The sequence below is a fragment of the Caretta caretta genome, chromosome 16 (assembly GCF_965140235.1).
Source record: "Caretta caretta isolate rCarCar2 chromosome 16, rCarCar1.hap1, whole genome shotgun sequence".
In the NCBI taxonomy this organism is placed as follows: domain Eukaryota; kingdom Metazoa; phylum Chordata; order Testudines; family Cheloniidae; genus Caretta; species Caretta caretta.
In genome coordinates this window covers 19,199,153-19,324,740 of record NC_134221.1, presented here as the reverse complement: position 1 = coordinate 19,324,740, position 125,588 = coordinate 19,199,153, and the positions used below count along the sequence as shown (strand labels likewise).

Genomic DNA, 125,588 nt, shown 5'->3' with positions numbered 1-125,588 from the left:
CACACTCCCCCCTTCCTCCCCTGACACACTCCCCCCTTCCTTCCCCCTGACACACTCCCCCCTTCCTCCCCCCGACACACTCACTGACTCTTCCTCCCCTGACACACTTCCCCCTTCCTCCCCCCTGACACACGCACGGACTCTTCCTCCCCTGACAGACTCACCCCTTCCTCCCCCCGACACACTCACGGACTCTTCCTGCCCTGACACACTTCCCCCTTCCTCCCCCCGACACACTCACGGACTCTTCCTCCCCCTGACACACTCACGCCCCTCTTCCTCCCCCCTGAAACACTCCCCCCTTCCTCCCCCCTGACACACTCACTGACTCTTCCTCCCCTGACACACTCACGCCCCCCTTCCTCCCCCCTGAAACACTCACTGACTCTTCCTCCCCTGACACACTCATGACTCCTTCCCCCTGACACACTCACTCTTCTTCCCCCTGACACACGGACTCGGCCTCCCCCCAACACACTCACTCTTCTTCCCCCCGACACACTCACTCTTCTCCCGCTCAGCTGGACACACTGACTCTTCCTGCCCCCCCGACACACTCCTCACTCACTTTTCTCCCATTCAGCCAGACACACTCACTCTTTCCTTCCCCTGCTAAGCCTGACACACTCTTCCCTGTGCTCACCCTGACCCACTCACTCTTTCCTTCCCCCTGACACACTCACTCTTCTCCGGCTCAGCCTGACACACTTCCCCATGCTCACCCTGACACACTCACTGACTCCTCTCCTGCTCACCCTGACCCACTCACTATTTCCTTCTCCTTGACACACTCACTGACTCTTCCCCCGCTCACCCTGACACTCATTCACTCTTCCCCTTCTTACCCCAACGCTCTTTCTTTCCCTCTTACCCCCACACACTCACTCTTCCCCTTCTCACCCTAACACACTCACTCACTCTTCCCCTGCTCACCCTGACACACTCACTCTGACACTCACTCTTTCCTTTCATCGCACCCCAACACACTCACTCTTGCCTCCCCTTCATCCTGACACACTCACTCTTTCCCCCTGCTCACCGTGGCACACCCACTCTTTTGCCTCTCTGTGACATTCACCCTTTCTACCCAACACACACTTACTTTTCCCCTCCCTGGCATTCGAGCACCAACAGACACTTCCCAGCCAAGGATATTATTGGGCAAGATCCTCTGGGGGTCTTTCCCTGCTCTCCCACCATCCAGCTCACCTGGCCCAGGCCCTGCGCTACCCAGCGTTGGCATTCCCTTCCTGCAATATTGAATGAGACTTTGTCGGCACCACAAGCTAGGCAAGTGATGCCAAAGGGCAAGGAAAAGGCAGGTCCCCGTGGTGTCCATCGGGGAGGAGGGTCTGACCTGCCCAAGAGCGCGCCACATGCTGAGTCCCGGGTTTGATTCCCTGTGTCCATTTGTCAGCACGGTCCATTCTGTATCCCAGGGCAAGCCGCTATGCGGTGTGATACTGACTTCGGCCTCTCTCCTTTCTCCCAGGGTCAGGCACTGGTTTTCTTCGTCTCTTTTTGAAGAGGCAGCTTTTAGGGCTCCTGATCATTTGAGGAAATCTCAGGAAACCCCGTCTTTCAGACACTGGAGGGGAAAGCATCTCTGTGCTTCCATGTCTCTGTCACAGTGGTGGCAGAGTTGCAGCTCTCTGGGTTTAGACGGTGGTTTGTATCTGCCAGTGTCCATCTATGTTTTGTGGTCACTGGAGACCGGGGACTGAGGATACAGAGGAACGATTGTTTTTCATTTTCAACGAGTGTTTTATCCTCTAGTGCTTTGCAGAGGAGAGAACATTGCTGCATGGGTTGAAGTGGCACCAGGAGTTGAATTTTCTTTCCTGCACGTGGATTAGCAGGAGGGATTGACCCAGTTCTGCTGTGAGGATTGCCCAGTAGAGGTGGCAGTTGGATTGTAGTCACAGTCCAAAGTGACAACCATTGAGAAGTCAGCAAGCTTTGCCAAATGTTTATTATGGAAAGAGACCAACTCTTCCTATTGTACACACCCGCTACCCATTATAGAGCTGCTCCTGCAATGCATGAGTAATCCTTACTCATGCAAGTGACCATATCGGGCATTATTCTGATCTCACACTGGTGTAAATTGTAGCAACTCCCTTGAATGCAATGGAGTTACACCACTAAAAACCCAGTCAAGGTGAGGGGGGGAATCACGCTCGACTGCAGTGGGACTACTCAAGTGAGTAAGGCCAAGTCTATCCTTGGAGTGCTTTACCATTCTAGGAATATCAGTGTGCTTTATGGGCAAAACGCGCCTAGTGTTATTGCAGTTCATACTGGCAAAGCATGCTTTTACCAGGATAGCTTATTCCAGCCACCCCAAGCCAAACAAGCTATACTGCTAAAAGCTCAGTTTTGCTGGTATAACTTTGTCTACACTAGAGATGTCAGCTGTCACAGGTGTGTTGGTTGGGGACTATACCTCTTCACACGCTGACCGATGTAATTATATGAGAGAAGTCTGTAGTGTAGATATGGTCCAAGGGTTAGCAGGATCAGAAGTAAACACTGACTAACACAAACACAAAGATTTGGGGGCATTTAAAGAGAAAAGGAGAAAAAGGTTAAAATAATTCACTAAGGCGTGGTCTACACTAGAAACTTTTGCTGGAATAGTAATGTCACTTAAAGGTGTGATTTTTACACCATTGATATACTTGCAAAAGCGCAAGTGTAGACAGTTATACAGGCAAAAAAGCATTTTGCCACTATAGCTTATTTCATTTGGGGAACTGGCATAAGCTATACTGGCAAAAACATTATTTTGCCTCTATAAGCTGCGTCTATTGTCTATATTGGTATTAGCCATATCAGCAAGCCCTTCCCAGTGGAGACAAGGCCTTTCGGTTCCACTTGCACAAGTTGCTCTGTAAGTGGGCTCTACATCTGCACAAAGCCCTGATGAAGTCACAGCAGGACTCTGTGTGGATATAGAAATCTGCCTGTGTAGGACAGTTTGCACGATTGGCACCTGAATGTCTGTAAAGAATTCAGGAAAAAATAAGATCAAGTGAATAAAATAAATACAAGCTTACACGTAATTCCTGCAACTGATTCCATGCAAGTCGCCTCCTGCTCTTGTGCTGAGCCCTGGGGAAGTCTGGGGTTGGGGCTATTGTACAAGTCAACTCAAGCACCTTCAATCTGCTATCTCATGTCTGAGGGACACCCTGCAAGAAAATGTCATGGCTCTCATACACGGGCAGTCAAGGAGCCAGTCTCCACCTGTAAGTGGACTGAGGATTTGTTTGTTTTTTAAGTTTCCTCGGAGTTTTATTTTGCCCCTAATTCATAAGAACATTTCTACTGGACTTAGGTTTTCTAAAAGCTTGTTTGTACAAAATCAAAATTTGGTGGGCAAACGTTAAATTGATCTTGTCCCTTTAACACAAGGTGAGCCTTTGCTTTATAGAATTTGTACCCATTCAACTGCATAATATCTGAATATAGACATGTAAATGTTTTCCAAAGGGCTACAGTTTTTCAAATTCTAAACACATCCCCAATATCTCACGCAGATCTGATTTTCGGATGCACCCTGACATTGTGCATCACCTCTTTATTCCTTTTCAGCTTGATAACACTGCTCACAGAGGTCTGGAATTTCTACCAAACAGAGAGCTCCCTTGATTCAAGGGTGTTCTAAATTTTCACCGCTCTCTGCCAGGTTTATACATTGTTGGAGAGGGACAGTACACAGCAATTTACTAAGCTATGTGTACAGCAGAAACAATAAGAAATGAAACCCTTGCTCCCAGAAATCCACTAAGGGCTCAGACCTGCAAACAGTTAGTACCAGGTGATGTGCTGATAATTGTGAATGAACCACTGAGCTTTACCGCTTTCACTTTACACTGGTATAAATCCATTGTCTTTGGTGGAGTTACTCCTGATTTACACCAGCGTGATATCAAAATCAGGCCCAATGACTTCATTGGGTCAATTCATGGTGGCAAGCACTACCGACCTGATCCAAAGTTCATTGAACTCAGTGGGATCATTTTCATTGGCTTCAGTGAGTTTTGCAATTGACCCTATTTGTGAAATTCTAGCCGCATTAAAGTCAATGGGAAAACTGATTAACTTCAGTGGAGCAGGATTTCACCTGAAGACTGGTAATAAATATTTGTAGGATGAGGCTCTCATGCCGTATAGGGCTGTGCACAGCTCCTACCGTACATCAGGACCTAAAAGTCACAAATAGACAGATAACAGATCATAGATAATGAGCACCATGTGGTTATTTTAGTCAAATCCTCCTTTTACAGCCTCTGCAGCCTCTTATCCTTTCACTATGGTCCCTACATTCAATAACGGAGATACAGACCTTTCCCATATGAGAACTTAGCAAAAACAGGGTCTGCCTGTTTGTATTTTTACTGTCCCTCTTAAAGAGGATCTGATAACTAAGCTGCTTTAATACTTAAAAAAAGAGACAAGTACAGCTGTTATGTCTCTTATTTCTATAGATCAAGGTTTGCAGTCCCTAAAATTGCCTGCACCAGTGTTATGCAAGGAGGGCAAGAAAGTTTCACCCCGTGATGTCTCACAGCTGGCCTCATGATTCCCACTAATACCACCAAGAAACCGTATTTTATTAGCATCTAGATACTGTATTATATTAATCTGTGTGGTCTGTACCATATAAGGCTTTTCAGTTATCTTTTGCACCATACAGCATGTGTTTGTGGAAATCTTTGAGCTCTGTTCAGGGCTGGAGCACTGTTGCATTGACTTATTGTGATACTCACTTTTGTTAACATCTTAAGAAAGTCACTCACAGTCTATCACTTTGAGGTCCGAATAGCTAAGCATCCCTGCTTGAAAATGGGTGCCATTAGACAAAAATGAAAATTAAAGATGACATGAAGTGATGGTAGCAAATACAATATAAAAGAGATCATTGTGTTATCAGTTTATTTCACCTACCTGTCTCTCATAAAGTGTTAATGTCTATTTCAGCTGTAAGTTTTGAAGCCCTCTAATGGATTTGCTTGAGCAATGCAAATGAAACACTTAGCCCTGGTCTACACTAGGACTTTAGGTCGAATTTAGCAGCGTTAAATCGATGTAAACCTGCACCCGTCCACACAATGAAGCCCTTTATTTCGACTTAAAGGGCTCTTAAAATCGATTTCCTTACTCCACCCCTGACAAGTGGATTAGCGCTTAAATCGACGTTGCCGGCTCGAATTTGGGGTACTGTGGACACAATTCGATGGTATTGGCCTCCGGGAGCTATCCCAGAGTGCTCCATTGTGACCGCTCTGGACAGCACTCTCAACTCAGATGCACTGGCCAGGTAGACAGGAAAAGAACCGCGAACTTTTGAATCTCATTTCCTGTTTGGCCAGCGTGGCAAGCTGCAGGTGACCATGCAGAGCTCATCAGCACAGGTGACCATGATGGAGTCCCAGAATCGCAAAAGAGCTCCAGCATGGACCGAACGGGAGGTACGGGATCTGATCGCTGTTTGGGGAGAGGAATCCGTGCTATCAGAACTCCGTTCCAGTTTTCGAAATGCCAAAACCTTTGTGAAAATCTCCCAGGGCATGAAGGACAGAGGCCATAACAGGGACCCGAAGCAGTGCCGCGTGAAACTGAAGGAGCTGAGGCAAGCCTACCAGAAAACCAGAGAGGCGAACAGCCGCTCTGGGTCAGAGCCCCAAACATGCTGCTTCTATGATGAGCTGCATGCCATTTTAGGGGGTTCAGCCACCACTACCCCAGCCGTGTTGTTTGACTCCTTCAATGGAGATGGAGGCAATACGGAAGCAGGTTTTGGGGACGAAGAAGATGATGATGAGGAGGAGGTTGTAGATAGCTCACAGCAAGCAAGCGGAGAAACCGGTTTTCCCGACAGCCAGGAACTGTTTCTCACCCTAGACCTGGAGCCAGTACCCCCCGAACCCACCCAAGGCTGCCACCTGGACCCAGCAGGCAGAGAAGGGACCTCTGGTGAGTGTACCTTTTAAAATACTATACATGGTTTAAAAGCAAGCATGTGAAAGGATTACTTTGCCCTGGCATTTGCGGTTCTCCTAGATGTAGTCCTAAAGCCTTTGCAAAAGGTTTCTGGGGAGGGCAGCCTTATTGCGTCCTTCATGGTAGGACACATTACCACTCCAGGCCAGTAACACGTACTCGGGAATCATTGTAGAACAAAGCATTGCAGTGTATGTTTGCTGGCATTCAAACAACATCCGTTCTTTATCTCTCTGTGTTATCCTCAGGAGAGTGAGATATAATTCATGGTCACCTGGTTGAAATAGAGTGCTTTTCTTCAGGGGACACTCAGAGGAGCCCATTCCTGCTGGGCTGTTTGCCTGTGGCTAAACAGAAATGTTCCCCGCTGTTAGCCACAGGGAGGGGGGAAGGTTGAGGGGGTAGTCACGCGGTGGGAGGAGGCAAAATGCGACCTTGTAACGAAAGCACATGTGCTATGTATGTAATGTTAACAGCAAGGTTTACCCTGAAAGAGTGTAGCCACTGTTTTATAAAATGTGTCTTTTTAAATACTGCTGTCCCTTTTTTTTTCTCCACCAGCTGCATGTGTTTCAATGATCACAGGATCTTCTCCTTCCCAGAGGCTAGTGAAGCTTAGAAAGAAAAAAAAACGCACTCGCGATGAAATGTTCTCCGAGCTCATGCTGTCCTCCCACACTGACAGAGCACAGACGAATGCATGGAGGCAAATAATGTCAGAGTGCAGGAAAGCACAAAATGACCGGGAGGAGAGGTGGCGGGCTGAAGAGAGTAAGTGGCGGGCTGAAGACAGGGCTGAAGCTCAAATGTGGCGGCAGCATGATGAGAGGAGGCAGGATTCAATGCTGAGGCTGCTGCAGGACCAAACCAGTATGCTCCAGTGAATGGTTGAGCTGCAGCAAAGGCAGCTCGAGCACAGACTGCCACTGCTGCCCCTCTGTAACCAACCGCCCTCCTCCCCAAGTTCCATAGCCTCCACACCCAGACGCCCAAGAACGCAGTGGGGGGGCCTCCGGCCAACCAGCCACTCCACCACAGAGGATTGCCCCAAAAAAAGGAGGCTGTCATTCAATAAATTTTAAAGTTGTAAACTTTTAAAGTGCTGTGCTTAAAGTGCTGTGTGGCATTTTCCTTCCCTCCTCCACCACCCCTCCTGGGCTACCTTGGTAGTCATCCCCCTATTTGTGTGATGAATGAATAAAGAATGCATGAATGTGAAGCAACAATGACTTTATTGCCTCTGCAAGCGGTGATTGAAGGGAGGAGGGGCGGGTGGTTAGCTTACAGGGAAGTAGAGTGAACCAAGGGGCGGGGGGTTTCATCAAGGAGAAACAAACAGAACTTTCACACCGTAGCCTGGCCAGTCATGAAACTGGTTTTCAAAGCTTCTCTGATGCGTACCGCGCCCTCCTGTGCTCTTCTAACCGCCCTGGTGTCTGGCTGCGCGTAACCAGCAGCCAGGCGATTTGCCTCAACCTCCCACCCCACCATAAACGTCTCCCCCTTACTCTCACAGATATTGTGGAGCACACAGCAAGCAGTAATAACAGTGGGAATATTGGTTTCGCTGAGGTCTAAGCGAGTCAGTAAACTGCGCCAGCGCGCTTTTAAACGTCCAAATGCACATTCTACCACCATTCTGCACTTGCTCAGCCTGTAGTTGAACAGCTCCTGACTACTGTCCAGGCTGCCTGTGTACGGCTTCATGAGCCATGGCATTAAGGGGTAGGCTGGGTCCCCAAGGATACATATAGGCATTTCAACATCCCCAACAGTTATTTTCTGGTCTGGGAATAAAGTCCCTTCCTGCAGCTTTTGAAACAGACCAGAGTTCCTGAAGATGCGAGCATCATGCACCTTTCCCGGCCATCCCACGTTAATGTTGGTGAAACGTCCCTTGTGATCCACCAGAGCTTGCAGCACTATCGAAAAGTACCCCTTGCGGTTTATGTACTCGGCGGCTTGGTGCTCCGGTGCCAAGATAGGGATATGGGTTCCGTCTATAGCCCCACCACAGTTAGGGAATCCCATTGCAGCAAAGCCATCCACTATGACCTGCACATTTCCCAGGGTCACTACCCTTGATATCAGCAGATCTTTGATTGCGTGGGCTACTTGCATCACAGCAGCCCCCACAGTAGATTTGCCCACTCCAAATTGATTCCCAACTGACCGGTAGCTGTCTGGCGTTGCAAGCTTCCACAGGGCTATAGCCACTCGCTTCTCAACTGTGAGGGCTGCTCTCATCTTGGTATTCATGCGCCTCAGGGCAGGGGAAAGCAAGTCACAAAGTTCCATGAAAGTGCCCTTACGCATGCGAAAGTTTCGCAGCCACTGGGAATCGTCCCAGACCTGCAACACTTTGCAGTCCCACCAGTCTGTGCTTGTTTCCCGAGCCCAGAATCGGCGTTCCACAGCATGAACCTGCCCCATTAGCACCATGATGCATGCATTGGCAGGGCCCATGCTTTCAGAGAAATCTGTGTCCATGTCCTGATCACTCACGGGACCGCGCTGACGTCGCCTCCTCGCCCGGTATCGCTTTGCCAGGTTCTGGTGCTGCATATACTGCTGGATAATGCGTGTGGTGTTTAATGTGCTCCTAATTGCCAAAGTGAGCTGAGCGGCCTCCATGCTTGCCTTGGTATGGCGTCCGCACAGAAAAAAGGCGCGGAACGATTGTCTGCCGTTGCTCTGACGGAGGGAGGGGCGACTGACGACACAGCTAACAGGGTTGGCTTCAGGGAGCTAAAATCAACAAAGGGGGTGCCTGTACATCAAGGAGTATTTCAGGCAGGACTTCACGGAGGGTTCCAATAAGAAATGGTGCACCTAAGTTATTGTTCTTATTGGAACAAGGAGGTTAGACTGGCCTCTGACTGATACATGCCTAGATTTACCTCGCTGCACCTTCTCTGTGAGTGACTGCAGTGTGACCTAGAGGAATGAGTCCCCTAGACAGGGGAGGAGGCAAATGAGTACAAAACAAATCTGGTCTATTTCTTGTTTTGACCCACTCCATCTATCTTTTACATCTTTGGCTGGCAGCAGACGGTGCAGAAGGACTGCATGCCATCCACATCTCATGGCTGCTCGGCAGAAGATGGTACAGTACGACTGCTAGCCATCACCATCTCTTGCCTGCCTGGCAGAAGATGGTACAATACGACTGCTAGCCATCCTCATCTCTTGCCTGCCTGGCAGAAGATGGTACAGTACGACTGCTAGCAGTCCGTATCGCCTGCCCGCTCACCATAAGACGGTTCAATAGGACTGACTGCAGGACTAAAGAGAATGACCTGGTCAAGTCACTCCAAATTTAGTCCCTGCGCCCATGTCTGCCCAGGCGCTCCCAGCCGACGTGGCCAGGAGCACCTCGGACACGACGAGGACGACTACCAATCGTATTGCACCGTCTGCTGCCAGAAGGCAATGGGTTGCTGCTACTGTGCAGCAAAGCCGTACCGCGTCTGCCAGCACCCAGGAGACATAGGGTGACGGTTACCTGAGCGGGCTCCATGCTTGCCGTGGTATGGTGTCTGCACAGGTAACTCAGGAAAAAAGGCGCGAAATGATTGTCTGCCCTTGCTTTCACGGAGAGAGGGAGGGAACGGGGGCCTGACGATACGTACCCAGAACCACCCGCGACAATGTTTTAGCCCCATCAGAGTGCTCCATTGTGACTGCTCTGGACAGCACTCTCAGATGCCCGATTGTTTGCCGTTGCTCTGACGCCGGGAGGGGCGCTTACAGGGTTGGCTTCAGGGAGCTAAAATCAACAAAGGGGGTGCCTGTACATCAAGGAGTATTTCAGGCAGGACTTCACGGAGGGTTCCAATAAGAAATGGTGCACCTAAGTTATTGTCCTTATTGGAACAAGAAGGTTAGCCTGGCCTCTGACTGATACATGGCTAGATTTACCTCGCTGCACCTTCTCTGTGAGTGACTGCAGTGTGATCTAGAAGAATGAGTCCCCTAGACAGGGGAGGGGGGGAAGCAAATGAGTACAAAACAAATCTGGTCTATTTCTTGTTTTGATCCACTCCATCTATCTTTTACATCTTTGGCTGGCAGCAGACGGTGCAGAAGGACTGCATGCCATCCACATCTCATGGCTGCTCGGCAGAAGATGGTACAGTACGACTGCTAGCAGTCCGTATCGCCTGCCCGCTCACCATAAGACGGTTCAATAGGACTGACTGCAGGCAGGACTAAAGAGAATGACCTGGTCAAGTCACTCCAAATTTAGTCCCTGCGCCCATGTCTGCCCAGGCGCTCCCAGCCGACGTGGCCAGGAGCACCTCGGACATGACGATGACGGCTACCAGTCGTACTGTACCGTCTGCTGCCACAAGGCAAGGGGTTGCTGCTACTGTGTAGCAATGCCGTACCGCGTCTGCCAGCACCCAGGAGACATAGGGTGACGGTTACCTGAGCGGGCTCCATGCTTGCAGTGGTATGGCGTCTGCACAGGTAACTCAGGAAAAAAGGCGCGAAATGATTGTCTGCCCTTGCTTTCACGGAGGGAGGGAGGGAACGGGGGCCTGACAATATGTACCCAGAACCACCTGCGACAATGTTTTAGCCCCATCAGGCATTGGGATCTCAACCCAGAATTCCAATGGGCAGCGGAGACTGCGGGAACTGTGGGATAGCTACCCACAGTGCAACGCTCCGGAAGTCGACTCTAGCCTCGGTACTGTGGAAGCGCTCCGCCGAGTTAATGCACTTAATGCACTTAGAGCATTTTCTGTGGGGACACACACACTCGAATATATAAAACTGATTTCTAAAAAACCGACTTCTATAAATTCGACCTTATTCCGTAGTGTAGACATACCCTTAGTATGAGTCTGTAGCTCCTAAGTGGAGGAAAGGGAATAATTTCGGATGCCAAATTAGAAAGTCAGGCATGGACCTGTATGTTAGGAAGTGGAGTGGTTATATTGAGTTACTGCATAAAGAAGATGGTTATGCAATTGTCACCGGATTACAACTGCTTATGCATTAATATTATCATAACAAATTGATTTATATAGTCACATACACAAGCCTCCAAGCACTTTACAGAATGACAAGTGAATGTGGCAAGGATCACGTCACAGTCACTGAAATGCAGCCAGCTCTGGGCAGGGATTAAAGTAAGCGGGAACACAGGGTAGCACAGCTACCCCATCCTCTGCTAAAAGCTCAGGGAGAATGTCCCTTCCTGGGCAAGATTCAGCAACAATGTGCATTATACAACATTGTGTATTTTTCATAAAACCTACTAGATTGTGCAGTGCATTTTGCATATTTAAAATATTGATTTAATTATTTAGATTTATTTCAAATGTGCCTCTGGGTGGTTCTAAATGCGTGTGTCCAACACATTTATGCAAAAACAAAACACCACTGACCCTGAATAGATTGTAAGCTCTTAGGGGAGGGGATTGTCCTTTTATTCTATATACAGCACCTAGTCCAGTGGGGCCTTGAACCTCATCTGAGGTCTCTAGGTGCTGCCACAATACAAATATAACAAACCAAGGCCCCGATCCTACATGATCCATTTGAGCAGACCTACCTATGCAGGCCCCACTGCCTTCAGTACAGCTCTGTAGAGGCATAAGAGAGTCCAGCTGGGCAGCTTGCAGGACTGGGATTTAAAACAAAATCTCAAAGGCATAAGAGATTTTTTTGAAATGCCCTTTCCTGGATTGATTTTACAGCACTGTTGTTGTTGTTGTGAGTCCAATCTCCCCCTTTCATGACTGAGAGCCTATGTCTATCAAATGACTGCTTCTCCAGAGCTGAGGCCTTGGAGAAGCTTCAGTTATGTATAAATATGCACAAAAAGGTGATGTAAACCAAGGGACTTTCCATTGACTTTAAATCAGGCCAATTCCATGCAGGCGGGTGGGGCAGAATCCTGCTGAGGTTATTCAGCTTTTATTTGTTTCGATTTATTGCCTCCCATGGAAACAGCACAGGAAACTGAGCAATTGCAAGAAGCAGCCACTTTTGATTGAATAGGTTTCACCTAGAAGGGAATGGGCAGCTCTCTCTCTGTCTCTCACACACACACGCACGGCAGACAGAGGAGATGAGACAAGTGTGGGGGGAAACAGGGAGAGCAGTTACAGAGAGGTGCAGATACAGGAGATATGCAATCAATCATTTTGCATAACCCTGTACATGGTTGAGCCCTGCGGATGGAGTGTGAAGGTTTTACAGAGAGAATCGGTTCGCAGGAGTCCGTTCTGTAAATCTCAAACTTAGTGGATCAAGGGCTGCTGTCGTTTCTATTTCCAGAATCATGTTATGTTCTGCCTCACTGAGCGCCTGCCCGTGACTTCCTGCAGCGGCTCTGAAGACTCAAACCCTCACTTTGCCTCCTGACAACTGGAGTGTTTTGAAAGCAGCAACTGCTTTTGTGCCATGAGAAAAAAAAGGAAAGGAGCTGGAAGTGACCAGTGGAGCATCTTAGCTATGGCAGAGTACACAGGCACGTCACTGACTTAGCTTTCAGCAGTTGCAGAAACTACCGACAGCTCAGGCTTATTGGTGGTTCAGGTGGTTGGTTATTAATCCCTGGTGCCATTCAGACATCCACAGGAATGACACAGGCCAAACTGCTTAGTTTGGCAGGGTGTCAGAGACTCTCTACCCGAGAACTTCTATCTATCTGATGTGGCCCCCCATCATCACTGGACCTCAGGCCTACTCACTTGTCTGAGCCAAACGGCAACACTACGATCACAGCCATATTTCCTGGGGCCTGTCGTTCTTGAAAGCGCTGATTTGTCAAAGTTGGACTTCTGTGCCACTGGACTTCTGTTTATTTCAATGAGAGCAAGATGGGGCCGCAGGGGCGGGGCGGCGCTCTGGCTGACAAACCATCAGCGCCTGTGTGCTGTGTAAATAGGCTTGGAAGGGTTAGATTTTCATTGGTAAATGTCGACAAGCATCGATTTCACCGCACACACGCGAATTGACAAAAAATATTTCCATCAGTAGTAGTAGAAATTTACAGATAGGCACAGTAAGAAAAGTCCTGCTTGAGAACTTATTGGAGTCCAACTGCAATGTGTATAAACCGTGTGGTCACGCTGGTGTTAGGGGAGCTGTGGCAGGGGTGCCATTCAGGTAGCTTTAATGTTTTGAATCTCAACAACTATTGTCATTGCATAATTATTTTCTCCTTCCCTCCCCCCACTGTAAGTTCCTGCAACTGTAAAAACTGAAATAGATAACAGAAGAAAATGCTTAAAACTCATAATGTTGCACAAATGCGAACATTTAAATCCATAAAAAGTAAAAAAAAATGCTTAAAAATAAACATCAATATTATGCATCAAAATTATTAAAAAATAAAGACTGAACTCTGCCAAGCCCATGTATAAGCAACAAGTGATATGACGCCATTACTAACAACAGAGATCGTTGGGACCACATATGGTATTTCCAACCTATATTTTTTTTAGTGTTGTTGCCATAGAAATCTAGAGATGCTGAGACAAAGGGGGGTGATAGGGCTTTGAGCTGATATATGATGGTTTATGGGGTCCAGAAATCAGATGCCCTTTTTAGCTGCTTTCTTTCTCAACAGCTTTCAACAACAACACAATCCTGCTCTCATGACAACAGAATCAACACTCTAGAAAGGAGCTGGCACATTAAATATGTGAACTGCTTTTTGTAAGGGCGTAGGGGCCCCCAATCCCAAGTCCGGGGGTTCTCAGCCCTCCATGCTGGCTGCTACTGGGCAGCTCAAGGGTTAGCAGAAGTGTGACCCTGCCCAGAGGCACCTCCCACGAGGATCCTGATGGGGGTGATGACCAGCTGCACCGATTGGACTGACCATGCTATGTAAGCCAGAAGGACACACGGGAAGTTGTCTGGGCAATTGAGTGACTTCTTGAGTGGCTGCTGCAGCTGACCTGACTCTTGCTTGATCCCTCGTTCTTGGACTCTGATTCCTGGCGTGAACTCTGGCTCTGACCACTAGGCCTGACCACTCCTGCTCTGACCACTAGGTCAGTCTGTAACTGTCTCGGTCCTGACATATTTACCATCATATGTAATTAGCTACCAGGTTTCAGAGAGACATTGCAAAAGAGAGGCCCTCTGTTGCTAAATGGCTCTGAATTCACATCTGTATATGGTTTTCCAGAAGTGCACCTATCAGCACGCAAGGAAGAGACAGAGCACATGAGAAGATTTGGCTCTGGTCATCAGTGAAAAGGAGAGAAAGCTATTGCACTGGTATATTGTGTATCCTAGAATTTTCCTTTTATGTACCCTTAGTCCATGCCATAACCCTGCATAAAGAAGGCATATCTCTTATCCAACAATATATTAATTATAACACTTTCAAAGAAATGTAGGACAGGAAGGGACCTTGTGAGGTCATCAATTTCCCCGCTCTGCGCTGAGGCAGAACCATGTAAACCAAGACCATCCCTGACGGGGTTTGTCCAACCTGTTCTTAAAAACCTCCAATGATGGGGATTCCACAACCTTCCTCGGAAGCCTGTTCCAGAGCTTAACTGCCCTTGTAGGAAGAAAGTTTTTCCTAACATTTAACCTAAATGTCCCTTGCTGCAGATTAAGCCCATTGCTTCTTGTTCTACTTTCAGGGAACACAGAGAACAATTGATCACTATTCTTTTCATAACAGCCCTTAACATATTTGACGGCTGTTATCACGACCCCCCCTCACTCTTCTTTTCTCAAGACTAAACATGACCTTGTTTTTTAACCTCTCCTCATAGGTCAGGTTTTCTAAACCTCTTGTCATTTTTGTTGCTTTCCTCTGGACTCTGAAATTTATCCACATCTTTCCTAAAGTGCGGGTCATCAGAACTGACACAATACTTCAGCTGAGGCCTCAACTGTGCTGAGTAGAGTGGGACAGTTATCTCCTGTGTCTTTCATACACCACTCCTATTATTAGACCCCAGAATGATATTAGCCTTTTTCACAATTGCATCACAGTGACGACTCATATTCAGTTTGTGGTCCACTAGAACGCCTAGATCCTTTCAAGCCGTACTATCATCTAGCCTAGTTATTCCCCAGTTGTGCATTTGATTTTTCCTTCCTAAGTGTAATACTTTGCACTTGTCTTTGTTGAATTTCATCTGGTTGATTTCAGACCAATTCTCTAATTTGTCAAGGGTGTTTTGAATTTTAATCGTGTCCTCCAAGTGCTTGCAACCCCTCCTAGCTTGGTGACGGCCACAATTTTCATATAATGGCCTGGAGAGTATGTTTATAAGTCCTGAAAATATTGACTAGTACCAGATCCAGGACTGACCCCCAAGGGACCCCACTAGATACACCATCCCAGTTTGACAGCAAACCATTGATAACTACTCTTTAAGTATGAAGAAAAGGAGTACTTGTGGCATCTTAGAGACTAACAAATTTATTTGAGCATAAGCTTTCGTGAGCTACAGCTCAGCTTATGCTCAAATAAATTTGTTAGTCTCTAAGGTGCCACAAGTACTCCTTTTCTTTTTGCGAATACAGACTAACATGGCTGCTACTCTGAAACCTATCTTTAAGTATGGGTATTCAATTAGTTGCAGGCCCATGTTATAGTAATTTCATCTAGACTACATTTCCCTAGTTTGCTTATGAGACTGTCATGTGGGACTGTGTCCAAAGCTATACTAAATCGAGATATATCACATCCACTGCTTCCCCCCTTCCACTAGGCCAATAACCCTGTCAAAGAAGGAAATTCATTTGCATTGTTTAAGCACCTTTTGTCACCGCAACCCAAAGCACTTTGCACACATTAAAGAACTAAGCCACACAATACCCTTAGGAGGTACAATAGGTAAGTACCATTGTTCTCAATTTACAAATGGAGAAACTGAGGCATACAGGGGCCTGAGGTAAAAGGAAAAAGGGGTAAACAGCAAGATGGCAAAATTTGCAGATGATATAAAACTACTCAAGATAGTTAAGTCCCACGCAGGCTGCAAAGAGTTACAAAAGGATACCTCAAAACTAGGTGAGTCGGCAACAAAATGGCAGATGAAATTCAATGTTGATAAATGCAAAGTCATGCACACTGGAAAAAAACATAATCCCTGCTATACATCTAAATTAGCTGTTCCCACTCAGGAAAGAGATCTTGGAGTCATTGTGGATCGTTCTCTGAAAACATTCACTCAGTGTGCAGCGGCAGTCAAAACAGCGAACAGAATGTTGGGCATCATTAAGAAAGGGATGGATAATAAAACAGAAAATATCATATTACCTCTATATAAATCCATGGTACACCCACATCTTGAATACTGCGTGCAGATATAGTTGCCCCATCTCAAAAAAGATACATTGGAATTGGAAAAGTTTGAAAAAAGGCAACAAAAATTATTAGGGGTATGGAACGGCTTCCGTATGAGGAGAGATTAATAAGACTGGGACTTTTCAGCTTGGAAAAAAGACGACTAAGGAGGGATATGGTTGAGGTCTATAAAATCATGATTGGTGTGGAGACAGTAAATAAGGGAGTATTATTTACTCTTTCTCATAACACAAGTACTAGGGTCACCAAATGAAATTAAGAGGCAGCAGGTTTAAAACAAACAAAAGGAAGTATTTCTTCACACAACAAACAGTCAACCTGTGGAACTCCTTGCCAGATGATGTTGTGAAGGCCAAGACTATAATAGGGTTCAAAAAAGAACTAGATAAATTCATGGAGGATAAGTCCACCATTAGCCAGGATGGGCAGGGATGGTGTCCCTAGCCTTTGTCTGCCAGAAGCCGGGAAAGAGCGACAGGGAAAGGATCACTTATGAGGTCAGACAGCAAGTCAATGACAGAGCCAGGAATAGAACTAGTTCAGTCCCCTGCTCTTTTTATTAGATCCCATACCCAGTACGTACAGAGAGACCTATCTGATCAGCGGCCCCACAAACAAGATTTGTGGCTTGTTTCCTCTCTCCTGGAACTTGAGGTTTCATCACTTCTTGCCAGTTCCATTCAGAGCTACTTCTACTGCGTGGTTTGAATGTCTGCCTGTAGCACTTACCTCCCCGATCACTCCTGCTTTCCTCACCTGCCACAGAAGTGTCATACGGACAAGGCCATTTGCTTATAGAATCTGCTGTCCTGGCAGAAGGAACTTTCAACATTTTCCCTCTGATCACAGCTTCTCCCTGCCAGCCCAGCCGGTCCTAAGGCTCCTAAAAAAACATTTGTCAAGTGCATCTCCTTGAGCTCTGGTCCCACAGCTACTTTCTCTGTATTTCTGAGCCTGTGTGAGCAGATTAGCCAAATTGTTCAAATCCATCATAATACACAAGGTCTTGATTCAGCAAGGTGATGCACAGCATGTGTGTCACAAGTCATCACAATGTGCCTAACTTTAACCGGGCAAGTTGTCCCATTAAGTTCAATGGAACTACTCGTATCAAGTTAAGTCCATGGATCAGTGTTTGTAGAATCAGGGCCCAATAGCCTTAGCTTTGCATTAGCATGTGCAGTATCTTATCCTCCAGCATCATTTCCCAGTTTAGCATGCCGGAAGCTCGAGTCAGGGACTAGTTTATCCCCCATTTTAATAATAAGTTAACCCCCAGAAATTCAAGATGGCATTATAGTTACATACTGACGCTGGCAACCCCATGTGCTGATGAGCTGAGAGATACTGAGCACCAAACAGGGCTCTTAGAATCCAGCAATAAAGAACTGAACAGACTATATCAGACTTTGATCCAGACTTCCATCTGGCTAGGGATCTCCAACCAGCATATTCCCAAGGCAGTAAATAAAATAAAATAAAACTGGCCATTTCTAATGCGATTTGAGTGTGTTTCATGCGGTGAAAGGTGGCCCTGGAGACTGACAGAGTCAGGATTTACCTGCTTTGCTCTGCCTAAAACATGCTCTGGAGGAACATCTAAGGTAAGAGTTAGTTCACCCTCGGTAACCTCTCTGCTGAGGTTGCCAAGAAAGGTGCTAGAAGTTAGTGCCAATTGTGCTGATGTTCCTTGTGATGTAGGGTAGGAGCTGGAGGGGTAATTTCCAACTCAAGTAGATATATCCTAAGTCTGCTCAAGCTGGGAGTTACCCCTCCAGCTCTAATGTAGACATACCCATAGAGACCAGCTCAGTTCACTAAGAACGGAACTGAGAACAGCACCTTATTTCACACAGGCCCCTAAAAACAGACATCAGATGGTAAAAACTCTCATGTGCTACCAACCTGGGCCAAATTCAAATGAGTAGCCACCATCCAGTCCCCCGCAAAACTATCTCCTTCCACATCTACACAGGGGCAGACAGAAGAGAAACAAGCAGCCCCCTACTGCTGGGGGATATGCAGTCCCGGGCAAGCTCTGTAACAGACATCCCCCTTTCTGAGCACACAATCAGAGGGGCAGAAAAACCCCTCTGGGGGGAGAGAGGCAGGGGTCACCACCACCATGTTGCGCGACGGACACTTGACAAAATTACTGGACTTAGAGACAGACATTGGCAGGGGGTTGTGTCATTCAGTCATTCAACCCGTAAAATAGTGCATGTAATTTTCCACACTAAAAGTAACCTAGCTAGCTCGCTAATAATAAGAAGAATAACAATAACAAGAATAATAATAAATTCAACTTACTTTAGTGTTTTAAATGTACCTCGCCACCACAGCTAGCATAGGCAGACATCGGGAGACCTCACAAAGGTTGCATGAGGCTAAATTAATTGTTTATGTTGCACTCAAATGCTGTGTTACTGAGTTCCATAGAAGTACCAAGGGAGAAGTTTGGAAAGAGAAGGAAGCCCTGATACTGCAAGGTCCTGTGCAGCGGCTATGAGCTTCTGAGGGCCCTCAAGAGCCAGTTACTGCCATGTGAGTTCAAGATACTCAGGACCTTTCAGGACTGGGCTAACTAACTTTAACTGAAGTTGCTGGCACTCAGAACTGGATCCCACGTGTGTGTGGATATGTAGGGAGGTAGATTGATAGAGTAAAGCCTGCTCTAGCTGTGCAATGGGTTTGGTTGGTACCAAAGCATCATACAAAATAAAAGGTACCCTAGGTGCATTTTGTTGGGCTTGCACTTATTAGAAGCTATTTACACACTGATTAAATATGGAGGAAATGCTTTTGAATTCCGAATACTTGTTAAAAATAACTACTTTTTACAGGATCTACAGAAAACCAAAGTTCTGTAATCTGTACACCAGTAGCAGTTCACTAATAAAAACTATGGGCCAGACTGCACCTGGGCCCTGCATGGATGATCAGCGGTGGGTCGGGGGAGGAGGGGACTAGAAATTCTCCTTCCTCACCTTTCGAATCTCTTTTCAGCATCAGACTTTCCTTCTCTTTCCAAATATTTCTTTATGGCCCTCATTCCTGCACAATGGGTTATTATTATCCCTGTGGGACAGCTGGGAAACTGAGGCCTTGCCCAAGGTCACACAGGAAATCAGTGGCAGAGGCAGAGCCAAGAACAGAAACCTGGTCTCTCAGGGACCACCAAGCACCTTCACCAAGACCATCCGACCACGATGCAGTTCCTGCTCCACTTTCCCACACCCCATGCTCTGCTGACAGTGGGGCCTTGCTGGGCCTCACTGGGCCTCCTTGGGCACACAAGGGGCTGAGGAGGAGGCAGCGTCCTGGCCTGCCCACTGATCAGATGCAGGAGATGAGCAGCATGGTTACTACCCTGAAGGGATGAGGCCATGGGGGTTCTAACCCTGTGTGTCTGGGATTAGGCTCCCATCAGGTTCAGTGCCTCCTGGTGCTCCCGCTGAGATGGCCTTGTTCTACACAGCTTGCCAACATGGGACAGTGGGTAAAAGTGGATAATTGTGTAGCGACCCATTTCATTCCAGAGACCTGCCATGCCAACAGCTAGAAAGAACCTCTTTCTTCTTCACCTTCTCCTAGCACCTCGGGCGGCTCCCCGTCCCTGCCGATGCTGGCGGAGGCGAGGTGCGGCCAGGCTGCATGCTGCCGCTGTCCCACTTCCCAGAGAGCTGACTCCGCAGCTGCCAGCCCATTGGCCGGGTCCGGGAACCGCAGCCAATGGGAGCTGCGGGGGTGGCACCTGCAGCAGACGGAGGCAGCGTGCCTGCAGAGTGCCTGGCCGTGCCTCCCCTCCGCCAGCAACAGCAGGGATGGGGAGCTCTTGCGGGGGGAGCCGAGCCATCCGAGGTGAGCGCCCCCCACGCCACGGACCTCGACATTTTTATGACGGACACTTGTACAGGCACGTTGCCGACCCCTGGGGGTTGGGGCGGGGAAGAACACAAAGAGTGAACTGCTGTGCATTTGTGTGTGTGCATGCCCAGTTGTGCATTTATAAGTCTGATTGCACTGGTGCGCCTGGAGGAGTTTGGGCATGCATGCTTGTAAACTCATTTGTGTGAGAGCCCAGAGCTCTTACAACATGCACCAACTGTTCGCGGTCACAAGTTTATAATTAACGCTTCCCCCGCTCCCCCTTGATCTTTTCACTGCGGACCTGCCGCTGTAATTATGTGGAAGCCAAAGAACAGGTTTCCCAAGACAGCTGCTGTAATTGCCACAGAGCAATGGGCTGTGTGAGCCGGAGCTGCGGATGATTTGGGGTTTGGGAGATTTAAGTGAGAGGTGTGATTCAGATAACAAGGGGAACAAAACAGCTCTGTCAGGATCATGCTGCCTGCTCTGTCATCCAAACACCCCCTCTTTCCTGCTCTGGTCCTGTGTTTCTGTTGGGCATTGGGCATGTAACAGTTGTATCCCTAGCAATCCCACATTGGTTTTGAATGGTATCTCAGATCGATGGGCAGATGACCAAAGATCTGTGAATAATAATACTGCACTACAATACCATTATTATTGTAATGCTACAAGAATCATTCATGCTGTCCATTGGTGGGTGGGGCACCTATGTTTTTAATGAAAATAAGGGCCTGATTCACCTCTTGCTTTACTGGCGAGTGACTCCACTGAGTTGGGGGAGTTATTCCTTCTTGAGGGCTCAGCACCTTGGCTCCAGTTCAGGAAAGCATTTAAGGCCATGTTTAACTTTAGAAATCAATGGGACTTCAGCACAGGCTTAAAGTTACGCATGTACTTAAGACCCCCAATTCATCCAGCACATAACTGTAAAATAGATGGGACTTAAGCGCAGGCTTAACATTAAGCATGTGCTCAATTGCTTTGAGAAATCAGGACCAGAGCGCTCAGCACCTTACAGGACTGAGCTCTGACACCCATCTGTGATAAGAATCAGGTCAATAGATCCATGCACATTACAGTCACTTCTAATTTCTCTGTAAGACTCCTGAGTTCTTCTTTAGTCCTTACAAAACCAGCACTCCTTCAGAGGTGTGCACTGCAAACATTAATTAACTATCGCTCACAACCGCCTTGGCGGCAGGGAAGTCTTTTATACCTCTTTAAGCAGAGGCTCACAAAGGTTAAGGCCAATATTTTCATACCTGTCTGCCTAAAGTGAGGCTCCTGAATGCATATTTTGCCTCCCAAATAAAAGGTATCTCAAGTTAGGCTTCCCAAAAATTGGGACACCCAAAATCAGGGGCATATTTGAAAATGACATGGGGCACGTGACTTGCCGAAAGCAACACAGTGAGTCTGTGGCAGAACCAGAAATAGAACCCAGGAGTCCTGCGCTAAACACTATTTCTCCCCTGCTGTGTCCTGCAGACAACATCGTTTATGATTGCCACTCACACTGTTCTGAACAAAACAAGGTATAGGGTAGATGACTGTATTCGGTGAAGGGTAATGGTGAATCCAGCCCACTAACTTCAAAGAGTTTCTCCTTGAATTACCACAGTGTGAGAAGAGATTCAGGCCCACCATTCACCCAGGTGATGTCTCAATAATAAGTATCCCATTCAACTTTTAACCCTGAACGTCCTCAGTAGAACTGGCTGGGAATTTTCTGACAAAATGGTTTGTCATAGAAAAATGCCCATTTGTCATAACTGAAACATCCCGGGGAAGGGCTGGTTTCAACACATAGTTTTGACTAAAAAAGTTTTGAAATTGTTGAAACATTCTGGTTTGACGTTTTCAAAACAGAAAATTCTGGTTTTCTGGCTCAGAACAACTTTTGGTTTAGCAATTAGAGCTAATTAGAATAAAATAAAATAAAAGAATCTGACGTTTCAATGGACACGAACCACTGGTTTTCAGCTTGTAAACATTTTGAGATTTTGACTCTGTCCCGCTTCGGGATGGATTTTTTTTTTTTTTTTTATCTCAAAAATGTTCATAGGATGGGATAATCATTTCCTGCCCATCTCTAGTGCTGGCATGGAGTGTGAACTCATTTCACTCCAACTCAGGAGCGAGCAGAGGCCACGCAAGGGAACAAGTAAGGTTAGCAGTATAACTAGCTTTTGAGATTTCATTGTGAGTTTCATGATATTTGTGTTTTTTTCTTAATGCTCCAGCTGCTGGAATCAAGAGATTACACGAGAGTCTCTATTTGCATTGACATAAAGTTCATCTCCAGCCCTTGTGACTGATGAGAAAAGCTTGGAGACATAAAGCAAAGACTCAGAAACCAGAAGAGAAAGAAAGAGAACCCATTGTTTTAAAAAACTCCTCATGGCTTTTAAGCCAATCTCAAGGTTTGGGGACCTGACCCATGTTTTCTGAACACTTGGGATCGGCGATACTGGGTTACATGCTTGGCACAGCCCTCTGCACAGAGTGGCATGGCCCTGAATCCTGCTTCCCTGTAAAAGCGCAGGGCATAGCAGAAGGGTAGGGCTTGGGTGGAGAACAGTGTCTGGAGTCCATGGTGCTAATGATCGGCTGCCAGACAGGAAGAAGGTGGCATCTGCCCAGTAGCACTGTCATTAAAGGAAGATGAGGTTCCCTGCCCATTCGGACCAGCTCATTGCTTGCATGTGCAGCTCCCTGCACCCGCACTACGCAGGATCGGGCCCGAACTGGGATCTCCTGCAAAACAAATGCTATTCTGCAAGGCATGAGGTACTCAAAGCTATCCTGCATGCAGCACCTACCTCTCTGCCTGGGACTGTCTTTTGCAAAGATGCTCAGGATCCTGCCACTGCTGGTGAGCAGGGCAGGGAGAGCCTAAATTGGTCTTTAAAATGACCCCTGTAGTTGCATCACAGCCTCAGAAGTTACCCTGTCCTCCCACTGTTTCTTTTGAAGCTGTGTCTCCAAACCGCATTTCACTCCCCCCCGCCCCACCCCGAAGCTTCCCCTTCTTCAGTCTCCTATAACTGAAGAAGGAAGGAGTCTAGAGACCCCTGACAGGTTATTTATCCTCAGGGAGCTGGGATTCAGGAGCTGCTCAGCAAATCTTTAGAGAGGGCAGCCCTGGGCCAGGCTAAGCCACAGTGCCCTCTAGCACTTCACCATGAAAGAGACTCGCATTGCAAACACTGCAGAATCAAAGGCAAGTGCCAGGAATAATCCCACATCTGAGTAATGCTAATGGGGATTAGATATAATGGCTCAGATCCCCAAAGGTATTTAGTTGTGTAACTCCCAAGATGACTTTTGAGAGGGAGGAAGGGGAGATTTAGAGCCGTCTCTGGCATTTCACACACAAACCATGTTTCTCTCACAAACGCATTCACTCTCCATCCGGGGGATCTCACTTGATTTCCATTAGCAGGGAAAAGGACAAAGGAACCCCGCAAGATGTGAATCTGGGTGCAAGGGAGTGTCTGGGGCTGGTTTATGACCTCATGTGCACGGGTCCAAATCTAGAGTCATGTCATTGATTTCAATGGAGTGACTCTGGATTTACACAGGTGTAAATGAGACTAGAATTCAGCCACCAGGGGGCCAGAATTCTCCAAGGAGCACAGCTCTCATTTAGGCACCAAAATCAAGAGCCAGCTTTTCTAAAAAGAAAAGGAGTACTTGTGGCACCTTAGAGACTAACCAATTTATTTGAGCATGAGCTTTCGTGAGCTACAGCTCACTTCATCAGATGTATACCGTGCTCTGGAAAATCTGACCACAAGTCTCACAATGGGAGCAGCTGGGGGCTGAGCTGTTTGGAAAAGCTGTCCCTGGTTTAGGTGTCTGGATAGGGGCCTCACTCTTTTGCAGACATGGCTCCAATTGGGAATGCTGAGCACGTGGGACGTGTGTCTAAACTGAAGTTTATATTACTATAAACTAAACCTACTTATGCCCCTTTCTATCGCACTGACCGGGCTGAGTTCAAGAGGTGGGCCTGACTGGGTTAGGAGACGGTGCTCCAGCTGCCAAAGCTGAGGGCAACGGGACTATTTTGGCAGGCCTCACTCTCTGCTGAAAAACAACAAACCCAGAAGTGCTAAAACTCCTGCGGAGAAAATGTTTCTCTCTCTCTTCCCCTCTCCCTGGCCCCCCTGCAGGTGCATGCGCATTTACCTCTTATTGATTGATTCCTTTGAATGACTCCAGCTTAAAAATCTTGTAGCTGCAGCCTGCCAGGGGAGATCAATGGAGAGGCATTAGCAAGAGACACAGAGGAAAGATCTCCTGGGTGGGGGAGGGGGGGGTCTCTTCAGAAGTCCTCTCTGGGAGCAAAACCACAATGTGCCCAATCGATATTTCATCATGACCTCTCTCTCCCCTCCTCCCCTGAGCGAGCTTGGTAACAAAGAAGGTCCTCAAGTCTTTCACAGAGACTAGATTATAACTATCCCAATTGATCCAATATGTAAACAAAAAGGAGGCCTTTTAAGCCAAGCGACTGTATTGGAAAAGCCCCAATGGCTGCACAGAGAGGGTCAAACTCTCATTAGTTTCTGAAAGCTTGGAACCTGTCTCCTATGGATTGTGGAACCTGAACTGCAACACTGGAGAAATTCAGTTAGTGACGGCAAATTTTAACTACTCATCCCCAGAGACTTCCCAGTCAGCTGGCAGCACTACGTAGACCTTTTCACTGATGTCAGAGTCAGTTTTCTTTCTTCACCGGTTACTGTAGGCCACAGGTGCAGATTTTGCCAAGGGATGTTTGTATTCAAAATTTTGATTCAGTCTGTGGAGAGCTACTGGCCTACAGTTTGGATGCAGATCCAAACTTACCGAGACACTAAGAGTGTTGAGACGTGGTTCCGTCCCTCATACAGGTCGTGATATTTGGATCCTGGGTCTGAACTCTCCCAAAATTCAGACCCAGATTTTTGGTTACTGGGGACTGTCCACAGTAAAAATAAATAGGACGGGAGGGGAAGACCAGAATAAAACTCTGCAAAGCCAGGTTTGGTCTATTCTTAAAAGCTAGGTCAATATAGTTATGTCGGTGCAAGGTGTGAAAAAAACACACCCCTGACTGACATAGGAGGGCTGAAAAATCCACACCCCAGAGAGATATAGCTATGCCAACCTATGCCCCGGTGTAGACAACGCTACATTGACTCAAGAATTCTTCCATCCAACTAGCTACCGCCTCTCAGGGAGGCAGATTAACTGCGGCACTGGGAAACCCTCTCCCGTCGCTGTAATGAGCGTCTACACTGACGGGCTACCGTGGTGCAGCCACAGCTGTGCCGCTAAAGCATTTTAAATGTAGACATCGCCTAACTTCGTCTGGGGAGGTTGTGTTCCGACCCTGCTGCAAAGCCCCTTCTCACTGATGTCAGAGTCAGTTTGTGCAGCAGGGAGGAAAAGCTTCACTTTGCTCTGCAGGGATACCCGGGCTGACTGAGGCACAAAGTCCTAGGGTTACAGGTCCATCTCCTCTTCCCAGCTGGGAGTCGTAATTACAACAAGGGCCTGTCTGCAACTGGCAGAGGAAGAATTTAAACTTTTGGCAAATCTCATTAGATCAGCATCTTCAGCCCAACACAGCCACAGGGGCTATAAGTGAGATGGGCAGGTGAATACTGGGAAAGGAGAGTTTGTGGACACTTGCTCAGATCCCCAGCGGCTGGTTGTTTAGCAAGAGACACAGAGGAAAGATCTCCTGGGTAGGGGGGGTCTCTTCAAAAGTCCTCTCTGGGAACAGGTTGTTCCAGCCTCATATGTGCTCTTTGTATTGAGTTCTTGGTGAACATTGGTGCAAATGGGTTTTTGCTCACATGACTGTTTGGAGAATGAGACAACTTCCTGGCTCTGCCACTGAGCTGCTGCATGGCCTTGGCTATGTCACCTCACCTCTTTGTGCCTCTCTTTTCCCATCTGGGAAGCAGGGCTAATGATATTTGCCTTCCTTTGGAAAGCGCTTGGAGAGCTACGCCGCTAAGGATCATTATTAGTTATCATTCTTAAATTGCCCAGAAGCCTTTGGACCAGGGCCATTTTGATGGAGTGTATAAACTCTGCTCAGCAATGGCCACAGAAGGGTTAATGGACAAAGCAGTTACCTCCTCACCTGCAGCTAATTACCTGACTAGCAACAGCTGGGATAACAGGCTGTCTCTGAGGCCCAAGGGGGCAGCTTCCAGGCCGTGGCTGGCAAAAACCTGCCAAGGCACAGACTCGGCAGCCCCACAGGGAGTGGGGTGAGATAGGTGGGAAAGGAACAGCTAAGTGCATTTCTCCCACGCCACCCCGCAAGGTGGCAGAAAGGACTTGACTTTCTGAGACTCATGTTGTCAGTCAGGCCCTTAGAAAGATTATGACAAGGAGTTAAAGGGTAGCACTGGCATAGGCTGGAAAACCAGGAGAAGTAAATAAGCTGAAAGTAAATGGTCTGAAGTCAATAGGATGAAATTCAATAAGGACAAATGCAAAGTATGCCATTTAGGAAGGAACAATCAGTTGCACACATACAACATGGGAAATGACTGCCTAGGAAGGAGTACTGCGGAAAGGCATCTCGGGGTCATTGTGGATCACGAGCTAAATATGAGTCGTGGAACTCTGTTGCAAAACAAACAAACATAATTCTGGGATGCATTAGCAGGAGTATTGTAAGCAAGACCCGAGAAGTGATTCTTCCGCTCTACTCCACGCTGATTAGGCCTCAACTGGAGTATTGTGTCCAGTTCTGGGCACCACATTTCAGGAAAGATGTGGACAAGTTGGAGAAAGTCCAGAGAAGAGCAACATAAATGAGTAAAGGTCTAGAAAACATGACGTATGAGGGAAGATTGAAAAAAAATTTGGTTTGTTTAGTCTGGAGAAGAGAAGACTGAGAAGAGACCTGAGAACAGCTTTCAAGTACATAAAAGGTGGTCACAAGGAGGAGGGAGAAAAATTGTTCTCTTTAACCTCTGAGAATAGGACAAGAAGCAGTGGGTTTAAATTGCAGCAAGGGCAGTTTTGGTTGGACATTAGGAAAAACTTCCTAACTGTCAGGGTGGTTAAGCACTGGCATAAATTGCCTGGGGAGGTGGTGGAATCTCCATCATTGGAAATTTTTAAGAGCAGTTTGGACAAACACCTCTCAGGGATGGTCTAGATAATACTTAGTCCTGCCTTGAGTGCAGGGGACTGGATTAGACAATCTCTCAAGGTCCCTTCCAGTTCTATGATTCGATGAGAACAAGGTCCTAAAGGGCCAGCATACCCAGGGGGGACCATGCCCCTTCACAGCATCAAGGAAGTGAGCTGATGCTCATTAAACACCTACACAGTCAGGTTTCCTGAGCCATCAAGCTGAGAGTTTCTGAACACTGTACGAACTAGGAGTACTTGTGGCACCTTAGAGACTAACAAATTTATTTGAGCATAAGCTTTCGTGAGCTACAACTCTGTAGCTCATGAAAACTTATGCTCAAATAAATTTGTTAGTCTCTAAGGTGCCACAAGTCCTCCTTTTCTTTTTGCGGATACAGTCTGACACAGCTGCTACTCTGAAACCTGTACGAACTGGAGTCCAGCAAATAAATACAACTTCAAGCTGCTAGAGACTCTGTGGAAGGAGCTTTGATTGCAAAGACCGTGACCAATTGTCCTGTTTGCTACACAGCCTTGTTTCTTCTATTTCCCTCCTCTGAAAAATGCAATGTTTTGACAACCAAGCAAGGGGAAGGGAAGGCTGTTTGCTCTTTCCCAAATGCCAAAGAGCTGCTGCAAACGTGTGCTTTGGCTCCTGTTCATCCACGATTCCTGCAGCGCCTTTCATTGTGTAAGCCCTTTATTTGGTTAAGGGGCCATCACACACACAGCCCATGCCCTGGGTAGCTGAGATGGTTTGGAGCTACATTCTGCTCCGTGACAGCGGGGAGAATCTGGATTAAATCTACTGATTTCACTGGAATTCACATTGGCGTGATGGAGAGCAGAACTGGGCCCTAACTTTGTCTAACAGGATAGTTGCAGATGAACATCGATACAAAGATAGCCACCCATCCTGGGAGGTAGATTATTTTCAGCTGCAGCAGGTTGAGGCCAAAATTTAGATTTCTTTTTTAAGTAAGAGGAGTTACAAAACTGAGCGTGACTAAAAATTACATGGTATCAAAAACAGTGTTATCAGCTGCGTTAAAACCTCATTGAAGCTGATGGGTGTGAAGATGCCAGTGCTGCATCTCTCGGGGATGACAGGGTCTTTGGGAGACTTTTAGCGGGAAGCTGAATCACGCCTTAACCCAGCTCTTGAATGTATTCTGTATTAAGCCATCAACGGCTGGCACTGCATCACAGGGAAACGAAAAGGGCGCCTGCGGGCTCACAGAGGAACCAAGGAGGGGGCCGGGTGAGGAGGGTCGTAGCCCCTGGGAGATTTGCAGAGGTCGCCCCGCACTCATCTTGCAGCAGCAGCTTCTGTGGTTCTGGTCCCACAGGGCTGACTGGAGCTGGCTCCCCACTCCAGGTTTGGCCCAGCTGCCCCCTCCATCATGATGACAGGGATCGAGCCAGGCCATATTTGAGTGAGTGGCACAGCTGCTGGGCCAAACCTGAGCGGCTCTGACACCCAGGTTATGCTGCACGGAGCAGGGAGCCGAGCCCAGCCAGCACTGTGGGACGGGGCTGCGGCTAAGGTGCACGTGATGATGTTATGTTATTATGTTAATGTGTATGTTCTATATCGTGGGTAAGAAATATTTAGCAAGCCAGACGTTTTTTGCACTAAAGGTATTTCCCGGGTTGTGATGGGCCATCAAGGTTTACAAATGGGTCGGGAGCCCAGAAAGGTTGAGAACCACTGGTACCGAGCTTCCATGGGGGTGACTCTAGGTGTCCAGCAGATCCCCGAGATGTGGGCCAATCTTGGGGGGGAGGCTCCATTGAGCAACTGAACCTCTGCCCTGACAGAACAATTCGGGGAAGGCTCCGGGACTGGGCCTTGAGTTCAGGAGGGGATGCTGCCCTGTCAAGGACTGGCGGCAGTTACTCCATCCCCCGCCATTCCTCTGCCTGCCTCAGGTCAGTAATAACTCTGCGGAGCTCCGAGACACCTGGAATAAAGCCGCACAGTGTGGTCATGGACGCTCGGCGCTATGGACCTCCGCTGCCTACACGTCTTGTTGTTGTCGTTGTCCAGGACTGGGAGAGGCTAGTGCTCCCCTTGTGCTAAAGTGTGTGTCAGGCACAAACAGGCTGGGGTGAGACCACCCAACACCCATCTTCACCTGAACCAGGGTCTGAACCCAGGTCTCCTGAGGTGCAAGGCCAATGAATTAATCCCCCCACACCAGAACTGTGTTCAGAATATGAAAGAAGAAAAACCACCCTAGGCCCAGACGATCTTGGCTGGGGCATCTGTTTCCCATAGGCTGTGGGAAACGGGTGCTCTGAGGTACAATGTGCCCCTGTCGCGTGTGTGCACACAAGGATACGCGCGTGTGCGTGACCAGCTTCGACAACGCACAGCTGTGTCCCACTAAATCATTCTTCAGGGCGTCACACCACATTCCAGCAGCACCAGTCAAACCCAGCCTCTTCCGGCAGGACTTGACCCTGGGGCGCTACCTGCCGCTCTGTGTGACTTTCAGTAACACACTCTTGACTCAGGCAAAGAAAGGCAGAACAAAGCTTTTCCTTCTTGTAAACCCCACCCTGCTATTTGTCCCCTTTCCCTTCCTTGCCTAGCACTAGTGGTAGCTTTTCTGTGGGACATGGGGGGTGAGGGGGGTTGCTAGAGAACTGTAGGCCAGGCGCAGGTAAGCGCTACATTCAGTGTCACCTTGTTGAGTCTGACAGCTTGTTCCAGGCCTTGTGGGAAGTGGGACCATGCAGCCTGCATCAGCCTGTACAGGAAAGGGGTCCACAGCTGCGGGGACTTGGTGGTAGGTTTGTGGGACATCTGCCGTATCTTATAACACCTGCCCCATTCTCTGAGATCCCTCGTGTTGCAATCAGCAGCACCTTCAGAGCCCTGAGCTCACCTGTTAAACAACAGGGCTTCTCCCAAAGATTGCATTCCAGTTTCTGCAGCACCCGTGGTGCTTTGTAGACAAATCAGTTTCACAGGTGCCTGCCCCAAGGGGCTTACAAGGCCCCAATCCTGCATTCAGATCCACATAAGCCCCATTGGCTTCTGCAGGGATCCAGGGGTCCATCTAGCATGACCAGATAGGAAATGTGAAAAATCGGGACAAGGGGTGGGGAGTAATAGGAGCCTATATGAGAAAAAGACGCAAAAATAGGGACTGTCCCTATAAAATCAGGACATCTGGTCACCCTAGGTCCATCCACACATATCCCATTGCAGGATCAGGGCCTAAGAGGCTGATCCTATGATGTACCCTCAGTTCCCACTTCAGTGGGGGTTTATCCAGGAGTCTCTGAAAGAAGAATTAGGTGCTTGGGGTGTAGCTTATGGAAGAAAGGGGCATTAACCTCGGGGGCAGGTTATTTCATTGTTCTGCGTTTGTACAGCACCTGGCACAGTGGGGTCCTGGTCTCTGATTAGAGCCCCTGGACACTATGGTAATACAAATAATAGATAATAATACTTGTCCATTATGGAAATCCTTGCACCTTGCTCTGAGTCAGCTGGTGCCCGCCGCTGTCTGAGACAGGCGAACCTGAGTAACTCTAATCTGCTCTGGGCCTCTGGCCATTCCGGGTGTTATTGCAAATCCTGCCCTTTTGCATGCTCGTCCCGCCGAGTCCAGCTTTTTCCTACTGACACGTTATGTCAATAGATTAGACGCACTTGGGAGATGAAGACTGACTTTAATAAACCCGAGAGCTGTCTATTTCTTTTCCAGCAGAACACCACTTAAAGGAGCTGTGATATTTCAGGGCTTCTGCAGATGCTCTCAGAAGTGTAGCTCAGAATTAAATTTCATTTCCTGCCTCCCTGCCTCGGAAGCTTTATTGTAATGATGTTGTAACTCTTCACTGCACTGGCTGGGGCTGTCCTGGAAAGCTCGGTTCGCCCAACCCATGTACCAGCCGGGGGAGCTCAGTGTTTTTAAGCATTTTTAATCACATGCCCGGTATTAGTGACGGATCAGCCGGAGGCCTCTGGCTATGGCTTGTCTACACACCTGCCAGAGGATAGTCCCAGACACACACGCGTCATATCTATGGGACAAATACACAGTAAATATACCCGTGCACAGTAGAGATGGGCCCAAACAGGAACTGATTAGCTGATGTGTATAGTTCTGTGTTTGCATATGGGTGAGTGTGTACGACAGCTGTGTGTGTGTATGAGGACGGCATCTACGCATATAGCTGTCTGTGGGTATTTACTATAGTTGCGTATGCAGCAGTTGGGTGTGCCATAGCTCTGTGCGTATAACTGTGCATGTGTACAGTGGTTTGGTGTAGCAGTGTGTGTGCACAGCAGTTCTGTGTGTATTGCTCTCTGGATGTGTCTGTGCAGTAGCTCTGTGGTGTCCGCTGGGGGTGGGGGTGGGGGATGTACAGCGGTTCTGTGTGGACAGCATTAGTGTGAGTAAAACTTTGCATCCAAAGTCCATTGCCCTTGTTTCCAAGGAACTGATCTCATTGTCCGCATGTCAGTAACTCTTGCAGGGAGAAGAAGATGGCTTTAGCCCATGGACTCTTTCTCTGGAGAAGACCCAGGCTTCTTTGTTTTAAGAGCTAATGGTGGGATGATGCCTTGTGGTGAGGGGAGGGGTTAGAGATGGGGGAGAAGCAAAGGACACTTCCCAAGGGTTCGCAAAAAGAAAAGGAGGACTTGTGGCACCTTAGAGACTAACACATTTATTTGAGCGTAAGCTTTCGTCCCTGCAGCCTGAATCTTCCAGCACAAACAGTGAAGACTGACTAACTAACTAGCATGAACTACTTTCTCTTCCCACATCGTCTCAGGCTCCTTCAGCAGCCCCCTGCCTTCCTTCTGCTCTTGGATTCTCAGCTGGGAAGAGCCTGTAGTTGGCACATGACAGAAATCCTAATGAAAGCAGCTACCCTTTCAGAGCCGCCTGGCTGGCTGTTCTGAATGGCAGCCTCCTTCCACTCCCCCTCGCTCCACCTTTTTGCCTTTAACTCCAGCATCTGAGCCCTGGCAAGCTGATAAATTGGGCTGCCAAGCAAGCAGCTCGGGCCGAGCCCAATTAATTGAGCTTGGAATCTCCTGGTGGTGAACAGCAAAGAGGAAAAACAATTCACTGACTTATGCATTGCTAGGGATCGTCACCTGTGTCATAAGCTTCACTCAGCTCACCTTGGGCTCGGGCGCAGGCTGGGTGCTGCACCCGGATGATATCAGGGCTCTGGCCCAGCTGGGATCTCCCCAGGGAGAGCTAAGCTGCAGGGAGATCCTCAGTGTGTTGGGTGATGAACAGACATGATGACAGGGCTGGCAGCAGTAGAGGGTGGCTAGCAGTGGGAGTGCATGGCCTAGCCTCTCCCCTCTCTGTCCCTACCCATCCACAGCCTGGCTGCTGGACTTTGCAGGTGCATGGGAGTGCAGAAGGAAGCCTTGCTGATCAACCCCCTGGGAACCACACCCATTCGTGCAGACAGGTACATGCACACACGCAAATCACATGCAAACACGGATTTGTGCACACACACACTCCCACCAGCCCGCTAACTGGGGAAGTGTCTCTCCTGGAAAAAAAAAAATCAAAGGACAGAGGAAACCGAGGAAAGGAGCAGTGCAGAACAGACCAGCCCTCTTCCTTCCCCCATCCCACACTGTACATCAGCTTGTTGCCTCTGCACCCTAGTGGCCCAGATAAGATGGGGAACGGCACTGTTGCTGGGTGAATGGTAGGTGGGGACCTTGAACACCATGGACCAGAGATGCACTGCGGTCATTAAAGTCATGAAAGCTGAGTAAAGGGCACTGCCTTCCCCTTGTTCTGGGGCTGGGCACAAGTGAATTCCCGGAGAAAAGTGAGCTTTGAAACTCATCAGCTGAGCCAGTGCTAACAGCCAGAGACAAGCGTACGTAGGTCCATCCCTCTCTCTTCTGTGACAATCCTGGCACAAGAACAAGCCCAGGGCCTCCAGGCCTGGGCCTTTGAGTTCCACTTTATCTGCCCAGGAAGATTTCCTCTCGTGATGGGAAACCTCTGCAGGCCAAGTGTTTAGATTCAGGTGTTGATCTAGAGTCTCTGGACCCTGTGGGTATGTTCACATTGCACACTAGGCCCTGTCACTAAGTGTCCCAATGACAACTGTGCACATAAAACGAGACAATCACTAGGCTCTTGAATGAACTTGCACCCAAAAACGATAAGAGACAAAAACACCCGATCCCCGGGCAAACACTTTTCCGAATGCGATCACTCCAGGTCCTCTTAGAGGAGACTCCCTCATCCTCATCCCCAAAGAAACCTGCACAACCCCTTCAAAAGACGAGCCTGGGAGCTTAAATTCCTAACTTTGCTAGACACCAGAAATGATGATAAAGACCCTGGATTTATGGCTCATTACAACCATCTGTAACCCACTAACCCTCCGGTTTCCTATGTCTGCAGAGATGTTAACTGCCCACTTCACCTTGACCGGTCTCTTGCAACATGTGTTAACTCCTGATGCTTAACAATCCGGTCCACCTTACATTGAGCTGGGGCACTCTGAGGACCTTTCCCAGCCCTGAAGAAGAGCTCTGTGTGAGCTTGAAAGCGTGTCTCTCTCACCAGCAAAGCTGGTCCAATAACAGATATTACCTCACACACCTTGTCTCTCTAATGTCCTGGGACCAACATGGCTACCACACCACTGCAGACAAAGAGTTTGGGGTCAGTTTGCGCCTTGGGCAAAAATCGAGATCAAAATTCAGATCGCTTCCTATTTTATGGGAATTTTGTGGCCCAAGCAGGATTCCTGCTGTCCCTTGGTCCATCCTCCCACCCCTTTGCCAGATCTCATCTGGGCAGAGCTAGGCAAACCCACCCCACAGCTCTGCAGACACAAACCAAGTGTAGCTGTTCTGCACTGCTTCACCACGCGGCCTGAGAGGATTTCACCTTCCCCAGAAATGTTGGTTTGTTGGGAGATGAGGCGAGCGGGCCTGGGGTAGGTTTGGGCTTTGGAAAGAAAGGCTGCCGTGACACAGAGCCTGAGCTGCAGCAGTGTTTTTGGCGTGGGGAATCGATTGAACCAGCAGGGTAGGCGATACGGGGACAAGGATCACAATGTATGTTTTGCCAGAGACCAGAAACAGTTACAAAGTCAACAGGCAATTAGTTCTGCCGCCATCTGAGAGGTTGAGGGGAGACCGCGGTGCTTGGCTCTCGCTCCTGCTCTGCTAAATCTGGTGTGCAAATGGGGCTCCCTGGGGCAGGACACAGCCAAGGCAAAAGCAAGTTCTCCTCCAGTGTGCACTGGTGTAAATCAGGAGCAATGTCACTGAAGTCAGTGGAGTTACACTGGGGTAAAAGCAGGGAAAGATGACTCAGCCCCTGAGAGTCCATCTAATCTCCACAGACTATCTCAAGGATCCAACTGAACCCAGAATCCTTTGCCCTTCTCCAGCCCCTGGCACCCGAGGATCTCAAAGCACTTTACAGTCGTGAATGGAATAAGCCTCACAAGGCCCTGCTCAGGGGCAGGGAAGGATTACTATCCCCTGGGTAATGGTATCATTAACAGGACTTTGTTCATATTTACCCTGTGCTTTGAGAAAAGTCCAGCAGTATGTAGGGGCTCAGTGTCCTTATTATTACACCTGGCTGGTATCATCTCCATGTTACAGATGGGGAACTGAGGCACAGGGAAGGGGCATGCCCCAAGCCCTCAATCTGAGCATCCCTGAGCCCTGGAGAAGTCCCAGGCTGGGTCTCAGCACTGTGGCTGTGTGTGACTCATACGAGGGAGACAGCAGAAGAGCCAGGAATAGAACCCAGGGGTCCTCTGGGGAAGAGAAAGAGGGGATGGGGATAGGAAAGGGGATGCTAAGAGTCTCAGCTGAGGGAATTGAATCCTGAGGTCCCATGGTGTGAAGAAGAAATTAAAGACAGAACCCGCCTCTCCTCCCGCTCCCCGAATCTTCGCTGGCCCTTTCGTTCAGGTTCTGAAACAGCCTGGTCCATGTCTGGGTGCCCTGTGTCAGGCTGAGGCCGGAGGTGGAAGTGCTGGGAATCCCCTTGAGCTCTCGAGGTTGTCGGCCCAAATTTGCATGACCAAGGAGTCCTGGCGGGTAATACAAATGTTGCTTTTCTTCTCCCCCACCTGTGCTGATCTGAACAGACCCCAGATTCCCAAATTGGAGACTCACTGATTTCAGCAGAGGTTTAATCATAACTAATGGGGAACTCAGAGAAGGGGTGGAGGACACAGAGAGAGAGAATATTGTGTTGGAGGTGGGTGGGCTGCCAAGCCAGAAAAAAAAAAAAAGAGCCGATTAGCATTTCTAATTATAACTGCTGCACACAGCAACATCAGCCCTGTCGGGCAGTCAGAAACAGCCGATGGCATTGTGTACAGCCAGCTGGGAGTTCGATGCAGGAAGTATGGATGATCTGCCTCAAACACTTCAAGGATGCACAGAAAATAACATTACAATAGGCATCTGTCATCTACTGAGCAAAGCTGGGGAAGCTGGGAATCCCAGGTTGGGCGATGGGTCCAAGCCTGCGGCCATGTGGGGCCCCCAGCTCCCACCTCACCAGGCAGAAGGGGAATTCCTTAATGCGATGTTTCCTTTTTAAGGCTAACAGGGTGCAGTGCATGCTGCTTCACGCTGATTGAGCTCTTGGGGGTTCAGGGCGTTATCCCCTTTTTCAAAGCCCTGCCTGGAGTTCATCACAAAAAGCCCCCCCTCTTCATTGATAAAGGTAACAGCATACATGTAATAGACTTCTATGCGGCATTTGACTTGGTAACACACACCATTTTGATGAAGAAACTTGAACGATACAAAAGCCACAGGACACACACTAAATGGATTGGAAAATGTCTCACTGATAGGTATCAGAATGTAACTGTAACTGGGGAATCTCCATGAAGTGAATATGTTTCTAGCTGGGTCCCACAGGGATTGGTTTTTCCTTGGCCCTGTGCTACTTAACATGCCTATCAATGACCTGGAAGTAAACATGAAATCATCACTGATAAAATTTGCAGATGACACAAAAATTGGAGGAGGGGTTAATAATGAAGAGAACTGGTCACTGATACAGAGCTTGGTAAGCTGGGTTGCAAGCAAAAATATGCCTTTTTATAAGGCCAAATGTAAATGTATACATCTAGGAACAAAGGATGTCAGCCATTCTTAGAGGACGGGGGACTCTACCTGGGAAGCAGTGACTCTGAAAAACCTTGGGGGGCTTGGTGGATAATCAGCTGAATCCGAGATTCCAGTGCAATGCTGTGGTGTAAAGGGTTAATATGATCCTTAGATGTATGAACAGGGGAATACTGAAGAGGAGTCGGGGGGGGGTTATACTTTGTATCTGGCACTGGTGCGATTGCTACTGGAATATTGTGTTCAGCACCTGATCCACAAATCATAATGGATGTTGAGAAATTGGAGCGGGTTCAGAGATGAGGCATGAGAAAGATTAAAGGGTTGGAAAATGTATTTTATTGTGATAGACTCAAGGAGCTCAATCTATTTAGCTTAACAAAGAGAAGGTTCAGGGTTGGCTTGCTCACAGTCTGTAACCTACACAGGGAACAGAAATTTGGTAATAAATGACTCTTCAATCTAGCCAACCGAGGTATAACAAGATCCAACGGTTGGAAGAAGCTAGACAGGGTCAGGCGTTTTTAACAGGGCGGGTAGTTAACCATTGGAATAATTCACCAAGGGCTGTGATGGATTCTCCATCTTTGGAAATTTTTGAAATCAAGAGTGGATGTTTTTCTACAAGAAACACACGAGCTCACATGGGAATTCAAGGGAGTCCTGTGGCCTGTGCTGTACAGGGTGTCAGACAGGATGGTCGCAGTGGTCCCTTCTGGTTTTATAATCCATAAGCCTGCTACATCCGTGGGTAACGGGGCAGGCTCTTTTAGCTGAGGCTGCACAACTTGTTTAGAACCAGACGTCCAAGCTTCAATCCCTGCTGATGATAACCCACCCCAGGGCACAGTGTGACAAATGGTGGCTCCAAATTCCCTGGGGACCACTGTCCAGATGCTGAACTTAGTGCAGACGCCCACCTGGCACAGCCCAGAACTCCTGAGCTCAAGTGATCCACCAGCCTCCTGGTAGAACGAGTCGGGACAGATGGGGAGAAGGCTTCTAAATCTTGGGCTTTACGACAAAGGGGGCAGCTAAGGGCCTTGGAAGGGGGCATTGGATTAGCTTGACCCAGCCTGGAAACCTTGACCTGAGGGCTCCAGGTAGCTGGAGTCCTTACGCTGTTCAACCACATATGGTAAGCACAGTGCATGCTTCCTCTCCTCCCCAGGAATAACAGCCGGAGAGGGTGGGTGGGTGGAAGAGAAAGAATCTCATTTTCAGCTCTGCATTTCCTGGCGCTGGCTCATCTCAGACTCTTTGCAGTAGCTTAGTGTGGATTTCAGTGTATTTAAATCTCTTTTTAAATGTGTGTCTGTGAGAGAGAGATTGAGATCCCGCGTGGAAGGGAATAAGAACTGACATACCAGACTAGCTCACTGGCAAACCCAGTGACGTGAGTTTACTTGGCAGAATATCCTTGCTTTTGGGATTTCTGTCTCCATGGGCCACTCAGTCCTAGGGCTCTTTACTGAGGCTGCCAGCTGGCCCTGATGGGTTCTGTGACGGGGACACCTGTCCTGTTAGGAAATTAATTTAGAGAAACGCCTTGCTAAGAAGAAGCTCCACAGTCAGAAACCTCTGGCATTTGATAGGAGGCAGTAACACTGGGTTTCAGAATAATAACATCCAACCTTTATACAGAGCCTTTATCTGTAGATCTCAGTGCACTTGCAAAAGAAGGAAGCATCCTCTGCCCCCATTTTGTAGACAAACTCAGACAGAAGAAGTGGAATACCCAAGGTTACCCAGTGGCAGTCAGGAATAGAACCCAAACTCTCCTAAATTTTAGTCCTGTGTCCTATCCACTAGACCACACTGCCTCAGAGACCAGATCCTGGTTTAATCTGGATGCCTCTTAAGAGCAGGCAAGTGCTCAGTGACACGTCATCGATTTCCAGTCAGAATGACTGGGCTGTCACCAATGGGAACTGTTTGCTCTCACGCAATGCCAACATCCAACTTCCTGCCTTCTAGGATGGTCTGATGAGCCGTGAAGACTGGGGCAGCTCAGGGGGATTTTTCAGCGAGATAGTGAGTGAGGCTGGGAAAGCAAAACATCCTCTTTACAAATCAAGCAGAAAGAGCCTTGTCATCCCCCACTGAGCCCAGCTGACTGGGTCCCATTCCTTTGACAAGTTCAAATTGGTAGCAAGGGCTAAATGGGATTAGGGCAAATCTCTGCACAAGGAGTCAGTCAATTGCCAATCCCGGGGGATCCAACCTCCCCTAATATTGCACAGCAATGATCTAACGTTTCCTCGTCAGGATCCTGCCTCGCCTCTGTCGTTTGCAGAACAGCTCCCAAGAGATGGCAGCTGGGAGCCCTAGGGAGCGAACACATCTATTGTGCAATGTGACCGAGTCGCTCTCAATGCAGCGTGCAAGAGGGGCACACACCTCATGGGGAGCTCAGATCCTTATTAGTGTGCATGAGAGTTTACACGCGTGTGGCTGTGAATTACTCGACGAGAGTGTCTGTGTCTGTGTGTTCATAACAGCGTGCATGTCCTTTGGAAGTCCCCGTCCCCTGCTTCGCTAGCCACTCCCGTGGCCTGGCTGTTGTGTGAGTGGATCCCTAGAGCAAGGAGAGCTGTTCTTTCCCCGCACTCCCAGGGGCTGATCCTGTAATGGATCGAGCACCCTCAAATTCCCTAAACTCATCTCCGCATGTGCAGGAGGCAATCAGCACCTTGCAGGATTGGGTCCCTAATCTTTCCTGTAAGAGATTGCAGGCCTGATCCTGAGAGGTGCTGAGCACCTGCCCCGACCCCATGAAGGCAAGATCCTGTAGGATGGGACCTGACAAAGCAGGGAGGCTGCTGTTCTGCTCTCCATTTTTGTATGAATGGTTTCCATGGGGATGATTGGAGAGGCTGGGGTCCAGATTCTGCTTTTATTTCCACAAGACTCACCCCAGTGATGTTAATTTACACCAGCGCAACTCAAAGCAGAATCTGACTCCTCGTGTTTCCTGTAACGCTAGCAGCATAATCAGTCCCACTCAGGAGAATTCAAACAATCCCATTTAATTCTACTAGACTGTCTGTATCTGATTCGTTTCCCTTTGCTGTGTCTGGAAGGGAGAGCTGCCATCCTTCCACCCTGGAGGCTTTCCTCCCTGGGGAACCTGGCGCCAGGAGCACCCTAGAGACACCCACATCCACTCTGTGCTGGGGGGTGAGCGAGTGCGGGATGGAAAGGCAGAATGGTCTCCGGAGATGTGCCTGTTCCCTACACCAAGCAGCTACCGGAGAAGGCGGCATCAGTGTTGAGGTAGGACGACATGGCCCGAGTGTATTCACCCTGATAGGTAGGCTGTCATGGCAGCAGTGTGCTGGGGGGCAGGGCCCACACACAAAGGCTGTTGGTAGACACGATCCAGGCACTCAGCACTTGGAGAGATTTTGCTCAGAATTATAGATGCAAAGAGGAGAGGGAAGGAGGCCTTGTTATGAAGGGGCTGGAGTGACTCTGGGGAGTCAATTCCCAGCTCTCACACAGACTCTGTGTGACCTTGGGCAAGTCACCCAACCACTCAGTGCCTCAGTTTCCCTTCTGGGGATAATAATACCCCCTTTCTCCCTCCTTTAAGCTCTTCGGGGACAGGGACTGTCTCTTACTCTGTGTTTATACAGTGCCGAGCACAATGGAGCCCTAATGTCCATGAGGGCCTCTAGGTGCTACTGTAATACAAACAGTAGGGGTGACTGGCACTTGGGCAGGGCTTGGTACCCCCTGGGGACAGGCATCGCTATCCACATTTGGTGGTGGCTAATAATGGGGCATCACTGGGGAAAATCAAGCACGTGCCCCATTGTCTATCCATCCATTCCAGGAGCCAGAGGCACAAAAGGGCAACGAGGGTGTTGCTGTCGGTCCTCTCACACCATACAGGATCACTCCTTGCACTTTACTCCTAAATGACCCAGGGACAGAGCCATCACTTCCCTTCAGAGACTCCACCACAGTCTAGAGTCATAGGCCACGTTCACCCAGCCTGACCTGCCTAACGGAGGCCATGAACTGTACCCAGTCTAATAAAGCTTGCAGACAGGAATTGCTTCCTGATGTTCAGGATTTGTTCATTCCTCTTTTGCCCACCACTACTTGTAAAGATGCCACCCCCATATCCTGGGTCTAGATGACCTAGTGCACCTTCCTCTGAAGCATCTGATCCTGGACATTGTCAGAGACAGGAAATCAGACCCAACGAGACATTGGTCTGATGTGTTATCACAATTGTGTCTACCACATCTGTTTGGAAGGGAAATTGCCTGGCACACTGGTAAATGTTTTGCCAAATGATGGAGGGGTTGGAAGTGTCATTCATAAATAAGGGCTATTTATTATTCAGGGATGCTTATTACACTATTATAAGGGTTATATATTATACTATTCACATGTATGTGTCAGAAAGAGACAGGTATCTGAGCTCTGCACTTGAGAACTTCTGGAGATGTAACTGGAATGCATGAGCTCTCAACAGCACTTCAAAACAAAATAACATATTCCTACCCTACTCTGATTATACACAGAAATGCTCCCGTGGGTCTCCATTTACTGAGAGGACACTTTGGGTGTTTTTTGAAGAGAATGTATTGATTCAATGAAAGGACACAGACAGTAAGAGTGACACCGTTTCCAAAGACATGGATGAGAAGTGATCACAGGATTGTGGCTCTCTAGGAAGCCAATTTATCGGAGATTATCAGGGCTTTTGTGGTCTAAATTACTGGAGAGAAGCTGAAACAAGTAAATCAAAGGGCTTTAGTGGTAGATTCCCACAAAGATCAACATAGCTGCTTTGGGGGCTCTCAAGGATGCAGCCATTTTGCGGGCAAACTGTTTAGCTCCTCCACTTCTGAAGCACCCGATGTTGTATCCCTTCCTATGTAGTTTCAAACAGCCGTTCCACCAGCCTCATACGCTGAGGCTGGCAGATGTGTGGGTGGGTTTCCAAGGTTGTACTGTGGAAAGAATGTTCAGTTTGGTGGGATTCTCCCTGATGCAGGGGACCACCTCAAGATCCACACCCCAGTTAACTCCCAGGGCTAGGATTTAAGTGGTCAAGGGCCTTGTGCCTTTAGCAAGGGGAAGAGAAAGTCTGAAGAAGAAATGGATATTCTTCCTCCCGAGCTATGGGCTTGGTGGCAGGCTTCTCATGTAGTTAAAGGTCACGGTGCTGAGGCTGTGTTATGATCTTTTTTGATCGCATATCTGAACAGGCTCTTTTACTCTCAGCACAGAGGGGTGGATGATAGCCTGGAACAAGAGCAAGAATCGAGCTGGATCAAAGCAGAAATCTTGACCTGAAGAGCAACCAGCCTTCTCCAAAACTGGGTGTGCTCCTATTTTTCTCCTGCTACGGCCCTATTTGTGATAGAGGGGGCCCTGAGGCACAAACCTGCTCCCAGATTTCAACCTCCCCACAAAGTCGTTCAGACCCTGTGTTTTGGTCTGGCTCTTCATAGAAAGGCCCGGGATGCTGAACCCTTCTCATATCTGCAAAGTTTGGGGGCATTCAGCCCAGCCTTTGATAGATGGCTTTCAGATATTGGCCTCTGGGCTGACTCTGGCTCCGGCATTGGATTAAGAATCAGGAGTCCAGGGTTCTGTCCCCAGATATGCCCATGGCCTGCTGGGTGACCTTGGGCAAGTCACTTTCCCACTCTCTGCCTCAGTTTCCTATCTGCAGAATGAGGATAATGATACTGACCTCCTTTATAAAGTGCTTTGAGATCCATTGAAGGTGCTCTGTAAGAGGTAGGCATTATTATTATACCTGGCCATCGTACTGCCATTTACACACATGGGTTCACATCACGGTTGAATCTGTCTCAGGGTTCCTACTGCTCAGGATTTTTCTAAAAGAAGAGCTCTGTGTAAGCTCGAAAGCTTGTCTCTCTCACCAACAGAAGTTGGTCCAACCAAAGATATTACCTCCCCCACCTTGTTCTCTCTAATATCCTGAGCACGACAGTGACAACAACGCTGCCTAAAGCCAACTCACAGGTGAGCCTGGAACAGGCTTCAAATTGCAACCTGCTAACAGGAGGGTAAAGCCAATAGTTCTTGCTGGTGCAGGGAATGGAGCAAAACTGCAGGAATTTGGTCTGGCTGATTTTATTGGGTGAGTTTAGGGTTCCTGGGAGCTCCTTATGTCCAGGCACTGAAACTTGACAGCAAGGACCCTGACCTTTATTGGTTATGTCTGCAGTGCAAGAGCATCCACAGCCCAGTCAAACTTTCTAAAGTCATATCCCAGGGTGCTGGGCTCAGGGCAAACGTGGGATGGAATCTCTGGGTAGGAATCACCTCTCTGGAGATTCCAGGACCCAGGGTAGGAATTTGAAAGGGATGCCTCTCAAACAACCCCCCCCCCCCCCCCCGGCAAGCTGTTGTCATCAGTGGAGAGGAAGGAGATTAAGTGGTTTGATTCTTCCCAGGAGATACCAGCTGTGAATGGGAAACTTTGCTTCCATAGCCCTGGTCCCCAATCCAGCCACCCCTGCACAACAGAGGTCCTGTGAGGCCAGTGCAGCATGGGCCTGGCACAGAGAAAAGTTTCTCCATTGGAAAAAAGGGGCAAAAATCCTGGCTCCATTTGAAGTCCACAGCACAGCTCCCATTGATCTCAACAGAGCCTGGATGGCACCTAAGGCCTTTAATGAATGAGTTATTTTTTTAGCCGGATTTCCTGCCACCCCACCCCGTTCTACCCCTTCTCTCCTTCGTTTGCCTTGCCTCTCTGGGTCTGTCAGTCTAACAGACATGAGGTGTTTTAACGAGCTCTTTGTAGGGCTGGTCAAAAACTTCCCATTGAAACTCTTGGATGGGAAATGGCTTTTTTGACGTTTCATGAAAAATGTCCATTTTTGTTAAAAAAAATTTGGGTATCTTATAAAAAAAAGTGCCAAAGCCTAAAAAAAAATTGATGAATATTTTTGACAAAAACAACAACGGTATTTTTGTTCAAATTTTCCATGGGAAACTATATTATTTCCCAACCAGCCACTAATCCTTTGGTAGATTTCAGCTCTTCCTGGAACAAAAGGATAATCTAAAAAATCCTCACACACCTGATGTGAAGGCAGAGAGTCACAGCAATGCAGTTTGGGCAACAAGGCCTTTTTGTGAAGGTTGATCTGAACAAGAGAGCCATAGGGCCTGATTTTGATCTCACTCCAGTTTTACACGGGTGTAACTCCAATTACTTCAGTGGAGTTACTCCAGATTTACACTGGTGTAAGGATCTGATCTTACTCCCTTAATTTCAGTGGTGCAGGATCAGATCCTTAGAACAGGATCGGCACTCCTGATTTACACCAGTGTTCAGTGTCAGATACTGTATGCGCACGGATAGATAGATCCCAGAATCAGACAGGAATGCAGAGAGATTCCTCTACTCATGCTCAGTGGGTAGATGATATAATCACACCTGCAGAATTTTTATTACTCTCATTATTGGATTAATTAATCATTCAGTGATAATTGATCTTTAAGCATTTCAACAATCAATACTAATCACTTAATTACTTGGCAGGATGCTGCTGTAGAAGGTCTGCTCACTCCTAATTAGGTACTCTGGGCAGTCCACCCCTGAATATTACACAGCCTCTATGGGAATCTCTGGCATTTCAAACCCCTCTGAGCCCTTCTCACAAATGTGTCATTTCTCATCTTGCTCCTTATTCCACCAGGCCTCCACACATGGTACGATTGTGCCTATCTGAACAGAGCTCTGCCCCAGCTCTTGGGCTTTTAAAATGCATAAATCTCCAGCAGAAGAATGACAATGAATAGCAAACACAGGGCGTAGGAGCGAAAGATCAAGAGCCGTACATCTGCCAGGGCTCTGTCAGCGAAAGCAGGATGCTGCTGGAGTCAAAGGCAGAGCTCTATACTAATGCTGGGTGGTTTTATTAGGTAGCCTGGGCCCCGTGTACAGAGTGGCCAGGGTGGTGGTTTTCTGCAAGTAGGTCAAATAGGTCACCTGTCAATAAAATACAAAACAAGGATTACTGCATAATCCTGTTAGAAGGACTCTGGCTGTAGGGAGCCGGGGTGGAGGTGGGAGAGGCAGGGGGAGAGGGGAGTGGGGAAGAAGAATATTGTGCTTGCCATTTGTGACACAAAAGCCTCATGAGAACATATATATCTATTTCTACACACACACACACATATATATATAATGGCCTGGAGACTGCTTCATGGATCCCCAAGCCAATGAGCATCAGGCAAGTGTGAAAATAATGATCCTAAGATTTAAAGCAAAATAATGAATGATTGCTTAGTAACACGGCCGGTTCCTGCCTTTATGACCCTAGTCTATGATGAGGGAGAGCGTGTGATGAGGGGGAGCGGGAGAACCATATTCTGTTATGAAATGATATACTAGGTGGATGAGACGATAGAGTGTGTGTGTGACGCGTGCGTGTGCGCGTGTGTGAGTGAGCAAACACACCATGGATCCCTCTTATTCCAAACAGATGTTTCCCTACAACTAAAATGGCAATGGGCACATTGCAATGCACTGGGCCCATTTGGGATTTTTATCCTATTTCACTATTTCACTATTCTATCCTATTTCACACCAAACCTGGATCTATATAATTTTCCTTATACCGGTAGCAACTGCTGTGTGTCCATGCACACACGTCCTCCTGGGGGAGTTTTCTGGACTTCCATCGACACAAATTAATCCGGCTTGCAACCAAAGCAACCCTGTACTAGTGGGGGTTAAACTGGTTTAGTAGCAGCTGGAATGCATCCCGTTTCCGATTTAACTAAACCTGGGCAAGTAGGTGCCCAGCTGCTGTCCAACACTGCACTGTGGAATTGACCTGTCTGGTCATCTTTCTATACTCCGCTGCTCCAGGAGCATCTGGTCCAGATCAGATGTCAATCACCTATTTTAATTGCTCTGGCAAATGCATGGATCCCATTAAGCTAGGCATAGGCCCAGCTGTGGTCCAGGTTCCTGAGGGCCTCCTGAAGCAAAACACTTGAGTCTCAGCAGTGAGGGTAGTGAACTACAGGGCCTGGGCATCCACTCTGCACTGACTAAACTCTTAAAAGTCCTGTCCTCCATGAACTTGCAGTAAAACCTGGGATGGATTCTCTCATGGTGATTCCAAAGTCCTGAAGAGGGATCATGATGGGATGTTGCCAGGGATGTTGGCTCAAAACCCTGGATCCAAACATCCCGGAAATATGGGATTGTCTGAACTCTGAATCCAGGCGCCAATCCCCTTTTTGCAGTTGCCTCCCTATCTTTATAATGATTTGAACTGAAAACCCGGAGCTGAACTCCCATGAATGTTGAGTTGACAGGTTTCAGAGTAGCAGCCGTGTTAGTCTGTATTCGTAAAAAGAAAAAGAGGACTTGTGGCACCTTAGAGACTAACAAATGTATTTGAGCATGAGCTTTTGTGAGCTACAGCTCACTTTTCGAAATCTGGATCCAGCCTTGGACTATGGACTATAGCAGCATTTATAGTGATGCAGGCAAAGGGACTGATCCTGCAAGGTGCTGAGTACCTCCTGAGTGAGGCTGAGCACTCTCAAATCTCACTGCAGTCAATAGGTGAATAACAGATTTTAAGACTGGAAGGCCCATTACGATCATCTAGTCTGACCTCTTCTAGCTCAATACCTCCAGGATCAGGTCCTAAAATAGGGGTGGGAAAGTCTTGTGCTTAAGGATATAATAATCTGATTGGCAGATGTGCTTTTTGGGGTGGGGGAGAATGGTGGAGTGCTGGTTTCGTCTGAAACATGAGATACTGCCCAGGGCTGGAGGCAGATCACTGGGCATAATGAGTGCACGAACTGATCTGGTATGAGGTCCTATTTTCCCACACTGAAAGTGACACTGGCAACGTGCTTTTCAAACGTGCTTCCACTCACGGGGGTGACTTTGGATAAACAATTCTACTGGCCCAGTGGAATATGTTTACACCCCACTGGTGTGGTCTGTGCCAGAGGTCTCTCATCTGATCTCTTTTTGTGTTACGAGGAACACCTGCTGCCTGGGACATTTGACACTGGCCCTACTTGTACTAGGGGTTTCTGTACATGTCCCTCACAACCTGTGTTTTGCTATCTATGTTTTCCATGAAAGTGGTTTCTTAAAAGAAAGTTCAAGGGACTTGTCTGTTTTCCTGGGCCAATTCAAACTAAAAATAAGATGAGCAAGAATTACACCAACTTCATCAGACCATAGGAAACGGAGTAAATTAGAGCTGGCTGTTAATCCAGGCTTATTATGAAAGGGATGCTGTTAACTAGAAGTTTAAAACTCCAAGTGCAGATGTAATAAAATCTTTCTAGGGGTTTTCATATGGATAGAATGATTTTTTTTATATTAAAAGCAAAATTAAATAAATGGGGTGTTTTATTTATTTGTTAATTTAAGCAGATCCCTATAGGGTTATGAACTTAAACAATAGCATCTTTGTGCTAATATATAAGAACCAGAAAGAAAAACTGAATAGAAACCAATGGGAAACTAAAGTGAAAGTAAAGGAGTACTTGTGGCACCTTAGAGACTAACCAATTTATTTGAGCATAAGCTCATAAGTGAAAGTGATCACATTCTGGTTTCAAAGTCCACTTTGAGTGAAGTGCAAAAGTAAACAAATAGCTTACACAGTGAAAAGGAAAGTAAAGTCAAAACAAAACAAACCAAGGACAAAACTACCTGTGCAGGTTTAATAATCTGAAGTGCTATTAGTAACACAGGCAAGCAATTATTTCAAAAATAGGAGTTTTAACTTTTATGTGTGACCTTACCCATATCATTTCCCCTCTCTGTGCTGCTGTTTTTCTTCCTTGTCTATTTCTATTGCAAACACATTGGGGGCAGGAACTGTCTTTTTCTACCAGTTTGTACCATGCCTAGCACAATGGGGCCTTGATGTAATACAAATAACAATACTTAATATTGTTATCGGTGTACTGTTAAATTAATAAGATGAAAGAAAGAAACTTGGAGCTTGTTTTCTCAGGATGGGGAAGAAATTTTCTCCTAGGTCAGATTGGCAAAGACCCTAGGGTGGATATTTTTTTATTTTTATTTTTTTTGCTTCTTCTACAGCATGGAGCACAGGTCACTTGCAGATTTGAACTAGTGTAAATGCTGGATCCTCTGCAACTTGCAGTCTTTAGCTTAGGGATAGCTCATTGGTTTGAGCATTAGCCTGCTAAACCCAGGGTTGTGAGTTTAATCCTTGAGGGGGCCATTTAGGGATCTGGGGCAAAAATTGGGGATTGGTCCTGCTTTGAGCAGAGGATTGGACTAGATGACCTCCTGAGGTCCCTTCCAACCCTGATATTCTATGACTTCAGTAACTCAGCCAGAGGCTATGGGCCTATTACAGGACGGGGTGGGCAAGGTCCTGTGGCCTAATGTGCAGGTCAGACTATATGGTCCCTTCTGGCCATGAGAATAGCTCTGTGGAGTTTCTATGATAAGCCTCATCTATTGGAACATAAAACAAAAGGGAAATATGCAGTACTGAGACTATTCTCATAGATTAATTACTGTAAACAGGTCAGGGTGCGTAAATTATTGGTCAGAAAAATCAGTGTCTTTATTGAAACGCTTTTGACGGCGAAACACATTATTTCCAGTTGAACATCTTGCAGGGAAAGCCCATTAGGGATACATTTTCTGGGCATACTCTCTGAAGTTGAATGAGACTTCAGATGAGGTACTCAGACATTATAATGATAAGGGCCATATAGGTACCTACTATAGATAGATAGATAGATAGATAGATAGCCAGCCCTAGGTGTATTAGAAGGGACAGGTATGCAACAAAGTTTTTGTCCCCCTGCCCCCCCAATCTTGCAATGGGACCTGCTTGTGTGGGCTCCTTGTGGGCCAGGACTAGCAGATGTAGTTGTAAGCTGAGAGCCCGGGGGTGATGATTTCATGGGCCAGAGTCCTTGCTTTTGATGTGGCAGCAAACAGCCAGGCCAACTTGGGGGGCACTCTGCAAATAAATGATCCCCTTCACTGAAATGGGGGGGTGGGGTGGAGCGGGCCGAGCTCATCCAGCAACCAGTGCCTCTATCAAGGGGCCAGAGCAGCCTTGTTCCCTGAGGGCCTTTAATGGGGTCTGGAAACCCTCAGGAGGGCTGCTGCCATGAACAGAAACCGGGGACCTGTCTCTCTATCCCGCAGCCTGCGGCACACGACGCCCCCCCCCCCCCCAGATCTCACCAGGGTTCATCTCCCCCAGATGCTCCCCCCAAGCAGCCCCAGCCGGACCCTGACTCAAGACCCAGCCGGCGGGGCGCTGGGGGCCCCCCACGCTCAGCGCAGCAGGGAGCGGGGGGGGGGGCGTAGGGAGGAGTGGAAAGCAGCCCCCCACCCCTCCCCAGCCCCCATCGGCCGTCAGAAACCTCCCTTCGCCTTCCCCTTTAATTCCGGCGCGGCGCAGCGCGAGGAGCCAGACGGCATCGCTGCTGCAGATCCCCCCCAGCTCGCTCCGCAGCCGCGGGAGGCGGCGTCCGCCCGGCGCCGGGGTCCCCATGCAGCGGCCCGGGGCCGGCGCCTGCGGGGTCCCCGGGCCCCGGCCGGGCTTGGGGGCGCGCGGGGCCGGAGCGAGCTGGGCTTGATCCCGCGCAGCCCAGCTCCCGGGCCGGGGGATGCGCCAGCCGCGGGGGGAGCGGCCGCCCTCGCCCACCGCTGCCCGCGCCCGATGCAGCCGCCGAGCCGCCGGGCTCGCTAGCCCGCCCGCCCCCGGGGGGGGCGGAGAGCCGCGGACCCCGCCTCGCCCGAGGCTTGGCGGCGGGGGCTGAGCGGCGCGCGCCCGGGGAGGGGCCGGGGGGGGGCTTCCTCCCCTTGCACCCCCCCCCCCCCACGGGCTGCAGCTGGACCCCCCCCCCCGCCCCCCAGCCCGGCGCTGAAGAGCAGGGCGGGGAGCGCGCCGTGATTTTCCCTGCGGATCGGCCAGCCCCGGCTGGGGCGGCGGGGGAGCCCGCAGCATGAGGAGGCTCCGGAGGCTGGTGCATCTGGTGCTTTTCTGCCCGCTTTCCACGGGCTTGCAGGTGAGGATGGAGGCGGGGGAGGCTGGCGACGCAGCTGCCCTGGCGGGGGGGGGGGGGGGGGGGGACCGGGACATCCTGCGTCTTCGGAGGCTGGAGGTCGGGGGAGTGTGTGTGTGTGTGGGGGGGGGGGGGCTGCCTTTGATCCCAAGTTAGACATACATAAATACCTACAAAGTTAAGCCCATGTCCGGTCCTTCAGATTGATCCTGAACAACCTAGTGCCATTTGGAGAAGGGAATTTTTATTTTTTATGTTTAAAAAAAGGGCAGGGGTGGATTTAACCCCCCCCCCCATCACTCCCAAGGGGATTTGCCTGAGGGGGAAACTTACAAATGGTTAATTTCACTGCACCTTTGCTTTTCCCTTGTACTGGACCTTGTAGGTCAGTGTGCTGGACACACAGGGAGAGATGAAAATTGTGGCTGTTTAGCTTTGTGCGCATAGGACAGATGGATGGATGGGAAGAGTCTGATGAAACCATTCCCTGGTACCCAACTCATGTTCTTCTCCTGCAGAATGCTGGTTTCCTACACCAAACACTCGAAAACCCTCCAGCCCTGGGAGCTGTGAGTCACTGTGGTGGCTTCTTTTTCCATTTCCCCTGAGGATTTTTTATTTATTTTGTTTATTTTAATTTGATCAGAGTGCCTGGTTCTCTGTAGTTACTGGAGAGGGTCGGTATGGATGCTGCACTTGGAAATCTGTTTCTGACCCTGCTATGAATGAAATCTCAGGTGTGCATGTAATGAAAAAAGCAAATAGATGGATATTCAGCTTTCAGCACCACTGTATTTAGGACTTGATCCAAAGCTCATTGAAATCTGCAGGAGTCTTTCCACTGACTCCAAGGGGCATTGGATCAAGCCCTTAATCCACTGGTTTGCAGTGAGATATTTTAACCACTAATGCTTCCCCCCCCCCCCCCCCACGCTCTGGCTTGTTTTTGAAAAGTGATCCTGGATTATTCTACATGGGGTAAATATGGACCAGCATGGCACACCAATTGCATAACATGAAGTTTAACTGTGAGCCTCATGTTGGAAAGAATCCACATTGCATCTACATAGAATGAAAGAGCCAGTTAATCAATCAGTCCTTACATAAATAACGGAATAAGCCAATGCAGCAATGTACCAGTCTAGAACAATTATTTTTTTCTTTGGCATGCCGACCTAACTGGATTGAAAGTCTGGTTTATAGAGAAGGACTAGGAACGATTATCTCCCAAGAGGTCTTTGGAGTGGCAGGGAATAGAACCTAGCAGTAGAACCTGAGGCTTTTACTCAAGGCAAAACTCCCAGGGAATTTCAAGGAAAATGAGCAGGATTTGGGACTCACTGATTTTTTTTTGGAGGGGGAGGAGATCTGACTCTGGAGAGCAGAAGTTCCTCATCCATGAATGTCCTACCAGCAAAAGTCACATTGAAGCCAGCAATGATGCTTGTCTTTTCAGGTGGCCATTAGAGCTGAAGGAACAATCTCAGCTGCTCTTACATGTTTGATTAGATGGAAAATGGGCTATATGTGGCGAGGAGATTTCCTATTATCCATTAGGGCCAGCACTGCGGGAGAAATGGAAAGAATGGCAGAGAAAGTGAGAGGAATGGCAAGGGGGGGGGGGAAAGAGAGAGAAATCCAGCAAACCCCAGAAAGTTGAGGGAGCAGTTAAAGAGCAAAGTTCTCCCGTATGGCAGATCTGTTGCTGCAGAATGATGTATTCCATTCTGCCCTCTCAACCCCTCTCTGACTGGAATGATCACAGTCCTGGCAGCATAGATCTAATCTGCAATGCTAGCTCGGCCCTGTGCCAAAGCATGTGGGACAGTCACAATGAGATGGGGATTGCTGCCCAGGAAGGAGCTGAGCTGAAAGCATTCTGCTGGCTCCGTTTAGTCCTGATCTCAGAGGTGAAGGGCCTCTGAGCTCCCCAAGCTCTCTGCTTTCCTTATAATGCTAAATCATGGCACTGAAATAGGCATTGGGGTGATGCTGTACATGAGGAGCAGTGTGGGCTTTACACGCAGGACTTGAAATCAGTCCCTGGCATGGAAAATGGAATGTCAAATAGCGAGCCACCACCGCTGCGGAGCAGACACAGTCGAGCCTGTTAGCCATCCATTTTGGCATCTCTTGACTGCACCTTGCTCCTCTTATGCCAACTGTGCAGCTCTGGTAATACTTAGCAGCCTTTTGCACTTGCGTTAGGATTAGTGCCGTAGTTATTTTTCCAGTACTCACTGTGTTAACCCTGCAAGGCAACGTCAAGAGACCAGCCGAACTGTTTAAAGGCCAAATCCAGCTCGACTTCTTCGCACAAGAGGTCTCACTGAAGCCATAATGGCTTGATTCTCTGGGCCCTGCACCATGTGTCATCCATTATACTTGGGCAAAGTGGGCTAGGTCCTCGGCTCTATCCCCAAATATCCCCCTTCTATCTATCTATCTACACAGCCTTCTGTCTATCAAGCCCTGTAAATGTAAACCGCAGCTGTGCTGATTTGCAGCAGCTGAGGATCTGGCCCAGGATGGGCAAAGTGGGGAGTAAATGATTTGGCATTTCATGCTCCCTTTGCCCAGGTGCACATGCTGCCGTAAGGTGCAAGGCAGCGGAGAATCTGCCTCTAGGTGTCTGTGTGAAATCAGTGCATTTGGCAGCTGATGTGTGCACGTTTGATTTTGATCTGCAAAATCAGAAATGTGATGCCGACAGAAAGGAACTTGATATTCATTGGGTAGAGAACCGCTGTCGGTGAGAGCCTGGTGTGCACTGATAATAGTCCTGAACCAGTATAGTTTGAGAAGCTGTATTTTGCTTTTTTTTTTTTAATTTGCCTGTTATACAGTTTATGCCTTTAATGTGAGAGTTGTGGGAAATCTTATTGACAAGCCCTGAGTTTCTCTCTCTGTTAGCAAGGCTTGGCAGTGGTAAAGAATCACAGAAAGAGCCTTTTTCCTCCAACACTGAACTCCATCAGAATAAGGGAAAAACCAGCATTATCCTTAAAGCTACTCTCTGTGTCTCCAGGCTTCAATGGAAAGCTTTTGCTGAGAACCCAAGGCCAATCTTATCTAGATTCCTGCAACAGATTTAAAGAAACAGTACAAATATTTTTTTCCCACTGAATGCATCCGATGAAGTGAGCTGTAGCTCACGAAAGCTTATGCTCAAATAAATTGGTTAGTCTCTAAGGTGCCACAAGTCCTCCTTTTCTTTTTGTGAATACAGACTAACACGGCTGCTACTCTGAAACCAGTACAAATATACAGGCCATGGGGCAAATTGTTTTGAAAAGAGCCAAAACGATGTGGTTGATGAAACCGACATTACTCTGGAAGGATGCGGGGGTCTGAAATGCACTGGTGCTCTCTGTAGTGAAATAACAGTCAATCCACAAGTAAAGCCCAGCAGAGAAGAGAATGGATGTTGCACATTTTTGCCCTAGTCCCACATCTATCCTGAAAGAGCATCATCAGAGTGGCAGCTAGGTAAGCATGAGAATGGCTGGCAGGTCATGGAGAGCTGCTGCAGAAGAAAGGAGACAGAGCAGCCTTTGAGGACTCTGTCAGTTTCGCCTTTGAAGCTAACTCCAGCCAAGTATCTGTAGCACTTCAAACAGGAGGCACTAAAGACTCCTGCTGGCCAGCTGACAGCTTGTTATTCAGCCTGCCCACTGTACGCTGGCCAAAGCAAGAGCAGACGCTAGCTGCTAATGAGATGCAGTTTATCTTAATGAGAGGGTCCGGTTTAACAGTAAAACCCCGCCCGAGACTGAGAATAGGTTTTGGTGAAATATACATTAAAAATACCCAGAATGTATCCGTCCTCGCGGGGATGAAAACTCTGCGGAGGGAGCCAGTGGGAGCTGAAGATCTGTCACACATTCTCAGGGTTTCAGATGGAATTGGAACACACTTGTCTGCAGTTCTCTTGTCCTTCCCTTTTGTTTGTTCATTCACCTGCGGCACACTGCTTAGCTCCTTGACTGTGAGCTCTCTGGGGCAGGGACGTGTCTTTGTGTTAGTTGGTAGGGGGCCCTGATCCCTGCCTTTAGGGGTTACCCACAATAGAAATAATAATTAGTCAAGGAAAGCTACCTTTTAAACACTGATACAGATTCCCTCTGATTTCCCGGAAAGCGGCCCATATTTTGCCGAAAACTAAATACATACAAATAAACAAACAGATCCCTACTGGGGCCAAATTCTGTTCTCATTTACACGGTATGAACCTAGAGTCATTCAGGGTTTTTAGCTTGGTGGAGTTACTCATAAAACCAGAAAAAATTAAACCTGAAGGGCCAGATCCTCAGCTGGTGTGAACTGACAGAATTCCACTGACTTCAGCGGAGTTATGCTGATTTATTCAAAGTGAAGATCCAGCTCTAAATAAATCAAGACAAATGGGTCCTGTTATTATTTAGAGAGAGGGGCCAGTCGCATTGTGCTAGATGCTGTACAAACGGCTCGGGTAAATCCAGAGTAACGCCGAGATTTTTAGCTCAGTGGATTTATTCTGGATTCCACTGGTTTAACTGAGAGCAGAAGTAGCCGTGACTTTGGAAACTCTAATACCAATTGTCTCAGCTGTGACATGCACCATTTGGAGGACGATTTCCTCTTGCAATTCACTGGGAAGGCAAAAAAGTGAAATAAAAGGAGCAGGAGACCACGGCACTGGGAGTTGCAGTAGAGATGTCTGTCTTCTAGGACCATGCTAGGAAGGTCAGGGGTCTAATTCCCCTTCATTGCATGTGGAACACCACTATAGGAACGCACCAGCACTTTGCATCCTTCAGGGCAAGAGTGATGCTTACACATGGTCAGTTATTCAATGGCTTGGAAAAAACTAACTCAGTGGATGAAGGTTGGACTATGTCACTCACAGCAGCTTAAGATGGAAAAAGGTCCATTTGATTATCTAGTCCATCCCTACTGTGTACTTTGGAATACGTTGTCTAGGCAAGTTTTACATGTCTTAAGAAATGGCATTTCCAATACCCTCCTTGGGAGAGCACATAGCTGAATGGACCATCATTGGGCTGATGGCTGAGCTGTTAGGATATGTAACTTTGCTTGAAAATGGAGAAAGGATAACATGAGTGCAGCCTCTCATCTCTTCAGTTATTATCTATCTATCCAATCACTTGCCCCAATATAACATGTAGTATTCTCCTATAACTGGCTTGCACTAATTTATGAACCTATGTGTATGATGTGCTGACATTAAACCAGGGCCTCATCTGAACTGCCAGATCCAAACACCTGCAGGGTTTGGGGTGTTCAGAATCTAGATCCAAAATGTTGCTGCCCAGGCCCATCCATTGCTGACTCACTGGAGGCTGGATCCCAGCCATGGCAGCTTGCCCAGCAAACCTCTTTGACAGGCTTAGCTAAGGAGCTGGGTTTTTGAAAAAAAAAAAAAAAATGTCCAAATGGGCCAAAGGCAATTGGTATTTAGATAAAATTCATCAAAGGAGAAAAACCACTGGTGTCATCTTCTGGAATGATTGGCTGGCTTGCTCCACAGATGGAGACCAGGTTTAAAGTAAAGAACACTAACATTTTAGGGACCTGTCCTGTAGTTCTTGTGCAGGTGAGGCTCCCAAGCACCTCAGTGGGAATGTTGACCCTGTAATTGTGTGGCAAACTCTGGCAATTTTATTGCGAGTCTCAGGATATTTGGTATTTTTTTCTTAAAGTCCCAGCTGCTGGAATCATGTGAATACATCAGAATCAAGGCTTAAACACCAGAAGGCAAATATTATTTTTTTTAAATCTCTTGATTTTTTTGTGGTGGGTGGCGGCTGACTCATGATTTGTGAGCACTTGGGGTTGTCCATATTGCTGGAGCTAGCTTCTACCTGCTGAACTGGCTTTCTCTTCTTGGCCACACAGGAGTTTCTAGCCTTGCTGCTTGGGCCAATGCAGTAGAGCCACTTTGCAGAAAGAGGGCTGCCTTTTCCTATGCACTCTTGTCGACCCTTTATGTCTCACTAGATCCCATGAGACCACCCTTTTTATGGATAATTTAGCGCCCGTTCCTGTTTTAACACCCATGGGGTCCATTAGTTTTTCCAGTAAAGGATGTGAGTAGGAGTTTGAAGAGCACAAGGAGTGGAGTATTGAACCCTTAATTTCTGTCAGGCAAACTCCACTCTCTTCAGCGTTCCCCCTGTCCTCCCTGACTCTTCCTTTTCATTTCCTCCCTTTTTTCTTAATATATATATATATATATATATATATATATATATATATTTGCCTTGTTCCTTCTAAGCTATCAATGGTGAAGACACGTGGTGAAGCTTTGTGACCATCAGAGATAATCCAAAGACACTGACACCTACAGTCAGACAAATAACCAGACTAACTTGGACAGTATAAATGTTCAGGCATTCCAAAGGACTCAAATAGCATGTGGCTTTACAAATGTTTGGGCCTAAGCGTGCTGCCCTTAATTGAGCAAAATTCCTATTGAAGCCTCCTGCTCATGAAATGCATTGGCCCAGTGTGTTTTTGTCCCCCTCGAGAGGCTGAATCATGTAAAAGGAGTATGACTCTGTTACTGATGTCAAGCTTGCAGACCCAAGTCATGTTTGTAGCTTGAGATGTCCTGGATTCAGTGCTGTAGGTGACCCAAGCAGGGCATCATTACATTCAGATACCAAGAACTGGAATAGAAAAGAATAGGAGTACCTTGCTCACTGACCTGACTTCAAGACTAAACACCCAGTCTCACTTGACAGGGCTATAGCCCCATATCAGGCCCCCTCTAGATCCAACAGAAGCAGCCTAGGTGGTAGTATTAAACTGCCACGAGAGAGCCCCATTTGCTGATGATGTGTGTGCCTTTATTGAGTACAGCTGATTTTAGATGTTAAATGCAACATAGTCAAATAGGAATAGCCACAAATCTCTTGTATATGACAACTGCTTCCAGTAATTAGAGTCCCCCTTTTTACAGACATTAATTTGAGGTGAATTTTTTTGATGGTGAAATAAGGCAGGCTAACCTAGGGCTTTGTGAGCTGATTCACACCTTGCTACAATACTTGCAATTAGCACACAGTGTGTCAAGATGTCTGCTCAAACCTAGACGCTTTCACACTTATCTGCAAATTAGTTCAGAAACAGTTATTCAGATTGAACTGAAATAATGTAGCTAACGAAAGCCCATCAAGTTGAAATGGAAGAACGGGAGTGTTTGTTGCTCTTGTTTTTTGACAGCAGGTCAGAACACCATAAGGTGTTCATGCAGCTAGATCAAGGAGGTGCTATAGGCCCAATATTTAGAATCCCTAAGTGGCTTTGGAAACCATAATGGGCCAAATCTTCAGCTGGTATGGACTGGTGTAAATCCATTGGGTCCATTCAGATCTGGCCTTACATGAATGGAAACAATTGCCGATTTTGGTGAGTTATTTCACTGGAAACTGTGGGTCAGATTCACCCCGATGTGACTCTCTGATGAATTGGATCAGTGTGTTTATAATCTTTGCTGGAGACCCAAATACAACATCACTGAGTGGGCACAGATAAACCAATAAGAGCAACATTGATTGGTTGATAAAACGTGGTTGCCGAACTCTAGAAGGGTCAGCTGGAAACAAGCTAATGAAATAACGAAGTGAACAATTAACAAAGTGACCGCCAGAGTCAGTGGAAGTTCTCACTGATATTTCTGCACCACTTGCTAAAACCATGCAGGCCCCTCAGGCCCCCCGGCTCATCCCCTCCAGGAAAAGCCAGCAGAAATAGGGAGGCATTGAAACACACATTGACAGTCAATAAATTTGGCTTCTCAGACCAGTATGGGGCGTGAGTCCACAGCTGGTGACCTCTAAGTGAAGAGACCCTACTTCCAGCCCCGGGTGTTTGATCCAAAGCCCACTGAAATCAATAGAAAGATACCTATTGACTTCAATGGCCTTTGGATCTGGTCCTAAAAATGGGAACTCTCAGTTTGAGTGACTTGACTGATCACAGCTGTTGAGACAGAACACGAGGAGAGAGGGTGTTTCTGTGGTAGCCATGATCCACACCATAAAGTGCTTTATAGGTCAAAACCAATGCCAGGAATTGCATCTAGAAACAGAGTCTCCTGTGAAGAGCTCTGCCAAGTAAGGGACTCATCCAAAGTCCATTGAAGCCTATGGAAAGACTTCCATGGTCATTGGCTCAGGTCCTAAGTTTGCAGCTGCTATTCTGCACTAGTTGAAGTTTGCAATGCAGGAATCCAGTCTAGAACCAACCAAGGACTGGCTCACTGGGGCAAGGTCCCTCCCCTGCCCCAGGAAAGGTTGTAACCTCCTCATCACATGCAGATGAAATGAAGTGGTTTGCTGCTACATCTACTTAACTGCTTAAGAGGCACTGGAGATCCACCAGGACTCCTGGATCCCATAACAAAAATCAGGCAAAGATCCTCATTGTAGGGAAGCCAAATGATATCGGATAGCGAGGACATTGCGCTTGCTGGCCCCGGGGCAGAGAGAGAGAAATTACCATCTTAATGCCAGGAACAAATCAGTCTCTGAACCTCAGCATCGTTTGCATGGAATATTGTTGATGCCTTTGACAGACCATTCATTATTCATTGTTCCTGTGGACTCTCCAGAATGAAAACCCACAGGTAAGAACCTGACAGTCATCATCATCATCATGTTCCCATTACGTCTCTGGCATTTAGGGCAGCGATGAAGCTCCTCCACTCCTGTCTTCCAATGGTTCCCAGGTGTGCCCCAGGTTTTTCAGCTCGGCTACCACAGCTCATCGCCATGTTATTTTCAGGAAGCCTCATTTTTGCTTGCCTTCAGACGACCATCTTATTGCTATTCTGGTGATGGAATCAGTTTCCATCCGAAGTACATGGCGCAAGGCTGTTGTTAATCTTCCTGATCCCGTCCATCTGCTCTCGCTGCCACCCAGGATGTGTAAGCTGAAGCGTCTCATCTCTGCTGAGATGTCTGTGTGTTCCAAAAACCAAGTTTGGTTTTTGTCTTGGTGGTGAGCACTTCAGTCTTCATGCCAGTGGCTTCCTCTCTGCTTTCACTGCTGGCAGTCCTACGGGTCGTTGACACCTGCAGGCCATCACACACAGTAATGGTCGACTTCTCCACTGCTGTTTCCATAACATATTTTGTTTTTTATGGGACAGGATTGCTAGCCCTGTGCCTAACCCCCAACCTGGAAGGCCAGGATGTCTGTTTTGTCTGACCCCTCCTCCACAGACCAATTCGGCATGGTTGAACCTGCCAGGAGCAAAAAGCCACTGGCGACACAGACTCTGGGGATCGTTAGAGCGTGCAAGCTGTCCCACCACGACAAGGCACGGACACCAGAGGACAGAACCTGGCAGTGCTTGGTGGTTTTGTTCCATGTACACGAGGTGTTCTGAAGGAGCAACAGGCGATGCCTCCAGTTGTATATGTCAGCCCAGAACCATTTTATCCCAGTGCCCCTTACCAAGGGGACAATGGCAGTGTTAGAGAGTTTATGGGTGCCTGGAATCCCTGCCCTTGGATTATATTGTATCTAGGAATTGGAGTTTTCTGAACAGGCCCTTGGAACAGTTTCATAGGAGGGTCAGAGCCTCTGCTGTTGCAAACCAACCCAGTCAATGGTGCTACACTGGTATCATCAACTGAGCCCAACATGTGCCATGAGAGAGGCGCTTGCACTGTGAGCTCTTGCAAGCAAGGCAGCACTGGAGTGGCTCTGTACAGGGGAGATGAGAGCTCAAAGGGAACCCCAGGTGCTGGACATGATCCCAGGGGGCGATTTCCCCCCCTCTGAGCTGGCATTGAATCAAAACAGCAGCATGATGTTAGGGACTCAAAGGCAGCCCGTTGCAAGGGAAAGGGCTCTGTAGACCTAGAGTAGAGCTCTGCCCCTCGTTTCTCACATAACAGAAAATATTTGCTTTGGAAAGGGCTGATGTTTCTTGCATTGCAATGTCACAGCCGAATCACCTTGGGGCACAGTGACATCACCCCAAACCTAGGAGTCAGCTTGCATGTGGTTTTGCCTCACAGGTTCCAGGACATGTGGTTACCCATCTCCATCGTACTGAAGAGTCTGGCCAACTTCTCAGATCCTCACAACATAATCTTCCTTTTATTTAATTTGCAAATGACCTACTCGCAGCCATAGTTTCATGAGAGATTGGGGTGTACAGATACATGAGAGATTGGGGTGTACAGATAAATCAAAATAAAGGTTAGAAAGGGTTACCGAGAACAGAAAGTTTGAAGTTTCTGCTGATGGTCAAACTGTTCCATGTGGAAATGTAATCACGTGAGCATGTCTCCCCCAACACACGCAGACACAGCGTTCAGATCTCCCAGGTCCAGATCCTCAACAGTGTTTAGCTGTCTAACTCCCAGTGAGGATTTGGGTCGCAGTCTGTCCCTTACGCACGCACAGGGCCATATACACAGACACAATCTCTTCCAACACAGACACACTCACACTCTCATACACAGACACTCACTCCCCCAATAGGTATGTACCCAGATACACACGTGAATACATATGCCCATGGCCACACACACACACAAATCACATATGTCTGCCATTAGGATATTTCCCCTGATAGTCAATGAATGTCTACAGTCTGTTCGGTGACCTTCTCCTCTTGCCTCCACATGTAATAAGCTTTTTCGACGGCAATTCCGCTCCGTAGGGGCTGACAAAAGCCCCATTTCAGTTTAATTGGGGCTATAATCTGTGGAAAAAAATGACCAGATTTGGGCAGAAATCAGCTAGACTTCTCTGATCTCAGCCTGAGGCTTTTGACACTCCCTCCAGCTGGGCTTTTGTGTAGCAGGGCAGTGTCTACACTGCATTGTAAATCTGGACGCAGTGTTTCCAAGCCCATGCTTGAGCATCCACCCTGCATTGTAAACCTGGGTTTACAGTTGCTGGACCCGCGGTCTCTCACCTGGGCTAATGGGTCCATGCTGCCCTATGCAGACCTTCTGACTTGGATCTGCGGCTTGAGCTGCATCTGCACTGCAGAATGATAGAGCTTGGACTCAAGTCTCAGGGCATGGCTACACTTGCCAGGTGGGTACTAGGACCAGGGTCCTGAGTAGCTGACTCGAGTCAGCCTGATTTGTGTGTGGACAGAAGGGCGGGGTTGGTCTCAACCCTGAGGCTGAGCCTGGGTTTACGGTGCAGTGTAGACATACACAATGGGATTGAGAGGGGGGTAATTGTTTCTTCCCCTAGGAAGGACTCTGCAGGTGCAGAACTTACTGTGTGTGACTCTCTGGTGTGATTTGCTTTGTACCTGTCAGTAATTCTGGGAGTGAAAAACAGCCCAGTTATAAATGCGTCTATCTGCTCCGCCCAGTGTGCTTTAAACTCAGGACGACTGCAGGAGCGGGGATGGGGAGTGACTCCTGCTCTTTCCTCATGCTCCTTCCCTCCACGCCCAGAGGCCACTGGGACCAGATCCCCAGCTGGGGTAAATGTGTGTTAATCAGCAGTGCTCCACTGACTTCAGTGGCCAAGTTCCACCAGCCACGGATCTGAACCAGTTGGCCTATGGGGGATCCTGGCTCTCACTGTGCTATGTCTAAACAAGTTGATAGGTCCCCTATGGGGACCGCCGCCAAAACCTTAATACTGCTGCTCCCTGCAGAGACTCACCCGGGGCCACCTGCTTATTTTACCTGATCCTTAGAGGAAAGAGATCAATGCTCCTCCCGTGGGGCCCAAACCCCCTCCTCTGTACTTGCCTCCTTTTTGTTTTTTGCATTGTAGTAGTGCCCAGAGGCCCTGATCCGGGATCACGGCCCCCATTGTGCTCATTGCTGTACAAACATCCATCCATACACGACTACAATGCAAAGAACAAAAATGATAGAGGACGGTCCCTGCCCCAGAGAGTTTACACTCAAAGCTCAGCAAGGCAACAGGTGAATACAACAGCTGGGGTTAGGGGGACGGACAAGGTAACAGTGAAATGACCACTTGGAGTGTAATAAGTCACAGTATACCTACTGCCCACCCCTTTTCAAGCGTTAACTTTTATATTCCTTGTATGTAATGCCGGCATTTTCCTGTTGTTTTTTCCAGAGTCGTCTCCCTGGCATCAAAGTGAAATATCTTTTCCTTGCCTGGCTGGGCATCTTCGTGGGCAGCTGGGTGGTGTACATGCATTACTCATCCTATTCCGAACTGTGCAGAGGTCACGTCTGCCAGATGATAATCGTGAGTGCCGGCCACTTTCACTTGATCCTGCTGCTTTACTTCAGATCTGTGTGTTTTTCAAAGCCCTCAGGAAGGGGAGCGGGGGACTTGGGGCATTGGGAGGTAGTGTGATCAGAGCAGGGGACCGGACTCAGAAGTCCTGGCTATGTTTCACCGAGGGAAGCGATCGCTGTGATTGTTTGGATGTCATTTTTAACACATTTTGGGGGTTCTTGAGGATGAAAGGGGCCATATATAAAACTAAGAGAGGAGTGGGCTGAGAATCTCATAGGGGAGATGCTTTCCTGTGAGATTTCTCGTGCTTTGGCTTCCAGGCAATGGAGGGGAAACAGCCTGTTCCATGGTGTTTTCACATTTCAAAAATGAAGAAACACCCCAGCTAAAGATCCAGGCATTCACATACTGTGGAGAGGCTCAGAGCCTGATGTACACTTCATAGCTGGTGTGTGCTTCTATAATGGACTGAACCAAATCCCTGGACAAGAAGCCCACCAAATTCACGGATGTTGGAATCCCTTCCCATTGTTTGCACTGGTCTCAGTTCCCACAATGGGTTGATCCTGCCCCCTAGGGACTGAACAACATTAGGGCTGGCCAGAAAACAAGAATTCCTTTTCACAAAACATTTAGAGCTTTAGTCATTTGTTTTCATTCTGTGTCGGAGAGTATTTTTGTGAAAAACCAGAGAGAAAGAGTCCCAGGCAGAGCAGAGACTTGACCCCCAGTCTGAGAAACACTAACATCAAACCCAAGCAGCTTCCGTGACTGGTTTCAGTTCTGACAAATTGGCATTTTCCAGCAAAAAAAAAGTTTCATCAAAAAATTCCCAACCATCTCCAAGCTTTGGAGAAATGTGGACACAACTCCAACCCAAGTTTTGTAGCTTGGCCTTATCTCTGATCTTAGCATTTCAGGACTGAGATGAGGTTTGGTTTGAGTTCTTATAAGGGGCCAGGAGTTGGGGGAGGTTTCTGTTTTCTCCCGGATGGAAGAGAGGGGATGACTGTAGCCAAATGATGCTGGAGGGCTTTTTGGCATGGATGTGACTCTTTCCCTTCGTGGGGAGATGATCTGCTGTACTTGGTTACATATCTAGGGAGCTCTATGGCCTTTATCCCCTAATATCTGAGTACCTTCTACTGAATGAGCCAGCTGCAGGGGGATCTGAGAATGGAACACGTCCATGTGGGCAGAGATGGAGTGAGGCGAACAATGTGGAAAACGTTTCTTGACAAACGCATGGCGTGAATGAATGGCAAGGACCATGTGTGCAGCAGGGGTTCTCAGAATGAGTTCAGTCTCACACGGGGCCGTGTGGTGTCTCAACCCCTTGCATGCCCACGGGGGCAAGGTAAAGTAGGGCCAGGAATGGGTGTGTCTGAGGAGCTGACCTGGGCTTGGCTTCCAGCCTCATCATGCTAAGCAGACATGTAGCCAGGGCTCTCCCCTCTCAGGCCTCGCTCCTGGTACTCAGCTGGAGTAGCCTGGAGAGGAAAGATGTCCTTGCAATGAATGCCCTGGGCTGGGACTCAAGACATAGAATCACAGACGTGTAGGACTGGAAGGGACCTCAGTAGATCGTCTTGTCCAGTCCCCTGCACTCAAGGCAGGACATCTGGGTTCAAATCGCAGCTTTGCCCCAGACTCCCTGTGTGAGACCTTGGGCCTGTCACCTCGTCTTGGTGCCAGTTCCCCCTCGGTAACATGGGGTTAATCTATTTTTGGGGACTGTCTCAAACTCTGTGTTTATGGAGCTCCGACTGGGGGCTCGCTGGTAACACAAATAACTAAGAACATGAACTGATGAGGCAGGGTCCTTGCTCTGCAGTGCACTCGCCCCTGCTCACTCCTTCTCACCTTGTGCCAATACGCCCAGTGCCCTCAGCACGTCCTGGGCAGCCCTTCCCCTCCCAAGCAGCCTCCGGATGTGCTGAGCAAGCAGCGCTGCAAAGTGCTGTTACATGATTCCCCAGGGTGATGGCTAGAAAGCTGCTTCAAACCATCACGGGCCTTCTTACGAGGTTCCTTGGGCTTTATTAATAGATGTCTAATTAGAACGAACACCCCTTTGGTTGTCCCAGACACTCACCCAGTGCTTCCCTTCTGTGACCTCCCAGTGCCACAAGTGTCCGACCTGCAAAGAAGCCCACTTAGTATTCACCCGATAGCTGTAATTAGTGGGGAATCAAAGATCTTATATGCCACAGTTAACATACACAAGAGTTTTCAGCAGTGTAATGAGGCGTAGATGCCGGAGAATTTTCTGCTTCTCTGGCTCATTTCTTACTGCCTTCCTAACCCCATTAACACTTGTTGGGTTCTGCTTCGTCTCAGCTCACCTCTGCTCTCACCCAAACTTCCGCAATGGAAGTAACACCGGCCCCAGAGTGAGCTTTAGTGGGGGCCCACGGAGCCCCAGAACTGGGCAGGGCCCCTTCAGTTCAGATTTCCTTTAAAAAATGAGTCAATGTCTACCCGTTCTCATGGTACTGTTGCCAGGATAGGTATTCCCAAGGCCCTGACCCTGCTCCAGCTCACAAAGCTGGTCGTTGGGGCTTGAGACCATGCCCCTGGCTTCGTATAGCAGGAACGAGACAAAAGCAGCCCCATTTCCCCTGCATTCAGCAAGGGTGTCCACAAGAGCAGCAGCACCCTGGCCCCCTCGCATGTGGGGAAGAGCAGGCACAATATGTGATAAGGCGACGGCCTCAAGCATTGAAAGGAAGTTGCAAATGTTGCCGCCTTGAGAAGTGGCATCACTCCACAGTCGCTCTCTCCCCCGACTCCCTCCTCCGAAGCCCCCTCCCTAAAACCCAGTGTGGCCTCTTGCCAAGACAGCCTCCTGATCTCCAGCCCATCTATTTCCTGGAGATCCACCTGTTGAAGCATCATCCAGGGTGTGGAGGTGCTGTTAACCCCGGGGAAGGTAGCAGCTTCCTCCCCTCTCCAACATTTTCCCTCCTCTCTGTGCTAGGACACTGTCCCCTCTCTTGCGGGAGAAGAACCCTCTGACACTAGAGGATGTGAGCAAATGGCCAGACACGGGAGAACCAGCAGGGTAGATGGGACAGCCAGCATGTAGAGCTGTGCTAGCATGTCCAGACAATACCATTGTCTGGAGGGTGGGATCTGGGTACCGAATGCACAAGCATCTACTACTGAGCTGCAGGAATATGGCCAAGATTTGCAAAAGCAACTGGTGACTTTGGGTGCCTCAGTAATCAACCTCAGATGCCTCAAAGGGGCATAATATTCAGAGGAGCTGAACACCCCTCCTCTGCAGGTCAGACCGCTTCAAAGTGACTCAGGATGGGCCCGCACCAACCAAGATAACGAGTCGCTTTGGAAAATCCTGTCCTAAGTCTTTCATCTGGGAGTGAGTAGAAGGCTAACAGAGGATAGGGGCAGAGACTAGAGGGAGAGCCATTGCTGAATGCCTTGAGCCGGTGTATTATACCAACATGTATGCTTGGGAAGCTGAATTTTTCCAGCCTCATGCTGATTTGGTTTGGGGTGAATACACATCCGACGAGCAAGGATCACAGCTGCCTGGATGGCTATTTGTGGGGGGCCGAGCAAGTGACCCTACCTTGAGACTCCTGTGCCATGTGTTGACACTGGGACACAACATCCACGTCCTTTGGGTGCTGGATTGCATGAAGCCATGGGGATGTCTTACAGAAACATCCTGGGGGTTCCATTGCAGCCTGTTGTTGTGTTGGGAGAAGTTTGTGCTGCCATGCAAACCTCCCGAACTGACAAGACGACCAGAACGCCAAATGGGTGGGAGAGGGATTTGTTGAGGTTGGGGGGGGGTCATGTCCCCAAAATGCAGGGATGTCCTGTGCCAATGCAAAATGCACGCAGGGATGGACAGGTAGCCATTGTTCAGGATCACAGGATGGAGTCCAGTGTCTTCCTGTTATACCCACCCAATGCAAATCCTCGTCTGGCAAAGAAAATCATTCTGGGCCTGATCCTGAGCATCCACTGAGCACCCTCAACTCCCCCGATGCAATGCTCTCAGTATCTCTCTGGCTCAGACCCTGCAGGGCAGATCTCTTTGCTGCGAGATTAATGGTATTTTGCACAATAATAAAAAGAGCTAGTGTGTGTTAACAGGCATGGATGCTTGTGTGTGTATGTGCATGCTTAAACATCTGCGCACACGCGTTTGAGTGCATAGGCCTGTTTGTGTGAGCATGGTTGTATCTGTGCAGCCTTGTGCACATGTGAGAGTGTGTGTGTGTGTTTACTCCATTTAAATTCCCAGAAATGTATTTCCTGGCTGGAGCTGTGGATTTCATTGAGACAGATTAACTCTCCCCCCAAGTCCCCAACCCCACTCCCACTAACCAACTCCTGCAAATGGCCATGGTAACATTGTTACGTTCTAATCGGATAGTAGGAAGGAAGAAAGCAGTGATGGGGGGTGGGGGAGGGAGGATGTTAGTGGGATTGAAAAATGCTTTATTTGCCATGCAGGCTGAGCTGTCTAATTGAGCCAGCCAGCGCTGGGAAGCTATTCAAACCCAAAGGGATGGTGGATCGGGGGAGCTACGAGAAAGACAATATTGAGTAAACGATGTAACGCTGTCCATCAATTTTATTGTTAACTCTCTGTCATCTCCCTTTGGGGTTCTAAATCGCTACTAACGAGTTATTCGTTAAGGATGTAAATCCTGCTGTCAAGATTAGAATGAAATAGCGGCACGTTCATCTCCTTTTTTAATTTTTATTTTAAAGCGATGAAGGGTCTTTTCCACTGCAGGCTCGTTCGCCTTTCCCTGAACCCAAAACCTCTCCCTTGTAACATGATGAGAGAATCGGCCCTTGTGTGAGCCCACCCATGTGCCAGGTATGCTCCCTGCCCCTCCGGGCCCATGCTGGGCTGGCTCCATGCTGCCAGCCCTGCGGTCACAGGGAGCCCCTCCTCCATGGCTCGGATGAAAGGTTAGTGTGGCGTGGTACACGGCCTGACATTGTGTGTGAGCAGCTCCGCTCTGCTTGGCAGCTCTGCAGGGACAAGCAGGCATTAAAGTGGATGGACCCAGGGGAAGCAGCTGTCACTGGACCAGCCATGGGAAGTGGCACGGGAAGCACACCCCGCAGCTGCCCGCTCACATCTGATACCTGTGCCCTGCCCCACACCTGGCTGGTCTCGGAAACCTGTGATGCAACTTTCATAGTTCTGCCTAGGCCTTAACTCTCTTTCTTCTTCAGACTGCACGTTCCCTTTGTTATTGTAGGGTTGCTCACGTGAGTTTGTTATTGGAGGGTTGTGCATGGGTCCTAGGTTGAGCATGTATGTTTGTTTTTTGGGTGGCTCATGAGTCCTGGAGCTGCGTGTCCTGGAAACATAGGAGTTGCCTGACCAGAGCAGACCCTTGGTCCACCTAGACTGGTATCATGACTCGAAAAGTGGCCAGTGAGAGGATGCTTCAGAGGAAGGTGTGGACATTTCCCATAGAGACAGTTTCTTCCTGACCCCAACCAATTAGTGGTCTGCCTATACCCTGAAGCATGAGAATGTACTGACTTGTTTGTGCAGTGTCTTGTAAATAGCGGCCAGTGTGGATCACGCTTACAGAAGAAAAGAACATTTCAGCTTCTACTGTGGGGAAAGAACTATACAAAGAATTACACAGACTTTGAAAACAGAGAGAAAAAGATGAAAGTAGATCAGATTTGGGGTCAGGCAACTTCAAACCTCTCTCTTTTTCTTAGCTTTGCTGCAGCATATTTGTTTGCTGACAATCATTAATACTCTCCTTAACTTTCACGCTCCTCAGCTGGTGTAAACTCGTGTAGCTCCTTTGACGTCAAAGTTGCTCCACTGATTCGCACGAGCTGGGGATCTGGCCCTTAGTGTATGTTTGTGTGTGTGAAGGGGGGTGTTTAGAGTTAACAGCAGCTTCATTTCCATGGACATTTCTCTAATGCAGAATAAGGTGGAACTTCTAAACAGGTATGTTCATGTGCCATCCATACTAACGCCAAGGAGTTGCCTTGTGAATCAGTTATTCTAAATATACAGTGAATCCATAACTCTGGGAGACAACATCAGGATCAACCTGGCTACCTATCATTTTCTTTGCAGGCATATCAGGCAAGTCAAGCATGTACTGTGACTATACACTAGGGCCCTGTAACAAAAGCTGTTGGGGCCACAGACCCCACATGGGGGGAGGTGAGAAGACCCCACCTGACCGGAAAGCAGGTCCTGTTTTCTGTCAGTGTTGATGAGTTCAGTTATGGTAACTACTCCCCGTCTGCCTATCTTCACCCTGCGCTTTCAGTTGGATATAAGATTCCGCATCAGCATCCCTTCTAGACTGTGGTGTAGTGCTGTTGTGTGCTGTTAAACAGCTGCCATACTCCAACCCAGAAGTGGCCGCATTTCAGTGGGGGATGAAGTGACTCCTCATATAGTTTACCTATTCACTTTGAGATGAAATGCAAGATATTCGTATTGGGCCAATACTCAGTCCTTACTTAGACAAAGCCTCCGTTCTTGTCAATGGGAGTTTTGCCTGAACAAGAGCTCGATAGCATTTTGGCCTATTGTTACTTATTCCAGGGGTCACCGCGGCTGACTGTCCAATCTAGTGTTCCCATCAGATCTGCCTTCAGCAGTGATTAATTCTTGTAATTGGAATGAAGTGGGGAGGAGAGGCTTCACTGTCAATGCTGCTGGAGTCAGATCTGACACCAGCCCTGATGAATGAAATCTGTGTTGTGATCTAATTAATAAAAGACAAGGGGCAATGATAGCATCGGTTTGGAACAGATTTCATTCTATATGGGGTAATTCCTTACGAATAATTATATCTAGCCCTCATATAGCACTTTTCATCAGTCAGTCTCAAAGCACTTTACAAAAGGAGAGAAGTATCATCATCCCCATTTTACACGTGGGGAAACTGAGGCACAGGGTGGGGAAGTGATTTGCCTAGGGTCACCCAACAGGCCCATGACAGAGCCAGGAGTAGAACCCAAGTCTCCTCTGAGTCCCAGTCCAGTGCTCTGCCCACTAGGCCTTATGATTTCAGTGGAGTTACTCCTGATTTATAGGGTTGTTACTGAGGTCACAATCTGAACCATTCCTTATGTACTGTTATTAACTGGTGCACAGGCCTTGTGCTGACCCTCTGCCCAAAGGTGAATCCCTCCATGACCCCTCATTGAGCTGGAAGACTTGACCAAGGGGTCACAGTGGGTGACGGAGGCTGGTTTCACGCTGATGGCTTCACACAACAGGTAGTGAGTAGGGGTTCAACATGGGCTGCAGATACCTGCCCGTTGCCCCCCAGCTTGTGTGCGCAGCTGGCCCATGCTGCATACATACATACCTCCACTGCCTTCCATGGCAACTCTCCACGCCTGGCCAGGAATTCATCCAGCCAGCGGATGGGTAAGGCCCTCGCAAAATGGAAGGAAGGTCTCGAGAGAGCAGTCTCTCTCTCTCTCTCTCTCTCTCTCCCCACTTACTGAGACAGGCTTTTTAATCAGCCCTAGTTATTAAAAGGACGTACTATGTTTTGGTAATGGATCAGGGATGGGAGTGAGTGAGAGGGAGATAGATAAATTCAAAGCTTTTAGCGCGTCAGGGGCCAGAATTTACCATCGAGAGCTGGGGATGGGAGTGGCCTCTACTGAAGAGTTCTTAAGGCCCGATTTAATGGCTGTTAAACGAGGAGTGATCTGCCTCCGTCTGATTGAGTAGTTACTCTATGTGCAGCAAAGGGGGTAATTGCACAGTGAGGGGCTGGGTGACAGGAGGAGGGAGGGCACTGGAAAGCATGCAGCAGCCAGGTGGCTGGGGATGTAGAAATTGGCAAGGGTACCAAGAGCAAGGAGCGCCCAGGGCTTGTTTGCTTTTCTGTCCTGACATAGTCCTAAAAGAGGTGATCTGCGGGGTGGTGGTGTGGAGCGATGGGTGATCGGAGCTGAACGTCTCTTTATTATGATGTATTAATGGTTTGTATTAGGGTAATGTCCATTGTGGCCCATTGTGTCAGGCATCGTGCAAACGCCCAGGGGGAGACAGTCCCTGCCCCAAAGAGCTTAGACCCTAAATAGACAGGGTGGGAGGAAGGCTGGATGATTCTTAGAGCTTTGTGGATTTTCTCGTCCCTCGAGAATTTTTGAAAAAATTTTCCTGTCTCAAATTGGGACAAAAAGTAAAAAATCTCTAAAACTTTCATGAATTGAAAATCCTTCATACACTGCTGATCGTTGGGCAATGGCGCTGAGAACCGTGCAGTGAACTGGAGAGACTGGAACCAATTTGATGGTCTCGGAAGAGGCTGTAACTGATTGCAGCACTCAATAGAGGCGAGGAGAGGTGCCGAGACGTGACGAGTGGCAGTTTAGTCACACAGAGGCTTATAAGTCAGTCCACAGTGAGGAAGGGACGGTGGGTTCTCGGCTGGGTACTGTGATCAGCACCTGGGATGAGGACTTAGGACCCTGATGCTTCTTTGAACCTTCTCTTCCTGTGGAGTGTGCAGGGTTTGGCTGCAAGGCTCACAAGGACAGAGTTTGGGCTGCCAGGTGTCTGGGAATCCAGAGAGTGCTGGCTTGCTTGTGGAGATGTTTGGTGTTTCCTCTGCAGCAGTGCCGAGGGAGCTACGGGGGGGAGACAAAGTGGGGAAAAGCTACATGGCTTCCAACGGTGAAGGCAGGGCCCAGTTTGGGACACAGGTTCAGGTCATAGGATCACAGAAATGCCGGGCTGGAAGGGACCTTGAGAGGTCATCGAGTCCAGTCCCCTGCGCTGAGGAAGGGCCAAGTCACCATCCTTGACAAGGGTTTGTCCAACCTGTTCCTAAAAGTCTCTTATGATGGGGATTCCACAACCTCCCTTGGAAGCCAGTTCCCGAGCGTAACTGCCCTTGCTGTTACAAAGCTTTCCCTAATATCTAACCTAAATCTTCCTTGCTGCAGATTAAGCCCATTGCTCCCTGTCCTACCTCCAGTGGACACAGAGAACAATCAATCACTCTCCTCTTTATAACATATTTGAAGACTGTTCTCAGGTCCTCGCTCTGTCTTCTTTTCTCAAGAGCAAACATGCCCAGATCGATAGGTGCTTCGGCCCCTCTCCCCAGGCAGGTGTCCCAGGCACTGGCAGAAAGGGCCGGGGGGGCTGATAAGACAGCAGCAGGTGCAATGTCCGTGGCCACACGAGGGTGGTTCTGAACCCAGCACACACTTGGCAAGGACACCTGAGAAGCTGGGTGTATCTGGTGGGGACATGTAAGCAGATACCCACTGATTAGCCAGAGACTGTGAGGCTGGGATGAGTGACTTCAGTGCGACCGGCTGGTATCTTGCTGTAGACTATGGACTGGTGATTACAGCTTATTGACTGGACAGGCGGTGACCAAGGTAAGGGGCGGGGGTGTGTGTGTCTATGGAGTGGGAGCTTTATGAAAGGACAGCAGAGCCCTCACTCCCTCTGCCCTTAGCTCTGCCCAGGCACTGCTGGGTGTTGAGATCTGGTGGCAGGGACATGGGTCAATGTGCCAGCTTCCCTAGATTCAGCTTAGTTTTCTTTCCTGCTTCCCCTGCCATGGCAGACCCTACTTCCTCCTCCTTGATCCTAGTCTTATGCTGGCTGGCTTGGTCTCCAAGGAGATCCCTGCCTCCCTCTCTGAACTGCTGACAGGCAGAGGATTACAAAGCAGACGGTGCTCCCTGACAGCTGCCAGTTAATGAGTTTCTGAGCATTTCCCTGTGTGCAGCCTGGGTTTTGCCGTGACGCACTCCTGTGAACCCACTGTCTGCACCCCCTCCCTGCCTGCCACACACACCCTGGACTTGCTCACCTCACTTTCTGTCTCTCTCCACACCCCAGATCTGGAATCAAATCCCACTGGGGGTTACACAAAGGGTTTATTTCAGTAACTCCCAGCTCTCCTGGCACCAGCACTGGTCACTTGGGTCCAGTGTTCAGAGGAGGAGACTGGGAGTCAGGCTTCCTGGGGTCCATCAGCACCTCTGCCACTCTCCCAAGATCCCCCAGTGAGATCGGTGCCTCAGTTTCCCATCTGTGAAACGGAGTTATGAGGGTTAACGAATCCGTATTTGCAAAGTGCTCGTGGATGCTGTTGCTATTGTTATGGTGAAAGGTGGTAATGGGGTCTTGGATGCAGACCAATCACAGAGCTTGAGGTGAGTGGGTACTTAACCTTTCCCCTTTGTGTCTAAGAGGAGCAGCAATTGGAACTTTTGCAGTAAAACCAGCTGCAGACAAAGGGTGCGGTGAATGCCTCAAAGGCACCTGGAAAGGCAAGCCAGTGAGGTGAAAGAGGGTTTTCCAAGTAGCCAACAGAAGGGCTGGGCGCTCTACTGCACTGTGTGTAGAGGAGCAGCAGTGAGCAATAGACAGAGGTGTAGAGTGACCCAGGAAGGTGACAGAGGCTGAGAGACAGCAGCTTCTTGGGACCAGGGCTGGCATGTCCGGTTTGGGAGGAGAGCTGGTTGGAGCATTTTTAACAAAATTAAATGTCATCACAGTATGGTGCTTGGATGAAGCTGAAATGTTTTGTGGAGATGTGTCAATTTCGACAAAATTTTCATGGTGATGGTTTTTGTGGTCCAGGGCTCTATGGTCACCTCTGATCAGAGAGAGAGAGTGAGAGACACCCTTATCAAAAACCTAGACATTTTGGGATCAAAATGCTCATTTTGGCACAGTGCAATTAGTGAAAATGTTCTGAAGGCTTTTGGTCTCGTTCCAATGCAGAACGAAAACCAATATTGAAACCTCGAAAGTTGGCATGAAATGGGATTGTCGTTCTCTAGCCAGCTCTGCTGGGGATCGCAACAAAAGCCTGTGTGCTGTGTCTCCCTACTGCTGGTCAGAGATACATGACGGTGTGTCTATTTCTGTGAATAAAAAGACTGCACCCGGAATATACCCGACTCATATCAACCATTTCTCAACCGGGCAGAACAACCCTGCAAGGCCCTGGATTACGGTGTTCCGCTCAGCCTGTGGGGCCATATTATTATTAAAACTTGTTTTGATAGAGAGAGCCCAACGGACCCCATTGTGCTAGGTGCTGCATGAACATGTAGTGAGAGAGTCCCTGCCCTGAAGAGCTTATAGTCTAAACAGACAAAGCAGGATTATTACCCCCATGTTACAGAGGGGGAACTGCAGCCTAGAGAAAGGAAGTGGCTTGCCCTAGGTCACACAGGGCACCTGTGGCAGTACTGAGAACTGAACCCAGGTCTCTGGAGTCTCAGGCCAGTGCCTGAACCCGACGGCAGACCCTGTGCTGAAAGGCACTAGAGAATAGGCTTCGAGCAGAGGGAGGCATGATGCAGACGTGAAGAGGCAGCTCCTTCTGGGAAAGCGTCTCAGGTGCCTGGAAAACAGCAGATCAGCTCCCTGAATTTATCTTTCCATCTCCCCTCGCGCTCTGCCTACCTGTCTCCAGCTGCCAGCTCTAGTAATCTCTCTGTGACACATCAGCAAGCCTATGTGTCTGTACCCTTGCTCCTGGCTTCTCCCTCTGTCTCATTACAGTTGCATTAATATTACAGCACCCGAGTTGTAGGCTGTCACTGGCGTTTTCTCTGGCGATCTGCAGCAGCCAGGGGCGAAGGCTTGTGTACTGGTCTGGGTCATGCTGCAGTCGGAAGCTAGGGAATGCTTTCGCTTGAGACTTGCCCTGTCTTAGATGTAAATTAATAGCACGAGCAGCAAGATCAGAGCAGGGAGACCATAGCCGTGGTCCCAGGAGCATTGTAGCGCCATCAAAGCCTATTAGAGTGATGGGTTTATATGCAGGGTGACATGCATGGCAGATACCGAGCAGCTAGCGGGAGGTGGGAGGAAAGGGTTGCCGGAGGCTATAGCAGTGGCAGGCAGATCTCAAGAGCAGGGATGTTGAAGAGGTTTGCAGCTCTCAGCAGTGAATTGAGCCTGTGCTAAAGGGGGCAGTTGGAGCCCTTTGCTCAGCGCCAAGAGCGCGCCACAAAACCTCCCCCTGTTCTCGTCCAGCGAGGATGGAGAATGGGAAGCCAGCTTCACCCTCTGGGTTTGGGCCATGGCTAAATGGGACCAGGGCTGTTCGAGTAACACAAATCAGCTCCCTGCTACTGCGGTGCTTCATTCGCACCTAGTTTGTCCGTTGGTGTTTTTATCTGCCCGTCTAGTCCCTCTATCCACCCATCTAGAATTATAATGCCACCTCCATCACTGTGGGATCTGAACACCTTACAAAGAGATGACTCTCTCTCTCAGGCTTTCCTATGCACAATCTTATAATGCTTGAGTTTGAGTCCAACACCCCAAGCCAGCTAGCCTGAAATGTGGATTTCAGCTATGTAGGGCCAGACTGTGAACCCCTTACTCCCATTGGTGAGTAGCTACACATGTACGTTGTCCCGGAGAGGGGAGGGAGTTCACAGCCTGGGCTCTTAGCTTGTTACATCGGTTGATTTAATATTGTTCATCGTTAATAATGCAGTAGCACATAGGAGTTCCAGTCACGGCCCAGGCCCTCATTGTGCTAGGGGCTGTACAAACACAGAATGAGAAGACAATCCCTACTCCAAATTGCTGACACTCTAAGTATGAGGCAAGAAGCAATAGATGGATACAGGCAGATCCCCTGGGGAGCACAAGGAATCAATAAGACGGTACTGGTCAGCATGATAGGCTGTGGTCTGAGCATACCAGCTGTGTAATTGATCGCAAGCGTTTTGCATCCTGGCAAAGGGGAGCTGAGATATTAAAATATTCAGGTTTGAAAGCTGGGCCCCAATAATGCCTCGTAACTCCTAATTCCCCTCCGTGTTAACAGCCTAAGACTTAGCATTGTCACAGGGGGAGGTCACGAGTTGAGCTTGTCCTGGCTGGAGGATGGCAAAGCAATTTAATTAGGTGTCAGCAGAGAGGAGGCTAGGCCAGGCAGACAGCGGCAAATTAACGTCAAAGTCAGGCCATGGAAATGAAGTTACAATGTCAAGGCAATGACAAAGCGATTCCTGTGTCAGGGGAGATCACGGTGCACTAGCAGAATGGCAGCAAAATGATTTCAGTCCACGCCTGCTGTTGGAAACCAGGACTTCTCAGTGTGAGCTGCACATTGAAGAGGAGTGGGGAAAGCCCTGGCTTCTGGAACAGCGGTACAGAGGCCCAAACAAAAGCAGTGAAACACAGAGAAGTTGTGTTAATGTAACGTTACCTAATTGACCTGAATTGCTGAGTAGCCTGTGTTAGGCAGGGGGTCAGGCTGCAAGATCACAAACGGCCTTGCTGGCCTTAAAATCGATGAGTCGAGAGCAGCAATGAAGTGCCCCAGAAAGGCTGCCAGCTGGAGCTCAACCTGGTTGTGCCTAGGCTTTGTAGCACACAAGCTGCTCTGCCAGAGGAACAAATGCAGCTTGTGTGGCTGCTCTGGGGAGATCCTGAACACATCAGTATATCTCTGGCAAAGGCACGCCCTGCAGGCCCATCTGCGAGAGGGTCGGGTGCATTGCTGGGGCTAGTCCAACATGGCTGGGCTGAGGCGTTAACGAAGAAGCTCCTGGTTACACTATAGTTATCTATCCACACAACCAGACTACATTTCCCTTCTCCCCCACCTGGGTTCCAAGGAAGCATTCCCAGAGACTGGGTTATCCCTTTCTCCTTTATGTCATGGCTCCACTTCTCTGGCAAGGAGATTCCTAGCCATTAGCAGACAGCTTCACTGTCTCTACAACTGCCCTTAATGAGATTTTAACAGCAGCTCTTGATCGTCCTCAGTGCGTAACTACTGAGTTATTTGTGTCAGGCAGTGGGCGCCCGATCACTAATCTTGCAGTAATAAAGGGAAGGGAAGATCAGTAGGTCAGAAGCACTAGGCCATTAAGGATGCATTAGCGTGGAAGAGTCCCTGTTATGTCCCCCAAGCACACATTGCCTGTGAGAGGGACCTGGAAGCATACACAGGCCCTTATTAAGAAGTGCAAGAGAGAAGGGCAACAAAAATGATCAGGAGTAGGGAACAGCTTCCATACGAGGAGAGATTAAAAAGACTGGGGCTGTTCAGTTTAGAAAAGAGACACCTGAGGGGAGATATGATAGAGGTCTATAAAACCATGACTGGTGTGGAGAAAGTGAATAAGGAAGTGTCATTTACCCCTTCCCATAACACAAGAACCAGGGGTCCCCCAGTGAAATTAACAGGCCGCAGGTTTAAAACAAACACAAGGAAGTATTTCTTTGTACAACGCACTACCAACCTGTGGAATTCATTGCCAGGGGATGTTGTGAAGGCAAAAAGTATAACTGGGCTCAAACAAAAAGAAAAGGAGTACTTGTGGCACCTTAGAGACTAACCAATTTATTTGAGCATCAGCTTTCGTGAGCTACAGCTCACTTCATCGGATGCATACTGTGGAAACAAGAATTAGATAAGTTCATAGAGGATAGGTCCATCAATGGCTGTTAGCCAGGATGGTCAGGGAGGCAATCCCATGCTCCGGGTGTCCCTAACTCACAGTCAGTTCCTTTCTTATGGCCTCTTCCTACTTGGGTCATTTTTTTTTCCCAACATAAAGAACACTGTCTAGAAGTTAGAACCTGGGCTCAGGAGTCAAGACTCCTGGATGCTGTTCCTAGCTTTGGAAGGGAGTTTTGGCCTGTTGTTAAAACAGCTGGCTGAGAGTCAGGACTCCTGGGTTCTTTTCTCAGCTTTGGAAGGAGACTGCAGGCCTGTACTTAAGGCTGCTGACTGAGAGTCAGGACTCCTGGGTTCTCATCCACTGAGTCATCACTTCGCCTCGCTGTCGCTCAGTATAAATGGATTTAAAAATACTTATTCCTCCCTGTTGCTGTGAGGCTTAGCTGACTGAAGCCCTCAGACCAAGTGCCTGGCAGATTCATTATTTTAATGGGTTTTTCCTCTTGGCATGTAAATTCTCCTGTTTGTTCCCAGTACTTCCTTTTTGCTAGGATTTTCTAGGGTGCCAGCGTGAGAAGACGGGCCCTTCCTCATTGGCTGGCGGGGGAAAGGGCATGCTCTGCCCATTTAGAGGTCAGAGAGGTTGCTGCTGCAGGACATGCTGACACCTGTTCTCTAGGCCTTGCACTCGTCTCTGCAGGCAGCTTGCGTCCAGGAACTGGCACTCATGCCAAGCTCCTCTGCTCACCCCCAGTGTGGCAGCAGTCGATCAAGCCGCGATCCCACCCCATTTGTGCTAAGATCTCTTCCCTCTCAGCTCCATCACTAATAACGGCTCCCTTGGTAGGGAGCCTTTTCATTTGCAGGCACACCGTGCTCACTTCAGATTTCAGCACTGCCGCGCCTGCCTTGTTTTGACACATTAATTGATTCTACTTGGTGAGACGTCGCTGAATCAACCCCGCTCCCAACGAGCCCGCTTGATGAGAGAACATATGACGACGGTATTGCTGGAAATTGCTGCCAGGATAGATAGGGCTGGCCTCGGAAATGCACTTATCATTACATGGAATAGCTACGGGGTGATTAAATGGTTGGTGCTCCATGGGTCTGCTGCCGTCCTGTCACCAGCACCATTTGAGAGTCGACCCGCACAGCCGGCCAACCTCATTGCTGCTCTGGCATAAATTTCCCACTAAAATGTGTGTGTTCGGATTGTGGGGGAGAAGGGTGCAAGTGGGTGGATTGCAGTCCCTAGGCTTTCATTGTGCCCTTGAGCACAGCCTGCCAGCCTTGGTAAGAGCGCCCTTCCCTGCCGTGTGCTGAGCTGGCAGCGGGCAATGGCTGGGCTGGGTTTCTACTGACTCTACTGGACCCCATCTATTTCTCACGAGCAGCCCAGATTCCAGGCTCTGTCTGCTCCCTTGGGTTTCCTTGTTGGCTCTAACAGATTCTGCTGGGGCAGGTTGTGGGTGGGAGCAGGCAGGATTTGTAAGCTGGTGCAGGAGTCTGCCATCTGGCCATGCTGAACTCACTGCTGCAGGCACCCAACCCTCCTGAGTTGAGGGTTCATTTGTCAGCTGTGGGGCCTGGGCCAGCCCCATTGGGGAAGTGTCGGACTGGGGTACACAGGCCATGTGCTGCTGGGAGCATCCTCCCTGCCTGGCTGAGACAGCAGCTCACCTGGCTCTTTGCTTTCCCTTAGCTTCCTTTTTCAGAGGCTTATTCCCAGGCCTGAATCCCGAAGGCACTGAGAACTCAGTGCGGGAATTGATGGGAGTTGCAGGTGCATCCGGCTGCATGCCCCTGGGGAAGGCCAAACAGCCAGGGCGAGCACAGTGCTGAAGTCTGCACAAGCCTTCACAGCACAATCCCTTGCTGCCAGATTGCACAGGTGCAAGCTCAGAAAGGTCCCTCCATGGGGGAAGAGCTGTTGGTGGAGCTGGGGATGGAGGGAGAGTCAATGTCATCTGGGGACACTGGGAAAATCCATTTATTTTCCTAACTCAAAGTCCAAGTCACTGGAGGGCCCAAGCTTCTTAACTGGCAACAGCTGCTATGAATCCAGCCTCTGCATGGACTTCAGTGGCAAGATCACAGGGGATGCTTGGTCAGTCAGGCAGCATCTAAATTGCCTCAGGAGAGGAGAACTGAGCAGCTCCTTGAATTTACTCATTTGTATGAAAGCATCAATCAGCTTGTGGATCAGATGGTACCTAGGCTGCATGGGCAGGTGCACAGCCCTGCTGGGGAGGGGCAGGAACTGGGTCCTTTGAGGACAGAATAGGACAAACGGATTTAGGAGGGAAGGCAGCCTTATCTTGCAAGTTTGGGACAGTGGTTCATTTGGCCAGGGAGTGTAAAGGACCCCCCGCCCATAAAACGCCTTTTCAGTTTATATGTGGCTCCTAGTCACCATTGATTTGTATCCAGCAGCTTTACCAGCCATCCTAGCAAACACAGAACGAATACACACTGCAAGATCCCTTCTTCTCCCTGATTCAGGTTCATCCCAGCTAGCCCCTATCCCCAGCAGTTGCCCCCTCCATCAAACCTCAGAGATGTCTCATCTACTCAGCAACCTGGCATGGCTTGCATTTCCACACCCCCAGGCCTCCCTGCCTAGACTCTCTCCCTCCACTTCTAGCTACACAACAGCTTGAGCAAAGGAGACTTTTTAAAAAAACAATTCCCCCCTATCAAGAAATCCCCCAACAAGGGCCCTAGCACTGCAGCAACTAGGAGACTTGCTACCTAACTAAGGGCAGCCCAGCCCTCAGACAGGCCCTTTCAAAGGCTTGGACACCTTCCCTTCCTGCTCTCCAATCAGCTCTCCCTATTAGCCAGACTCAGTGATGGCAGGTGTAGCCCATCTCCCACTCAGAACTTGTCTACACAGAGTTGTGTCTGAGTAACGGTTCCTGATTTACTCCACGAGTGGCCACCCTGATTCTGGAATAAGGGTGCCTTGTTCCAGTTTAGCTTAACCTAGCAGGTCAATCAGGAATAACTCCACATGTAAACAGCCCCTCAGACTCACAAGCCCCTGCTTGTGACCACTTCCCAGGCTTGGCTTTATAGTGTTGCTTGTTTACTGACCCTCCCTAGTTTTGCAGGGCAGGGAATCCCAGCTCTGCGCCAGGGTCTAGCACCTTCCCCCAAACTCTCTAGCTAGCTGGCTGTCTCCTTGGGAAGTGAGGTGCTTTTCCCCACCCCTCCCCTGTTTAGCTACATGAGTGGGGAGTTGAGGTGCTTCCCCATCTGGTTTTCCTGTGCTGCCTCTGTTTGACCCAGCTGGTAACCCTCTTCTATCACCACCATAGCAAGCAGGGGCACCCACTTTCTTATAAATGGGATGATGGCGGCTCAATCCTGCAAGGTGCTGAGCACTCCTGTGAGATGCCAAGTGCCCTCAACTTGCTGACATCAGTGGGACGAAAGGGCCCTCTACCCCTGGCAGGATGAAGCCCTAGGGCAGGGTCAAGGTGACCATCTCAAATTGCAATTCACTAAAAGCAAAGGTGGCCTGTTTCCCCTCCCCTAACCCTTGATATTGTATCTGAGACTTGAAGTTGCAGTGGTGCTGACTGGAGGAAGTGTGTGATCCTGTGCTAAAGAGGGGAGGAATCTCTAGTGACAGATGCCCCCATTACCATAGGCTGGGACATGCCTTAGCACCACTTTCACCTGGAGAGGGGCTCAGAACAACTCCCCCCAGCTCCAGTTAGCCCTGACCATTTCACAGCACAGCTGAGCTCCTTGGCCTTTGTGGCTGGTACTTAGTGCCATAACTGGCCAAATGGGAACCCCAGCATCCCGGAACGCTGGGAGAGGTTGGAACCTGATCCAGTTTACAACTAATCCCCATCTCGAGAGTAGCGCCCTGGCTGGAAAGCACCATCTCCAGATTGAGCCAGAGCATCCTGTTTGTGCTTATCGAAAGAGCTGGGCAAAGAGTGGCATGAAACAACCCAAGTGAGGGAAGCAATGCGATGACGGCACAGCCCATCTCCCCACTGTGAGAGCGGCAGGTCATTTAGTGCTGAGCTGCCTGCCAGTCCATCCTAATTAAGGCACCACTCATCTGTCAGATGGAGACTACCATGATAGAATGAGTGATTACCAAGTATTGATCCACTCCCTGCCTGCAGGGACTAATTTGTTTATTGATGCCTGCTGGATCATTACGGCAGGCCTGAGCCCAGGGATAGATTGGGCTTAAAGGGGTGGGTTACTTTCAGAACGGAGAGCAATTAGGGTGACTAATGCAGCCATTTGAGTAGGCAGATATGCAGCACATGTCCCTGGCTGGGTGGGGGAAAGTTGCTACATTCCCAAGCATTGGGCTCACCCTTATCTGGTGCAGCAGTTGTCCTGCTTCTGATGATGGCCGTTTGATAGTGTCCAGCACGGGGCTGGACATGGGCTGTAGGCAACAGGTCAGATCAAACTGGCAGGAAAGGCAACAGCTCCAGCTGAGCTGCACGGTCTGCTTTGCAATAAAGCCAAATGTAGCTGGCACATGGATCCAGTGTGGAAAACTCAGGCCCAGCGCAGTTGAAGTGACAGGAGCCAGTTTTACCTTGGCCTTGGCTGTTTATGGTAAAAATTCTTGGGCAAGATTTTTAGAAATGTCTAGTGAGTTTGGGCACCACCATTTGTGGGGACCTAACCTGAGCCTCAAAGTGGCTGAGCACTTGCCCTCTGAAAATCACAGCCCTTCTAGTTGGCTCAGTTTGGGCATGCAACAATCACGAGCCACGTCTGAAAATGTTGGCCCTTCTGACTGACGTAGCTCTTCAGGAATTTCACAGCTCTTTGCAAACATGAATGAGTTAAGCCTCACCCACCTAGATGATATTGAACAACTGCATTATCCCCAAGTTACAGGTGGGAAACTGAGGCACAGAGCACCTCCAAGTATCTGAATCCCCTTGACAAGTTTTGTGTTTTTACCATCGCCCTTTCCTAGTTTGTAAGATTTTCTTTCCTGACCCCGTTACTGGCTGAAAGACCCCCCCCATGAGCAGAGGAAACCATGAAACTGAATATAAACAAAATGCTGTTGAATGCATAAAGTAAACAGACAGAAAACCAGAGCAAATATATATTTTCTCTAATCTGCATGTATGGTTATCTTAGCGGGTCAACTTCTACCAACAGAAAAAAAATTGACAGGGGGGAGGGATAGCTCAGTGGTTTGAGCATTGGCCTGCTAAACCCAGGGTTGTGAGTTCAATCCTTGAGGGGGCCATTTGGGATCTGGGGCAAAAATTGGGGATTGGTCCTGCTTTGAGCAGGGGGTTGGACTAGATGACCTCCTGAGGTCCCTTCCAACCCTGATATTCTATGATTCTATGACCAGACTGTACAAAACAGGGGTTCTCAAACTGGCGGTCATGAGGTTATTACATGCGGTGGGTCACGAGCTGTCAGCCTCCACCCCAAACCCCACTTCACCTCCAGCATTTATAATAGTGTTAAATATAAAAAAAGTGTTTTTAATTAATGTGTGTGGGGGGTCACACTCAGAGGGTTGCTGTGTGAAAGGGGTCACCAGTACAAAAGTTTGAGGACCACGGGTATAAAACATATTTAAAACATACCTAACAATATAGAACTAGTCCATATAGCTACTTAACCATTAGCTAGTCTAAGTCCTGAATCATTTACTGTAGGGTTATAGTAAATAGTAGGTTTCAGAGTAGCAGCCGTGTTAGTCTGTATCCGCAAAAAGAATATGAGTACTTGTGGCACCTTAGAGACTAACAAAGTTATTAAAGCATAAGCTTTTGTGGGCTACAGCCCCCTTTGTCGGATGGATAGAATGGAACATATAGTAAGAAGATATATATATACATACATACAGAGAAGGTGGAAGTTGCCATACAAACTGTAAGAGGCTAATTAATTAAGGCGAGCTATTATCAGCAGGAGAAAACAGTAGTTAATTAACATCAGTTTTATGTATGAGGTACAATATCCGTTAGCTAGTTACACCTGAATCCATGATTTTTTTACAATTAGTAGTAGATGTTTGTTTACCAATGGGGCATGAGGGGAAAACTGGAAACAGAAAGCCCCTCTCCACCCCACAAAGGCCATGATACTCTTCCAAGGTCAAGCTCCAGCCGTGGAGACACCAAACCGCCACTCCGCTCCCAGGAGACTGTGCAGCTTTCAAAATATGAGCGTGTGGTGCTGTGCTCCTTGCACTTGGCACTGCTGCCCCCTTTGGGCTCTTGGTCTTTGGCTTCACCCTTTACCGGGGTTACCCTATAGGAACAGGCTTGCGAAAGCTAAAAGGCTACAACAGCTATACCGAGGACAACATTAAAGTTCCATGCACTCTTTATGAGAGCAAATAGGATTCCAGATGCCTGAAGAGCATCTAGCTGTGCTCAGAGGAAAATGCAAATCTCAAAATGTAACTAATGAGGTGCTAGAATACAGAAAGAAGTAAACTGTGCTGATCATTCAGTTGGTTTTCTAAGCATGCTGATTCATTTAGAGTTCAATGTCCCTGGACTGGCTGTGTTTAACTCCCACCGAGGGAAGCACAGAGCTCTTAGTCAAGAGTGGCTGAACTTTACATCAATCACAGAGGCTAACCTAGAGAGAAGATTGGCAGCAGTTCAGAATGTATAGTTAAAGCATTCAGCTGCTACAGGCTCTTCTGTGTTTATTTGCACATGGGTCAGAGAGTCAGAAACGGAACTGAACCTAGCTGCCTCTTATAATTAATTTTTGTTTGGGTTTTTTTAGTAACTCAGGCTGTTCCAGCTCAGTATTTAAAAGCCTTAGCACCAAGCATTGAAGTTAACATCCTGTGAAAATGGTGGTGGGTAGGCTGGACAGCTGCAGGTTTCATCCTGCATGACTCAGCGGACAGATTTACATGGACCAGGACAGCAAGTAGAAAATGCCATAATCAGATGGGGCGATTAGTTTCTTTGAACTGGCTGTTTACATTCTGCATTAAGGTTAAATCTGTCCGACCCTCCTTTCATTCATTGCCCTTGGCAGTCATACCGAAGCCAGATGTTGCCATGATCGTATTCAGACAGAGTGCTGGGACCCTGACCCAGGAGGTGGTGCGTAGACTCATTGGCACAATGCTCTGGAAGCAGGGCTCAAATGACCTATGATTCCTTGCAGCTTGGGAACAACTCTGTGGCAGTAGAAAATGGATCCTGCTCATGGACATTAACTCCCATGAGTGTGGGAGTGGGGCACTGCCCCCCCCCCCATGCAGCCCCATTGGCCTGATAGGAGCTGCCCCCCATACAGAAGTCAAACTGTGCCTCTGAACCTGGAAATGAGTTGGCTAACATCTCTCTCCCTCTCCCCAGTGCGATCAGTACAAGAAGGGGATCATTGCTGGCTCAACATGCAAAGACTTGTGTGAGGAGCACACCCTGGTGTTCCAGCAGTGTCTTTCCTCATCCCCCACTCAGCAGGTAGGTGGGACTGTCTGAGTTCTGGGAACTTAGCTTGGTGGACAAATGAGTCTCTTCCCACAGGGGGGGAAGTAGGCTACTGATGCCCCTTTAAGATAGATGTATGCCATGCACACCCCCTACTCCTCAGAGCCTAGTTTTCGCCATTTTTGTCACAAATGTCTTGCTTGGGAGGTCTGGGCTGAGCTCCTTAGAGACCTCAGTGGATGCTGTTTCCTTCTCCTGGAGCTGTAGGCCAGCCTGTGCTGCTAAGTAACCTCATCCATCCCCTGGCCAGTCTCCTACAGTCAAAGCAGGGCTGGGGGGGGGGGGAACATTTAGGGCCTGATCCACAGTCCATGAAAGTTCCTGGGAGCCTTTCCATGGATTTTGGATCAGGCCCTTGGAGATGAGGCAGGTCAACCAGCTTTTCTAGCCTCTGGTGGCATTGACAAGAAATAATGGCTGTACGGGGGCCATTAGAAGAGTGGGGACGCAATGCTTACCTGAACTCTCTGGAGTTGGCATCCAAGATCCCCGTTAAATAAAACGGAGAAGACTTGGTGCAATGCTGGGCTACCATGGCAGTTCTGTGGAGCTGCTTTTCAACCCCTCCCTTCATAGGTGGGTGAACACACTCCCCAGACCACCTCCACTGTGGTTACCCCCGTGTGCCTCCGCACTGGCTGCTTCAGTGGAAAGGCCAAGGACCAAGGGGGCCACCCTGAACCCTTCTCTTCCTTGCCTGGGCCATGTTGGCTCCACAGCGTAGGCAAAGCTTGCACCACCACTGCCCATCTGGTGCCTATTATGCAGATATAGGGCTGCATGGCTGCAAACCCACCCTCTTACTGTTTGCCAATACAAAACTCACTGGAATTGGTGGAATGAATCTTACTGATATCCAATGGGCCCCACAGCCACTGGGCTCTCTTGGGAACCCATGAAGAACGCACCAATTAATCATTTGCATTTGCTTTCACCCAGTCAATCTTCCCAGGGTCACTTACCTCTGCTTTGGTCCAGGTTTACAGGGGCCGCTGGATGGAGAAAGAAGTGATCATTAAATGTGGTATTGAAGATGCCTTAAAGGCCGACAGCAACCCCGATTCAGTGTCCAAGAGGGACCTGGTTCTCTTTGACAAGCCTACAAGAGGGACATCCATGGACGAATTCAGAGAGATGCTCCTGAACTTCCTAAAAGTCAGTGTTGCTGAGCCTCCCAAGCTCTCGCATTGCGTTTTTCTGGACAGGGTATTATCACCTCCATTTGGAAGTCCTTGGGACCAGCAATAGTGCTTGCCAGTGGCAAGAAGCCTAAGCTAAATGCATTCGTCTATCCCCTGTAATCTTTGAAAAGATCCAGTCCTGTCTGAAGGACTCTGATCCCCACTGTTTGTTGTAGAGTGAGGCTTCGTGTGATATGTCATATTCAAGATAATCCCCAGAGCAAATACTGTAGGAACCACTAGATAAGGATATACATCCAACAAAATCACTGTGTTAGGTGCGACGGTACATTTCATTCTCATTTTGTTCTGTTTTAGTGAGAGTCTCTACCACTCCTGTGCAGTCTAGCAGTAGTGTTTGAACCTAAATCAGGGTGTTTAAGAGGACATCCTCTTATTTTCACTTGAGATGTATTTACTCTTTTGTAATTAGAATATAGATTTGACTGTAATAGATTTCCTACGAAGAAGGGGTTGGTGGCTCTGATCCCAGATTGGCTCCAACCCGAGGCTGGCTCCAACTGGTTTAGAACCACTACACTCCAAGGGTGTTGGACAGGCACAAAGGTGTGTCAAGAGCATAGCCAGGGAATGCTGCACTCTGCCTATCCCCGTGAGGACTTATCCCACATTAGAGCAGCTTTCAGCAGCAAAATCACTCTGAGAATCTAAAGGGCTGTAAGCAGCTGGCTGCAGCAGAGTGCGTGTCTCAGGGTTGTTCTAGTATTTTTACCTCACTCAGAGAGCAGCACCCTAATACTCTACCCTGAATTAATGTACACAATGGGTAAAATTTGAAGAGCTGATGCAATTTCTTATTGGTTTGCAGGCTAACCTAGGAGATCAGACATCACTTGCAGCCTTGGTGAACCAAATCATCACCATGGCAGATGTGAACAGAGATGGGAAAGTGTCTCTGGCAGAGGCCAAATCCATCTGGGCTCTACTTCATCTGAACGAATTCCTGCTCATGCTCTCCTTGCATGAGAAAGAGCACACCTCCAAATTGCTGGGACACTGCGGGGACCTGTATGTCACGGAGAAGATCCCTCACAACTCCCTCTATGGTACTAATGTCCCTCACTTCTTCCAGCCATTGCTGCCTTCAGCCATACACCGGATTATTCACCAGTGGTTTGCCCCAGCCTGGCCCAGGAGAGCAAAAATCGCCATTGGCCTTTTGGAGTTTGTGGAGGAGATATTCCATGGGACATACGGGAACTTCTACATCTGTGAAACCAGCTTTAAGAACGTGGGCTACAATGACAAGTATGACTTCAAAATGGTCAACCTGAGGAGGGTGGCAACAGAGATGACAATCAGAGGTTTCCTCAAGGGACGTCACTGTGAGCAGAACGTGGACTGCACCTACGGGAAGGACTGCATGGCGACTTGTGACAAACTCATGAAGCAGTGCAAGAGCGACATGGTCCAGCCCAACCTGGCAAAAGTCTGCGGGCTGCTGCAGGATTACTTGCTGTACGGAGCTCCATCTGATTTGAAAGAAGAGCTGCAGAAGCAGCTACGAACCTGTATGACCCTTAGCGGCCTGGCTAGCCAGATGGAAGTGCACCATTCACTTGTGTTGAACAATCTCAAGACCTTGCTTTGGAAGAAGATTTCAAATACCAAATATTCCTAACAGGGTAGCCGTGACTGTGGGCTATAGTGTTGGTATCCAGTTAAGGACAGAAGGTCATGCCTCCTCATTCCACCAGAGGAAATGCACCGGAAGCAGGTAGTTCACATGGCTGCAGCCCTTTTTCCTTCATGAAACCGCCACCGCCAATAAAGCATCAGTGACCCGTACTACTTAGCAAAATCATCAATAGCGTGCTTTAGGTCTGCAAAGAACATGATGCAAAGTAGAAATACCAACAGCCTGGCTGAATAGGTTTGGGAGAAGATGATAGAGGAACCAGAGTCGAGCTGCACCTCTTTCCTGCTAATCAAGGAACAATCACAAGTGCAGAAAGAGAATGAATCATCATGCTGTAATTGTCATATCTTATTTTGATGAACACTTCTGATGTAAATAAATATGTGAGCAGCCCTGGTACATCAATGGCAAACAGCCTTTTAAATACCAGCATCCTGGTGATTCTTAAAAGGGTAGATTATCCCACCCTGGAGTCTGCACAATTTATTTTAACGTCTGAATTTGATTCTGTAAAATTCAGACACCGTGTTGGGAGCAGATAGACAAGCTCACCCACACACACTTTGAGTCTGGTGGTTACACACCTTCCTGAACTGCCTGACCACATAGTAGGTAGGTCCTGGCGAATTCTAGGTTTTCTAGGAATTCTAGGTTTTGCTACGCTTGCGAGAGGAGCATTGCCTGGTGGACCGCACCATTACCCATTTGCATTGTTTAATAATGTATTAAAATGATTACAGTTGAGGGAAAACACTGATGGCTATAACATAAGGATAAAACAGACCTATACAAATACAGAAAGTCCCCAGACAAAGACACGAACCAAATTAAGAGTGGCATATGCGCTATATAGTATACTGTATTCCCCGTATCAAGAGAATAACAGTGCTCAAACACCAGTTCAGGTCCAAATCTGCCTCTTGGTTTAATTGGCACTTCTAAAATTGACAGGATTTGATTGGAAAGGTAAAAGACTAATCCCCCATTAATCCACTGCTCTTCCCCTGCCCCCAAATAAAAATAAAAGAAAGGAATTTCAAACAATTTTTCAGTAGACAACAAAAACAAATCTCATTTGGCTGTCTAAACACTACCTGCTATTGAAGTACTGACCCTTTGTTTCCATTTGGATAATAATAATCCTTTTAATAATCTTATAATAAACTTATAATAATCCTTTAACATTCACAAGTGCTCTGAACACATGGATGGAGTGGGGTGTTTAGCTTATGTAAACTATTGTTAGTTGGTTCTCCATTCCCTGCACCATTTTTTCCATTCTGATAGACTGTATGCTGGTGATCCGACGGTAGCTTGGTGAAGTGAAGCACACATCTGAAGTACAATCACTAGAAAAAAAAATTCTGTCCCACAGGATATATGGCCTCTGAAAGCAATCTTTAATGTCACAGCTGTAAAGTTATGAGTCCTTTGGAGTGGAGATATCAGTCCCTACTTTTAGTTCTATAAGACCATCATTATCACTCAACTGTTATTTATGGGGAAAATGTTTTAGTGGCAACAATGCTTTAAATCTAGCTTGCAGCCAGTTTAACTTCTTGTCCCAGAGCCAGGCCAGCTTTGCACTACAGTAATTCATACACCAGAAAACTAAGCATCTTTTGTGGGGGTATTTTTGTTGTTTGGGGTTTCAGATTCATTGTGTTATGTCCATAAAAGTTACTCACACTTTTTAAATACTATAAAACTACAGTATGTAGAAAAAAAGAAAAGAAAAGGAACCTAGAAATGCAAAGGCAAGGCCAACAATCCGAACTTAATGCATGCTATTGCATTAAAAGGGCACTCGGTTTAAGAGTTTTTAAAGGATTCTGCCTAGTTAAGTGCCAGATTTCCCATTTTTTGCCAGTTGAATCAGAAGTGAATTTAAACAATTTTTTATAAAATAAAAAAAATTGGAATGGTTCAAATGGATATTACTTACGGTACTGTGAATACATCAGTATAATTCACTTTAGATTAATTGGGTAGGCCCCTTTTCTCTTCAGACTGACACTTAAATGAAGCTCAAACCCCAAGCCAGGAAGAAAGTCAGTTTAAACTTTAGTCTTTTTATGGTTTCACTATCCATTTGCTAATCTGAAAATGCCTGGAAAACACATGAATATAGCATTTAATGTAATTTATCAGGAGCACACACAGAAGCAGTGTAAAGGTCAGAATAGCTTTTTATTCTTTATTGCACCTTGGCTAAACAGGTTACAGAAAACATTTACAGTTGCAAAAATATATTAACATCACACTATATTATATTCACATTCATGGTCTGTAGCGCATGGAGCGTCTTTGAGCAAGTGCATGGCAGAGGATCAAGCTATGTCTAGCAAACTTCAAGTGCAGAGATTCTAAATGCTTTCTTTTTCTGCTGTCAGGTTTGTTAGAAAACAAACCTACAGGCATCATCTGCAAACAAAGTGCACCAGCATATTAGAATAAGAACTTTAAATAAATGCATTCCTCAAAATGCTGTGCTAGACACTGCAATACTTCAGTACAGGGCTGGCACGCAACATTTTGGCACCCGAGGCGGGGAGCTCAAATGACGCCCCCATTCCCCCTTGCTTGGGCCAAACCTTTGAAATGTCTCCATTCTGCCTTCTTCCTGTTCTACTCCTCTCATGTTACTGCTCTGCTACCTACCCCCAATAAAGGAGAACTAACAACTTAAAATGCCTTGTTCAAAAATTTTAAGTAACACAACTTTCAAACACCTGAACAGCAAATGTAACTTTTCTTGTCTGCATAGTGAACACTGGCATTTTTATCTTTTGAATAATCAAAGTGGTGCTTTCCGTGCCTTCTTGGTTGCAAAGATTTGAACTGCTTCCTGAAGGTCCACAGTCTGGGCGAGCTCATGCTCTACTGAGATGGTTGCAAGGCCAACCAGCCTCTCCTGTGTCACTGTGGAGCGTAGATGTGATTTTATTAACTTCAACTTGGAGAAGCTGTGTTCTCCACGGACAACTGTTACAGGAAGTGTTAGAAGTATGCGCAGAGCAACAAAAACATTTGGAAAGAGGGTGGTCATCTTATTTGTGCACATATATTCCAGAACAGCCTTTGGAGTTGATCCAGCTGAAATGTATCTTGAAAGGGCTTTCAGTTCATCACCTAAATCACTCACATCAATATCGCGAATGTCATCACGTGTCAACACTGTCTCTGATGCTGTCAAGGTTCCTCCCCCACTCTGAACTCTAGGGTACAGAGTAATATCTTGCATGAAAACCTCCTTAGCTTACTTAGAATCATAGAAGGTTAGGGTTGGAAGGGACCTCAGGAGGTCATCTAGTCCAACCCCCTGCTTGAAGCAGGACCAATCCCCAATTTTTGCCCCAGATCCCTAAATGGCCCCCTCAAGGATTGAACTCACAACCCTGGGTTTAGCAGGCCAATGCACTTTTACCAGCTTAGGTTAAAACTTCCCCAAGGTACAAATTAATTTTATCTTTTGTCCTTGGAATAACCACTGCTACCACCAAACTCTAACTGGGTTTACTGGGAAACATAGTTTGAACACGTCTTTCCCCCCAAAATCCTCCCAACCCTTGCACCCCACTTCCTGGGAAAGGTTTGGTAAAAATCCTCACCAATTTGCATAGGTGACCACAGACCCAAACCCTTGGATCTGAGAACAATGAAAAAGCATTCAGTTTTCTTACAAGAAGACTTTTAATAGAAATAGAAGTAAATAGGAGTAAAGGAATCAGCCCTGTAAAATCAGGATGGTAGGTACCTTACAGGGTAATTAGATTCAAAACATAGAGAATCCCTCTAGGCAAAACCTTAAGTTACAAAAAAGACACACAGACAGAAATAGTCATTCTATTCAGCACAATTCTTTTCTCAGCCATTTAAAGAAATCATAATCTAACACATACCTAGCTAGATTACTTACTAAAAGTTCTAAGACTCCATTCCTGTTCTATCCCCGGCAAAGCAGCATACCGACAGACACACAGACCCTTTGTTTCTCTCCCTCCTCCCAGCTTTTGAAAGTATCTTGTCTCCTCATTGGTCATTTTGGTCAGGTGCCAGTGAGGTTACCTTTAGCTTCTTAACCCTTTACAGGTGAGAGGATTTTTCCTCTGGCCAGGAGGGATTTTAAAGGGGTTTACCCTTCCCTTTATATTTATGACAGGTGCCCTGCATTGCTGGTGTAGGTCTTCTTCAGGTATAGTGAGGAGTTTTGGAATATCATACAACATCCCAAATATACTGCTGTGTTCCTTGAGCTGCATGAAATGTTCTTCAACTGACTGTATTGCACAATTTAGCACCTGGTTAAAGAATTCAACTTTGAATTGTTGTTTGGGGTCTCTTATGGGATTATCCAGTGCCCCGTAATCAAAATGTCATCTTCTTCGGTGACTCTTGTATTCTTGAATGGGTGGGAAAATAGCTTCAGTGTGAAGTTTTCTGCCAACTTCTGTGCACTCTTCAGAACACTTTGAAATCCCTCATCTGACCGCTAAGACTGTAGGTATGACTTTGCTTTGTCCAGTTGTTCCATTGCTCCAGATATATCAAGGTCAACACCTTGGAGTCTCTTGCTTACAACATTTATTTCAAACAGTATATCATGCCACAACACTAAGTCACACAGAAATTTGAAGTTATGTATGTTTCTGGTGATTCCATTTCTCTCTGCCACTGTTCTCCCACAAACAGTTCCTGTCATAGCATTATCCTCCCTATCTTCCCAATTTGGTTTTTGATAGGCTTTATCGCCTCCACTCGACTTTCCCATCATGTGGCACTCAGTGGTTTCAGTGTCAGAGAGGATGTTCCCAGATGTTGCTTCAACTTGTTGATGCAGTTGATGCAGAGAAAAATACATAGATGCTCTGAATTACATTAAAAAATTCAGCAGCCTCACTAGAAGCTGATGCTGCATCACTGACCACCAAGTTCAATGAATGAGAACTCCATGGGACATAAAAAGCTCGAGGGTTTAACTCTCAGATCCGTGTCTGCAGCACTCCTCTGTTCTTTCCTCTCATGTTGGCACCATTATCATAGCCCTGACCTCTCATGTCAGCTATTGCAATTCCCATATCTTCCAGCTTTTTAAGCAGCACATTTGTCATACCAGCTCCTGTAGTATCATCAATGTCAATACTAGAAAATGCTCTGACAGTCACCATTGCAGGGACATTTTCACTAGGTTCTGTTGTTGTTACAAAACGCACCATTAAAGTCATTTGTTCCATATGGCTGATGTCAGGTGTGCAGTCCAGAATAACAGAGTAATATCTTGCTGACTTCAGATCTGCCACAATCTTCTGTTTGACTTTTGTTGCCAGTAACCGTATGATTTCATTTTGAATTGTTTTTCCAAGGTAGTGGTGTGTGTACATTTCTTGGGTGTCAGAGTAGCAGCCGTGTTAGTCTGTATTTGCAAAAAAGAAAAGGAGTACTAGTGGCACCTTAGAGACTAACCAATTTATTTGAGCATGAGCTTTTGTGAGCTACAGCTCACTTCATCGGATGCATACTGTGGAATGCATCGGATGCTGTAGCTCACAAAAGCTTATGTTCAAATAAATTGGTTAGTCTCTAAGGTGGCACTTAGTACTCCATTTCTTGGGTGGTGACTCTTCTTAGATGCTCCTGAAGTACAGCATCAAACTCAGCCATCAGCTCCATAATTTTAAGGAAGTTTCCACTGTTTGGCACATACAGCTGATCTGAAGTGCCATGCAGTGCTAGGTTTTGAGTAGCAAGCGTTCTCACAATGGCAATGTGCCTTTTCAGAACATTTTGCCAATAAAGAGACTGATGCAATCTTCACTTGATGCTGATCATCTATGGTGGCCTTTAACCTTAGTCTCATCTCAAGCTTTTTCCACCTATGGAATGCTGTCTGGTGATTTGCTGCCTTCTCATGGCATGCCAGATTTCTAGGCAGATTTTTCCAGTCTTCTGTTCCTGTAGAACCCAATGTGGCTGGAACATTAGACTGGAAGAGTTTGCAACACACACAGTATGCAGCATTCTGGGTTTTTGAGTACATAAGCCATGGCCTCTCCACTTTGTCACCATTGGGGATTTCACGCCAGTAATGTGTTGGATGGAAACTTCTATTTTCATTGTCTTTGGGGAACATGAAGTTTTTCACTTGCTGTGGCTCATGCAGTATAAGGAAGTCCCTCAGGCTACTGCTCAAGTGGGTCCACAGTCCTGGATCAACTAGACTTAAGGAACTAAACTCAGCAGCAGCTGTTTCTTGTGCCTCTCCCACACTGTTCTCTGATCTACACTTTTCCTCAGGAATGTACATGGTTACATCCATTTGAGATGGAGATATGGATGCTGCAGTAGCTGCCAGGTCACCTGCACTCTGACTAACTGGAAGATCAGGCATCTCCTCACCACTCACATCCTCACTGGGGCCAGAAGGCTCACTGTGAACATTTGTGTCTATGTATCTCAGGAGAGCTCCGTCCTGCTTAGATAGACCAGCTTCCTTTGCTTTCTTTCTTTTTCTGAATACTGCCCCAGAGGGGATTTTTCTTCTTTCACTCATGACTGCTGTTCTGTGCCAGCTATAGTGGCTCTCAACACTCAGTTGAAGAGGACAAATAAGCAGGCTGGTGGCAGAGCGAGTGAGGGAAGATATCAGTGTCTTAAGGGCCTAACTGGCTCCTCCTACTTCAGTTGACTGCCTGTTCTCCTCAAGTGGGTTCAGGGAAGCAGCAGGAAACAGGAATCTCCCTGAGAAGCTGGTGTTAATCAGTCCAGGCTCCTAGGGGGTGCTAGAGAGGTACATAAGAGGCTCCTCCTCCTCTCTTCTCCCTGCAGCTCCTGCTGCTTTCTGTTATTCCTTCTCACCTTTTCTCCTGCCTGCCTGTTATGTCTCTTGTGCCCTCCTTCCTCTAGCACAGAACTCCACCATCTCTGTGCATCTAGATCAGAGAAAATACATACGCACCAGCAGCAGACACAATTTTCTACACTCTGGGTTCTAGTGGTGCCCCCCTCCCCCCCCCCACAGTCTGGCACCACCTCAGGTCACCTCATGGTAAGGCCAGCCCTGCTTCTGTAGCCCAGGAAGGTACATCATATTGCTCCTCAAGCACGTCTGGTTTGACACCTCTGATTGTGGCTCTGAGGGGAAAGAGAGAAGCTGATCAGTCCCTGCATTTAAGACCTTGCTGATCACTGTGGTACAGCATCCGAGTACCTTACACATTTAACATGAACATACATCTCTGTTCTGATTAGCAACAAGATGATCTTGTCCCTATAGCCAATGGACCAAGGATGTTGAACCGAGTCAGTTATGACTCAAGGACTATTCAGAGAATTTCATTTCTCAAAGAAAAACAGCTCTGTAAAATGAAACCCAGTTTTCAGGAAAGTCATTACAACGGCTAAATGAAGAATTTGAAAGGAGCTTACATTTTAACCATTCCGTGCCCAGGAACAGTGGTAGGTGGACATTACTAAGAAACAAAGCAATATGGATTCAGTGGGTAAAATTTATCCCAGCACTGAAGGCCTGGCAGGAGGCCTTATGCAACCTGTAAACCCCAATTAATCCCTTTGACAATGCATTTAAGTCATGAATACGGCTCTGTGCACGCACTGAGCTGAATTTTGTTCCAGTAAAGAATACTCAGGGCCCATTTAACAAAGAGGATACAGGGTTAAGAAGCCATTCACAACCTCGTGACTTGTCCACAGCAAAGGATTCCATTTTTGCGTAGGGTTATTGGGCTGATGGTTCAGTGTTGCTTCAGGACATGGGTCACTCCAGAAAAAGGTTAAAGATCTAATCATTTGAGAGTTTAGCAAGCCATAGGGTCTTTTTTCCAATCCTTTCTTGCTTATGAGGGTCTTCTGCATCCCTCAGAGTCCTCTGCCAGTTCCCACCTTCCCCCCTAATCACCACTGGATAAAGTAAAGCCAACTTGTAGCCATCTTCCTTCCAGCCAAAGAGGAACGAAGCATCAGTAGCAAATCTCAAAATGAGTAGATGCTATTGGTGAGCAATGCAAGGTTCTCTCTCTGCCTCCCACCTCAAAACTAAAAGTTGTGTGTGCTAACCTCACAGCAGGTCCAAGCCCGTATCAATCAGAGCCAAAACTAAATTGTATGATTACATCAGCAAGCAGGCTTGAGATTGAGAATCTATGTTAGTGTAATTTCTATGAGATTCTGCAAGAGATATACAGGGAGGATCAATAACAGAAGGACATCAGGTGCTAAATTAAGCAGTCCTGCACCTGCTCCAACTCTTACTTTAACTTACACCTTCCTATGGCTGCTCAGTATGAAGATGCAGCTATTAGACACCCTTATGAAGTCTAGCTTGGATTTTGGCTCTTGGTATTCAAACTGGGTCTCCAATAGCAACAGAAGCAACAGAGAGCATTACCCAGGATGCCACTGAGCTGCACCAAAGGGAGGATTTTTTCCAAAACCATTTGCAATCAAGGATTTATCATTCTCAGCTGTACTCCAACAGACTAGATCCAGCCTTAGTTATTTACTAAGGTTTTATTACTTTGATATTATCCAAATTGCTTCATCTCCTTTCGGCAACTAATTCCACTAATATGATCGAGTTGTAGTAGTTTCTGGGCATATTCAGTAATAAGATTTGATACAAGAACTCATCTCAGATAATAACACCATTGCCACAAGCTGCAGGTAAAAGCCCATGGCAGCTGATAAGAAAACCTGATGCAGAAACCAAATTATAGCTATATTTATGAAGAGATTATTGCCATATTTAGTAAGCATGAATTCTAAGACAACTCAAGAAGAAAAAGCAAAGGCAGCATAAGCTAAACTGGGTCTCAAGACATGTTTTATGTTTAATTTATAATATGCAACAATGCACATTTTAAACTTTTCTTAAGATACATGCTTCTTGACAGTTTATTAAGTTTCTCACTATATCAGTAACATTTCAACTCTTCCAAGTTTTTTTTTAAATCCTCCAAGTTTGTCTCTTATAGCTTTTCCATCATACTCCTATTTCCATGAGTTCAAGATGTTGGTGGGGTACGTGAATTAAAAAAACAAAACTTGAAATATGAAATCATATGACCATTCCACAAATTATTGTTTGTTCCGTCTTAACACTTGTGTCAAGACTGGAGCTTTCATTCTCTCAAACTCAGACCCTCAAAGGCCTGACACCACATGGCTATTGCGATTTTACAACTGCAACCGTCAGGCTGCTGGAGTGCTTAAATCAAATGTATTGGAGTCCCAACCTACTACCTCTATTTGCAGTGTCTCAAACGTTTTCAGAGATCCCAATTACATCTGTAGGAAATTACATATAAACACCTGGTAAAGTAACAAACTCAACTGAGGTTTCCATGCTCATCTGTTTAATCCTTAGGAAGATTGGTATTTTCCACATTAGATGAACACATATTGGAACATAGGCTTTTAGTTTCTCTTGAACTCATTTAGCTGTGCCCAGGTCTAGGAACAGTGACTTCCATAAGGTATCATATGCAATATCTAGCCAGTGAGCTGTAACTAGAGAACTAGCCTAATTTCTTTGCATTCCTTGGTTTAAATCAGACCATTACTTAATTGTGTAGTTAGTCCAAAAAAACCATTATCTTAAATTCTGCTCAACATCTCGGACTGTAATTATGCAGATCATTTCTTTTTTCCCCCCACTCTCTTAATTATCTTGATTCTTATTTGGCTATCATTTTACTACTGACCTTTTTCTGGCACAGCTTTCAATATGCTATACCAGGGGTGGGCAAACTACGGCCCGCGGGATTGCCCCCTGTGGTGCCACAGACCCCGCACCGCTCTCAGAAGTGGTCAGCACCACATCCCTGGGGCCCTGGGGCAAGAGGGCTCTGTGCATTGCCCTTGCCTCCAGGCACTGCCCCCCACAGCTCCCACTGGCCAGGAACAGGGAACCATGGCCAATGGGAGCTTTGGGGGAGGTACCTGGAGGCATGGCAAGGGCAGCCCACGAAGCCTGGGCCCCCCCACGCAGGGACGTGGTTCCAGCTGCTTCCCAGAGTGGCACTGCGTGGGGCCAGGGCACGCATGCAAGGAGTCTGCCCTGGTGCGTACTGCTGCGACCCGAGCCGCTTTAGGTAAGCGGCACCAGGCCGGAGCCTGAACCCCTCCTGCACCCCAACCCCCTGCCCTGAGCCCCCTCCTGCACCTCAACCCCCTGCCCTGCATACAATTTCCCCACCCAGATGTGGCCCTCAGCCCAAAAAGTTTGCCCACCCCGTGCTATACTATAACCCCACCCCCTCAACCTCTCTTCACGTGGGGTATGAACGGTTAGACAGATGGAAGTTTCAAAAGTACTTTATTTTTCACAATATTTACATCTTGGATATTTGTGATTTAAATGCAATACAGTGATGAAGACTTATTTTAGAGATTATGCCACAGCATGGAATGGCTCTAGATTCTGAGGTATGAGTCAATGTGACCAAAGGTTTTTCTTTCAAAGCATGTCTTACTTTAAAATGTTGGTATTTTCACTGGCTGAAAGTCAGAACCATAGATGAGTCCCCCAGGAAGGTATAGTCCATCTCTGGATTTCTGTCCGGCTTTGGGAAGATAATTATTAACTAGCAGTATTAACATGTTGGGGAATCCACTGAGCGAGTAACCCTTCTGCACAGAAGTGATCTTAATACTGGGCAATTTTTAAATGAGACATTTTTGTTTTACCTAATGTAACTGCATCTCCTAAGACTAGGCATCAGATTCATTGACATGTTCAAACCAAAGCGATAAGCATCTGCTTGAGTCACTGTATTTTAATCAAATGCTAGAATTCTATTTTCTCTGATTTTCTCAAATTTTCGTCTTAGATTTTTTACATTTTCTAGCAGCATAATTCAACTGAACATGATTTTCTGAGGATTTTAAAAAAAGTTATACTTTTAACAAGGTGAAGTTTTAAAATAGCCTCATTAGGCATTTACTACCCTGATGGAACCCTTGATCTAATTAAAGACTTATGAGAAACCAAATATATATTTGAGGGGGATAAAAGAAATCAGGGATTTTAAATGAAACATTCACATCTTAATGCATGAATCTTTCCACAGAACTGCAGCCGTATACACCACAACTTTACTGACATTCTTTTAAGAAGCCACTGCTATCGGGCAGCGCCTTTTCCCAATTAAATGGCTCATTTTTGCAGCCACCAGCTACCCATTTGGTTAATGGCACCTTTGGCCCCTATAACGCCCACTTAATGAGGACATTTTCCAGCATTCAGCACTTCCAGATTTTATCAGGCTATTAGTCAAAGCCTTCAGGAGTTTTAGAAAACTCAGTCTGGCGATAGCCTATTCCTCTTCAGTCACCTTATACCACCAATACAGTGGAGGACTATCTGCACTATACCCCCAGAGATGGCATAGGTTGCACAATTATTACAACATGTTTATATCTTTGCTTCCTAACAGAACATTAGCTTGGAGGTCAAGCTTCTTTGCAGATGCATTAACATATAAAACTCAGTAGAAAACTTACAAGCCACGTTGCAGCTTTAAAAAAAAACAGAACTTTTCTTTAATCAGATCAAAGCATTTCACCTTTGGATGCACTGTAAAGTTTATTCCTCTCTTATAAAAGGACTTCACTGAATTTCTGCATGGAGTTTGGATTGGATATTGAAAGCGTATTCTTTTATCTCATCTATTCCTTTAACATGTCTGAATTAACTTGTTTTATTACATACTTGTGACATATGATGAATGCTTTTGCAGTGTTTGAAAGGATTTTGCAAACAGACATGTGGAAACATACAATCAGCGTTGAAGTTCTTTAGCAAATGTGTGTACTGGATTTAGCATAATTTTGTTGTTGAGACATTTCAGAAAAATTCTGTGCTTTAATAACTTTGTATTACAAGTTAATTGCTATACTAATGCATTAAGACCAATTTAATTTGAAACTCAACAGTCCTTAAATGTGCTTATTACTTTAAAACCTTAACACAAATTCAATCTCTACAGAACAGTCTGATGCAAAGAAAACAGACAGCCCCCTCACTCTTCCTCCCCAAATTAATAAATTGTTTAGCCGCGGTAAATGTCTGCATCCATTCTTTAAGGATATAGACTCAAAGCAGCCAGTGCTTCCTGTCTGCCTCCTTCTGGCATAAAGACAACACTGCAGTTGTATTTACGTCTCCACGGGGCAGTAACTGATTAGCAGGCAATGGTAATCGGAAAATTTAAAAACGTAGCCTTGCCAACTGAAGTAGCAAACATCTACTTTACCTATCTGAACTTAAGAGACTAACATGTCTCCACAATGTTGACACACTAGTGATGGACCTGCCCTGTGCCAGACGGTTATCAGGAAATATTATGATGAAAGTAATGTAGTTCTGCTTGTGTGCACATGAATTTTATAGTGCTTATAAATAATGTACATATAAAACATAAAATATGAGAGCTCTAACAGACTATCAGTTTCCTACATTAGCCAGAAAAAAAGTTCCAGCCCAAACCCAGTAGACAATGATGTACATGATTGTTCTAAATTAAATAATGAATGCATTATAGGATTGTCTTCCACGATCACTGGGTTTTTCTTTAAGGCTTAAAAAGCAAAGATGGACACAAAGTAGGAAAAAATAATTGCTGAGTGTCTCTCAAAATTAACGGTATATAGTCTGGGAGCTTAGATCCAAAACGAACGTTGTAGAAATATAAGCTACAAAGAGAAATGTACTCAAAAGTTTTTAATTCCATGAAAATCAGTTTACAGGTTGAATTTAAAAATCCCCTTCAGACTAAGTAACCTAAACATATGCATGAGCACAGTGCTGCAGAGAAGGAGAAAGCGAAACTGATTACAACAAAAGTGAAACTACCAATCTACTATCAATTAGGGGCAGTAAAAGAGGGGAGGGGGAAATCAGCAAAAATGGTGGAAGGTAAGTTACATTTTAAGCCTTCTTTCATTTTCAAGCATCTAACAGTTTATTGGTGATATAGATAAGGACATGTTCTTTTATAAATATGATTAAAAAAAAAATAACCTGACCATGATGTCCCTTAAACATCAGTTTTTATGCTCCAACTCACTGGCACCAGCAGTTGTGGTAACTGATGTCATGCCAGGAATATTAGATTCTGGTGCTAAGGATGCCATAATACGTACCTTCAACAGCACTTATGTTACACAATTTCAAAGGAAATTAGTGCTGTCCTCCTCCAAAGCAACTGTGAATAGGAGACAAAATATCAAACGTTTGCAAAGCAAGGCAGTGATTTTAAAATACTTCTCAGAAGTTCTTCCTATTTTAAAATTATACATTCAAATGTAAAACCCACTGAACTGTTCTTTTATTTCCATGCAGGCAATACGTGAACTCAGTAATGTTCCTACAATTCATTTATCATTTGCTTACCCCCCCCCTTTCATTGGACACTCTGTAACCTGTATAATTCAACCACTCTGCATGCCAACAATGTAGCCACAAATATTTCTACTTTAATTCATAAGTAACCAGAATTTATCTCTTTGCTCTTTCATTAACAAGTGTGTCTAAGTCTCACAAACCCAGAACTGAAGCTAATGGATTAACATTTGAATAGAAGCATTACTTACGGCTTGTCTACATGGGAAATTAAGCAGCGAAACTATAGCTGAATAATTAGACTGCTATAGGTATACTGGGAGAACGCCTCATGTGGCATTCTTATTCCAGGATAAGAATGTCCTTTTTTTATATAGCTTAAACTGCGGCCAAAGAGACATTAGATAAACCGGAAAGTCACTCTCTCATTCCAGAGTCTTAGAATTTATTTGATAGTTTTTGTCTTTAAAGTGCTTTAAAAGTACAACCCCCAAAAAATCTCATGAGAGGTATTAAAATGTTAACCCCAATTTACAGTTAGCAGAACAGACACCAAGTAGCAATCTTCCCAAGGCCACAGAAGACAGTTTCAAAGGCAAACATGGGACTGAGGAGTTCCCGAGAATAGAACAGTCACTTCTACTTGTCCTTGCATACAAGGATGTAGGGCCTTTTCCTGACGCAGCTAAAATTAGTGTGCTTTTAACTGCCTTTCAAAGGATATTTGCGCCATCTTTCACCAATTCTCTGGAGAAAGCAGGTATACTTGGAAACAATGTTAGGCTACTCATCATTCTGAGTGCTCACAGGTTTCAGAACAACTGAATGTAGACGCAGCCTCTTCCTCTCTGCCACCTAATGACACACACATGGCATGACAGCCACAAGTGTAACGCCTCTAGGGGCATGGGACTATTAATATATAGGATGCTGAAGAGAAGTAGCGATTCTTCCACAATAAATGCAAAGCAGCAACAAACAAAAAAGAAATCCGAAGTAGGACCTCAACCATGAGACTGAAATGGACATATATAATCACCCCCTATCCACTTACAAACAGCTGCAGAATTTCATAAGCAGCTCCTCTGAGACAGCTCTCATCTCTCAGCAATCTAAAGAAATGCAAATACCTGCCATTTTGTAGCTTATATCTGTATTTGATTGTAGAGCTGTACATCAAGGATTTCGCTAACTACTTCCAAATTCTGGTCTAGACAAGACATACTAACAGGCTAGTGTAGACAAGGCTGTGTGTATAACCCATGTCAGTTTAACATGTGTTAAAGGCACACCGCCTTGTCTACACTCCAGGCTGTCAACATTGTTAGCAAAATTTCAGAGTAGCAGCGTGTTAGTCTGTATTTGCAAAAAGAAAAGGAGGACTTGTGGCACCTTAGAGACTAACCCATTTATTTGATCATAAGCTTTCATGAGCAACAGCTCACTTCATCGGATGCATAAGTATCGGAAGCTTATGCTCAAATAAATGGGTTAGTCTCTAAGGTGCCACAAGTACTCCTTTTCTTATTGCTAACACATCCTAATTCCTAGTCTAGACAAGGGTTTAGCCGATGGTCTCTGATATATGGAAGTACTATTTAGAATGTACACGGTCTCCATGCTCACCTCATTCCTAGGATGCAGACTTCTTGGACCATGGTATCTTTTGATTGTTCTGCCCAAAAAGACAAAACACACTGTACAGCAATTATCAACATTCTAAAATTTGACATGAAAAGGAATTATAATTCAAGAGAGATGGAAAGGATGGGATGTTTGGATCTAGGCTATTTCAGAGTTCAGAGAAACAGAGTTGGATTCAGGCTCACCTCTGCAAACATAATGTTCTTGAAAAAATGGAGGGCGGGGGGGAATAATGTGCTAGATGGGCGTTTATTTCCATTAAAGAATCCCAGTCTGCAGAGTGAAATATCAGGGCAGGTCCACCTATAATTTTAAAGATCGCCAAATACCGAGTAAATTGCAGTTCACGGAAACACCAGGTCACAATGGTACCTAAACAAAGTTAGAGCTCCCCACTCTTGCTGATCAAAACAGTGAATTTTCACAAAAGACCTTGTTCATCTTCTTTACGCTACTTCAGAACCAATACCACCAGGGGATACCAAATGACCGAAGGGGACTGATACTGGTGGAATACAATACTCATCAATTCTAGGCTGCTGATTCAAATTCAGCTCCAACTGGTAGTACTTAACTAAAATTGGTTCGCCACTAAACAGCTATCTGCTGGTAATGCACAATAGATTAGACAGCGTCAGTCCAACGTAGGACAAATGTCCACATTGCAAAAGGCATCACCACAATTTGCCCCAATGGAATGGGTAGAGAGACCAATTACCTTCTTGCCCAGAGGTGGACACACTGGGGCAGGGCAGAGAAACTGTCCCTCCTCCTGACATGTGATACCTGCACTTGATAGAAAACTTCCATCTCCACAGCTCTTAATCCAACACCTTTCACTGACTACTACATTCATATTGAACAATGTAAAGAAAAGAAACAAAATGTCAGGCTGCTAATCATTCTGAGCGCTCATGATTTCAGAGCGCTGAGCGTAGACACAGCCTCTTCCTCTCTGCCACCTGATGACACAAACATGGCATAGCAACCATAACTGCAATGCCTATAGGGGCATGTAGTGAACCTGCATGAAATGATGCTCACCTCAGCTCTAGGAGAAAACCTCTTGCATGTGCAGTATTCACATTTCCACCCCCTGTAAAAACAGCAAAAACACAGAAAATAAATAGAGCATTTGTTATACTCATTTGGACACGCGCTTCAGGGGCCCACTATTTAGGTATCAGTGTGTGGCGGAGAGCAGTTTGGAAAACTAAACACTACAGCCAAACTGAATATAACCTCTTGCTTCTCTTATGAGGATAAAACATGTAGCCCGGGGGGGGGGGGGGGAGCGGGCGCCCTAGGAGCAGACGAGGGACCGGGGACGGGGGGGAAGGGGAACGGAGGCGCCACGGTCACGGACCGGGGGGAGGGGAAGGGAGGCGCCACGGACACGGACCGGGGAGGGGGAGGAGGGGAAGGGAGGCGCCGCGAACGCGAACACGGACACGGACGGGGGGGGGGGGGAGGGAAGGGAGGCGCCGCGGACACGGACGGAGGGGGGGGAGGGAGGCGCCGCGAACACGGACACGGACCGGGGGGGGGGGGAGGGAAGGGAGGCGCCGCGGACACGGACCGGGGGGGGGGGGGAGGGAAGGGAGGCGCCGCGGACACGGACCGGGGGGGGGGGGGGGAGGGAAGGGAGGCGCCGCGGACACGGACCGGGGGGGGGGGGGGGGGGAGGGAAGGGAGGCGCCGCGGACACGGACCGGGGGGGGGGGGGGGAGGGAAGGGAGGCGCCGCGGACACGGACCGGGGGGGGGGGAGGGGGGGAAGGGAGGCGCCGCGGACACGGACGGAGGGGGGGGGGAGGGAAGGGAGGCGCCGCGGACACGGACCGGGGGGGGGGAGGGAAGGGAGGCGCCGCGGACACGGACCGGGGGGGGGGGAGGGAAGGGAGGCGCCGCGAACACGGACCGGGGAGGGGGGGAGGGAAGGGGGGCGCCGCGGACACGGACCGGGGAGGGGGAGGGAAGGGAGGCGCCGCGGACACGGACCGGGGAGGGGGGGGAGGGAAGGGAGGCGCCGCGAACACGGACCGGGGAGGGGGGGAGGGAAGGGGGGCGCCGCGAACACGGACCGGGGGGGGGGGGAGGGAAGGGAGGCGCCGCGGACACGGACCGGGGGGGGGGGAGGGAAGGGAGGCGCCGCGGACACGGACCGGGGGGGGGGGGAGGGAAGGGAGGCGCCGCGGACACGGACGGGGGGGGGGAGGGGGGGAAGGGAGGCGCCGCGGACACGGACCGGGGGGGGGGGGGGGAGAAGGGAGGCGCCGCGGACACGGACGGGGGGGGGGGGAGGGGGGGAAGGGAGGCGCCGCGGACACGGACGGAGGGGGGGGGGAGGGAAGGGGGGCGCCGCGGACACGGACCGGGGAGGGGGGGAGGGAAGGGAGGCGCCGCGGACACGGACCGGGGGGGGGGGGGAGGGAAGGGGGGCGCCGCGGGTGACCGTTGAGCGGAGCACGGCCCCGGGTCTCTAAGAAGGGAGGGTCCGAGGCAGGGGCCGGCCCCGCTGGGGTGCGGGGTGTCGAGCTCCCCCACAGTCCCTCCAGGGCGAGGGAAGGGCCCGGCCGCTCCTCACTCACCGTCCCTCTGCGGCTCGCCGAGAAAAAGGGGCCGATAGGCCCGCGCCTCCCCCTTATATAGAGCTGCCCGACGGGAGCCCTAAAGGGACCAAAAACCCTGCCCTCCGCGGCCCGCAGCTGCCTCGTGGCCGCAGACACACTCCCCCTGCTGGACAGGAGTGTGAAGTGCAGCGAGTCGGCTTCAGGGGCCCAGGGAGGGGGCGGAGGGGAATGGGAGGAGGAAGAGGGGAGGAAGCAGAGAAGAGGAGAATCAGCAGAGGGAGGGGGGCAAGGCAAAAAGAAAAGAGGGGGCCAATATGGTCAACCTCCAGCATTCAAAAAGCATGAGCCTAGCTCTGTTCAACAGCTAAATACATTCAAAATAGCCTGTGTGTTTGTATTGCTCCTTCTGGTGTCTGAGCCTATTCAGCTCACATTTCCCAGCTTCCTTCCCCAGCCATGCAGGCTAGACACACAGGTTTCCTTTAAAAAAAATAACTACAATGGCGAGAGGCTCAGTGAATCCCATGACTCCACAAGATGGAGCTTTAAGAGAAACACCAAATATCTCAAGAGCTGGCAACACTGGAAAGGGGTCTGTAAAGGCAGGGGACGAAAGGAAGGGAAATGGGGAGGAGATCAGCCTTGGGAAGGAACGAGAAGTGGGGTAAGGCTGGATTAGAGACCGATTCCTGTCCAGGAAGTGATTTTACCCCTGGAATATCTCAGTGTGCATGCATATGAGGAGAGCGCTGCAATGAGGCTGATAGACTCAGAGTGAACGGGAAGCTAGTCTGGTAAGCTTGAGTAAGACCTGTGCATCGTTTCCATATTCAAGGTGTGCGCAGACATAGGACCATATAGGTAACAGTGATTACTAAACACACCTTCCTCTTGAAATGAACAGGGACGCTGGTTTAAAAAGCAATGGCACACAGAGACCGCTGATCAAATTGTGCTTGTCCAAGTCAAACACAGATCTTGCCACTGGCGTTAAAATAAACGGATTGTTTCAAATGCTAAGCTGAGAACCCAGTCTTTTCATAATATAGGCTGCACTTCACAAAACACCTAACCATGTGAGTCGTTCAGTGGGAAATCAATGTTAAGCTAAAAAGTTAAGCCCAAGCTTAAGAGCTTTGGTGAACTGGGGCCTTCCAGCACCCATATTTTCCTTCCACATAAAGCAATAGAGTTATAAAATAAAAAATAAAACATCATAACTTCTAATGGAATGCTCTAACCTTTAAAAATATCACACAGTTGTCTGAATAATGCTTTAGTTATTATTGTTACAAGCAACACTTACAATCACTGTGATGGGAAAAGACTGGAGAAAAAAATATTTCCCGCTAGTTTAGGGCATGGCTACACTTGCAGTTGTAGAGCGCTGGGAGTCAAACCAGCCTTCGGAGACCGCAGCAGGGAAAACGCTGCCAAGTGTTTACACTCTCTGCTGGAAGCACACTGATGTGGCCACATTAGCAGCTCTTGCAACGCCACAAAGACCAGTGCATTGTGGTAGCTATCCCAGCATGCAAGTGGCTGCAGCGTGCTTTTCAAATGCAGGGGGTGGGGTGGAGTGTAGTGTGACAGGGAGTGTGTTGTGTGTATGTGGGGGGAGAGAGAGAGAGAGAGAGAGAGTTTTTGGGGGGCTGAGAGCGTGTCAGCATGCTGTCTTGTAAGTTCAGACAGCAACAGACATAGATAAACATGATATGTTGGGGAAAAGTCAATATAGTTTTTGCAAAGCTGAAACCAGGCCTCACCAATCTATTAGAATTCTCTGAGGGAGTCAACGAGCATGTGGACATGGGTGATCCAGCTGACATAGTATTTTTGGACTTTCAGAAAACCTTTGACAACTAAGCAGTCAAAAGGATAAGAGGGAAGGTCCTCTCATGGATCAGTAACTGGCTAAACATTAGGAAAAGGTAGGAACGAGTGGTAATTTTTTACAATGGAGGGAGGTAAATAGCGGGGTCCCCCAAGGATCTGTACTGGGATCTGTGATATTCAACATATTCATAAATGATCTGGAAAAATAGGTGAACAGGTGGCAAAATTACAGTCAATACAAAATTACATAAGAACAGCCCTATTGGGTCAGACTAAGGGTCCATCTAGCCCAGTTTCTTGTCTTCTGACAGTGGCCAGTGCCAGGTGCCCCATAGGGAATGAACAGGTAATCATCAAGTAATCCATCCCCTGTCGCTCATTTCCAGCTTCTGGCAAACAGAGGCTAGGGACACCATTTTACTCAAGAGAAGTTAAGTCTAAACCTGACTGCAAAGAGTAAAGTGATATCCCTAACCTGGGTGACTGGGCAATAAAATGGCAGATGACAATTCAATGTTGATAAGTGCAAAGTAATGCAAAATGGAAAAAATAACCCCAACTATACATACAAAGTGATGGGGTTTAAATGATCTGTTACCACTCAAGAAAGAGATCTCAGAGTCATTGTGGACAGTTCCCTAAAAATATCGCTCAATGTATAGCAGCAGTCAGTAAAGCTAACAACATTATAAACCATTAGGAAAAGGAGAGATAATATAGAAGAGAAAATATCATAATGCCACTATATAAATGCATAGTATGCCCATACCTTTAATATTGCCTGCAGTTCTGGTCGCCTCATCTCAAAAACTCTATATTACAATTGGAAAAAAAGTGCAAAGAAGGGCAACAAAAATTGTTAGGGCAATGCAATAGCTTCCATGTGAGGAGAGATCAAAACGACTGTGATATGAGTAGGGGGCAGGGTAATGATAGAGGTCTATAAAATCATGAATGGTGTGGAGAAAGTGAACAAGAAAGTATTTATCCTTTCCCATAACACAAGAACCGGGGGGAGGGGGGTCACCCAATGAAATTAATAGGCAGCAGCTTCAAAACTAACAAAGTATTTCTTCACACAACGCACAGTCGACCTGTGGAACTCATTGTCAGGGGATTTTGTGAAGGCCAAAAATAAAAGTGGGTTCAAAAAGAATTAGCTAAATTCATGGAAGATAGATTCATCAATGGCACTTAGCCAAAATGGTCAAGACCGTAACCCCTGACTCCATGTGTCCCTAAACCTCCAACTGCCAGAAGCTGGGACTGAACAACGGGATGGATCACTTAATAATTGCCCAGTTCTGTTCACTCCCTCTGAAGCATCTGGCACTGGCCCCTGTCAGAAACAAGATACTGGGGTAGATGGACCATTGGTCTTACCCCGTCTGGCTGTTCATATGATTTTCAAGCCACAGAAATGGGCCTGGATCACCCAGGGGCAGGTGTAGAACCTAAAACTATTTAACTCATTTTTTAAACTCACCAGATTTCAAGCTGATAGGGACACTTTAAAGAGTAGAGATTTTACCAGCCATATTTTAGGATCATATGATACAATTTACACTCAGCCTATGCCATAGCACCTGACTCAGACTTCGCACTGATTAGCCTATAAGACACCTTTTCTCTGCCCCAACCAATGACATTCAGTCAGTTTATATTTTTGTAAGGGATTTCTCATCTTTCATTTAATAAAACACACTTGCATGTGAAAAAAAAAGGAATATTTTATTTTTTCATATGGAGAAGAGAAGTGGGAGGAGAGGGGATGGGAACTTTAACACAGTTAAATTCAGATCACAGTAAGTTTTGTGTGTGGGGCGGAAATCACAAGACATATGCTTTACACATTCTTCCTCGAAGAAGAGGCAAATACAAGCAAACCAAACTGGATATGTCTGTCTTATTTAGCCTTGCATTGTTTTAGGTGCTCTGGATGAAGTTCCTTTTGCAGGGGGGGAAGCGGCACCCACAGGTGACTGATATTGATTGACAAATCCACTCTTTTTTTTTTTGGTTCGGCAAGTTAAGAATCACAGATGAGCACAGATGTGTAATGGCAGAGCGGGGGCTGCCATTACCATGGGATCTCCTCCTCAGGAGCAGGCCAGGGACCTCTCTCCCAGGACCCCAATCCAATTCTCATTGAAGTTCATGTTAATATTTCCACTGCCTTGAATGGGAGCTGGATCAGACCCTTACAGAGCTAAGGTGGGAGCATTCCCATCCCCTCCTCCCTCCCACCCAAGCCCTATGCATGTTGCCGGCAAGTCAAAGAAGCCTGGTAGGTAACCTGCTGAGTACTGAACACCATCGTGGTACGGATGAGCTAGCAGATTTTGCACTAGGGCTAGTAAGAGCACGAGGCTGATCTAACTGCTTTCGGCTTTGTTTTGCAGTCCATACAAAACCTCCATCTGCTTCCTTTTGTTCTTTGCCCGGGTAATGGTCATCTTAAAGAGCCTGCAATAGAGCTCCACCGCCAGGGGGCTGTCATCGTTCCCAGGAATGGGGTACGTGATGATGGAGGGGTTGCAGTTAGTGTCCACCACTCCCACAGTGGGGATGTTCATCTTGGCGGCATCCCGAACAGCCACGTGCGGCTCAAAGACGTTGTTCAGGGTGCTGATGAAGATGAGGAGGTCGGGCAGGCGAACCCCGGTCCCGTACTGGATGTGGGCATTGGTCAGCAGGCCACCCTGCCAGTAGCGGGTGTGGGCGTACTCCCCGCAGTCCCTGGCCGTGACTTCCACCAGGTGGCCGAACTGACGGTTGCGGCAGACGAAGAGGATGATCCCTTGGCGGTAGGCGACGTGGGCTGTGAAGTTGAGAGCCAGCTGGAGGTGTTTCATCGTCTGATCCAAGTCTATAATGTCCTGATCAAGGCGACAGCCAAAAATATATGGCTCCATAAACCTGGGGAAGGAGAATGAGACATAAAGATCTCGGAAAAATTTTATTTTTTGACTGACATTTCCAAACGCTGTCTGTCCCATAGAAACTCTCCTACATCAGGGCATCAGCCAGCTTCTAAACAATGGGAGTCAAGGAGAAAATTTCTCAGGGGGCAGGTTATTCCAAAATTGCCTTCTTCTGAAGGTTCTGCTGCTAGCCACTGTCAGAGACAGGCCACTGGGCTAGACGGACCTTGGGTCTGATGCTGTCGGGCAATTCCTGTGTTCCATTTAAGGGAAAGGGCAGTTAAGGCCCTGATCAACCAATCAGATCCCTGCACCATGCCCTGATAGACAGGGGATTGACCAGGTGGATCTGGTTTTATTTTGGTTGTAAACCAACTGACCGGCCACTCAACTCATTACACTGGAATCCCAGAATATATGCAATATGAAGAAATCTTTGGGTGCCTAAAACTTTTTGCTTCCAGTGCTGCATGCCTGTGTGACAGCAAATAAAATAACCTTCCCTGTGCTAGGACAGTCAAACACAGACTTATTGTCAAAGTCATTAGGAAGGAGCCACCTTACAAGCACTTTATAGGGAAAGTAATCCTTCCCTTCTTTTTATTAAAGGCCGAATTCCCAAATTGAGGGAAATACACCCATTGACTCAGTGGGTATTGGCTCAACCCCAAGGCTCCACGTCAAAGTTGTGTAACTTACCTATGACGACAACCTTTTTTATGTCCCAAGTGCACTCTGGCATCAAAGAGATCTTTCAGGGAGAAGAGCTCTTTCACGTTGAAGAAGTCCGGGTGTCTGAGGGGCTCGGTTATAAGCTTGTCATTAATAACTGAAAGAAGGACAAAAAGAAGTTTGAGCTCTGCCCCCAGTTTGTGCAGCACAAAGGTTTGGTTGTGGTGTGAAAAGAAGAGCATTGTTTAGTCCTGGATTGCCAATAACACCACAATTGGGCATGTATATGGCGATTAATGTGTACTTTCAGCCTAGTATCTTAGTGCTTTACGCTTTAAGACTGATATTATTTCTCTCTCATTACATACAGGGAACCAGAGGTACAGAGAGGTTAAGTGACTTGCACAAGGTCTGGGAGTCTGGAAATCTGTGGCAGAGCCAGGAATAAAACCCAGGAGCCATGACTCTCAATCCCAAACCTTAGCCACACAGTGTTCCTTCCTCTCCTAGGTGCGTGTTCAGATGGGTTAGAGGGGAATCTAATGTACTGAAAATCACATGCATATACAATCTGAAAACTAAAGTAGCCAACAGGGCTTAGAAGAGGTGCTCATTAACTTAGCAATACATTATCTTCTGGCTTAAAGCAAACCTGGTGGCTATCAGAGAGGGATAGCTGGCTTAACTCAACTTGCTTTGGACAGTATAAGCCAAATAGACTGGTTGCTTTCACTCTCCTAAAGTAGGTGGGGTAAGGACTCTTACCATTGGGATCCACCTGCTGATTCGCTTCCGGGGCAAGAAGAGTTCCATAAAGTCGACTGCTAAGCTGTGAGGTTCTGGGAGCAGCTTTCCCCAGTGACGGAAAGCAGCTGAACCTTGGTACGACTGACAACAGAGAGAAGAGAGAAATTAAACGAAAGCCTTAAACAGATGGGCAGTAAAATAAAGACACCAATAAGAATACTTTGTAACACCCATCTGCAGAAGAACCCAAAGCACTCCACAAACACTAAGGCTTCCCAAGTCCTTGAAACGTAGGTTAATATTAGACCCACTTCCCAGAGGCAGAAACCGTGGCAGAGCGTGGAGAAGTGGCTTGCTCTGGGCCTCTCAGTGTTAAGAGCCTAGTTTCCTAAGAAAGATCTAAGAACTTTCTCTCCTCCAGCTGGGCTTTGGGAAGTAGGAAGTGTGCACACCAGATGGCAGGGAGCATGGGGCAGGCTCTGCATCAGGGATACTGGGACCTCATAACAAGTCAAGCAGCACCCCTTCCTCTAGCAAAGCAAGGAGCAGACACCGTGCCAAGGGAGGGGGTAGACAGCAGGGGGCTCAGGCTTAGAAGCTCTGCTAGGGAGAAGAAGGGGGATGCTGCTACAAAACCAGAAGCTGGGGAAGTTGGTTGCTTGATTTTGGTAACACCCGGAGGGGCTGTTTCCCGGGGGGCTAGACTCCAGCAGCATAACCCCGCAAGAGGCAAGTCTCCAGATCGTCGGGGGGATTCTTAAAGCCCCCGCTCCTGGAATCAGGAGAAGCTCAGCTCACACTGAAAGACAAGTGTCTAGCTTCTGTCACCCACGTGCGCCCGCAAGGCTCAGACACCAGAGAGCAAAGGATCAGGCTCCATTTTTTAAAATGAGCTTTAAACGAACAAACAAACAAAAAGACCTCCGGATTTTTTAAGCCACTGGGGATTTTTACATGCTTGATCTTGGCAGGACTGCCCCAGCCGGAGACACACCAGGCCCAAGGCCGAGAGAGGCACCTTGCCCAGCTCGCCTGGGCTCGGACCCGCCCGCCTGTCCCGCCTACCCTCCAGCCCCCCTGCACCCCGAGTCTTTGCACGCAGAGCAAGCCCGGGCTCCCTGCCTCACCCGCCTGCAGCAGCCTGGCAGCGGCCATCTCCGGAGCGGGGCGGCGGCAGCAGCAGCTCCGTGCACGGAAGGGCAGCTTAGGCTGCTGCACCGGCCCTTTCCGCTTCCTCCAGCCACAGCCGGGCCCCCTTCCCCGGGGCGGGCGCGGCGCAGCTCCGCCTGCAGCTGCACAGGCCCCCGGTCCTCCCCTGCCTGGCGGGGGCAGCCGCCAGCTGGGAGCCCGAGCTGCCCGCCCTGCCGCGGGCTCGTCTGCCGTGCTGGGGCCGCTCTGATCACACCCCCCGCCCGCAAGGAGTCTGCAAATGCCCGGAGCAAAGGCAGACCCTGCAAAAACCTGCCCTCACAGAGCAGGTGTTGGCTGGGATTCCCAGCCGGGACCTACTGGGTGTCTACAGGGACCCGAACAGGTGTGAAGCTCTAGAAACAATCACAGGTGCTGGAACTAGGGGTGCTGCAGCACCCCCTGGCTTGAAGTACTTTCCATTATGTACAGGGTTTACAGTTTGGTGCAATGGCTCTCAGCACCCCCCCCCCCCAAAATGGTTCCAGCACTGCTGGAAACAACAGGGTTTATGGGTGAGCAAATGACTATTCCTCAGATAAACCCTCCCCTTTTTTTTTTGTTTTGAAATTATCAGTATTTATTATTTGGACTGCGATAGCCCTTAAAAGCCCCAGTCACAGATAAGGACCCCATTGTGCAAGGCACTGTGCAAACACAGAAAAGATAGAACGTCAATTCTTCGCAGCAGGAACGAAGCAGAAGAGAAAAAACAACAGGTGCAGACAGACCGGGGAGTGCAAGGAAACAATGAGAAAATATAAGTCAGCAAATGCACCTTCATTGCTTCACTTCAGCTGGGGTCTCTCTCTCCTACATGAACAAATAAAAAAGGAGTCATGCAAAATACTTTCGGGAAAACTACTGAACGAGGGGGACTGAAAGTAACAGAATTAAGGGCTTGATCCTGCAACCACTGCAGGGCTTAGGAGGAGCTAATACTTTCACAGCTCCCAGCGGTGTGCATGGAAAGTGTTTGTAAGCTGGACTCTTGTCTAGGAAACAGTACTGTGTCTTTAAGTGCCTCTCTCTTTGTTGCCAAGTTACAGCCTGTCTCCTAGCAACATAGTTTGTTACTTAAGCACCCTGTTTCTTGTGTGCCTGGTCAATTTCCTGCCTCTTTGTCCTGCCTGGACCAGAGTCCTAAAAAGGTCTTAGCTCAAAATGTCCCAGGGGCATCTGCCGGAAACATTCACCACCTGCAACAAAGAGGCAGAGGAGGGTCGGTCCCAGAGAACCAGTGACTACTACAGAGTTAATGACAATTTGCCAGCCAGGTTCAACCACCCAGGATGGTTTCGGGGCTACAGGTGAGGAAGCTGATATAACTTGTGTGATGAGCAAAAGCAGCATGCTGAGAGAGAGGGAGGGGTTCACGGTGCACCCAAAGGTTGCCACACTTTGCAACAATGACCTGAGATCCTGTAAAGTCATCATGACCTCTGCATGATTGTGAAAATGATACCCATTTTAAGGCCTGAAGGACCTCTGGGATGTGTCCCATTACCTACAGCCAGATTAGCCATCATGGCCAGAGGTCCCAAGCATGCTTTGCTCCATCTTCATTCAAGCCCCAGCTCTCCAAAGCCAAGCATGCACAGAATTGTCCTTGTTCTTAAATTCCTCCAGGAACCTTGTCTTGCTGTTTCCTTAGCAGACATTTCCTCTCTGCCCCATCAGTCTCACTGCTGGTGAGCTGCTTAGCAGCCCATGTCACTTAGAAATGCCTTCTCATCTCTTCCCATCTTATCCATTCCCTACCTCATCCCAAAAGCATCTTTTCCCTTGTCTGCACTTCTTAATGTCCATCTGTTGCTGTAATTTATCTCCATAAATTACTATTTAACTCTGTACAGTGCTGTGGGATACAGTTTGTATGAAAGAAACCATACCAAGTAAAATTACATTCTATTGTGTAGAACGAATGAGGCCCATCCCAGGTACAGGACCACCAATCAGATCTATGGAAGCAAAGCACCTACTGTACATGAAATGCCGGTAAGTATATGCAGCACAAGGCTAATTACAGTGTGTATCAATCTTACCTCTTAAGTGAACTCTAGGTACCTGTTGAGGAATAAGTTATTTGCTTTATCTGTAGGAGTACTTTAAAAAAAACTCAGCTACGCTTTTTGCTTTGTTCCTTCCTTTAAAAAACGATCAATGCACTTTTTTGCGATGATACATTACCTTCCTTACAGGAGTATCTAGCCCTTGCAGTATTTTAAAATGCATATATTATCCTGTGGGCACTGTTGATTCACCCTCCTCTGCCCAGATATCACCTGCTCTTGGCATGAGCAAACTGGGTAGGGAAACGGTAGGTGCGTGGCACAGCCAACCAGAATACAGGCACAGAATAATACTGAAAAATAGTCAAGGGAAATTGGCCATGAAGAATTCTGATATTCAAAATTTATTTTACCCTTATGTCTTTTGTTAAATTTAAGGGTTTTTGATGGTGGCCAGCAGTGGTTCAAATTTAGGTCTCCTGTATAAGTCCCAAGAGGCTAATTTTTCTATTGCTATTCAAATTTGCATTTCATGTTGCCACTCCAGCCACTTACAAAGGAAGGAAAAATTACAGTAATATAATTCATGAAAAACTGAGGGGGACCATAGTTCTATTTTAATATTCTAGGTCTCAGGGGATCTTTGAAATCAGAAGGTGGGATTTTCAGAAGCCTCTAAATTATTTTCCGTGAGACACGTGCTCTCATTCACTTAGGGGCTTTTGAAAAATCCCATCCAGAAGCTTCGGTATCTCCAGGCCATGAATTTTACAGCATAGGAAGGTTAGAAAGAAAAGGCTCAGTAGTTTAAAAGGGGGCAGATGCAATGATCTAGAATCTCTTTGGAAACACACTGGAGCAGATCAATGATTTTTTTAATTGGACACAATATAGTCCCCTCCTAAATAAACACGGAGAGTTAATCTCTGGCCACTTGTGGCTAAAGTCTGATGGCAAAAGAAAAGGGTGTTTATTCACAAACACCCCCACAACTACTATAGTATACTACTATTACGTAAAAAAACAACAACAAAAACCAGAAAAGCCAAGTTGGAACACAGGGATTGCTAAAGTGAAAAAATAAACCATAACCAAAACCACACTCAGGGAAATGTGTGATGATCAGTGCCTGAAGCTTCAGACGGTGGCCCGAGCTCTTCTCCCCACTCACACATAGTATACCTTTCTATGATAGAGGAATTAATACGCTATGTAAGAATTTCAGTTTCTGAATTTAGCTGAAGTTGGTGCAACATCTCTGGTCTGCTCCATTGGTGTGCTGCAAAAACCAGCACCATTGCAGCAAAATTTAGGACAAGTTTCCAAGAGTACAAAGACCCTTGATTAAAAATACGCAAACGGATGGATGTGTAGGTTTTTTTTCCTGACCATAGCTGGTGTTTGGTTCATGCTCTGAAGCATGAAGGTTCAGCGCCCTTGTAATTATACCCTAGCTCTTGTAAAACACAGAGATGCTATTCATATGGGTATCTAAAATATTTCCTCTTGCTTTTCTCCCCCACAGACCTCCTTTAACATTACCTCACACGCATTTTCGAAACATCTCGGAAAGTGTGGCATGTATAGGAATAACGGGCTCAACACCTACATAGACAAAAGTGACGTGACTGGCATAGATAACTTTATCACCTTCTACGACAGACTCAACTTTCATCCCAGTTACAATGGCAGTGGGCCATCCCACTGTGAATAATGTTTCAGCTGTGGTGTCTGCAGTATGACACTGTTCTTCAGTTTACTGTCTACTGCCTGGTTAAAAAAAACAACAAGCAAACAATAGCATTGACATTTCCTTAGGATTTCTGCTTCTTTCCTAAATCAGCTCCTAAGACTCACTTTGAAAGCATGACTGGAAACAATATGCTCCTGCACTGAGTGATGTTAAATACACTTCCGTCTGCCACATTAGCTTGCAGGATGATTCATCACAAGAAACACAGGCTTCTGTTACAATAATGCTACATGCCATTAAAGCATCATAAAGCTGCAATGGGAATCTTTTATTTTAAAGTCTGACTTCAGGTTACCCTGCTGAAGGACAGCCTAGATCCAATGTTAGCATAACGTAGTAGAAAAGGTCATGAAAACAGAATAAAATGGGTAAATGAGCAAGGATGAAAACTCTGTCATTGAGAGAGTAATAAGAGCAAAATGTTGCTTTAGAGCAGGTGTGTTAATAAAGAAAATAATCCGGAAAAGTGTTTGTTGTTTTCTTAAAATGCCTGTGAACATAAGTGAATTTAATGCTGGTTAAACATAAATGGATGGCCCCACTATACACTACAGCACAGGCAGGCAGCCAGCACACACACACTTTCCCATGCCATGCTGCCCTGCCAGTGTGCTTCAGGATTGCCCAGCAAACCCACTGTCGGGTATGTCAGAGAAGTTCTATGGCCCATTCCTATCTTGGCTCTCTGCTAAGATTGCCAAGTAAGGCTACACTTATTCATAGATTCCAGGGTTAGAAGGGACCGTTGTGATCATTAGTCTGACTTCCCGTATAACACAGGCCAGAGAACTTCCTCAAAACAATTCCTAGAGCAGATCTTTTAGCAAAACATCCAATCTTGATTTGAATTCACCAAGGCCCTTGGTAAATTGCTCCAAGGGTTAATTACCTTCACTGTTAGAAATTTACACCTTATTTCCAGTCTGAATTCATCTAGTTTCAACTTCCAGTGAACCATCTTTCTCTGCTATATTGAAGAGCCCATTATCAAACATTTGTTCCCCACGAAGGTACTTATAGACTGTGATCACATCACCCCATAATCCTCTCTCTGCTAAGCTAAATAAATTGAGCCTCTTCAGTCTATCACTATACGTGCTTTCTAACCGTTTAATCATTCTCATGGCTCTTCTCTCTCCAATTTATCAACGTCCTTCTTGAATTGTGGACACCAGAACTGGACACAGTACTTCAGCAGTGGTTGCAACAATACCTAATACAGAGGTAAAATTGCCTCTTTACTCCCACGCAAGGTTCCCCTGTTTAAGCCTCCAAGAATCACATTAACCCTTTTGGCCACAGTGTTGCACTGAAAGTTCACATTCAGCTGATTATCCATCACCACGACCATTTTCAGTCTCTGCTTTCGAGGACAGAGTGTCCCATCGTCCAAATATGGCCTGTGTTCTCAGATGTCTACATTTCCATTTAGCTGCATTCAGATGCCTTCTGTCTGTGCCCAGTTTACCAAGTGATCCAGATCGTTCTGTATCAGTGACCTGTCCTCTTCATTATTTACCACTCACCCAATTTTTGTATCATCTGCAAACTTTGAGAGTGATGGTTTTATGTTTTTTTTCCAGGTCATCTGCAAAAATATTAAGCCCAATGGGGCAAGAACCAATCCCTGCCAGGGCCTACTAGAAATGCACACTGTTCAGTGATGATTTCCACATTTACAGTTACATTTTGAGACTTATCTGTTAGCCAGATTTTAATCCATTTAATGTGTTCCATGTTAATTTTATATCATTCTTGTTTTTTTAATCAAAATACCATCCGTTATCAAGTCAAACACCTTACAGAAATCTAGGTTTATTACATCAATACTGTTACCTTTATCAACAAAACTTGTAGTCTCATCAAAACAAATATCAAATTAGTTTGTCAGGATCTATTTTCCACAAATCCAGGTTGATTTGCGTTGATATTACCCTACTTTAATTTTTTATTACTCCCTTCTTTAAGTCATTATTAATCGAGTCCTGTATCAGCCCCTCTATTATGTTTCCTGGGATCAATGTCAGGCCTATAATTAACTAGGTGATACCATTTATTTTTTAAATATTGGCACAACATTAGCTTTCTTCCACTCTTCTGGAACTTCCCCTGTGTTCCAAGACTTACTGACAATCAACATTAATGGTCCACAGTTCTCCTTGGCCAGCTCTTTCAAAACTCTTGGATGCAAGTCATCTGAACCTACTGATTTATAAATGTCTAACTTTAGTAGCTGCTGTTTAACATACTTAGTTTCTGCTGGAGTAGAAATATTTCATCATCTGTTTTTTCCTAATATGGAACAGACATGTTTATTGAACACAATCCGTAACTGTTACAATGGTGACTTCTGTGACATGGACACTTGTCTACTGCAAGAAACAGAGTAGTTTAAATGGTACCAATAACTTGAGCTGATACTGCTTAGAAGTACATAAATTGGCCATAAAATATTTCCTACAGTGCAGTAAGAAGTACCAGATTAACAAAAATGCTTCAACATTAACCTTAAAAGTCAAATCTTGTCCTGTTAAACTACGTTTTTCCCACTGCAGGAAAAAAAAATTACCTTGCTTGATAACAGGATATTTCCTATGAGGATTTGACAAAGCAACTACAAAATTAAGAGGTTTAAGGTGGAATTGTGTTCATAAACCTGAGAAAAGGTATCATCGGGGAAATTTGTTTGAGAGAGACTTAAGGAGCTAAACCCTTAAATTTAGGTTTGGAGATACAAAAATTTTAAAAAAATTTCATTGTAAACAGTTTCAATAGCTTCTGTCTAGGAAACAAACATGTTTCACGATGGAACTGGAAAAAAATCACTATAGAATTTCAAGAATAAACTTTTATTAGAAAAAAAAGACATCCATTAACACACATTTAATATGGTTAAATGATATTTGGGTGTTCAGGTAGAAATGGTTACTGAACCCCTTCCAGTCAACATATAGTTACTTATAATTAAGTGGCAGTTCAGTTAACGTAGCTTACAACAAAGATAAACATATGCTTAATAGCCTTTTCTTCAATCGCAAGTGATCCTTTCAACTCTTGGCTCATGTACTGCATGGTACTAAAGGATGAATGAATTTTTGAATCTTTGTTTCTATATTGTTTAGAATCTGACCAGGATATCTCAAGATCCATGTTTTCCCAAAGATAATAACCCTTTAAATAGTATTGTTAACTGATTTGTTATTCCTTCCTGTCTCAAGACTATAATTTCTTAATGGATTATTCAAACAAGGGGAATGAATCCTAGAGAAATATTTTCTAAAGTTTTATTGCAACAAATGCAGTTATACAACCAATGAAACTGCATCATTAATATATAAATCACACTCCATTGCAGTGCTAACTTCGCAATGTATTTCTACCTATAGTTCTCAAGAAATTTGTTTGTAGATGAGACACTATCCTAGTTTAACAGTGCAACACACTGGTAATATAGAACTAAAAGCTAGGAGAAATTTCCAGCAGCTGGCTAAAAAGAATATTTGATATAATGGATGAGATGTGCCCAGGTAATACTGCAACCTCTATTTTTCATAACATTTTCTTAAGAAAACGTCACTTTGACTTGGATCATTTTATACTGTCTTATAAAACCAAATTAATCAAGCATGACAGGGCTAAGTTTTCAAAAATACAAGCAAGGCAAGATTACTTTGTTACTAGTTAACAAGATCAATAATGAAACACCTGAAATATGAAACTGAATAGTAAGTCTAATAAAGGCATGAACATAGAATAAACAAATACAAATATATGGTGCCTGATCTAAAACCTATTGTAGTTCTCATTGACCTCAAAGAGTTTTGGAGGAGGCCCATGGTGTAGTTCCACTATTACACCACACAAGATTTGGTGATCTCAAATACAGAAATACCTGGCAAAATTCTGCCTTCATTTATAATCTGTCAATGGAGTTGAACAAATATTATAAAGCAAGGGCTGAAATTCGCCCAAAGGACTTATATTTTCAATATCTATCACATGGCTTCCAAAGAAAAACCGAAGTAATTTAGAAAAAAAAATCAACCCTCTGCTTTCTCATTTACCACTTCTCTTCTAGGACTTCAGGGCATGTCTTCATTTCCTCCATTGTTTCCAATTTTTTGCCTGAAATACAAAGTCAACACAGTGCAGAATAAATAAGAATCAGTTCTGGCAATTTTACAGAATTTTACTGTTTCATCCACTTTTTCTACCGATGAGATTAGTTTACAGAGAGGACTACCTCTTTTTAAAAAACCACTCACATTTACCTGCCCATATCTCTCTACCACATACTTTCTCCACAATTTTTAAAATCTCACCTAAAAAAAAAAATCTTTTCTCTTTTGCCTAAGCCTCTTCCCTGGTTTTGGTATTTGAGCTGAATGTTTCACTTTGTGAGATAAACCATATGTAATAATCTTCCACAACAGGCTGCCTTGCATAATTTAACTTTGTAGCACATTTGTGGATACAGTTTGTATTAAAGATGCTATGCAAAATAAAATCATATAGTAACGAATTGTAGTTGTGTACCATTATAAAGAGCGGGAACACCCCCCCCCCCTTTTAGATGAAATACTACAAGTTGCACAACTAAACTCATCCCTCCTTTTAGGAAACAAAGTGCTTATCCCTTCATTTTTAGAATCAAACATCACCATGACCAGGGTATTTGGATAATATTCATGCTACCTGGTAAAATGTCTAACTATCGTGGGAAAAGCCTTGACTAGCTGTTTTAAACAGCAAATGAGCTACAAAATTGTCTGCAGAAAGCCTACTAGCTGGTTTTAAAATTACAGGTGGTGTCATAGTGAAGTCCAATACATACGTTATTTTGTTATTTCCATTGCTTTTCAACCCTGAGAAACAAGTCAGTCTTCTTTTCTTTGTTTTTTTGCCTTCAGAAACATGCAGCACACTTTCAGAAAGCACCAAAAAATAAAACAAAACAAATAACCCCTTTCATTCCTAGATTAAACATACCAACATGATTTAGGGGGGAAAGTCTTTTCGTTGGGCTATGAAGAAAATTGCCCATACGAAAACAGAGTGTTAGGGCATCTGATTTTTTCCCTAGGTATTTACACAGGTTTTAGTCTAAAAATTTTACACTGTATTTATCACAGGGATGCTGTTGATATGCTTGGTACTAAGCTACAATGTTGACATCAGATGTTGTAAATTTACATTTTCTCTAAGCGTGACTAATCCAGAATTTACTAGTATAACATTTTTTCAGTCTCTGTAAACACTTGTTCCAAACATTTTAAGACAACCCTTCATTTCCTCTCCACCCCCACAAGACAAATATTACAAATCTCTCTGCCTAGTTATTTTTCATGAGCCCATCAGTGTTGTATCAGAGTTTGAAATATAGCTAACACTTAACCTTTACCAGTTTTAGATGAATGGAGTACTGGTGAAAAATGCTGTATTGACAGCCTTGGGGACTGTAATCCTCTGTTTAGTAGCAGATCAGGTAAAGAATAGACAGTGCAGGAATACACATGTACTTTCTTCCTGACCTGGAGAAACCTGTATGGTCCCATCTAATTCTTGACCTCTCTACTGAGACTGCCAAGAAAGCCGCTAATTAATGCCATTTGAAGTGGTGGCTTTATTAATGGGGACATCTGTACACTGGGAATGGGACTGAGACTTGTCAAATTCATTGCACATAGGTCACCAGGACGTTGTTAGATACAAGCAACTTAAAATCACAGCTGACCTAGAGGTGAAAGCCTCCATTATCTTATTACAAATCCTCCAGATTATCTAGTCCACATACAATGTATATCATGGCCAACACAGGACCTGTGCATTTAGGATAGGTGTATGAACAATGGTCATCTCTCCTTGCATCCGCATGCTGCCTAAATGCTTCAGTGTAGTCTGCTCTTAAAGTTGTGCATTAAGTAAGGTAAAGAGGAGGCTTTTCTACAACCATGGCCCTGGTCCATTCTAACCAGAAAAAGGCCCCTACAGATGATTCCTAATAGGATCAATTTATATGGAGAACTATGTATAAGATAAAGTATATCTAGTAAACTCCAGAGAATATCTGTGGCAACGAATAGGCCCTCAATGTGTTTAAACATTTTAAACGTTGGGACACCGAGGATCAAAAAATGAAACACTCAAAGAAAAAGGTGAAATTTCACAGCTAAGAATATACCTGGAATTCTCTCCTTCCATTCGGGATTTTTAAAGTAAGATTTTTACATAGCTGTGTTGGAGATAAAGTTATATAAGGTTGTATTGTCAATCCAGGATCAATAGAGGTTCTTAAAGAACTGGAAAACAACAACAACAACAAAATGCATCAGTAGACAAAGTGAAACAGACCTGCATTATAATCACTTCTGCTTTAGGCATGAAAAATATATATATTTTAAATTGCTTAAAACCTAAATTAGCAGAATTTATGCACAGAGTTAAAAATCACAAATAATTACATTTTAAAATAAGACGGTGGATGATTTTAAAGTCAGTCATTTTCTTCTTTACCTACCTGCCAAGATCTGAGTTTGTCTACTGCAGAGGAAATATGGAACAGTGAAAGGATAACACCAACCTCTAAAGGAAGTTTGGAGTCACTGTAACTACAGGACAGGCACTGCAGGGGCATGCCAGTGCACCTTCAGCCATCACCTGGGAGGTGTCACAGGTAGAGAGTTAGTCTAGCTCCATACCTTTTCAATCATTGGCTTTTTTGATGGCATTCCTCAGTACAAAGAAAACAGAAGCTTCAACCATTTTGGTATTGTGCCTAAAACGACGTTGCCTTGTATAAAGGGCCAGGCTGATCCCTTTTGTGATCCCAAAGCAGGTTCTGGATGCAGCTTAAATCCACATAAATTCATATAGTCACTGACTCAGTTAATGCAAAACTACTATTCCTTAACTGGGCAGCCTTTATTCTGTTAGTTTAATATGGATTTTTTAATTGTTCCAAGCACTCAGGTTTTATTTTCTTGACTAAGTGAATGATGCTGTTGCAAAAACAGCATAGGAAGAAGCCTGACAGCAGCTTGCATGTGGGTGTGGTGCCAACACTGAAGATGATGTGTAGTGTTTAGAATAAAGTTCCCTGTGGAAAAGTTTGCTTCTCTGACGAGTAAGCAATTCTAAGGGGAAGAAGTTTGAAAAATTCAGGAGAAGCATCAAAGCAATCTAGGGGGATATCCGTAAGGCACACATTGTGACAGAAACATCAGGGAAGACTGGCTGAGTCACATACCAAAATGCAACCTCAGGCCACAATAGACAAGCTTCTGTGAAGTGCAGAATATCTTTAATCCCCAACCACCCTCCTCCCAGTACAGTCTCAAACCCCAGCCATCCACACCCCAGTGTAAGCAGGAAAACTTTCACTTCCTTCTCTCCCAGTGCAGGCAGATAACCACCCTCACTGCCTCCAAACCTCAGCACTGGCCCTGGGAGCTGTAAGGAGTGTATGCTGGTCCTGGATACTGGAGAAGTGGTGCTGGGTAAGAGTGAGTGCTGATCCTGGAAGGTGGGGGTTGGTGGTGCCCAATTATCTCAGTGAAGTCTCTACAAATGCTTTCTGCCTCCAATCCCACTATCTCCTGCTGACCTCTGCCTACCTCCCAAGAGAGCAAAAACAATGCTCCTGCAAAGCAGTCTTCAGAAGCTGCTACGGCAAGCTGAGGAAAGATCCTCCTCCTTGTCCACAAGCTTAGGGGAAGAAAGGTGCCTACTATTACTTCTCTTGCAGCCCTGGAGCATCCGGCAACCCAGCTCTGAATGCAATTGGGAGCCATTAGAACTTCTAGATCTACAGACCCCTTTTTTCACATCACTCATGAAATTCTCCAAACTACATTCTTGTCACACTTCCTCCTGTAAGCTTTGTAGGTTCTCCTCTCGCTTTCTTTATTGTTACTAGGAATATCTGCATAAAACCCAGACCTTTTAAAATCTGTTCCTGCTTCTTCCCACTGGAAACCTTCTTCTGTCATAGCCACAGAATTATGATTTCAGATAAGATGTGTACAGAAGTGGGAGGAGACAATAAGCAGCAGGAGCAGATGAGCCTCTGGTCTTGCTCCCAGTTAAGTCAATGGGAGTTTTGCCATGGTCTTCAAGGGAAGCAGAAGTAAGTCTTTTTTTCATCCAGCTGACCTAGTCACAAGAACTGCTGGCAGCAGTTCTTGACAACTTTGCATTTAAAAAATGGACAGGGAAAGAAAGATTTCATTTTCAATCAGTCTTTCTACTCAGGATGTTGATACAAACCACTTGAAATCTTGCTGGTTTCATGGTTCATGATCAGAACCCAATTTATTAAATGTTATAAACTTATGAATTCACACCATTTCTTATATACAAATCAAGTTTTTCAATTTTTAAAAAAGTGCTCTTTAAAAATTAGATTAGTATAAAGCACAAGTTACAAGAAACTGCATCTTAATTGAAAGTGAATTAGTACATCAAGAAAGGTTTCAACCACACACACATCAATTGGGGCATGAGACACTTTTAAAACCTTAACGTTGGTTTACTGAAATTTTAACTAAGGAAACACTTAGCCTTGTTTATATAGACAGGGTATATAGTGCTTTCGTCATTAAAATTAATTACAGCTTAATCTTATTAAAGCAATATATTTGGAAAACTGCTATTTTAAAATACCAACTTGCATCCCAATTTCAAACTAAAGACCCCAGGCCTGCAATCAGATTCAGGCAGGCAGAACCTTATGCCTGTGCAGACTGATTGCAGGTTTGGGGGCTTAGAATAAATCTTTTTTTCCAGGTGTACTATTACTAAATTAAAATTTTTAGTGACCTGATGTAAATATTTAATCTAAAAATCAAATGTGGTCAGGCAATAAGATGCCAGACGACCACGACTGAAATATTTTTAAGTTTAACTGCACAACAGTATAAAGCACACAAAAGATGTCTAGACACAAAGGTCATTGTTTCTTTTTTATAACAACATTACTAGTACTACACTATTCTATGCTACAGCCTGCCAATTCTCTGCAAGATCAGAGCATATAGGGGGATGAAATGCAATACTGGATGCATTCTTGACTGCTTTTGCTCTATTCTGGGAAATTAAGGCCAGCCTCAGGCAGGCTGTTGAAATAAGAAATAGATGGGTGGTAAATAGAGATTTGGAAGAGGTTAGCCATTTAAAAAGACCAGATTATTACAGAAATGCTAAATAAAACTGCTGATACAAAAGATACAGACTGACTTGAAGGGGTTCACTACACACAAACTGAAACTGAAATAACTAAATTAGTTTTAATTCACATATTTTAGTTATTTCAGTGCAAGTCTATGCATGGGGATGCTCTTATTCCAACATCAGTGTCCCGTTTAAAAAAAAACTGATTTTTACTCTGGATGGAATGTGGGTGGGAGGGGTGAATGGAGTAGAGACACTGAAAATACGCTAGGATCTCACTCAAACAAAGATTTGCCCGCCAAAAATTTAAGGAAGTATTTATTGTAGCAAGCCTAAGTTTGCTCTATTGCACAAAACAGTAGAAAGGGATCAAATTTTTGCAGAGATGCATCTTATAGAAACCATTGTTAAATACTAGACACAAGACACTCCAATGCAACATAAAGTTAATTTTGAAGAACAAAACGCATCACGTAATTGTAGGGCATCAAAATGAGATTAAAGAACGCCTCTGGAATTATTTTGGCCTCGGATACTTCAGCAGCATGTAGATCTAGAGCAATCCACTGCAGAAATGTTGTTTGAATGAACATACAGAAGCAAAAAGCCGCTTTGCAATTGTGCTTCGAAGCACCTGCTTACAGGACGCTACCAGGATGTTCAGAAGATAAAAAGGACTCAGCAGTCCCAGAGTTGAAGCAGGAAGCCCTTAAAAGGCAGCTCCACACCATGTTCCTAAACTTGCAACTGAATCTATAGGGACAGACTCCTGACTTCAGTGGGCCTGTGTTAGTTATAGTAGTCCAGCAGAGCAGTTCTAATTTCAAGATGGGGACCCAAGTGGAAAATGGCTATATGAGGCTGTTCTAAGATAGTTCCAATTCCATGAAATGTCAGAGAACGTGCTTCACTATCTGTAGTATTCCTAATCAACTGCTGTTGTTTTCTAAGATCTCTTAGCAACTGGCCAATACATTATGGACACAAATGGGTTCAATTCCAATATATGTATGTTTCGATGCACCATATAATTGAAAGCATATTTAGCCATGCTGTCTTCTTATCTATGACAATTACATGTCAAATACAGCATCCTGTAGTAATGCATGCCCTAAAAATCATTATAAAAATATTTCCTTAAAGCACTTTAAATAATTTACAAAATTCTACAAAAAAATTTAAACATTTATCCATGATACACCTGTTAAATAGGATTTTTCACATTAGC

General features: G+C 46.8%; 4 protein-coding genes, 1 long non-coding RNA gene and 3 other non-coding genes across 10 annotated transcripts in view; 2 read left to right on the top strand and 6 right to left on the bottom strand.

Moving 5' to 3' along the window:
• Positions 1-49,344: 49,344 nt before the first annotated feature.
• DIPK1B (divergent protein kinase domain 1B) lies at positions 49,345-86,883 on the top strand. Its single transcript, XM_048823236.2, has 5 exons — positions 49,345-49,529; positions 61,611-61,745; positions 83,509-83,616; positions 84,622-84,798; positions 85,654-86,883. The coding sequence occupies exons 1-5, from the start codon at positions 49,467-49,469 to the stop codon at positions 86,464-86,466; spliced, it is 1,296 nt and encodes a 431-aa protein (XP_048679193.1). The 5' UTR covers positions 49,345-49,466; the 3' UTR covers positions 86,467-86,883.
• Positions 86,884-88,655: 1,772 nt separating this feature from the next.
• LOC125623613 (uncharacterized) lies at positions 88,656-104,149 on the bottom strand. Of its 2 annotated transcripts, none has more exons than XR_012665268.1 (6): positions 104,079-104,149; positions 102,533-102,584; positions 101,471-101,519; positions 99,646-99,707; positions 93,524-93,615; positions 88,656-91,897 (listed from the first exon to the last, which is right to left on the bottom strand). It is a non-coding gene; the product is annotated as an uncharacterized LOC125623613 (long non-coding RNA). The 2 variants fall into 2 exon arrangements; XR_007353061.2 differs by having other exon boundaries at positions 88,656-88,908; positions 104,079-104,142.
• Positions 98,548-98,678, bottom strand: LOC125623712 (small nucleolar RNA SNORA17). Its single transcript, XR_007353089.1, has one exon. It is a non-coding gene; the product is annotated as a small nucleolar RNA SNORA17 (small nucleolar RNA).
• Positions 100,619-100,753, bottom strand: LOC125623711 (small nucleolar RNA SNORA17). Its single transcript, XR_007353088.1, has one exon. It is a non-coding gene; the product is annotated as a small nucleolar RNA SNORA17 (small nucleolar RNA).
• On the bottom strand, positions 102,372-102,504 carry LOC125623709 (small nucleolar RNA SNORA17). The gene has a single exon (XR_007353087.2). It is a non-coding gene; the product is annotated as a small nucleolar RNA SNORA17 (small nucleolar RNA).
• Positions 104,150-107,608: 3,459 nt separating the features above from the next.
• MRPS2 (mitochondrial ribosomal protein S2) lies at positions 107,609-111,521 on the bottom strand. Its single transcript, XM_048823238.2, has 4 exons — positions 111,367-111,521; positions 110,258-110,380; positions 109,520-109,649; positions 107,609-108,815 (listed from the first exon to the last, which is right to left on the bottom strand). The coding sequence occupies exons 1-4, from the start codon at positions 111,392-111,394 to the stop codon at positions 108,272-108,274; spliced, it is 825 nt and encodes a 274-aa protein (XP_048679195.1). The 5' UTR covers positions 111,395-111,521; the 3' UTR covers positions 107,609-108,271.
• A 148-nt stretch (positions 111,522-111,669) lies between these two features.
• On the top strand, positions 111,670-115,658 carry PIERCE1 (piercer of microtubule wall 1). The gene is made up of 3 exons (XM_048823240.2): positions 111,670-112,737; positions 113,347-113,425; positions 114,965-115,658. The coding sequence occupies exons 1-3, from the start codon at positions 112,592-112,594 to the stop codon at positions 115,151-115,153; spliced, it is 414 nt and encodes a 137-aa protein (XP_048679197.1). The 5' UTR covers positions 111,670-112,591; the 3' UTR covers positions 115,154-115,658.
• A 7,814-nt stretch (positions 115,659-123,472) lies between these two features.
• The window catches only part of PPP1R26 (protein phosphatase 1 regulatory subunit 26), an 11,502-nt gene continuing 9,386 nt past the window's right edge, over positions 123,473-125,588 (bottom strand). For both annotated transcript variants that reach the window (XM_075120574.1, XM_048823230.2), the window contains exon 3: positions 123,473-125,588. This exon is cut by the window's right edge and continues 3,975 nt beyond it. The gene's annotated coding sequence lies outside the window, so the exon portion shown is untranslated.

Excerpts from the sequence above, each read along its gene's own strand:
- MRPS2 (XM_048823238.2), bottom strand. The coding sequence starts at position 111,394 with ATGGCCGCTGCCAGGCTGCTGCAGGCGG. Across the intron at positions 110,381-111,366 it reads TGCCAGGCTGCTGCAGGCGG|TCGTACCAAGGTTCAGCTGC; the intron begins GTGAGGCAGGGA and ends CTCTGTTGTCAG. Across the intron at positions 108,816-109,519 it reads AAAAAAGGTTGTCGTCATAG|GTTTATGGAGCCATATATTT; the intron begins GTAAGTTACACA and ends CTCCTTCCCCAG.
- DIPK1B (XM_048823236.2), top strand. The coding sequence starts at position 49,467 with ATGAGGAGGCTCCGGAGGCTGGTGCATCTGGTGCTTTTCTGCCCGCTT. Across the intron at positions 83,617-84,621 it reads CCTCATCCCCCACTCAGCAG|GTTTACAGGGGCCGCTGGAT; the intron begins GTAGGTGGGACT and ends GCTTTGGTCCAG. Across the intron at positions 84,799-85,653 it reads TGCTCCTGAACTTCCTAAAA|GCTAACCTAGGAGATCAGAC; the intron begins GTCAGTGTTGCT and ends ATTGGTTTGCAG.
- PIERCE1 (XM_048823240.2), top strand. The coding sequence starts at position 112,592 with ATGTCCCAGGGGCATCTGCCGGAAACATTCACCACCTGCAACAAAGAG. Across the intron at positions 112,738-113,346 it reads GGATGGTTTCGGGGCTACAG|AACGAATGAGGCCCATCCCA; the intron begins GTGAGGAAGCTG and ends TCTATTGTGTAG. Across the intron at positions 113,426-114,964 it reads CTACTGTACATGAAATGCCG|ACCTCCTTTAACATTACCTC; the intron begins GTAAGTATATGC and ends TCTCCCCCACAG.